General features: G+C 41.7%; 5 protein-coding genes across 8 annotated transcripts; 3 read left to right on the top strand and 2 right to left on the bottom strand.

Annotated features, from left to right (window-relative positions):
• The first annotated feature begins 4,293 nt into the window (after nt 1-4,293).
• CCT2 (chaperonin containing TCP1 subunit 2) lies at nt 4,294-18,279 on the top strand. The gene is made up of 16 exons (XM_052774488.1): nt 4,294-4,523; nt 5,523-5,597; nt 6,070-6,135; nt 6,234-6,345; nt 7,247-7,323; nt 8,944-9,056; nt 9,613-9,815; nt 10,015-10,115; nt 10,202-10,329; nt 12,414-12,517; nt 14,329-14,448; nt 15,041-15,169; nt 15,264-15,367; nt 16,366-16,465; nt 17,152-17,293; nt 17,965-18,279. Exons 1-16 carry the CDS (start codon nt 4,521-4,523, stop codon nt 17,993-17,995), a joined length of 1,608 nt encoding a protein of 535 aa, XP_052630448.1. The 5' UTR covers nt 4,294-4,520; the 3' UTR covers nt 17,996-18,279.
• A 671-nt stretch (nt 18,280-18,950) lies between these two features.
• LRRC10 (leucine rich repeat containing 10) lies at nt 18,951-22,348 on the bottom strand. Its single transcript, XM_052774490.1, has one exon. The coding sequence runs from the start codon at nt 21,756-21,758 to the stop codon at nt 20,922-20,924; it is 837 nt and encodes a 278-aa protein (XP_052630450.1). The 5' UTR covers nt 21,759-22,348; the 3' UTR covers nt 18,951-20,921.
• Nucleotides 22,349-26,399: 4,051 nt separating this feature from the next.
• Nucleotides 26,400-38,066, top strand: LOC128135504 (cathepsin E-A-like). Its single transcript, XM_052774489.1, has 9 exons — nt 26,400-26,518; nt 26,692-26,869; nt 29,051-29,168; nt 29,676-29,794; nt 30,237-30,436; nt 31,112-31,234; nt 33,873-34,017; nt 36,636-36,734; nt 36,820-38,066. The coding sequence occupies exons 1-9, from the start codon at nt 26,463-26,465 to the stop codon at nt 36,997-36,999; spliced, it is 1,218 nt and encodes a 405-aa protein (XP_052630449.1). The 5' UTR covers nt 26,400-26,462; the 3' UTR covers nt 37,000-38,066.
• A 1,300-nt stretch (nt 38,067-39,366) lies between these two features.
• Nucleotides 39,367-64,780, bottom strand: BEST3 (bestrophin 3). 2 transcript variants are annotated; one of them, XM_052774688.1, is made up of 10 exons: nt 64,427-64,780; nt 60,526-60,695; nt 58,717-58,811; nt 57,933-58,166; nt 52,446-52,600; nt 51,661-51,738; nt 51,109-51,261; nt 47,635-47,715; nt 46,146-46,297; nt 39,367-43,769 (listed from the first exon to the last, which is right to left on the bottom strand). In XM_052774688.1, the coding sequence occupies exons 2-10, from the start codon at nt 60,675-60,677 to the stop codon at nt 42,863-42,865; spliced, it is 2,007 nt and encodes a 668-aa protein (XP_052630648.1). In that variant the 5' UTR covers nt 60,678-60,695; nt 64,427-64,780; the 3' UTR covers nt 39,367-42,862. The 2 variants fall into 2 exon arrangements, with proteins under 2 accessions (XP_052630648.1, XP_052630650.1); XM_052774690.1 differs by lacking the exons at nt 58,717-58,811; nt 60,526-60,695.
• A 14,195-nt stretch (nt 64,781-78,975) lies between these two features.
• RAB3IP (RAB3A interacting protein) lies at nt 78,976-113,282 on the top strand. 3 transcript variants are annotated; one of them, XM_052774471.1, is made up of 11 exons: nt 78,976-79,092; nt 87,375-87,650; nt 87,859-88,120; nt 95,382-95,477; nt 98,027-98,104; nt 98,481-98,684; nt 103,937-104,065; nt 106,370-106,482; nt 109,888-109,987; nt 110,095-110,164; nt 112,915-113,282. In XM_052774471.1, exons 2-11 carry the CDS (start codon nt 87,400-87,402, stop codon nt 112,995-112,997), a joined length of 1,386 nt encoding a protein of 461 aa, XP_052630431.1. In that variant the 5' UTR covers nt 78,976-79,092; nt 87,375-87,399; the 3' UTR covers nt 112,998-113,282. The 3 variants fall into 3 exon arrangements, with proteins under 3 accessions (XP_052630431.1, XP_052630434.1, XP_052630433.1); XM_052774473.1 differs by having other exon boundaries at nt 79,047-79,088; XM_052774474.1 differs by lacking the exon at nt 95,382-95,477.
• The last annotated feature ends 728 nt before the right edge of the window (nt 113,283-114,010 follow it).

Here is a 114,010-nt window from a genome sequence, read left to right as displayed (position 1 = left end):
CCACAGCTCACGTCTGAGACCCGTGGTGACCGAATTGCCAAGCGATGAGCATGGAGGAGCAGCTCCTCTGCTTTCCACAAGAAGCCTTAGTACAAAAGGTGCCATGAAGCTCACCTTGCCACACCCTGGTGCTGGGGCTGTGCTCTACACGGTCATTCCCAGCGCCGCCTGCCAACAACCCAGAGAGCCCGTGTGTCCTCTGCTCCAGTCCTTCCCCTTGGCAGTAGGAAAGGAAGTCCGAGGTAGGAGCTTTGATGTCATCAGGGAATCTTCCTTGTTAGCACGGTGATCCTTCCGGAGCTTGTGCGGGCCTCATGCAGTGTCCTTTGAAGCCAAACGAATGATTCGTGTTGACTTCAAGGGCCCTTGGATGTGCTCCTACAAGATCAAGTTCTGCTGATGTAACAGCTCTGTTACACCTGAGGACCTGGTTGGTCAAGTTCTTCAGGAATGGTCTAAAAATACTGTAAAAATATAAATATATTTAATTACATGTACTGAAAAAAAAATCCTATTTGTTGTGGTCAGAGTTGAGATTATTATGTGAATTTTGATTTCTTAGTCATACTTGCATATATATTGCTTTAACTATTATGTATGAAAGAGGAAGTGATTCTAAAGTGTGTGAAAGATCAGGATTACACCTGTTTTTTAATGGTTATGTTATTTAGGAATGGATGTCAGCAAATTTAACTCCATATTAATGCAGTTTTTTTGCATTAGAATATGTGTGTATATCATACACCAACATTTTATATATAATATATTATATATTTGGTACTAACTTTGTATTTTCCCTGAAATTTTGCCAAATCTCGAACACAGATGTTCTCACTTGTAAGACTTTGGTACTTAATAACTGAATGTATAAGAAATGCTCTGGTATGAAAGGAAAGAGTGTTGTATGGTGTCCCACAATACAGACGTCTCAACCAGCAGGCACGTTGCCTTTTTCACATCTTGCTTCATTGCAGCATCGCCTTTCGTCTCCTGAAAAACAGTCTGTGTTTTAACTCAACTGCAGACCTGCCATTACAGTACAGCTGAATACTGCGCTAGCATGAAAGCTGACTGGTAGTAGTAAGAATACAATAGTCACCAGTGTGCCACAAATGCATTTATTAAATGCAGAAATAGACATTTCTACAAAGGCCAAAATCTTATGTTGTATGTTCCTTTCTGTCATTACATTGTATGATACTGTAAGATTATTGTATGTCCTAATTTGCATTATAAAATGTTTTTTCCTACTTAAAGGCATAAATATAGCAACTTTGTATAAAGGTAGCTTTCTAGATTTTTATTTCTTTTATATAAAAAAAGTCTAAACAGTGGGAGTACCATTGCCAAATTGTTTATAAAATTTCAATTAATTTGCCCTGTTCAATGAATGTTTTTACAAGCATTCCGTATTTCTTTTATGAAAAAAGTGATATTATACTATGCAGAGTGTATTTTTATGCCATTCCACATTAATCTCTTAAAAAAATTAATTTCACTTGTTTTAAGCTGTCATTATTGAGAAAGCTTACCAAATGTGCATTTTTTAAAAATGTATTATGTATTATGACAACATTTTTCCCCTTTAACAGTGCCAACTTCATTTGGAAAAAAAAAAATTGTAGCATGGCAATAAACTATTGATTTTACATTGAAAATCGTCTGTGGGTTACTTCAGTATTTCCCAGTGTTAGTGTTGCTGTATTGTATTTCATTAGTAAAAGCTTTTTTTGCTTTTCTTTAAATCATTGCTTCAGGTACCTATTTCCACCCCTACCCTCCCCCCTTGTATTCCACTAATCATTACTCAGTAGTTAAAAAACCCAAACCTAGAACATGATGACCTGGAGTCTGTACATTTTTCTCCAAGCTTGTGTTTCATTTCTACTAGTGTTCTGTGACATCTTTCTCATGTAGGTAGACTTAGAAGTACTGCTGCTATTAACTACTGACTAGTGAATCACATGCCAGCAATTTGAATGTGCTCCCTTCTCAGTTATTAAATGACTAAGATTTCACAAAATCCAAATGGACTTTGTTAGCATAGTACTGATAAGTTCAGAAAGAAAGTAATAAGAAAATACAAGGTTGAAGTCCTGCACAGACGGCCTTTTTGCTTTCTTCTGGAGACTATAAAATAGGGTGGTGATTTATCAAAATTCAGTATTTCCTCTCTTCTCCCTCCCAAGTCACTGTTTTAAGGCATAATTTAAATAATGATGTTACTAGCCAACAAATGAACAAAACCCTAGAAATGTCAGGAGATGTTTGGTTTTCAGAATCTCTTAAGAAACAACATTAAGTGGTCCTTGGGCTATGTTGGTTAGATAACTTAGATGTCTGAAAACTCAGTTCTTGGGAAGCTTTTCATATCCCTGGCCAACGGCTTTGCAGCTTTTGTAACCGGAATGGCTGCTTGGCAGTCTGTCACACTTCATGTTTCCATACTAACATGATGCAGTGTTCTGTAGAAACTTTGGTTCTTTGTACATTCATTTCAAATAGAAAGAAGGCTTTCCTCTCATGTTTGTGGAAATGCTTGAGTGCACCAGTTCTGACATGACAGTAGGTAAAATCTATGCAGTTAGAGAATTAATTGCTAGCAATATTATAACTAAAACATCATGCAACTGATACAAGTGATTGCAATTAAAATATGCATATGCCTCGTATTCTTGACGTAATGATGCTTTGTGCTGAAATAAAATTTTGAAGCCGGATCAAAGTAGGTGGCATTAAACAGCCAAGCGTTAAAGAGCCGACCTTCCAGCCATATGTGCCTAGTACTAGCATTTCCAGTCATTATATAAACTGGCCTTGGTAAAATCCCAGTACAAAACTCACAACAATACATCTGTTAGTGTTCAGTTGGGAGCACCCAACGAGCTGGGTTTTGTGAAGTTTCTGTTTTCCTTCCTTCCTCAAATTCCTATCTGCTCAGAGGCTTAAGTGACTGGTTTGACTGAAGTGAAGCCTTAAACTAGATACTGTGATCGGTGCCTGAACTACTGGTCCTGGAGAAACCAGGGAACAGTTGCTGCTTTATTATTCCTACATAGTTAATAGCTCAGCTGTAAGCAGAAGGTCTTGATCTGAATTAAAGCACTATCACTGCTTCGCTCTGAACTGACATGTCAAATGGTGTTTGGGACTCAAACACGCTCAAGAGATGAGGCGATTTACAAAGCATATGTGTTTATGAAAATACTTAAATAAGGCACTTCTTTTTTCCTTCCCTTATTCACAGTGTGACCTTACAGACTGCTCTTGGCACAACAGAAGTGAGGGCACTGCGCTGCTGGAAGCGAGAACTAGTGCTGGGCTCTTCCTATTCAGGTGCCGCTACTTTTACACATTATACATCATAGCTTAGCAATAGTCAAAAGCCCCTTAAAGCAAACTTACAAATTGTCTCTAGTAAGTTATTCTATGAGCATTTGATCTTCCAAAGGCTGTAACTTCCTTAATTGTCTGAGGCACTTTAAAATCCACCCCCCCCAGCTCATACCACAGTAGCAGCAAATGTGAATTTATGCTCTAAGATAAAAATAGTTAATGCTGTTTCAGTTGGGTTATTAGGCCTAGCCAAAACTTAAGATGCTTTTCTACATAACTATGAGGAAAACTGAAGATGCTAAAATTCAGTTAGTACTCTAGTTTTCAGAACAAGGTAAGGGGGGGAAAACATATCTAACTCTCTGAAGAAAACAAAGCAAAAAGCCCAAAGAACTCAAGAAAAATATTTAAAAGGTACTGACATGCTTAAAACCAGAGAGATGTGAAAGTTGGCAGTTTTAGTCATGTTCTTTTTTGCTGTCTCCATTGGGATAGATACCTGTCCTTGGCCAGTTTGAGTCTAGAACAGACAGCTTTGCATGTATCCCAAGAGATTTGTGTCTGACAGCAGGAAGAGGAATACCAGCTGGAATTAATCCTTGAGGAACAAGTCATACAAAGCAATTCACTTTTTTTTTTTTTTTTTTTTAATATGACCAGGTAACTAACAGGCTTTTTGTGTGGAGGAAAAGCAGCGACAGAATGAGGCTCGGATGTGGTCTCACACGTCCGCAAAGCTGCCAAGAGACGAGTTAACCAGACTTTTAATACTGAAAAGCGTTTTGAGTGGGATTGTGCTGCGGTTATCTCCTCTTCCCTGCTTTTCATTGGCGACGTGGATGATGCAATAGCAGGTATCCGGGACCGTCTGGCAAGCGCGCTGGAGGCCAGGAGCGGTAATTTTAAATGCTTTTGACCGGTTTGAGAACGGACCTCCAGGAATATGACGAAATTAACCTGGGGCAATCGCACTCTCCTTTCCTGAGGCGCAAACAACTCCGCACAGCGGGGCCGGCCGCCTCCCCCTGAGGAAACGGGCGGTGGCTCCCACAAGGCCGTGCGCGCCGCCGGAAGTCGGCGGCTCCTCTGACGCCAGTTCCGCCGAGGAGCTCGTGGAGGGGCCGCGGAGCCGCGCGCGCGGGTTCTCTGGCAGAGGAGGAGGAGAAGGAGGAGGCACCGGCATCATGGTGAGCGGCGGAGGGTGGGCACGGCACGGCAGGGCCGGGCGGCGGCTCCCTTCCCCTCAGACAGGCCTGCGAGGGCCCGGTGGCCGCGCCCCTCCTCCCGCGCTTTGTCCCGCGGGGGTGGGGGTGGGGAAGGAGGAGGAGGAGTGTTGGGCCTGGAAGGTTCTAGAACGCGGGCGAGGAGGGACCGCCGTGGGCCGCGGTGCGGGACCGGCCCGGCCCGGCCTGCAGCGGCGGAGCAGGCCCCGGGCGGTTCCCGGTCCCGCGGTCGTGGGACCTCGCCCCGGCCCGCAGCGCGGCTGACAGGATGGAGGCGGGCGGGAGGCCTCCTCTCCTCTCCCTCTCCTCTCCCTCTCCTCTCCCTCTCCTCTCCCTCTCCTCTCCCTCTCCTCTCCCTCTCCTCTCCCTCTCCTCAGAGGGTTGACGCATCTGTACTTTTGGGATTTGATCCTAATTCGTTTAAGGCCTTAAGTTCTTTGCAAGTCTCTGACGGCATGTGTTCGTTACTGGTACAATTAATTTACATGGAGATGCAAATAAAAAAAATTAGGGTTCAACACAAAATGTCAAAATATTACAGCCCCAGCGTGCTCAGTAACTGGATTCTTTAGGTTCTGCTGGTTGTACCTGTCTTTGGGTTGTCTGGATCTGATGGTTAGCCGCACAGAACAGCAACACAAACGTTGCCACAAAGCAAGGTACTGGTAACGGCCTTTCAGGCTCATCGATCTTATCAGAGAATGTGGTGTGCAGTCCCTTGGAGTACGTTGCAGTCTGTCTTGTAATCCCTTTGCGTGATGAAGAGATTGCAAGACCGATTTTTAAGAAAGAGTGAAGGTGAATTTGTCCTGAATGTACTTTTTATCGAAACCAAATGAGGTCTAGAAAGAAATTATTTTAATAATAAAAACATTGTTTAGGCTGTTAGCATCAGGGGTTTATTTTTAAAATGCATTGTTTTATTAAAGCTAAGGGAATACGCTTATGTTAACTCTGTTTTAGGCATCCATTTCCCTTGCTCCTGTGAACATTTTCAAGGCAGGTGCAGATGAAGAAAAGGCCGAAACAGCTCGGTTGGTAAGTTTAATTCTGTAAGAAACTGGTAATACTTGGGGTAATTGAACTTAGTCTTTTCTACTGTTAAATGTACTTCCAGTTTATGGTGATGTGGAACTTCATCTGTCTCATTGGGGTTTTTTGTTGCACATCTGTGAACAGAAGGTAGGAGGAGTGTTGTTTATACTAACAATTAGAGAAGCTCCTCGTAAGTGTTCAAAAACTAAGTAGCTAAGCTCAGAAGACTTACGTTCATCAGAGGGCATTTCTTTTGGCTGCGAGACAGGCTTTTATGGCTTCTGTGAGAATTAAGTATATTTGATCTTGTTATCAAAACGTAGCAGTTAAGAAACTTGGGCCCAGACTGCTGAAAGGAGCGTGGCTGCAGAAGGGTTGCGTTAAGATGTCCTTTTGGAAGTTATGGGCTAGCATCTACTTCTCGTATTAAAGTAGAAATAAATCCTTTTCTAAGGTATGTTTGCTTTCATTTCAGTCATCCTTTGTTGGTGCCATTGCTATCGGTGACCTCGTCAAGAGCACTCTGGGGCCTAAAGGCATGGTAAGACAGCTGCAAGTTCTCAGTGGTCATACCTGATAATTTAGTTTTAATAGTTACGGTATGTTTTCAAGCAGTATTCTGCATCTTGTATCTTGTAGGACAAGATTCTTTTAAGTACTGGAAGAGATAGCACGGTAACAGTTACCAACGATGGTGCAACCATCCTGAAAGCTATTGGAGTTGACAACCCAGCTGCCAAGGTCTTGGTTGGTGAGTTTTTAAGAGCTTGTCATTGGAGTACTTGGCATTTCTTCAGCTGTAACTTTATTACGTAGTTTTTATTTGTTCTTAGAAAAGTAGTCTTCAAATAATGTGAAAAATTGAAAGGAGGGGGAGCAGAATTCCCGAAGTAAGGAGGCCAGGGTGTTGCAGGAGTTGTGGAACTCTGCCAAAGTAAAATTGAGGTATATACTGCTCTTGCAAAACTGTTCCGATGTCTCCTCATTTTCCCTCAACACTGGTTTGTCCCTGGAGTCAAAAGGGACAAAAAAGACAGCTATATGTCCTTCTTCTTTCACTGGGAAAATTCGGAACAGAAACCTACTGGGGTAGAGAGGTTCTCCCTGATTTAAATCTCTTTTTATCACTTAGTCAACATTGTACTCTGGACAGAGTTTACCTTTGCGATCAACTGTCTTAGTGTGGAAATGGCCCAGTTCTAGTGACACGCAGGACCCTGAACAATTTGGTGTCAAGTTTCTTGATGATTTCGTGTTTGCTGGGTCCTTGTTTAGCAACAGTTCATGGGGCGTACTTCGTTATTATATTTTGTGATCCTGTGTCTTTAGCTTAGAGCTTCTATCTGGCCCTATTTCCTTTTGATGGCCATCTTCAGGAATGAGGAGAGAGAGAGGAGTAGCTCTTGACCATCTCCAGACTGGAACTGGTGTCTAGGTTGCAAATGAAGAGCAGGAATTTGAAGGATGCTGAATTTGATTTGCATCTCAGGTTTTTCTGTGACTTAAAGAGTGACCTCTTTAAAGTATTGAGGAGTAAGATTATTTTTTTCTTCTCCAAACTAACGTGAGAGAAAAATACTTGTATGTAAAGCTGGTACTGGTGAGCATGGTATTTTGAATCAAAACATTAATGCAGTGGCTTTTTTTTTTAGATATGTCAAAGGTTCAAGATGATGAAGTTGGTGATGGAACTACGTCTGTCACAGTGTTGGCCGCTGAATTACTGAGGGTGACGTATTACAGATTTTCAGATGTGTTTTTATTTGGCAATGTACTCCTGTGATATCAATAGGGGATGTGTTCTTTCATGTTTATGAAGAGGGCTCCCAAAATATAGGGATACCTAGCTCCCTTGCTGTTAAATTGATAGGGGAAAAACCCCAAACCCTTAGAATACTGTGTCATTGTCCTGGTTTCGGCTGGGATAGAGTTAATTTTCTTTCTAGTAGCTTGTATAGTGTTATGTTTTGGGTTCAGTAGGAGGAGAATGGTGATAACACACTGATGTTTTCAGTTGTTGCTCAGTAGGGTTTATACCAAGTCAAGGGTTTTTCAGCTTCTCATGCCCAGCCAGCAAGAAGGCTGGAGGGGCACAAGGAGTTGGGAGGGGACACAGCCAGGACAGCTGACCCCAACTGGCCAAAGGGGTATTCCATACCATGTGACATCATGCCCAGTATATAAACTGGGAGGGGGTTGGCCTAGGGGGGGATCGCTGCTTGGGAACTAACTGGGCATCGGTCGGCGAGTGGTGAGCAATTGCATTGTGCGTCACTTGTTTTGTATATTCCAATCCTTTTATTATTATTGTCATTTTATTATTGTTATTATTATCATTATTAGTTTCTTCCTTTCTGTTCTGTTACATTGTTCTTATCTCAACCCACGAGTTTTACCTTTTTCCTTCCAATTCTCTCCCCCATCCCACTGGGGCGGGGGGGAGTGAGTGAGCAGCTGCGTGGTGCTTAGTTGCTGGCTGGGGTTAAACCATGACAGGCATCAATTTTTCTTTTTTATTTATTTTTTTAATTTTAAGTTATATTCCTTATTTTATTATTTATAAATTCACAAGTATTTTAATTTGGTACATTTTAGAAAATTCTTTTCTCTGACTTCATTGTGCAAGTGAAACGGAGAAGTATCACTCTGTCATAGGTCACTTCCTGGATGTTGCACTGGGAAGCATGTAGCACTGCTTAGTTGTGAGGTTCAGTCCTCTGAAATCCTTTTCATAACATTAATGAGAAAAAAACCCAAAGCATGTTAAATTCTCTTCTTGTGTGCACAAGACCTGAATTCATACTGTTCATTTAAATTCTGTATACAGAGTTCACACTGCCAAACTCTAAATCTGAAATTACTATAAAAGAGACTTCAGAAGTGAGGAACTCTTCTTAGCAGAGCTGTGTCAGTAAATCTAATCATCTCAGGTCCAGGAACTGTGATCAAGAGCATCTGAGAAATGATCCATCAGCTTGCCAAGTTCCTTGCAAAAAGGGAGTTTGGAGATTTTTTTTGTTCCAACTACACTTTAAGTTGCAGCTATAAGTGAACAGAAACAGGAAGGGAAAGATTGCTATTTTGAAGTATATGTCTGGTTGCTATTCCTGTTAGAGTTAGGTTTTTGGGTTTTTTTTAATGAATCAAAATTTCCTGACAATATTCCAAGGGCAAATCATATTTGCCTAGATTGGAAGAAAAAGCTGCCAGCAGGGTGACTTTCATTTCATTGTCAGAGCTTTCTGGCTTTTGCTGCCATTCAGAATTTTCTGATTACTTGGAAGTGTCTTTCCTAGTTAGTGTAAAAGTACCTTGGGGAAAAAACTAATCATTAATTTCATTTAAATAGGAGGCAGAGTTACTGATTTCAAAGAAGATTCATCCTCAGACCATCATTGCAGGCTGGAGAGCAGCCACAAAAGCTTCAAGAGAGGCACTTTTGAAAGCGGCTGTGGATCATGGGTTAGTAATGTACATGTGCTGTAACTCATCATAAACCAGTCAAGATTAAAACATCAGTAAGAATTATACACCATTGGGAAATTCTTCGCTCTCTTTTAAGTAGTGTAAAGGCTGAATTTATGAATTTTAACAGTTAAGAAAAAAAAGACTGCATTTTCTTTAGATGAACTGCAGAAGCTTTATGAAATTATTTAAAATTACTTATGATGTGCAGAAACAAAATATGAGCAATAAGTTGCTCCCTAGAACAAAAATCTGAGCTATTATTTCAGATTTCATACTCTGATTTTAAATGTGACTCTCTTCTTTACCTGACGCTTTGAGAGCACAGGCTTTCTAAAGCTGAACGCAAAGGTTCTCCTAATTGAGCTTGTATTTCAAATAGAAGGTTGTATTCTGGGATGCCGGAGGGATTCTGTGTAGCTAGCATTCCTCAAAATGGAACGTGGTACACACAGATAAAGGCTAGAAGAAGCGGGGAGACACTCACAGTGGTAGGTTAATGATAGTTAAGGATTTCAGACCTTCCACTTTAACTGTACTGACTTTATTTTAGTGATGATGAAGTGAAGTTCCGTGAAGACTTGATGAACATTGCGGGAACGACTCTTTCATCAAAATTACTTACTCATCATAAAGATCACTTTGTCAAACTAGCTGTAGAAGCTGTTCTTAGGTTGAAAGGCTCTGGCAATTTGGAGGCTATCCATGTCATTAAGAAACTGGGTGGAAGTTTGGCTGATTCCTACTTAGATGAAGGTAAGTCTTTGTACATTGGCTGTAAGCGCGCTTGAGAAACAAAACTGTTAAAAGTTACACATCTCTGTACAAATTTGTCCTAGGAAACATTGCTATGTTATTATTAAATTGAATAATAAATAGGAGTTTTTGTAATAATGGAAATGGATTGTTCTCCTTTTTTAATATGAAGTCTTACAAGACCTTTCTGTTACTACAGGCTTTTTACTCGACAAGAAGATTGGTGTAAATCAGCCAAAAAGAATTGAAAATGCAAAGATTCTTATTGCAAATACTGGTATGGATACAGACAAGATTAAGGTATGTGACAGAACCACTGTTGTGAAACGATATTTTTGTAAATGGAATTCCTTTTTAGACTGAGCTCTTCATTTTCTTTGATTTAGATATTTGGCTCTCGGGTTAGAGTGGACTCTACAGCAAAAGTAGCAGAAATAGAACAGGCAGAGAAAGAAAAAATGAAGGAGAAGGTAGAGCGTATTCTTAAGCATGGAATAAACTGCTTTATTAACAGGTATGTATTTTCTGGGAAAAAGGGGTAGAGTTTATAGTGCAGTTAGAAAATAGCAAGATTTGAATACTGTGAGTGTGAAGAACATAATTTATGCTTGTATCTGTAAAGTTAGATAATCCTTCTTAATGCTTGATTTATTCACTTCAGTGCGGCCGATGTTTTTTTCTGTGCTTCCCCTTGTGCACCGTGCCCTCCTACCCACCCCGTTTTGGTTTTTTATTTTAAAGAGGAAGAAGTGATGTTACTTAATCAGGAATCCGTGTTTCAGTCCAGTTGAAGCAATGTCACTGTGCTTTTATACTAACAGATTTATTTAGTTATGAATACCAGCAGCATTGTCCATATCCATATTCCTGCTTTTGGGAGGAAATCAGTGCTGAAAGAGTCTGTGCTGCTTAATGCATTTAGTTCAGATTGAACCAGCTATGCTTTTTCCTGCATTAAAATGCTGGTGCTGGAGTACCGCTCCAAATTCAAGAGTGTTTGAAAGGCCTCTGTGCTCCCTGTCCTGAACCTTTTATACACATCTCTGAAAGTATGAGAGAATAGCATTTTCATTTAAGAGATGTCACAATCTAAGTTACTTATTTTTGTTAACAGTGTGCTTCTCTCTTGAGCTGTCACAGGGCAAAAAAAGCATTCAGTTTTTTAATGATGAAAAATGCTTCTGCCTTTCAGTAATTCACATTTGAGTGAAACTGCCATACGTAAGAGCAGCTTGACGCCTGGTGGTTCAGCGCATCATGTAGCCTACTGGGAAGCTGATTAGCTAGTACTACACCAAAGGATAGGAGTTGTAAGAGTAGCACTGTTTTCTGCAGTAGCAAAGATTTACTCTTTCAGGACATAGTCCATCTTAGAACTCACCTTCAAAATTTGGGTTAAACATCTGTAAGAACCGCTGACAGACTGATGAATCTCATAGTCCCTCCATCTATGTCATGTTTCACATAGGTTATGTTCTAGTGTAGGCAGAATGAGTACTTTGTCCAGTGGACGGGGTACAAATAGAGTCAGGAGTCCTGTTGGCAAATAGATGGAAGAATCCTTTGAAGTATGCAAAAAAAAAAAAATCCTTAACTCCATCACTGCTATCCAGTGTGCTTGTAACACAGGTAGTTGCCCTAAGGAAGCTGAGGTAGCAGTCAGTCACGGTAGCCAGGGCTAGTGGTATTCCAGTTAGATTGACTCTTGACTTTCAGACTTATTGCCTGATAAAATTGACTTCTGCTTATAGGCATACTGTAGATCCGCTTCACATTGATACTGTAAGTGTTAGCCAGTTAAATACCGCTGAGGAGATGCTTGACAGGGTTCAAGGTTATACGGCTCCAGAGTAGGAAGAATCTCCTCTGCGCATACCCAGCAGTGCCAATTGTCTCTTTTGAAGATAGATTAGAAACATCTTTTTTGACAGAGATGGCATCTCCCAGCTCCTGCTGAATCTCTACAACACTCAGTCTCTAGTTTGGAAGGGAAAATTAGTTTGGCGTAGCACTCCTGAATGGCTGTTCACTGACCGTTTAGCTTTAGATGACTACTTCATTCTAGAGAGAGTGGCTTACATATTAACAAGGGAGCACATACATTCTTCGCTGTGGTCTGCTATTTGTATACGTTACGAGACTGGCCATTGGTTGTTCCCATAGAGTTGTCTGCTGTTTGGATTTTGTATTGGTGAAGGAATTAGAGGTGTTATTTCACATGTGGTTTTAGTGCACTCTGCTGGACTAGGCAGTTAAGTGCCCAGCAGGCGCTTAGAATCAAAGGACTTAGAATTTAAAGCATATGAGTCCTTGTGCGTTGATAGTGTGCCTTCAGGGGAAGGGTTTTGCAAAGAGCTATAGTAGTTTGAGTTTTTTATGTTTTTTTCAGCTTTGTATGTTTTCCTGTCACTGCATTTGCTTCTGTGTGGTGTAACATTCCGTGTGTGGCAGGGGCCTCACATATTGACTGCTTTTGTAGCTTTCAGAAATCTTGTTGCATATCCATGCTACTGAGAATTAGGTGTCCTTTGTTACTCTGGTATTTTAAAAGGTTTGTTCTGTGTGTAATGGGAAGATGTGCCTGTGTTTTAATTGTAGACAGTTGATCTACAACTACCCTGAACAGCTCTTTGGAGCTGCTGGTGTCATGGCTATTGAACATGCTGACTTTGCTGGTGTAGAACGTCTGGCTCTTGTTACAGGTATGTAGAGTACCTTGTTATATGAAACTTGGAGAGTCACATTATTTGATCTTCAGTAAATGTTAATGCTTGATCACCTAGTTTGTACTTTTTACTATTAAGCAGATCTGTGAATGTGAAAAGTACTCCAAATAAACTTTATTTTATGGTACTTAAATACAAAAGTATATGGAGGACCTTATGAAATAAGAAACTTTGAAATTACTTTGTTGATTTATCAGCTGCTATATAACTGTCAGTATTTTTTCAGAAGCAGGTAACTCAGTTTCTATCTTCATTGTCTTATACTTTGCATGTAAAATGTCTGTTCTAATTCTGAATCCTCCCTGCATAATTATTTAAACATACTTTTTTTTTCCTCTAGCAGCTGTGAATAAAGGATCATAATGTTAACTGTGGAATATAATTTAGCCAGTTAGTGCCAGTTAGTAATTTTCTTTCATGTTTCAAAAATATTTTCAGTTAAGTCCCTGCTTGATAAACTTTTGAAGTGTTTGTTTTCTAGGGAAAGGACGAAACTTAGCAATAGGAAGAATAAGATGATGCATCCAGAAGTTAGTTAATACCATCTTGTTATAAATGGCTGTTGTTTGATTGTAATAATAGAGAAGACTTAGAGAGTCATCCTTTGTTAAAAATGTGGGCCTGAGTCATCGACTTGAGGTGGATCTCAGATGACATGAACAACCTGGATATTTTCAGTAGTGGTCAGTGTAAATGTGACTCTAGTAACTAAGGAAAATGAAACATCTGGAATGCCACAGATGATTCTCGTTGCTGAAGTTAGAGATAGTTAACTGGAACATCATAAAAAGTTAATTGTGAAATTGATCAGGAGAATGGAGAATTTGCTTTGAGGGAGAGAGGAAAAGATACTGACGTGTTTAGCTCAGTAAAACCGAAGCAGCAATTGTGTATAACTGTCTGTAGGCACATTGACACGGGTAAATGCCTGATTGAGAGCAATACTGCTTATGTTCTGGAACAAATTCAAAGCAAATTTTGTAGGCAGAGCAAGTGAACCATATCAGACCACACTGGATCAAATAGTATAGCTGAAAAAAATAGACAAGCTTTTAGTAAGCACAAACTCTTTACTACAAATCTTGTCTTTTCTTGTACCTCTACAACTACAGCAGTGCTGCAAGCTAATGTGGAATAATTGAGCATACACTGGGAGTGAAGATATGTAAATGGTTTTCTAATGGGAATATCAAATTACTAGAACAATATTCCATTCAGAGACATTTTGGTCTTTGTAATATCTGTTTTGTTTACAATATGGGAGTTTACAATAAATGCACAATATTGCCACTGTGACATGGCATGAGAGTTGCGATTCAGGAGAGTGGTGGCCAGTGGTTCTCAGCCATCATTGGGCAGGCAAAATGAATACTGGCACAAGCTCAACTTTAAAAACATAGCAAACTTGATATAGTACTTTATAAATACTTCATCAGTCAATACTATTGAAATTTTAAACAGATTGACATTTTAATATTGGCAAAGATCAACATTTAGTCTCTTACCCAGACAGAGCTCAAAAGCGTTACAGCTATTGTAGTTCTTGTGATGTGAAACAAAATATTAGTGTTTTAAGGACTTGTCAACATCAGTGGAAGGTTTCTGGTGCCATATGCTGACAGTGGAAAAATTTGGCTTATCAGCATTGTTAATTTAAATTCATTTTTGGGCAATCATGAAGATTTTTTTTTTTTTTTAATTTTTTTTCCCCCCCTTTGGTTAGACCTTGCCTGAATGGATGCTTTCATTGTGAGCTCTTTGACTTTTGTGTGATCTTACATTTATAGGTGGTGAAATTGCATCAACCTTTGATCACCCTGAGCTAGTAAAACTAGGAAGCTGCAAGCTTATTGAAGAAGTCATGATTGGAGAAGATAAACTTATTCATTTCTCTGGAGTGGCAATGGGTAAGTGTTTTACCACTAGTGGCATGTTGTAACATTTGTGTTAATCCCCTGCTAATGCTGTTGAGTTACCAGGATGGCATAGGAATTTTGTAACAATTCATGTAACCATTTTTATTAAAGCCTTGCTCTTCAGTAAAAATCCTGCAAAGATGTATGTTCATGGTTGAAGTTGTGTGTGTTTAATGTTAAGTAAATGAACATAAGCATTTGTAAGGGTAGGAACCAAAATTTCTCCTTTGGGAGGTTAAATTGACAAGAATAGTAGCAACATGTCATACTTAAAGAACTTGAGTGCTTGTTCTAGTAAATGCCAATACTGTAAATTTCTGAGGGGTAGTTTTGAGATAACATTCATTTTTTTATTAAATTAAATAAGGTGGTGTGGAACAGTTCACTAATAAAAGCAATAGTATAGTGTGCATCATTTCATTATACCTGTGAAATGTCATCATGCTTTCTTCCCCCCACCCCCCCAATTGATCTATGTAAAACTTGACTGCAGTGATAGCAAAACCATTAGCAATACTTTGCTATAGCCTCTTTTTTTGTCTTTGGTTTGTTTTTTTAATCTGTTCATATTTGTGCTTTTTAGGTGAAGCTTGCACCATAGTTTTGCGTGGAGCAACACAGCAGATTCTAGATGAAGCAGAGAGGTCTTTGCATGATGCTCTCTGTGTTCTTGCCCAGACCGTGAAGGACACTAGAACTGTGTATGGTGGAGGTGAATATTAGATTCTTTGTACCTTGTACATGATACACGTTTTGTATTACTGTTCAAGTCAGATATAAAACATCTGTGTGTCTCCAATGAATAGGTTGTTCAGAGATGCTGATGGCTAACGCTGTTGCAGAACTTGCCATCAGAACACCTGGTAAAGAGTCTGTTGCAATGGAGTCCTTTGCTAAGGCTTTACGAATGGTAAGTTTGTTTAATCAGATTGCTGGATTAATAGGCATGATGTTTCACTAAGTTTACTAGCTTCTGGCATCAGATAGTTGCTTCTCTTTCAAAGGTTTGGTTTTCTAAAAGTAAAAAAGTGAAATTTAGCAAAGGGGAAGAAGTTACTGTTTTCTCTCTTAGGAAAAAAGTAGTGGTGTTTTTAATAATTCTGCATGTTACAGAACTCTGATGTTCGTATGCTAGCCCTCTTCTAACTGGTTCTTGCTCCTGTTACCTGCAAGGTTAAAAGTGCAGCAGAAATAGCCCATAAAAATCTTGCCTTATTCAGTTGACAACCAATTCAGAAGAGAGCAACTGTTCTGTTCTATTGATACTCTAGTGCTATTTGATTGTATTTGTGCTCTAGTACTGTCTAGAAGTTTCTAGACTTGCATTGGAGATTGCAACTTAGTATTACAAGAAACATTTATAGAGTAGTATTGTGGTAACAGACTGTCAATTTGAGAAGAATTGCCTTCCTGTAATTTAAATTAGGGAAAACCTTTCTTAGGAAATGAAAGACCATAGTAAAACATTTCTCCCAAGAAAATTAAATTAAAGAGCATGGTAAGACTTGGCATTACCTCTTCAGTCAGCACAAGCAGTTTGCACTGCTGTCACTTAAATAGTGAACAGAATGATCTGGTGGTTAATGCTTACCAGCAAGCTTATGTTTTTAAAATGAAACTGTTTCTCCAGTTGTAGTCTGAAATGCTAAGAAAGAGACAGATTTCTTTCTGTCCATGTAAAATGAACCGACAAATCAGCTAACACACTTCTGTCCTCTCAGCTACTCTCTTAGAACAGGGTCTTAAACAAAATCCTTAGAAAGGTAGTTAGATTTTTTTTTTTCCCATGTTTTTGAAACTTCCTCTTCTTGAAACTGAATAGTAAACTAGTAATACCAAAGTATGTTCCATGTTTACTAGGGATCAATCCCTGCATTAATTAAAAACAACCTGTGTTTATCCCCTTAGATCCCAACAATAATAGCTGATAATGCTGGCTATGACAGTGCAGATTTGGTTGCTCAGCTGAGAGCTGCTCACAGTGAAGGGAAGACTACTTATGGACTTGGTAAGGGGCTTGATACTAATTCTGTTGTTGGATTGCTGTTTGGGACGGCGATTAGGCTTATTAAACTTGGTCACATCTGTTTGTCACTGGTAGCTGGAAGAACTGAGTACGTTGATTTCTGTTTGCTTTGCATTTAACACTGTATGCCTACGTTCTATTTCCTTTATCATTCTACCAGGATTTTCACAACAGAGTGAAAAGCTTTGTTTTTGAAGGGGATGGTTTCCACCTGTAAAAAACACTTCCCTTACTTACATTGAGTCTAGTTATATGAAGCTTAAAAAGAAAGGCATTGATTTAAAAACAAACAAACAAAAACCCAAGACAACCAACCCCCCCCCCCCCCCCCAAAAAACCAAACCCTTAAAAAAAAGTGGTGGAGAAGAAATCTGAAGTTGATATACCTAAGGAAATAGTGCTGAGAGTCCTGTTGGGATCTTGTCTCCTCTTCCCAGTGTATAAAGTTTTCATCATTAATTTTTTGTATGTAATTCCAACATGGTAGGCTTAAATCGGGACCCTTGAAGTGAAAGACTTTATTTAATACTTCCCTTATTATCAATATGGTTCATTTGAGCAGCTAAGTTACCATACTGCCAGCTTCTTGTAATTTCTTTAAACCACCCCCCCTCGCCCCCCCAATTTAAAAAAAAACAAACAACCTCTTAATCAGTCTCTTCTTCCAGATATGAAAGAGGGTATCATTGGAGACATGGCAGTCTTGGGAGTAACAGAAAGTTTCCAAGTCAAGAGACAAGTTTTGCTGAGTGCAGCTGAAGCAGCAGAAATGATTCTTCGTGTAGATGACATCATTAAAGCAGCACCAAGGTATGATCTGAGTATCTATGTGGTCAGTTACAGTGGTACAAAGTAACCTCCTTCTGTGGAAGAGTAACAGCAGAAAAGTCTTGTTCTAAAAATATTTATTTGAAATGAAGACTGACATATGACATGGTAATGTTCATGTTACATGATTTTTTTGCATTGGCAGTATGAACAGGCCTTTAGAGCTGTCAGTGTGCTTAAATTAGTGCGCCTGAGCAATGCCGAGTTAATCTTAGGTCACCAGCTACTCATGTGCCATATCTAGTACTAAAGCATCTGCAGAAGTGGCTGACCAAAATGTAGGGGATCATGCTGCTTTTTTTTTTCTTTTGGCAAGAATTGTAGTGAAATGCCCAGCTGCTTCTGAAGTGGAATCTGCAGTTAAAAGAAAAACACGTTTGTTTAAAAAGTTTGAGGAGAAATGCCACTTGTAGGCAGGTTATTTCATGCATGCCTGCTACCAGGTAGTTTGCACTGTTTTGCGAATCACAGGGGTTTTTTAACTGTGGTCAAAGGTGGTGTATTAGCTTTGGGATGATACTGCTTTTTGTGCTGTGAGATAAAGCTAGCACTGAACACAAAATACCAGCTAAAAATTAAAAATAAGGGTGGGTGGGGAGGCTGGTGGACATCAGCGTGGGGGGAAATTTTCTGATTTTGTTTTTTCTTCCCAGAAAACGCGTACCAGACCATCGCCCATGTTAAATTTTCTTCAGTACCTGAGGATGTGTGGACCAGATCTCGCCTAGTAATTTTCTTCAATGATCTAGTTCTTGTGAGGTTATGGAACAGAAGCTTGAGATGAGCAGATCTCCATCAGTGGTGTGAAATAACTGTCTTCAGTTGGTTTTAACTTATTTCAGTTTATATGTGGTGTGGGGAAGAATTCACTTTCAAGTAAACCGGGTTTTATACAACCCTATTCCTTCTGTTCCTCTCCAGGTTCCACTTAAAATACATAGAAATAAAAAAAAATAAGTTCACATTCATCAGAGTTGTATTTGTTTTTGTGTAGAACCAGTTTCATTAGAAAAGCTGGGGTGCACATCCTCAGTCCTCAGATGCTTCCAGCCATGCCCCGGCAGTCAGCGTGAAGGATGATCTTCCAAGCCTTTGTAGCTTGCTGGTTCGGATTGATGTGGTGTGTTTAGTGTGAGTGGTTTGTTCCAGTCCTGGCTGTATAGGTTTTGAGTTGGGATCCTAGAAATAGGCTCTGAAGTTACATGTTACCCTTTCCTAGTGATACAGGAGGATTACTAATTTTTTTCTGATGATAAAAGGAAAAGAAAAAGCTGAAGAGGAACCTTAGTCAGTGCCCAGAACTACCACTGAAGGGATTTTACAGCTTTTTACACCACAAATGTACATCTTTATGTAGATTGGAGTTCTGCTGAGGGGAATTGAGAGGAAGGCGCAGTTTGGGAGAGATACCAACATCCTGGACCAAACAGTCTGTGTGTTTGGCTGTAAAGGACTGGACTCCGGCTGACCTTACAAACACTTACAATAGAGGGCAGTTAGTGGAAAATGTGCCAGGCTGCATCGCGTTCCCTTTATTTCTTTTTTCCCCCCCTTTCATGTCTATTGTAGCCTATCTTTATATTCTCTTTCCTATTCCAGTAGTTGCTGCAAAGGCAACATCTTTCTTAATTGGACCAGTTTCTTTATGCTCAGGTCGTAAGGAAGTCTGTGATGCCTGCAGCAGTCTTCACGCAGATTCTTGATGACTGTAAGCAGAGACAAGTGGAGGCACTGTCTGTGTGGGAGCCTGAAGAGAGGTGCCAGCTGGGTGTTGTGACCCTTTGGGCCCTTGCAAGTATAATGCAGCACCTTGGCAAACACCGGGGGAAGTCTGCCAAAGCAGGAAGATTAATGTGAAATCAAGAAAGTATCTGTGCAAACGTTTTTCTCCCTTAGGTTTCCTGAAATGAAGAGAATCTGCTTACAGAGCGCTCCTCCAAACTCTCAAAGCAGACTCTTCAGATCTCCAAAAGTGACAATGCTGTGTAAAGAGTGCTGTGTTAAATCCAAACCATTGGCAAGCAGGTGAAAGCACCTTCTTCCCCACCCCCTCAAGTAAATAAAGTACCAGGTCAGTTCCATAGGAAATAAAACATTGAACTTGGATGTTAAAAAAAGCCCTGAACTCTTGTCCTGCTGAATAATTTTCTTCTGTAGGAAGAAATAGTTTGTTGCAACAAGGTTTGACAAAGAATTTGGAAAGAGAATTCAGTTAATTCCAAAGCAGGATGATTTAACTCAGCAAGATGCTAGTATACTTTATTTAATGACTAGTAAGGACACTACATGGGTGCCAGCCAGATCCAAATTCAGACTTCATTTAACAAGACAGCAAGTGCTAGCAGAGTCTATGTATTTCCAGATAATTTTTCAAGCATGTAAATGACATTAAGCAGTCACGAACTGGCATTGAATCAAACCTTTTCTGGGAAGTCAACTGCCGCTTCTGCAGGCTGCGCTGGTGAGACAGTTCCACTTGACAAGTGAGGCAGAGAGGGAAGTGGCTGTTCTGCACCACCAAGGGCTCCCCACCCTTTTTAAAAAAAGCTGTCTTTTACCAAACTCAACGATCCGTGCTATGGAATCAAAAGCTAAAAGTGTCATTTTGAGCCAGATTTCTGTGTTACACAGTTATAAAGCAAAACATACTTAGTTCAGTGCATTTTGAAGGGGATCTGAACCGGTCCGAGTTGCAAGCTGGAGAAATACCCAGCTGAAGTCAACTGAGTAAAGTTTGCCTCGGCTTCAAATTCTGTGCAAGCCTGTAGCAGCAGGCTCCCAGCCCTGGGTTTTATTCATGCAGGTTTACCTTTGCAGCTCGTGGTTTTTCCCTTTTAGACAGGCTTTGATTTTCTTGTTTGCTACTGCATGAAAACTCGGTGTGTACAGCTGCCCTTACAGGCATCGTTGTCGCTAACATCAAAACTAGCAGCAAAGCCTCTAGCCTTCCTCACCATCATTTAAAATGCTGCTTGACAATAACAAAACAAGAGTGGTCGCAAATTGTCCAGGAGGAAGGCAGCAGCGGTAAGAGGAGAGCTCCTTGGTATGTACGCACTGTTTCCTTGATAGCGCAGCCGGGGCTCTGCTACTGCTTCCCACGCAGCAGGCAGGGGAACCTTCATGCTGTTGCTGCGTTTCGGAGAAGTCATTTGAGACAAATGCTGTGGGTTACTTTAGAGCTGTGACTCTCAGCAGCGATCACCTTGAACAGCGGCTTCCAGCTGAGCTCGGACACCTCAGCAAGGTGGAAGGGAGAAGGGAGAGACCATGGGTGAAGAGCAGCGAGTCCGTACGTGCTCTGTACAATCCACCCACGGAAAACGCCTTAACTGTGTCTTCATCTCTACTGTGAACTGTGAGTCGTCCTCGCATGGGAGGAGAGGGAAAGGGAAGAAGTCTTTCCTCTAGAGAGAGTGTTGGCTGCTGTGCAAAAGGGGGTGTCTGTACACAAGAATTTTGCCATCTCCTAGCTCTAAGCTGGTGCACCTACTCCTGAAGACCAGCCAGGCGATGTGGTGCTCCCTGGACACCAGCAAGGAAGGGAGAGGTAGAGGTTGGGCGGTGGGGCGAGTGTGCCGCTGCCTTTGCCGGAGCGGGCAGCTGAGCATCAGCAGGGCTCGGCTTCTGGCTCGGGCTTGGCGGCAGGAGGTGGCGACGGTTTCTCATCGAGCGTGATTTCTATCACTGCCCCGGACCGCTTGCGGGGTTCGGGGGTCTCCTCTGACCATCTCCCCACCCTGCGCACCCCTTTGGCCACTTTGGGTGCGTTCCTGCAGGGGTTGTGGTCGTAGATCACCAGCTTCAGGCCGGGGAGGTGAGCCAGGCTGGGAAAGAACCGGATGGAGTTACGATCCACGTCGATCACCTCCAGAAAAGGCATGTCCAGCAGGACGGGGGGGAACTCGGACAGCAGGTTGCCCGACAGCCAGATGGTGCGCAGCTCCCGCAGGCACTGCAGCTGGGCAGGGAGCGTGCGCAGCGCGTTGGAGCCGGCGTGCAGGGTCTTGAGCAGGCTGAGCTCGCATACCACCTCGGGCAGGCGCTGCAGGCAGTTGGACTCGATCCAGAGGGTCTTGAGGTTCTGCAGGAGCCGGAGCTCGAGGGGCAGGCTGCAGAGCTTGTTGTTGCCCAGGTAGAGGATGCAGAGCTGCTTCAGCGTGCACACGACCAGGGGCAGCGCTTTGAAGTTGTTGAAGTCCAGCGCCAGGATCTGCAGGTTTTGCAGCTGCTCCAGCTCGGGGGGCAGATGGTTCAGGTTGTTGTCGCTCAGGTACAGCTTGACCAGTTCCCGAAAAGAGCAAATGTGCAGAGGTAGCCGCCTCAGCTGCCTGCCGCTCAGATCCACCATTTTATCCACTGGCATCTCTTCTAGGTCTTCCAGGAGGTACTTCTGGCACTCCTTGGAGGGCACAAAAGCAACTACGGCTTTCAGACTGTTGCCCATCCTGGGACTTTCTTTGTCCGGGGATCGCCGGGACTTGCAAGGGACAGGGGCCCGCCTTGGTCTTCTCCTGCTGTGCACTGGCCTGCCGGTAACTCTGTCTTCCCAATATAAGGCTCTGTTTACATGGCACCAGCCATTAATCTCAAGGGCTCTGAAATGTTTCTGATAACCGAGTGAGTGTTTGGTGACGGGGATTACGGACAGGACGACTCAGAGTGCAGGTCTCCCTCTCTCGCCCGCACTCCCACTCGCCCCTCCCCGAAAACATTCCTTCTTGCCTCTTCCCGCACACTGTAAATGTTCTCTGATTTTGCCCCAAACCATCGCCCCGATGCTCCAGCCCCTCACCTCTTGCTCCGGCTGTGCTGGCTGTGGGGATTCGCTCGGGAAAGTAAACACCACAGAAGACCAAATTTTTAAACTCCAATGTTTAGCTTTCATGAAACTTTCAGCGGAAATGTCGGTTGTAATTGAATTGTTGTTTAAAATACCTGTCAAGACTTGACTGACTTTCCAGACAAGTGGCACTTTTAGGGATTTACTTTGCAACGTGCCAAATACATAATTTCAGAGTGTAACTTGCCACCCAGTACTTATCTTAAAGCTTTAACACAAATACTTGGCAAACTGCTATCTTGAGCTGTTCTACTATTTATGTTTCTAATTTAATGGTGTTTACTATAGCCTCTGGCACTCTTGACTGTGTAGGGCCTTTTTCATTACATTATGTTTTGCTGCTTGTCTGAATCCCCATTTAATATGCTCACTATCACAACCTGCCGCGGCTGTTCTCCAGTTGCCTTCTGACCGTGCTACTGCAGTTCCTGTGTCTGTACCAAAACCTGTCAAGAAACTGCCATGGATTTAATTCCATCAAGATTCTCACTTGTTACGAGTGAGATAAATACGATGTTAAAAATTATGACTATTTAGATGTGACAATATAAACTGTTCCCCTCCTCCTCTCAGCAAGGTCCCTTGCTATTGAGGTCAGGAGTGCCTCATTTCTAGGAGAAGCCTTCCCATGTGTAGGTGCCTCTGCATACTTTGACTTCTTGCTGCTGTTTTAAGCTTTCTTGGGGATTGTCCTACCTGTGTGTTGGCCATGGCTCTACCTTGATCTTTGGGTGTGAAAGCTAGGAGAGTGTTTTAAGGTGAAATAGCCTTTCTGGCAACTGGCTCTCTACTTTGGTATCTACAGCTCACTGCTGTCATTTTCCACACTTACCATAATTTAGGGAGGATACTTTCTTCAAACAATCTGCAGTCGGTTTTGGGGCATTAGGTGCTACACAACCAAAATATGTGATTGCTGAGAGCCACGTATTCTTGGGAACACAAAAGGCAGAGCAAACAGAAGATTGAGAAAAAGGCAGTATCGAACAGTTAAGGTGGCCCCTGGATCTCTGGTCAAATCTGGTAATAGAGAGCTCTCTACCATCGCTTGCTTTCAAACTTAAGGCAGCTCTTAGCTATCAATTGTGTATCAGCTATAGGATGTTTACTAGCCTTTTCCTTGCAAGACGAGTGGCTGTGCCATGCAGCAGTGATGCTATGAAAAGTATAGAGGGTTTCCCAGGGAAGGAGAACAACAGAGAGGGCATCTGGGAACCAGTATTGCAGCAGGACAGAGAACAGCAAGTGCTGCGACCTGAGTGCCCTGAAACAAGTTTTGGATGGAGAAGCTGGGCAGAGTATCAAGCCTGGAGAACAAAGATACGTCGCAGTCATCTGTGGCCGTGCTGTGGAAGAGAGGTGCTGAAAATACTCTCTCTGGCAACAGAAGGCGGGACGTGCTGGGTGTAGCATCCCAGCAGCAAGAGCCGGTTCGCACTGGATGAGCATCTCGGATTTTCCACTTCTTTACTGCTTTAACACTACGTGTCCTGTCAGAGGGCCACTGTGGGCAATGTGTCATTCCTGGATTTCGCAGGACATCCTTCTCCAAGCAGTTACCCTGGAATGTGATCTGACTTTTAAGAAATTATTCCTATAGCCCTCAGCAGGTTTTTTTATTTGGTTCTGTTTCTAAGCAGCTGTGGCATCTTGGAAAGGCAAGGCTCCCTGCCCTGTTAAGGCACTGTAGGCTACAGGTGTGGAAAAACAAATGCATTTGGCATAAACAATAATGAATTTAGGTCCACGGCAAAGACATGTCCCTTAGACAAATCTGTTCAGATATCCTGCTGATCAGAACAACATAAAAGCCTAGGTAAGAGTATAAACTAATATAGTTTAGGCATGTTTTTCTTAATAATCCGTATGGAGAGAAATAATTTTGCAATAGACCTTACATCTGTAGACACAGATATGTATGTATTTTTTCTACTTGAATTATTCCTATTTAATGAAACTTTTAAGCTGCAGACAACTATTTCTTAGGGATCCTCTGCATTGTAGTTTAATCATTATTCCAGCTTATCGAAAAAAGTCACGATGACCTTTTGTTGCTGCATTTTGTACCTCTGTTGGCTAAATGAATGTCTGCCTGGAACACGCTGTGAGATCAGTGTATTTGGGAAAAAATAACCTTTGTGTGGTGGGATAATAAAAAGAGCTACATTTGCAATAAAATGAACAATCTTGATCTTTCTGAGAATCAGCGACTCAGTGGAGGCTCTAAGGCAAAGGCAGTCCCCTCAGTAGACCCAGGGCGGTGTTTTGAAAGCCGCTTCTTGTCTTCAAAGTTATCCTGATGCCCTCCAGCCTGAACATTAATGACTTCCCAGAAGCATTTGTGGCATTTGAGGAAAAGTTCAAGCGATAAAGGCGCTCAGCACAGATATTGTCTTGCTCTTGTCAAAGCGACAGTGCCCTACCAGAGGGCATGACATCTGCTCTGCGGCGTGTCAGGTGGTGCGTGTAGGCTCCTTGAGAAATGCCTTTGCTTTCTGAAAGTTCACAAACGACCGCATCTATTGCTCACCGTTCTCACTTCCAGCACCCGGCTCCCGCAGCTCGGTGGCTGGGACGGCTGCGGGACAGAAAACGTGGTGGTTTGCTGAGAATTTGCGTAAAACCTCTGAGGCCAGAAGAAACGGGGAACGCTGCTCAGAGCTAGATAATTTTAAAAAAAACCACAATAAAATGGAAATCAATATAAAAGTTACATTTTGGAGATTTTATTGTTTTTTGAAACAAAATATTAGAATAGTGATGCTGGGGCTTTTTCAGCTCCAAAGCTCTGCACAAGGCTGTGTGATGACACCAGGCTCAGCCTTTGCTGAGTTTCTGTAGCCCTCACAATTTTGGAGGTAAGTTTGAAAAAGCAAAACATGTATTTCAAAATCCAGGGGACTAACGAATAGAGCTCTAAATTTGTTGATTTTAAGACGCTCATGCCCCTCCTCAATCAGCCTGACATAGCAAGGGAAGAGACTTAAAAGAACAATTTTTAAGAATTTCTTTAGTATATGCTGATAATAATTTGCTTTACATTTATTTAAAGTCTGTGGCAGGCAATTATACCCCTTTTTCGCTCTCAGACGCTGTGTGTTTGGTTTTTTCTGCTGTTTTTTCTTGACTGGAATATTGTTGCTGGAGCGGATGATGACTCCTGCGTCCTCCATGTTCTTGACGTTCAGTCTTTGCTACGCACTGTCACACATTTGCTCTCTTTTGGGGGGTTACGTAGTTCCAGGTCACCTTCATGTGGTGAGCGGTTTATTTTAAATAAGTGGTGTATTGCAGGGGAAAAGTTGTCATTGCTCTTTTCACAGCGTAGACTTTTGAACAAAACTGGCTGATTATTCAAATTTAGCTTTAATGTATGCTAGGCTGCAGTATGTAATTGCTCACCGCATTTCCTCGTGCAAAGATTCAAAAAGTCTTGTAAGTAAATTGCAGCCTCGGTGCTGAGATTCCTCCCAGGCAGCTAATGGCTTTGGGGTTGCTCTCTGTCAGATCAGAGTCTCTTTCTGACACCATTATTTTTCTGCCGGCTTGACTTGCACCTAAGTGTCAGGCAGGGGTGGGACCCACTAACCTCAGAAAACTTGCAGGAAAATAAATCCAAGCGAGCGCTTCCACACGTCTTGCTGAAATGTGTACAAAACCACTGGCTGTTTATTACTGTACGTTGCAGCCTGTCATGGTTTTTTTTTTCATGTTGTTTACTTTTAAGAGCCATTTTTTGGGGTGGCAATCACACTTATGTTTAGACCAGAGCTCTCCCATAAATAGGGAATTAAACTTCAGTTGTTAGGAGATGACTTGTCACAACCTTATCAAATGTCTGTCTCCTCAGCCCTGCTGAAATGTCTCCATATAAAAGGGAAATGGTTATATATTATGTCCTCTTTCTCTGCGTTGGACACCTCTGGGCCACTTGTCACTAAGGTGAGTTTGAAAAGCAGTTTACTCGGAGCGAACCAGGCAAGTCCTTGGACCGCCTCCTCTTTCCCGTGCTAACGGGAGCCAAGCTCACCCCATGTATTATATTTCTGTAAATGACATTAAGGATTGTTAGTAAAATGTCTGTTTGGTCTAGACTGTGCCCTGGTTATCTGTGCCTTAGTAACTCGGCTGGACACCACTATTTGCACAATCCAGTGGTTACTCTGAGAGCAAATTAATCGGTTTTCTGCCAAAGCACTGACCTCCTGTGATTGATTGACCTGGCGAACAGTCCTCTGCTGACAACGGGGTATAAAAAAGGGACTTCTGAGTAAATGAGCGTCGTTAGACTCCGAACCGCTTGGAGCCATGAGGGTGATACTGTTGGCTGTGGTTTACATTCCGTTCACCGTGGCCGTGGAACGGTAAGAAAACACATCCAGCATCGCTGGCGCGTCTCAGCTGGCTTCCCAGGGTGACCCGTGCTTGTTGCTACCTGGGGTCTCAAGAAAGAAACACATTTAAAAAAAGAAAGAGTATATGAGAGGTCTAGAAAGGAGAAACAGTTCATTTTTGTGTGTTTATTTTATTTGCGTAGAATCCCCCTCGTTAAATTCAAATCTATCAAGAAACAGCTGAAGGAAAAGGGAGAATTAGAGGAATTTTGGAGGAATCACCACCCTGACGTTTTTGCCAGGAGGTACCTGCATTGCTTCCCTGCAGATATTGCTTTATCAGCAGGAACCACTTCAGAAAGGCTGTATGATTACATGAATGTAAGTACAGTTTTGGTAATGCAATCATAAGGACTCGTTGTTCTCTTGAAGGCAGATTTTTTTCCCCAGCACTTTGCAGGTCTAGTCTCTCAATGAAATTATAGAGCTTGAGATGGCTCATCACTCTGCTCTGTAAATATTAGATCATAAAAAAATTAGTTTACCAATCTGCAAAATAAAGCACATATAGATCTAGGTTAGCATGGGACCTGGGTAGAAAGCTGATGTAGTCCAGCAGTGATAGTCCTGTGACAAGTTTTATTTTTGTATAGACCTGTATTGGACTTGGTAGGTCTCCAAACAAATGTGGAAGGTTTGCCAGTATCAGTCTTGGCTCAGGATTGGGTTTTTAGAAGCAGAATCTGATTACTTCATTTAGATCTTGTCCTGGTTTTGGCTGGGATAGAGTTAATATTCTTCCTAATAGCTGGTATAGCTGGTATAGTAGCGAGCAGCTGTGCAGTGCTTAGCTGCAGGCTGGGATTAAATCATGACAGCTGTATTCTGTTTATCAGAAACTTGCATGTTTGCATGTTATAAAAAAATCCCCCAAATCTCATTTATTTGATCACATGGAGTTATAAATCAGTGATAACAAAGACTAGAGTAGAGTTTTTATTTTTCTGCTTTTACCTCCTGAGCTTAATGTGTATTAAATATTGGAGACTGACCTGGGTCTCGCACTAACCTGGCTGAATTTACCAACTAAACTGAAAAAGGAAAAATATGAGCTTCATTGGATCTCAGACAGGCAAGTCAGCAGGTCAACCATTTTGTAAACTCTCCTTCCTTTCATTTTGTCCATTTGGATGGTCTCTGTTTTCTGTTTTAATTGGTTCTTCTGTTATGCTTATCTAAAGGAAAGCTAAGTTCTAGAAATGTTGTGGAGGCTGCATCTGGACAGGGAAGGAAAGGGAAAGCCAAATTAATTCAGCAAGAACTTCCTGACACTTGAGGGGCATAAAGAAATATGTCAAGATGAGCTAGAGATGTGTGTGAAGAACAAAGGAGACTGAAACATTTTGGCCTGCTTTAAAGCTTGTCAAAGAGGGATAAATCTCAAAATGACAAAAGAAAACTCACTTCCCCAGTACATCCAGCTAGCACCAGGAACAGTTTTGTGGAGGTTTCAGTGCAGTGTGTGTGTGGTTTTCCTGGTTTTTTTTTTTTTGGATGAATATGTCTTAGAGCTGCCTCACTTTACAGATTAATCGATAAAGGTTTGTTTAATACAGGAAGGAATAAAATCCTGCTGAATAGCTGGATATTCTCTTAAATGGCACGCTTGCTTGCCTTTTCATGATTATCTCATTCAGACCTTAAACTCCGGGGTCAGAAACTATATTCAGTGTATTAACAAGTATGCACTGGAAGATGCATATTCAAGTATTTGTATTGCTACAAAAGGCTTGGCACTGGCTATTGCTTTTCTATCTGCATTTGAATTCCAGAAATGCCTCTTCCTAAAAATAGGTCTCTTAATGCTGAAGTGCTCTTCCAGGGCCAGATAGGGGCACTTAGACACTTGCATTCGGGATGTGGATAAGCTCTTCACTCCAGCATTCCCGTGTTCACAGATTATCTCTAGCCTCTGTTGGTATCCAGGGATGATGGTCAGTGGTTTCTTTATCTGCTGGATGAACTTTGTTCAGTACATCAGATACAGTCTGTGCAACTGAATTCATTTTTTGACTTGCTAATAGCTGCTAATTATGAAGGAAAAAGCCCAGCCACATATGACAGCATTTGTGCCACCGGTCGGAGCCCTCTGAGGCCGGCGGAGGCGGGTCGTGCTGTCTTTGCATCACTGATTTCTTACTGACATCAGTAGGGAGCTGCCTGAAAGCCTGCGTGGTGGTGCGAGAGCTTATTCTTGGGGTTGACCTTGCCACCGCTGAAGTTGGTGCAAGAGGGCTTGTTGACTTCATGGGGAACCCAACTGCATGTTTGCTTAAAAGGCTTTAAAAATGCCGCGCTGTTACGCATGCAGCTGGAGTGAAATCAGCTGCCCGCAGCCACTCGTGGAGCAAGACACACTTCCCTGTGGCATGCATTTACGTTTAAATGAAATTGCACCGAATCCCCTGAGAAAGCCTTGCGGGATGGTCCCAAGTCTGCTTTTTCCTTAGGAATAGCTGACCAGGAGGCAGCCTGGGGCTGACCGGGTTGTTCCTCCCCCAGGCACAGTACTACGGAGTTGTGAGCGTCGGCACGCCGCCCCAGAGGTTCACCGTCGTCTTCGACACCGGCTCCTCCAATTTTTGGGTCCCTTCGGCTTATTGCATCAGCGAAGCATGCAGTAAGAAACGTTACCCTCCCTTATGCTCCTCGTGCCTTCAGGTACCTTGGCCACCTCTCCTTTCCCAAGGAGCTCGCCTGCAGCAGGGATTTGGGAGGGGAGGATTTGGAGCAGCCCTGAGGACCGCTCTCCCCTCCCCGGTTTGCTCCTCCGTCTCGGCCCCTCCGTGCCACCCGCAGGGCAGGTGCCGGCGGCAGCCGCCAAACGTCCCTCCGCACCACAAGGTGCCTGACGTAAAAGGCATGAAAATAAAACCAGGAGAGCCACGAATAGGGGTGGAAATGTGGAAATGCCCGTTTTTCTTTTAATTTGTCTTTAAAACCCAAAATAACCTCCGAGGTACGGAAAAAACGGGGTGCCTGGAGGGGAACGGGTACCTCTGTCGACACCTTCCTTGTAAGACAACGAAAAACCTGTCTCGCCTGCACCTTGGCCGGTCGTGCATCGAGGAGGGGGTGCGTTGCCGAGGCCTCCCCTCGGTGCACAGGTGTCATTTGTTTTGTGTAGGGGTGCACCAGAAATTTAAGTCCTTTCTGTCGGATTCGTATGAGCACGGAGGGGAAGCCTTCTCCTTGCAGTACGGCACGGGACAGCTTCTGGGCATTGCTGGCAAAGACACGCTGCAGGTGAGCGTCCACCTAAAAGGGGTGTCCGGCTCCAGTTCAGCCAGGTTCTCAGGGTGGTTTAGATACTGGCCTTGCCCTGGAAACCTTGCCTGGCTTAGGCAAGGGCAGGGCGAGGTCTTACCAAGCCAGATATTGAGAAGTGTGGGTGCCACTCTGGCTTTGGGCTACCCAGACAAATCCTTAAGGTTTTATTTTGCATTTCTGCTTCTCTCCTTGGGTCCTGTCCCGGGTTTATGAAGAAACATCCACAGAATTAAGGTATTAAAGGGAATCGGTGCAGCCTACCCACCAAATGGGCACCTGCTATGTTGATGCAAGTCACACAAGGATATCCAGGCTTTATAAACTGAATGAATCCGTTGATACGGATCTGAAACATGGCTAATTTCTTGTAATTGATGGTGTCTTTGCTTTCAATTATGGGGTTTTTTGTACCAAACAGATAAGTAACATCTCCATCAAGGGACAGGACTTTGGCGAGTCGGTGTTTGAGCCAGGAATAACCTTTGCCCTTGCCCACTTTGATGGCGTGCTGGGCTTGGGCTACCCCTCCTTAGCAGTGGGCAATGCTCTGCCTGTGTTTGACAGCATCATGAACCAGCAGCTGGTAGAGGAGCCGGTCTTCTCTTTCTATCTGAAAAGGTCAGTCTTTAAGGTGACACTGCCAAAAAAAGAAGTAAATCTGTTTTAATTGTTGGTAGAGACAACCATGCATCTGTATAAAGCTTTAACTCTAGAAAGTAATTTCCCCCATTTCTTGTTTTTTGGTGGTTTTTTTTTTTTCAATTTGACACTGAAACATATGGAGTGAAAAGGAAAAATGTTATGGGGAGGACCATGAATTTTTGGATGGAGAGTTATTCTTGTTGGAGCTGGTCATAAACAAAAGAAAAGCTCCCAGCTCAGACTCACCATGTCTGAGGTGCCAGAGGTTTCCTTCTGGCCTATGGAGATGAGCAGAAATGCCGAGCTACACCCAAGTAGCCACATTTAAGAAAAAAATGTTGTTCCCTAATCTAGACCTAGCTGTAACTCCACCAATTTATCCAGTGTTTATTCTGAGGTGAGAGTAGCAACTGGCTCAACCTGCTCCTGATGCCTATCTTAGCCCTTGGCAGCCTACAGTAAGTCTTCTCAGAGGTTGCTTGGAGGCTCTGAGTTGGGACATATGCAGTTATAATTTAGAAATAATCCCTTCCAGCCATCCATATCTGAATTTAGAAAGGGCTGTGGTTCGTCTTTTGCTTTTTAAGTGTAATCTCATGGGTGCATGCTGGCACACTCCCATGTCTGTTTTAACCTGCCTTCTGCTTTCAGAGGAGATGACACCGAGAATGGTGGTGAGTTGCTTCTGGGGGGGATAGACGATTCTCTCTACAAAGGTTCAATCCACTGGGTCCCGGTCACCGAGAAAAGCTACTGGCAAATACACCTGAACAAGTATGTATGTATGAAATACCTGGTGGAATTTATCTCGTGAGTAAAACCTGCAGAGACAGAAACACCTGGTGATACAGATGCAGGAGGACTCAGCTGCAGTGTTTTACCCTTGTGCCTCTCAAAGAGGGGGTTCACCAGGATGAGACCGGGGTTTATTAGCTCTCTAAATCTGCTGTGACATGGGTAGCTGGTTTCTGGGGGAGCATGTTAATATGTTTTGATATGATACACCAGTGGTCAAGCTGACTCTTGGCGGACTATTCAGTTAAGGCACCCAGGAACTGAATCCAGCTCCGGGTCCTGCTCTCATCCTTCCTGTTAACCTTGGTCAAAGTAGTCAGTGTCCCTTCGTTCCTCCTCCAGCTGCGTAAATCGATGAGGACACATCCCTGTGTGTGGGGACAAATTTTTTAAGTCCTTTTGCTAGGACTTAAGAAAAAAAGGAGAGTTTATCATCTCTGGAGGAAAGGGCGGGCAACTTGGGAGGAGTACAGGGATCTTAGATCATACAGAGAGAAAATTAGAAAGGCGAAAGCTCAGCTAGAACTAAATCTGGCCACTATCATAAGGGACAACAAAAAATGTTTTTACAAATATGTTAACAGTAAAAAGAATTCCAAGGAGAATATCTATCCTTTAATGGATACAGAAGGGAACGTAGCAACCAGTGATGAGGAAAAGGCCGAGGTACTTAATGCCTTCTTGGCCTCAGTCTTTAATAGTGAGTCCAGTCATCCTCAGGGTACTCCACCTCATGAGCTGGAAGGTAAGGATGGAGAGCAGAACATACCCCCCTTAATCCAGGAGGAATTAGTTAGGGACCTGCTACGCCATCTGGACACTCACAAATCTATGGGACCTGATGGGATCCATCCAAGAGTACTGAGGGAACTGGCAGAGGTCCTTGCCAAGCCACTCTCCATCATCTATCAGCGTTCCTGGTCAACAGGGGAGGTCCCAGAGGACTGGAGGCTTGCCAATGTGACTCCCATTTATAAGAAGGGTCGGAGGGAGGACCCGGGGAACTACAGGCCTGTTAGCCTGACCTCGGTACCGGGAAAGATTATGGAACGGTTTGTTTTGAGAGCACTCACACGGCAGCTCCAGGATAAGAGGGGGATCAGGCCCAGTCAGCATGGGTTTACGAAAGGCAGGTCCTGCTTGACCACCCTGATCTCCTTCTATGACCAGGTGACCCGCCTAGTGGATGAGGGAAAGGCTGTCGATGTTATTTTCCTAGACTTCAGCAAGGCCTTTGACACTGTCTCTCATGGCATACTCCTGGAGAAGCTGGCGTCTCGTGGCCTGGATAAGTGCACTATTCACTGGGTGAAAAACTGGCTGGATGGACGAGCCCAGAGGGTCGTGGTGAATGGGGTGAAATCCAGTTGGCGGCGGGTCACAAGTGGTGTTCCCCAGGGCTCGGTGTTGGGGCCAGTTCTGTTTAATATCTTTATCGATGATTTGGATGAGGGGATTGAGCGCACCCTCAGCAAGTCTGCAGACGACACCAAGTTGGGAGGCAGGGTCGAACTGCTTGAGGGTAGGGAGGCTCTACAGAGAGATCTGGACAGGCTGGATCGATGGGCTGAGGCCAACTGTATGAAGTTTAACACGGCCAAGTGCCGGGTCCTGCACTTCGGTCACGGCAACCCCATGCAGCGCTACAGGCTTGGGGAAGAGTGGCTGGAAAGCTGCCCGGCAGAGAAAGACCTGGGGGTGCTGGCTGACAGCCGGCTGAATATGAGCCAGCAGTGTGCCCAGGTGGCCAAGAAGGCCAACGGCATCCTGGCCTGTATCAGGAACAGTGTGGCCAGCAGGAGCAGGGAGGTGGTTGTTCCCCTGTACTGGGCACTGGTGAGGCCGCACCTCGAGTCCTGTGTTCAGTTTTGGGCCCCTCACTACAGGAAAGACATTGAGGTGCTGGAGCGTGTCCAGAGAAGGGCAACCGAGTTGGTGAGGGGCCTGGAGCACAAGTCTTATGAGGAGCGGCTGAGGGAGCTGGGGTTGTTCAGTCTGGAAAAGAGGAGGCTGAGGGGAGACCTTATCGCTCTCTACAACTACCTGAAAGGGGGTTGTAGTGAGGTGGGTGTTGGTCTCTTCTGTCAGGTGTCTGGAGATAGGACAAGAGGAAATGGCCTCAAGTTGAGGCAAGGGAGATTTAGGTTAGATATTAGGAAAAATTTTTTTACTGAGAGGGTTGTCAAACATTGGAATGGGCTGCCCAGGGAAGTGGTTGAGTCACCATCCCTGGAGGTATTCAAAAAGCGAGTGGATAGGGAACTCCAGGGCATGGTTTAGGGGGCATGGTTAATGGTTGGACTCGATGATCTTGAAGGTCTTTTCCAACCGAAATGATTCTATGATTCTATGAAATTCATCAGCAGGCGGCAAATGATGAGGGCTGTAGGAGGCCCGAGAGAGAAAAGTGGGTCCACAGAGAAGACATCTTCCTCATGCAGTTTCCTTTGATTAATTTCTTGTCTTGTAAAGACATTCTTATCTTTTAAGACTGGCAAAGCTTGGCAGCTAGTTTTAACTTCAGTCTGCACTCCAGTACTTCAGCTAGCAATAGTATGCTGCTTCAGTCACAGTGTATATGCCATTTCCTTAAAGATGCTTTGTTTTTCACTTGCAGTATAAAGATCCAGGGTCGGGTGGCATTTTGCTCCCACGGCTGCGAAGCCATCGTTGACTCGGGCACTTCTCTTATCACTGGCCCCTCTTCACAAATCAGGCGATTACAGGAGTATATTGGGGCAAGTCCGTCGCATACTGGAGAGGTAAAAACCATAGAGCCAGAAAACAGCCAGAGAGGAAGAGAAACTGCTATTTGGTGCAACGAGCTTATAGGGTGGGAAAAAAACTGAAATAACTGTTCAGAAAGGTCTCAGGGAAAGCCTGGATTCCAGGACAGCACTGGATTCAGAGCCAGGCTGGTTTTGACCCATCTGCCTTGCTTTGCTGCCCCAGCCCTCGTCCCTGATGTCCACCTCCTCTCCTGTACTCGTCAGTGCTGGTGTGTAAGGAAATAACAGGGGTGTCAGTTTGAGGAATCGATCTCTACATCAGAGAGAATTTTCTTTCGCAAAATCGGAGGAGCGCTTCCTTTCAAAGTCCCTGGCGATAGCTGTCGGCTGGCTCGAGCCAGGAGGGGTTTGGTGCTGACGGCCAGCCCTGTCAGCAGCGAATGGAAAGGGAAAGGTATCGTAATTACAGCCCGATAATGGCTCCACTGACAGCACCTCTGTCAGCTTGCAGCGGAGCAGACGGTGGTGTGCCGGGGCTCCCGGGAGGGATGCTCAGCTCTGATGCTCGCAACGCTGGCTCCTGCCAGATGAGCCACGGGGTGTGGGACAGACCTTGCTGTCTCTCCTTCTCCCTCCTGAACCTTATTCCTCTGTCTCCTCGCTGGTTTCCCTCTCCTCCCTGCCGCTCTCTTCTGCATCCCCTTTGCCGATGCTCCCCACCGCTCCTCCTCGTCCCTGCCCGCCCTCCGAGGAGCACCTCCACCTCCTCCAGCAGGCCAGCACAGCCTCCATGTATCACTTCACGCTCTCCCTGGCCCCACACCTGCAGTCCCCAGCTCCCCACGCCTCGCGTGGGGGGCTCGCGTGAGCCGAGGTTGCTCGAGGTAGGTGAGGCTGTCCCACCGCCTTTCCCACGGGGCAGGCAGGGATGGCTCTCTGCCGCCCTTCGCACCTTCCTGCCATGGCACGACCGAACCCTCGTAACATCTAAAAGTGTTGAGATAACAAGCCTGAGACGGCTAAACCCACCCGCCTCCAGGGAAAGAGCAGTTTATTTTTACCGTCCCTTATTGCTGGCCCTTGGCTGACTCCCACGGGTAATTACTACATCGCCACAGCTCCAGTGCCCCAAGCACAGCTGCCACGTACGGCTTCTGTTAACTTCGTAGTTGTCTTGATCCTGACACAAAGCTGCACTTGGAAGAAAATTCTTTGCTCTGGGCAACGATCAAAGACAAAGTGGACCTTTAATCTGCCTCCTTTTGTAAGAGGAGGACCTGGAGTGTGGCATCTGTGTAACTCCTGAGGCTTCTGATTCTTTCTCAATTAACCCTTAAATTTTGTTTTCATTCCAATTTTCAGATACATGTCAAACAGTATGCTTTAGTAACAAGTTGGTTTTATAATGGTACATACTAATGGATATAGATAAAATATGTATTTCCAATGCATTTATATTAGCGTAATGTAAACAAGAAACAGGCTGTTGCAGTATATGTTTATATACTCCAGTGCTGACGTAAGAGCACTCAGCCAGTATCTCAGAGTCTGCAAAAAAGCATCCTGAAAATAAGACTTTCTATGACTGTTTTTGTAGAAACCCCAGACAGGCTGAGTATATTGGCTCAAATTTATTCCGGTATAAGTGGGTGCATCCATCAGTGATTTTATCAGAACTTTTATCTCTTTCCAGCAAAGATTAATTTGTTCTGGACATACTAGCTGTGTAAATGAATTATGTCTTGCTTCTCTTATCCCACAAACCATTATACTGGCTTTTTTACCCTTGTCCTCTGTATCCCACGGTTTATTTTTTCTAATGGTATGATACCTGATAAGTATACACAAGATTTAGAGCTATGTTTTCATAAAGCAGATTTAACAACAACAAAAAGTAGATTCTTCCTTCTAGGAAGCCTCTAAAACAATGACTTTAAACACTACAGTTTACAGCAAAGATCCCTCTGGGGCTTGGAGCATTCTGCAGTGCCATTTAACACACCAGTTGTTTCATGAAATAACTAGAAAGGCCAGGAAATGATCTTCTGTGTTACTGTAAGTGATTGTATTATTTATGGAAATTAATGACCATGCCAGAGTTTAGTCCTCCTTCTGCTCTTTCCACTGCAGGGCAGAGTATAAGCATAAAGTGCTGTATTCCTCACTGGCTTTTTTCCCCTAAAATGACGATGTTACGGGAGGGAGTGGGGTGAAGCCGCAGCCATAGGACCCTCCTCGCGTGGGCTGGGGGCAGCTCCCTCCAGCCCATCCAGGCCAGGGCATCGGAGGACTTTTGCTCAGCAGACCTTGCTAATACGGGTTCGCTGGGGCTCACACATTCAGTTTTGCTTCCGAGTTGTATGGCGGGGACGTCGGAGTCCCCCTTCGCCTTGTTCCTTTTGGGGCTCACAAGGGTTTTCATCAGCCCTGGGTCTGTAGGGGCTTTGGTGCAGTGGTCCGGGCTGCTAGGCTGGTTTGACCCAGTGCAGGAGCTGGAAAGCTGGAGGGCAGTGTTGGGCCATAAGTCAGCCTGATGCTGCTTCTCTGTAGTAAATTCACTATTACCTGCCGCAAAAGTCTCGAATTCAAAGGGCAATACTTAAAAAAAAAAAGGCAAACCGATCCCGTCTCAAGCAGTGCATCGCATACAGTTTCTCGTAGACTGCAGAAGACTCTCCAGCTTGCCTCACATAAGCTTCACCATCGGACACCACGAGTACAAGCTGACAGCAGAGCAATACATCGTAAAGGTGCGTATCCGTGGCCTCCCTGTTCCCCGCTCCCCGAGCTGGGGCTGGAGCAGGCGGCCGCAAGGACACGTGCTTTCCCTTCCAGGAGTCTATTGAAGACCAAACCTTCTGCATGAGCGGCTTTCAGTCTCTCGATATCACCACTCGCACCGGCCCGCTCTGGATTTTAGGAGATGTCTTTATGTCTGCTTTTTACTGCATTTTTGACCGTGGGAATGACAGAGTGGGATTTGCAAAAGCTGTTCATAGGAAGGATTACTACTGAGTTGTAATAGCATTTATTCTGCCTTAACCCAAATGTTAATGTAATGATCTTCAACGCATATGTGAAGGCAGGCTTTAACTGAAACTCTGGACCTAAATGCAGTCGTGTTGTCCCCCTCCAGGTTGTAAGGGCTTTGGGGTGATCCTTGTCCCAAATTATACAGTTTGGTTCAATCTCTGTATGTTTACAACTGAGAAACAATTTTTTCCTGAACAACTGATGGATGCCACAGCTCTCAGGATGAAGTGAAAACAGCTCAGCACTCAGATTTGCAAAAGAGCAGGAAGGATAAAAATGCTGAACAGTGCCAGGCTGACAAGATAGCACTTACAAGTGGGGGAAACTAATCCCTGTCTGGTCTGGGTATCCTTTTTTCTTCTTGTGTGCTAGTTTCCACTTCATTTCCTACTGAATTCCTTTTCCTCATTATTTTCCATGGTTGGGATTTGTCGAACCTGGCTTCCTTAGTGCCGTGTAAATTCTCTTTATATGGGCTTGCTCCAACCAGTTTATATAAAGAATTCGACCGATGCCTGTGTGACCACCATGCTTTCCACTACTGTCCCTTGCACGCAATTCCCTGCTCCTTACACCATCTCTCAAACCTGCTTTCTCCCTTGGGTTCATTCTCACCTGACACTTTTTTCCTCTTTTGGGTCTTGGTGTTTAATGTCCACGTCTTAGGTCAGGCGCTGCTTTTAGCATCTGACACCTCTGCCCGTCGGCCGTGCGGGCAGCTGGGAGCAGCGTCTATTCGCATTACAAAACCCAGACCGCAACCCCGTGCAAAGGGAGCTGCAAAGGGATACCGCAGCGTCCTTCCACCTCACGTGAGTTATGACACCAACACACCAGCACTAAACATCTACGGCCGCTTGCTCAGCCGCTTCTTGCCAGCAACGGCAGCAGCTTCAGCGCCGGCAGAGAAAGAGCCACAGGTCGCCGCGCTGATTTGGCAAAAGAAGATTCACCTAAATTATACTCGTTAGAGTATTTGGATTGCTAAAGCTGTCACTGCCCCCCGTACGTGGGAATAAAACTGAACCAAGCAAAACCTGCTTTGGGCTTAGCGCTGTTTCAGTGTCATTTTCTGTTTTCTTACGGCGGTTTCTGTGCGGCGAGGCCAGAGAGCAGGGGAGGAGAGGGTGCAACAGCAATTGAAAACTCAGGTTGCTCTGTGGCCTGGAAGGGAGAGATGGGGCGTGTTGGGGCTGCTTATATCTCCCTAAAGCTGAAAAATATCTGCAGCCCCAGCCCCGGGCACCTCCCAGGCGGGAGCTGGAGACCAGCCCCGCTGCGGCATCGCTGGGGCAGGGGGGGACACCATCGCTGGGGCAGGGGCTGGTGGTCCCGGGGGACTTGCCGCTGCCGCCTGTCTGGATGTGGCTGGCACAGACCAAACGCAACGTCCATTAGTGGCCTTGGCAGCATTACGATCACGGCCCTTTAGATTTCAAGGCTTCCGTTGTAAGACGCAGTATTACTAAAGCGAGACGGTTTACATGTAGGTAGCTCTGAAATAGTATTTCAGATCTTGCCTTCCAGTATGAAATACTCCCTCTCCCCGGCGCATGCTTTCATGGCTCTCTATTTGCAGCCACATTGTGTTATACATTTGGCATCCAGGCTATCAACCTCTAGCAATGGGGCCTCTGCTGCCAGTCGTCTCTTTTTGCGGACAAGATTGAGCTGTACGAAGTTACCGTGTGTGTTCAGGCCAATCTTGACTAGTTTCCCCTTTGTCCATATTACTCTTTAAAGAACAGAGTGACCATGAGCTAACATATTTGTCTAGAAAATGTCATTTGTTTGGTCGTAAACCAAGACAAACATCTATAAAGCCCTACCACCTGTTTAACAGCAGTGGGGTATTTTTTTCTCTACTATGCAGCAGACTTAACACTCTGGCATATATCCATTATTTCTAAAATACGTATATATTCCTCAAACATGAGCTTGCAGTCAGAGTTAGAGATCTGTTATTTATGACGGAGGATTTTAAGGGTGGTGGGACATGTCCCTACACCCGGTTGGTCCCTGCACCGACATCTCAGCTCCACGAATTCCAGTGCAGAGCATGAACACATCCTAGAAATATGTGGAAAGTCAGGCAGCGCGTGCAGGGACCGGCCCTCTCTTTGTTCTGATATATCTCATCCTGCTCAAGATTTAACACCATTTGATGGGAGCAAGCTGCTGCTCTGGCCTGTTTGTCTATCCTGGCTCTGTTCTCTCCTCAGTCTTTTCCAGCTTTGCCAACTTCTGTAGGTCTGCCTCACTGTTCGTGGTAGACATCAAGCTGGCTTGAGTGGTAGGTCGAACCTTTGCCAGAAGTGCTTCTTGACAGTTCAGTACAGTCAAGACAACTGTGTTTCTCAAAGTGCCTTTATTCACGCAATAATTCAACCTTGTTTATACCAGTGAACATGAATTGTAAATTGTTGGGTTTGCTAAAATAGTCCATTTACCATGCTAAGGCAAATAGTTTACCGAGAGAAGTGCCTAAAAGAGCACATAATCCCAAAGATAATTTAATAAAAATCAGAGCCTGCAGATGTTTGCAAAAATGAGAACAGACTAAATGAGGAGAGGAAATTTTTCTGATAACTCATCCCAGCACTAGCTTCTTTACGAGCAACCAACAGAATATTACAGCTAACCTGGAGCTGGCCCGCTCTGTGTGCGATGCTATTTGTGTATTGCAGATTACATTGCGGGACTTCAGAGCTGTCATTCTTAATTTAACACGCGTCTCCATGTCTAATAGACACCTCCGTGGGACTTAACTGAAGCTTTTATCTACCTAATGGCTACCGTGTGGCCACCCTGAGCCTCCATCAAAGAATGAATGCAGTTGCTGGGCCAGGGAGTGCTGGCAGAGTGAGTGGGAGAGGTAGCAAAATCATCGCTCCCGAGATGCGTAACGTCCTGGTGGAAAGCAGCAGTGTGCGTCCTAGGGAGCGGCCAGGCTGAGAAGAAGGTGATGGAGGATGAGCAGAGCTGGACAATGAGAAGCTAGGAAGGTTTCTTCAGGCTTAGCAGTGCAGGGATGAAGCATGCTGGTGTCTGGGTTGGGGAGGACGACCACTCTGCTCCAACACCTTAAGCCCTGGTAGAAGCTGTGTGAAGGAGGAGAGTGAGGAGGTGTGGTGGGACCGGACCCTCAGTGCAGATTTGTAGTGGGCACGCTACAGTCATCTCTAATTTCTGGCTTAAATTCCCTTATGCAGTTCCTCAAGCTTACATACCGCAAGGAGAGAGCTAGATAATAGGCCAGACTGTCTCCACAGCTGCTGAAAACCCTTCCTATACATGCATGGCTGGGAGGGGTATGGCCAAACTCCCCCCAAACCTGTATTGCTCTCCTGACTTTAACAAAGTGCTATAGAGGAGTGTTTCAGGCCCCCAAGGAGAGCAGCAGTTACTTTAACTTTGTGTCTAGCTGTGTGACTGGAGCTGTCTGGGCATCCTTAAAATGTATCATTTATACTTAAAATTTACCATTTATTAAAGTTAAGCTCACTGGTAAATGGAGTTCCTTGGCAGTTGCAGATGCAACTAAATTGAGAAAATATTGAATTGAAAAGTGTGGCTTCAGCTAAAAGAAGAAATAGGGAAGAAAGAAGGAATGCTGGAGGAACATCTTTTTTTCTCTGCTGACGTAGGGAAGGGAAAACTATGCGTTTCCACCGTTGTCACAGGCCAACAGAGTCCTCTTCCCCAGGGAGAGTCAGCAGCCTGGGGCTCTGATGACTGAAAAGCTAGAGGATGCTGCCAGAAGCTGGGTATTGCCTAGTAAAGGCCAGCCAGAAAATAGGACTGCTAGGCTAAGGTGCTGTTTATTTCAACATAATTTCACTTTGTTGAGGTTCTCGTTTTGTTGGTCAAACCTGAACATCGCAACCTGATTTGCCTGAGGACTTGTTGTGGAGTGGCAAGGGTGAGGTTGCACCAGAACACCTCACTCCAGAACTGTGATCAAACCTCACTGCTCAGCTGCTGTCAGACACTGGCGTCACCTCATCTCATGGTGCGAAGAAGTGCCTCCGTAGGTGCCTGGGAAATCTGCGCTTGGCTTTTCTGCATGCCTGAAATTCCCATAATATGAGTTTAAACAGCTCTTCCTTGGGCTAAGTGTCCTCTGCTTCCTAAAGCGATGGGGATACATGTGCTTTTGTCCAGTGTCTTTGAAGGATTTGAAAGGGTGGCACTGCTCAGACCGTGTGTAACGCACACCAACAGGAGCCGGTTCCCAGACCGAAACAAAGCTGGATGAAGCAGAAGTGGGGAGGGTGGTTGATTTGTTTTCAAAGCCCCCCCAGATGAGATAGCAGAGTCCTGCTCTATGGGATAGCCAACTGGAAGGGCTCCTCACCTACGCTGTTGGCCAGAGGAGCAGGAGCAGGCAGGTCCATTCATTCCCTTCCCAGCTTCAGGGGGTCCTGAAGACTCCCAGGAGCCACTGGTGCTACCAGTTACCCTGGCAGAGATGCTGGTTTGTTGTCTGAAGTGCAACCTTCAGAGGTGGGTGGACTTGCTGTCCAGACCACTTGCTGGCTGTTGCAGCCCCATAATTTTCTGCATCTTCCCCTCCCTCTGTTCTTCCCAGCCCCTGAGCTACCTGGTCATTCCCTTGTCCAGGGAGACCACCTACTTGGATACTCACTTGTAGGGGAATGCTGGCATCGCACGCTGGACTGTGTTTGTGTAGACGTGGGTGAGAGCTAAAAGCAAAGAGCTGCCACTGCTCTCAGGGTCTGCTTTGAGACTTCTGGCAGGAGCAGCAGAAGAAAGGCCAGGCTGCTACTGGCAGGTTTAGGGAGGTGGCTTGGCCACCCCTGGAGCAGCAGGAGCCACCTAATGCTGTCTTGGTTTTGGGTTCAAGGAGAGTGTGTGTGGTACGTCTGGGCAGCATGGGAACAGGGGAGGGAGGAAGGAAGCGGAGAGCAATTTTTGTTGGCGGTCCTGGGCCATTTGGTTGTCTCCCTGGGAGGACTGCAGCCTCTGCGCTTCCAGCTGAAGATCTCCGCAAGAGTGGGGCCCTAAGCTCAGCTGCCCTTGCAGCTCCATCACCTCTTGAGAGAGAGCCACAGCCCTCCCATCACGAGGGAGCGATGGGAATGGCCTTTTACAATAAACAGCCACTTGGTATGCCACATACGTGCTGCAAGGAGCAGAGACCAAGGCTCAGCCCTCCCATGCCCAGCTCATCAGCAGTTTTACCTCTTCCATTTTTCTTAATGAGGTTAAACATTTAATCCTTTTATTTTTCTGCTGTGTAGTGGCATAGCTTCAGCAGGAGCGGGGGCAGGCTCTTGCCCCGCACAAGCGAGGAGCCTGATTTTTCACGCGTTCCACCAGGCAGTGAGAGATGGCGGGCTGGATCTCTCCAGGCTGAGGAGGGAATTGAGCCCACAGCTCCCCTTCCACGTGAGTAGAAACCAAAACTGGTGGTGGATCTTACAAGGATGTCATGGACCTTAATCTGAAGGAACGGCCAAAGGTAGCCGTGTTCAGGGTGGATCCAAAGTGGAGAGAGCCACCTCCGCTCTTCTGATAACCTTAGTGTTTCCTCTAGGTGAGCCTACACAGCTCGCTGCCATGTGCACTGGCTGGTTTGCATCCACTCCTGAGGCTCCCAGTTCTCCCCATAAATGTTTTCCCCACAGGGTCATAGATTTCAAGCCAGCAACCAAGTGGCTTAAAGCGTGTCACCAGAATGCCTCCTATTTAGGTGGCCAAATCCTCTGTTGGATCTCGTTCAGGACTTGTCTGAGCATCATGTCTGCACTTTCAGCAAATCTGTGTGAGAACCACTTTCAAGAGAAGATGAGAAGTTCAGTCAAACCCAGGGGAAGCACAGTCAAAGTTTTTTTTCACTTTTCTCATTAGAAAATTCTACTATGGCTGTTTCTTTACTATCCAGGTTTTCCCATAAGTGCTGCATCTCAAATGTCTCTGGAGCAGCAGCAGAAGTAACATTTTTTCCATCGCTGAAGGTCCTTTGTTGTGAAGTTGTCCCAGAATCTGTTAAAGGCGTTGCGGTGTCAGCATTTGACAGTGTACTATGACTATGGAAGCTCGGTAAACTCCATCTCTGAAGGTTTCTCTCGTGATCTGTTATGAAACCGGCTATGTTACTACCATGGGGTTCATGTTTGGGCTCCCCTATCACAGTAGGAAGTGACTGATGCACCTCAGAGCCTGGGAGGTATGTAGTCATTTCGGGGGGGAAAAAAGGATGGTCCAGAAGAGTCACATTTGCCTCAGTTAGGCTCCTTTGGAGCATCTCTTCTGTCATGCTTGCGGCACGCTCTGTTTGCAGATCTGGTTTGCCCACCACATCAGCTACTTTCTCCTTGGCTTCAGAGATGACGACCTCAGGAACAGGCTTGTTTGTCTCGGATGAGGTGTCACTGTCACCGAACTGTGCCTCGCTCCTTGAGGTTTCAGTTATGGGTCCTAGATCTCTGCTACTGTGAAGTCTGTTACTTCTGTCAAAGCCTTCATATTTCTTCTTGAAGCTGGAGGTAGAGTGTCTCCCTCTTGTGTGCATTTCCTGCAGCCGTCTGATGTGCCCCTTTTCATCTGCTGGGAAAAACACCGAATTCTCACTTGTCTGACGACTGTAGCGGCGGTGAGCCGGGGACGAAGGGGCCTCATGGACGCTGAGAAATCTCTTGACTTTTCTCAGCACTGAACGTTGTCTTCGGTGTTTCTCCTCTTCCCACGGCCACTCTTCCCCATAGAGGAATTCGGTATCAGCCAGCCTGCCAAATAAAGTCAGGTAGTAGGTGTCACTTACGTATAGGAAGCATGTGGTCTGCATGCACGTATATCCTTGCTGTCTCAGCTGGAAGACATAGGAACCAAGGCCCTCATGTGACCCCAAGGAAGGGCATGGAAGGGGTGAAAAAAAGGGATGAGGGTGCCAAGAAATAGTGCCTGTGCCTTTGGACCAGCCAGAGCACACAAAAAGCTCTCCACATCCACGTGTCTCTTCTCTGGAGGACTGGGAGGGCATCCAGCCACGCACCCAGCCCCATTTCCCGTTTGGGTTGCAGCCCTCTACGGCAGCTCCACACATTAGGCTTGTGCTTAGGGTGAGGGAAAGGGGAGAAGGAAACCCTGCTCGATGCTGTAGATACTTTTTCAGGAGAATCCTTTGGGCAAAAATAACAACAGTGAAAAAGCTACCCCTGGAAGCAGAGCGTGACCATTTCAAAAAACATTGGAATTACTCAGATGGCCAAATCTCACGTACTTCTGGGGCACGACAGTGTGTCTGAAAGTCCCACCTGTACCTGGTACTCTTCTGCCCAGCTTCGGTGGGTCATGAGAACAACTGTTGCTGTGTCTGCCAGGCAATCCAGGACACATTACTGACTCAGTGCACCCCAGAAGACAAGCCAAACCGGCCCAGTTACCTGTCCTAAGGGGAAGCATGGCAAAGGGGCTCAGGCCAAATCTGAGGTGACGAGCACAGGGAGGCAACGCTAGCCTGGAAGGGCAGAGGAACTACATCCAGCATTTGTGAAGATCATAGAACAGTTTGGGTTGGAAGGGACCTTTAAAGATCGTCTAGTTCAACCCCCCTGCAATGGGCAGGGACATCTTCAACTGCATCAGGTTGCTCAGAGCCCCGTCCAGCCTGACCTGGAGTGTTTGCAGGGTTGGGGCATCTACCACCTCTCTGGGCAACCTCTGCCAGATGTTGGCTTGAGGGGACTGGAGAAGACTTTGGATTTGGGTTCAAGTTTTATATATTTGCTTTGGACTTGAATGAATCTTCAGACCTTATTTTTGAAGTCTGCATAAGAACGGTTTTTTTAGAGAGCTGAACAGAGAAAGAGTTCAGAAAAGAAAATAATTAATAAAAAAAGTCAACACATCAGAGCTGTTTGCATTTCACAGGGGCTAACATGGAGCTATTTTTCATTCACTCCCCCCTTCATTTCTTGTGTGAAGTGCTTATTAAAAAAATGTTTGCAGACTTAATAATGTTTCTTCTTTGCCACTTTTTCCCCTAGCAATTGTGGTAAAATGAATTATATTCTATGAGTTTTTCTTCTTTACTTTTTTACTTTCTTCTTTGCTTTTCTTTTCTTTTGGCCATTTTATAGTTTTTCCAGAAGGAAATAAATTCTGAAAAGGCTGTGTGTGATAAAAGGAGCTTATATAAACCATTGCTCTTTGTAGTAGAATGCATGCAAAAATGGAAAAATAAGAGGAATAAAAATGAGAAAACACCAATTTCTGGGCCAAATGAAGCAAAAAATTAAGCTGATAGAGGCTGGAAAATTTTGGAAAAATCAAAAACTTCTTGAGATAAGTTTTAAAGTTAAAAAAATGGCTATAATTTTTTTTTTTAAATTTTCAGATAAAAACATCTACTTGCCCTGGTATTTGTTCAGACATGGTGGTATTTAGTGAGATCTTACTGACCTGTTCTACATTACAGCATGTCACAAGTGTTTAAACTCAACAGCTTCTAAGCTAAAACTGGCTTATCACTGATTTCTCATATAGATCCTGAGAACATGGGGCAATCATATATCCTCTATGTATTTCTTTATAACAATGGTTCTTGTGTTGATCTCTGCAAATAACTCCTCTTCTTTATCCCTTCACAAAATCTGACTGCTCCAACTTCCATGCCTAGATTATTAGTCAATGAAAAGTCATACAACGTTTAAGATCAATTCTTGTTTACCTTTGCAAAAATCTGGACTGATTTTAGCCATCATCTGCTAACTAAACAAGCAAAGGAATAGCTATTTTGCTAACTGGGGGCTGTATGAAGAAGCTGTAATAAATAAAGAATTATTAAGAAAAGTCAGCCACTGTCTTCAGGTGCCATCCTGTGCTCAGAGACTATCAACAACCCGCCCCTGCAAACATGCTCTATTTATTAATTATACAGTTTAAGCTATGGGTGCACAATTTGTAGCAGCACATGGGCCACTGGAGACATCATCCCACCAACAGCAGCCTGTCCACTCCCTCCTAACATAATTTCCCTCTTCCATCTTCCCGCTCACAGTATCGTCACAGCCTGCAGCCCTGCACTGACTGTCTGTCAATCAGCGTGGGCTGTAGGCATGGTGATCTTTCTGATGGCATTAAGGACCCTTAGTGCCACTCACCCCATTTCAATCGTTGATCCAAGAAATGAAGGAATACAGTAATCAGCAGCTGCTTTTGTGTAGGGCGGCCGGGCAGAGGAATCGTTCCAGTAAATGTCTTTCTCTATCCTTGGTAAGTTCATGTGCATCTCGTCCACCGCCAGAAGTGAGACCTTAGATTTTTTCGGTATAAATCATGTCACTTTCAACATAGTACAGTATACAAAATAATCTGCTTTGTAAACCCTGGGTCAACATTTCTTTCAGAAACCCTTTAAAGTAAGCTGTGTATGCTGGCCTGGGCATTGGGAAGAGACTCAGTATTATAAAATATACCCCCGATACCCTCCTATACTCATGAAAGCATAAATTTTATTGTAACTTGAGTCTTCTATATGCTGCAAAGACATTTGTGTCAGATTGAAGTCCTTTCCTCACGCACGATGTAGTTAAATGGACATGTGATCTTCCACGTGCTATAGGAAGTCTGTGTAGAGTATTAGTTGCGCTTCTTAAAATGTCCAGAGGTTGAGAAGCTTTCTGATAGGCTTCGTCCACATTTTAAGACATTCAGAACCAAGTAGGTGACCATCCTGTTCTAGGGCCTTCCGATGATATATTTTATACAAAGGGCTCTGAGGCACCGTAGCACAAGTAGCCTGAAGTGGTGCTAAGCCAGAGAGCACCTTTGGCAGCGTGAGGGCTTTTCCCACTCCTGCACGTACCTGCCTTGCTTGCTTTTTGCTTAATAAGCTGGTTTGCTTGCCCTGCCCTTGCTCCCTCTAACACTGGGGCTCTGCTTTGCGGTCTCACTGGTCCCCAGCAGACGTGGGGTCCGGCAGCAGCTCAACCCTACGCTTGGCTCTACCTGCAAGGGGAGCGGCGGGTGCCACGGGACTTCTCCGTGTCTTTGGGTCCTTTGTGGCACGACAGACAGGGGCTGGTTGGAAACCGCAATAGATCTGTACCCTGGCTGTCTCACAGCTCCTGCCACTGGGGATGCTGGCTCCTGCGCCGACCACAGATGCTGCTGCCCACGGCAGCATCACAACATGAATCATGGTTATTAGTTCAGGGCCCTGCTTGGTCTTTTTGGTATCTTCATTGCCTTTTTTTTTTTTTTTTTAAAGGAAGGTTCATATACAGTATTGTAATCTCTAGACATTCAGATTAGCGAAACCTGTCCTTATCTACGTGGGAATAGATGGCTTTTGGATTTTGCAGGATTGACCCACATTACGTGTTTTTCCAGGCATAAAGTGAGCTTATAGTTTGAGGTCAGCTGCTTGCGTGTTTAGTCAGGCATCATAAATGCCAAATACCAAAATCAAGATGCATTAGCTTGTAAAAACAAAATCTGGGGATCACAGCCACAGGTACTCCTTCAGGGCAAGAATTTGTTTTGCTGACACTTGTTGCCCTTAATTTGTACCTCAGTGTAAGAAATAGCATTAAATGTAATGATAACCTATGGTACAGTAAAGCTGGAAGTAGAAATAACAACAGCAACCTGTAAATTTCTATCGATGCACCAGTTAGTTTCAAAATCATCATCGTCTTCTCCAAATGGATTAATAAGCTGTTCAGCAACCTGAAAGGAAAATGAGACAGTGAATAGAGGTTGGCATGCCATGTCAGGACTGCTGCCGCAGAGAAAATAGGATCGGATTTTTCTCTCTCTCCCTGCCTGTCACTTGCAATCATAGCTTGAGCTCCCGTATGATGGTTTTGCCAGCCTAGCCAAGGAACAGCTTGCTTTCCCTATAGATTCATACCTCAATGCCTCATTGGTGCTGTCAATCATGATTGTCAGCGCTGGCCTGCTGGGAATTGAGACATGTCTGGGCCATGGTAATTGTCACATAAGATAGTCATTACCTTTCCTTACTGTTGTCTTTGGCTGATTTAAATGAACAGTTTACCAGCTAGAGGCTCTGTAATTGCATTATAGTCTACGATATTCCACCAGCCCATTGGCTCAGTATCCTGGTCCCTGCAGTGGAGTCTGCCAGAGGGAGTACAGCTCGTCTCTCCAGTTCAACCCTCAGCCCCTGCTTCTTTATTGGGGGTGATGCTGACGGCAGCCCTCTGAAGCTTTTCACAAAAAGCAGCCCACCAAAAAACTTGACTCAAGTGGATGCCGTGCATCATGCTAGCCAAAGCCAAGAGTTGGGATCTGAGTTTGTTCTTTAATTCAGCCTGCTGTTTTGGGTTTCTGTGCATGAAATGATTAAAACTGCAGGGGAGAAGCCCATCCTGTGGAAGAGACAACCAGTGAGCTCAGGCACCTCTGTGGTGAGGTGCCTTAGTCTGGGAACTAGGCTGGGAAAGGAAACCTCTCCGGCTGCCCAGAGCCTTATCTAGTCCTGCCCTCCCCCAAGGAATAAATAAATGGAAAAACAACCAGACACTGCCCCCCCATCCCCATGATCACCAAAGTACATCGTGGGGAGGAAACTCATAGCTGCTGGGGGAGAAAAAAAGATGAAACAGGAAAATTTAAAAAAAAAGAAAAAGTTTTAGGCAATTCAGACTGCTTCTCTATTTCTCAGTTCCTTGGGACACTGAGGTTAAATATCCTCACCCCTTCATGCTTTTCTCCTTCTGTTCGTCTTTTTAAGCCCCGGTTTTGAAGCCGATCACATTCTTGCTGACCCTCCCAAGCCATCCTGGTAGTCACCAGGGCCATGCACAGTAGCAGTGGCCAGGTCCTCGGTTTAACGTGGATATGGGTGAAGCGACTATATGATTAAACAGCCCTGCTCATGAACCTTGCCGTGGATGGCTATGATCTAAATAACTTATAATAGTAAGGCAGTCACTCCCTGGCTATTTATTCCTATGTGCCTCTAGGTCGTACCAGTCAGCACTCGCTGACTCTCTTAGGCCACCTCTTCCCAGGCCAGTGGTGGAAGACAACAAATAAACTGCTGAGCAGACAAACACAACACAAAACCCCATAAGGCAGGAGGAACGAAAAGGAGACAGGGGACAGTTCTGCTCACACTCGTTGGCCTGGCCCATGGCATTAAATTTTGGGTATAGCTATGGAAGTGCTGCAATAGGAATGATCCAGACTGCGTTGCGGCTCTCCAGGGAAGACACTGGATCAACTTGGTGTAAACTAGGGGATCACTGCCCCAAAATCCACTGCAAAACCTGCCACATGAGCTAGAAAAAGTGAGCAGGGCTGGGACAGAGGGAACAGCAGCAGTGGCCTTTGCTTGGCTGACCTGGTCCTGGCATGTGAGACACAACTTTATTCTCTGGAAAGGAATGTAGTGCTGGACAACTAAGCCCTGTATTTGGACGATCCATCTATCTCCATAATGAAAATGGGGATTTAGAAGTGTCTCACATGATGGGAAACTTTGCCCCTGTATTGTAGGTATAACAAACCAGGCCCGAGGCCAAGGAATGAGCTCAGTTTAGCCATCATTTCTGAGGAACTGCCAAGTTACTGGAAGTCAATAGCTGAGGGCCCTTTCTGCAGCCTGGCAGCCAAAGCCCGATGCACTCAGCAGGAAACCGGCTGTAACCTTCAAGACAGAAATATCCTGACTCGGGGGCACTGCAGGTTTGGACAAACCTCCGGTCCGAGGGAGCGCTGCCAATATTAAATTTGCTTTTTCAAACTGCTTCTCCTCCCTTTCATTGCCTTATGCAGAAGATTTTTCAGTTAAAATGGCATCTCCTACCTGCCGTAGCCAGGAGTTGGCTGGAAGCCCTGAGCCCGACTGGGAGAGATGCTACTAACAGCCTTGGGTGCCGATGAAGGGGAAACCATTCCCCCATTCATGGACGCTAGCAGGGCGGTCAAGAGGAACAGCTTACGGTTTTGTAACCCGCTAGTAAAACCCTGGAAGACATTGCCTAGAGATAAAGCCTCACATTTCCGCGGGAGCAACGTGCTCCCCCCGCCGCACTAGCCTCCCTTCCTCTCCCCTCCAGGCTGGTCCCTATGCAGCAAACCCCCTTTCGCCCCCAATTTCCTAGGACGCAGGACTAGAGGAGCTTGCCCTGCAGGCACTTTACTTTCCCCCGCAATCCACCAGCTCAGTGTGCTGCCTTCCCTCCTCTGCCCTTTGGAGTTGGCTGTGGGAAGGGGGCTCTGAAACTGGCCAATTTTGTGCAATTTATATTCTAACAGAAAAGTTAGCTCTAAGTTTCCAGCCATGATTAATAATCCCCAAAGGAAATCTTAATGCACATAGGCCCTAATGTACCAATTTGCTTTTTATTTGAAACTTTTTTCCAGTTAGTTCTCATACTCACTGCAGAGGAAAGAATCGCCGTGAGGTACGTGGCTCGATTACTCAACTATCAGATTGATGGCGGTACGTTAACTGAGCAGGCATCAATGGGCTGATGGGTAGCGTCTAATTCCTTCTATAACTCTTCTTGTTAATGAATGTTTTTATGCGGTGGAGTTGTAGCCAATATTGGCTGTCACTGTTTGATAGCCCTCTGGAACTGGAGACCTTTAATTGCCTGCATCTGATTAAGTTAAGAGCAGATACTAAAGGCTGGCTTCAATCATAGGAAGAAAGTATGATTCCAGTCCCTTTCAGCCCATGCCAGATCTGCAGCAGTATTTCCCCATCGCATAGCGGAGTGGGAGAAAGGTAGGGTTTTTTTTAATCTTTCATCTGTCATTTTATAGTCCAAGTCCTGGGACCCGATTTTGCTGGTGTAATACTCCCCTGGGGAGTTGTGGCTGCACTGGTCCTACTAAAATGAGCTCTTTCAGATTCCCAATCATTTCTTACTGTAAGATCTGTCAGGTGGAGTTAAAAATGTATTGCACAATGTTTCTTTACGATCACAGGACACTTTGGGCTGAATTCAGCTTTGGTGTAAAACTCCATTAATCTTCAGTGATTTTACAGTGTGCCACAAATCTGACACCTTGACTTCAGCTCTGACACCTTCACCAGATCCCTAGGGAGGGTTCCCCCATGACCTTTCCAGAAAGCTAGTTTACCTTGAGCCATCCGGCGTAGAAGAAGAACTGTAACAGTGTGAAGATTGGAATGTAAAGATCTAAGTCATGTCCCTGATACCCTTGGTCAGTATCCAAAAATTGGCGCCCTATCAGGCAGGCAAAGAAAAAGGTATAGACTGCAAGAGTAACAACCTGCAAAGAACAAAACTTCATTGAAATCATGCAATAATACAACCTTATGCATAAGGCAACACATACCCAAAGGCCTCTGACTGCCTTTTGCCATACAATTCACAAATCTGTAGGGAGGTATTACAAACAGAGAGGCCCCAGGCATAATTATAGCCAGGAAGAAGACCCAGGAAACATAAAAACATTTCAGTGCTTCCCTCCCCTCTCCCAAATTATGCAAGGCCTTCAAAACATCTCCACATTAAACATGACTTAGTTAGCCAGGTGTCCATGATCCCATGGGAGTCAATGGGTGCTCAACAGCTTGGCGACTCTGGTCGAGTCTACGGATGTTTTGCACCAAGCTCCCCTTTCATGGAAATTGTGTTTCGAATTTTGTAAAGGATAATAGCTCAGTACCTGGGTATAGACCAGTGGAATTCCAACCCAGTCATAACCAAACAGAAGACTACACCAAGACCGGTACTTATTCATCTCCTAAAAGGAAAAAAAAAAAAAAAAAAGAAAAAACAACCCCCGACAAACTAAAATTGCAGGGGGCTCAATTCTAAATTATAAATATTTTGTTACAGTTTGGTTTTGCACATACAAAAGGACAGGGAGATATGAAAGTGTAGTATATATAAATATATATATTGATACCATAACTATATCCAGTATCCCATTGTCATATTTGAATATTCACTTAGTTTGTGGAGTTGGAATGCTTAGTATATTACGTATTTCTTCACAAATTATCTTTTGTTTCTATCGTATCCACTGTCTAGTGATACATGAAAGAGAATATATTATATCATAAAAAGGATGTTTGACCACTTAATGAAATATTCAGGGAGATTATCTTCCCTGAAACTGATATTAAAATCTTCAAAATGACAAATTATTCTCATTTTTTTCCCTGCAGCAATAGAACAAGTATGAATTTACAGTCCTGTTACAATAATTTTTTACTCATCAATTTGTTGCTTCAGTTAATACCTTCTTAGTTACATAAATACAATCCCAGCAAACTGCTGCTGTGTGTGCTTGAGTGTACATTGGTACACAGAGAGAAGTATAAATCCTGAGTAAGATCACTTAGATGACACAGGAAAGCTGTGCGCACTAAATCAAATTATGTAAGTGAGAAGCTACCACATAGCAATTTCAGATTAGTTTTCTCTAGATTTACTTTTTCTACTTACATTCATCAGTGTCTGCAGATCCACACTGTCTCGAATTCTTCCTTCTTTTCGTGCCTTCGATGCCAAATTTCCAAACCAGACAAATGGAACCCAGTATTTCAGGTGGGGAGACTTAAGGTCATCAAAAATTTTTCTTTCATATCTTGTCATAAAACCTGTTTACCCCCCCCCAAAAAAGACTTCATTTATTCTGTGCTTTCAGTGCTATTGACACTATAAATTTTGAATATGTTTGAATCTGTTTATGTGACATTTGCATAGAACTATGCAAAACACTATTTATAATTCTAACTAGTAGCCTCCTCCTTTTTTTTTTGAGCTTCTTGGCCAGGATGGATCTTGCTTGAAACAACTTCTTTTTGCAGTAACTACCTACACAAAATCCCTCCTGATCAATATATGGAATAATTTGCTATTACTGTGTTCTCATATCTGACCACTGACATATTGTAAATACAGATGATACTAAGGATTGTACAGATTACTGTCTAGTTTCATTCTACTTTCAGAAAAATAAGGAACTGGATATGTCAGTCAAGAAACTATCACTTTTCAGCAATGATGGCTTTGAGCAGCATCTCAGCGTATGTTGTAAGGGCAGTTACGTGACCTGATTCTGATAAATTTTTGGTAAATCTGCAAAGCGATGAGCAAGCAACAGAGGATAGCAGTGCATGCATGAAACAGAGCTCAACAGAGAGCGTGCCTTCTGCCAGCGAAACGCTTCCCTGCCAGATTGTGTTTCATATTTTCTTCGGGGTTACGAAGGCGTGCAAAGAGATGGAAAAGGAATCGCGCACAGAAATCCCGCTGCTAGCGGGACACCGGGCCAGACGACGTGCTGCGGGGCTGCAGGTTGAAGCCGCTCTCTGCTTGGCAATTCGCCTCGCTGGGGCGCTGGGAAGGTATGGCGGTTTCTGCAGCGTTCCCCACGCCTGGTGAAGCCCGGCTTCTCCCTGCTGCGAGCCAGTCCAAGGTCAGCTACGCGCGGGAGCCAGGGCTGTGTGCGACGAAACCTGCAGCAGAGCAGCTTGCTGCCTGGGGCTGGCACGGGAGCAGCTGCGTTTTGGAGCGACACCTCCACCCCCTTGGGTAAGAAAGCTCTGCTGTCCTCCTTCCACCCAGCCTTTGAGAAAAACAACCTCAGAAAATTCACGAGGAGGAGCTTCACGTTTTTCTTTGTCCAAATCCTGGATTTTCTGGGATGGGAGCGATCTGCAGCTTTGAAGGATCTTAGTTTTTGCTCAGGTGTGTGTCACCTGCCAGGGTGGGTACAAGGCTTCTTTTGCTGTGTTGACATTAGCTCCGAAACAGGACAAAGTTAGTAACATGGCAGCCCCAAAATAAGTGGCTCAGCCAATCTAATGCAAGTTTGAGTGCTGACAATTCAATAAGGGAATTGAGAGTAGACAGGATTTTTTTTCTAGCCTCCAACTAGTAACTAAGGATCGGCCCGTTGTTGCTAACATTGCTAAAGATACATGAAGCAGCAAAAAAATAAATACACACAAAAACTCAGTTGTGTTTTGTACAAAAATGCGAATAAAGTAAAAGGAGATTTGTTAAACACAGTGACCTTAAATATTCTGTTCTTGAGGAAAACACCACTCTTGTACAGTTGCAACAAGTCAACACAGGAGGTATGAAATACTGCAGCTACCAACAAGGAACACAAGGACAGGACAGAAAATTCTGTGGAAGAGGAAAAGTTCAGCAGCAAGACACAGTACTCCTGCAGTATCCTGGAATTTGAGAACAGACTAAGACATAGCTTTTAAAAGGTCCCTGGGCAGTTTGCAGCCAGCTCTCATAATCAACTGCACAGAAATAATCAGGGAACCAGACAAATTGACCTGCTAGGCATGACTCCTGACTCCTAAAAGTCAGTCTTTTGGGCTGCCTTTGATTTTTGGCTGGCCAGCCTGCTCATTACGGGACAGGAAAAGCTGTTTCTATCAGGCTGAAACAGACAGACAGAATATCAGAAAATTGACAGTCTGGAGTAAACACTGGATGCAAGTCACTTGGGAGGCTCTGGGAAGTCATTATCTGGAAGGACACAGCCTGAGTGGGTCATGAAGAACAGCAAAGCTCCAAGGATCAGTTCAGCTCTCCACTGAAACTGGGTACCTTTTTGTTCAGAAAAGCTCAACAAAGCCTTGTTCTTTTAACAACAACATTCAAATTGCCATTGTTTTTAAAGTTAAGGTGTTCATGTTTATATTAAATAAGTATTCTCTTTGATGGATATTAATAATGCCTAGTATTCTTATCACAGAAAATATTAAACAAGTCGGGATTGCTCTTACTGCTGGTGAAGGTTACGGCAACAACATGCATTTCAGAAGCGCTTGCTGTTATTGCAGTGGTAAAGAAACACTTTATATTCCATCAAATACAGGGAAGGATATCAAACCTCAGTTATTAAAATGAAATGGTTTCTAAATATGGCCATACTATTTTTATTCAAGAATATTCAGAGAATTAACTGAGGAGCTCTCTGAACAAGAACACTGGTTTTGACAAGCACTGGAAGACTGGAGCAGCTCCAGAAAACTGGAAATATTTGGCAAATACTGTGCCAAGATCTTGAAAAGGATGATCTAAGGAATGACAGGGCACTGAATCCTTGTGAAAGTATCAGAAGCTTGACATGGCATGCAATCAATAAAGAATCAAAGGACACTAATGTGAACAGTGTCAGCCAAAGTGATCTTACAGGGAAACTATTGATGAGAACACAAGCCTGGCTGGAAAAAGTCACTCACGCTTTCTCTCAAGTGCTTCAAAGAGTATTCAGTTCTCCTGTCAAAACCGAATGGTTTGAGACAAGACTGGTTCAGGGTACCCACATCAAATACTCTGAAGACTAGTGGTTAGAGAAGAAGGAACTGAACAGCGGTTGTCTGCCACATCTCCAGAGTGCGCTAACAACGATCAAGTAGATGAAAGTTTCACTTTCTGCTTCCGTGTTATGTGGGAAAGAATTAATTTAGGTACTTCATTCCAGTAGAGGGTTTGGGACTGCAAACTTCAGCCGTCTGTAGGTATTCATGTAGTTGGGCTCACACCTCATGTTTCTCTTCAGCATTTCCTATCAGCTGTTTTGGGCTGCTCTCTGCCTAGCTGCTGATTCACTACTCATGTTTTTTAAGACTTGTGTTCTTGGGCATCCAACTTCCCTCTTGCAGCTTGCAGCCAACAGGATTGGTATGCTCAGGACTGCTGCTAGGCATTTGACACTTACGGCATACGTGCCGCAGTACTCAGCATCATAATGTCATGAATCTACATGCCTCTACTGCCTACAGCTCCATAAAGAACGCTAAAAAATGAAAAAGAGTTTAGAAAAGAGTTAGGAGGAAGGTCCAGCACTGAAGACCATCCACTACAGAAGGTGAAACTCCTAAGTTTATTCAAGCCTTTATGCACTCTGCTAACAGGTAGCTATTGAGAGAAAATGGTGTTTTCATCTAATTAAGAGAAGAATAACCCAACCCCATTACAAAATCCTGTGACTAGAAGATGACTCTGTGCAAATTCAGACTGAGAATAAAATTTTACTTTTCAAAAGCGAGTTCACCTTTGTGAATGTCAGTTCACCTAGGATGTGAGGTAGTCTCCATTATACCCAGCTGAATTTTAAATCAGGGCTGGTTATATTCCTAGAAGGTATCATAGCTCAGTCAGAAATTGCACCATGATAAAAGATATTGTGAGTAAGCTTTTATGCTTGTGTTATGGATGAGTCAGGCTAGATTGTCATGATACTGCTCTCAGATTTAAAATCTATGAATTTAAGCAGTTAATCTGCTGAAAAGGAAAATGCGTAGCAATAGTTACGCTGTGGCAGTTCTCAGTTTGATAGTGAAATGCAAAATCGGCACAAGTTGTTTCAGTGATGACTGTGCTGTAAGTATTAGATTCTGCCGCTCACATTCATATTAAATGTTGCACTCCCATGCAGTCTGATATGTAATGCCATAGGGAGCTAGGGAGGGGATAATTGTGGAGGACTGTCTTAATCACTGGATGTTAATAGGAGCAAGATATATCCTTAAGAGCTCAGTACTGCATCAACAAAAATTCTGTGGCACAATAGGTATTAAAGCCTACAGAATAAGTACTGAAATCCACAGAGCTGACTACACTATCAATAATTATTTATACAGTTTATAGCAGAATATTTTCCACTGTTAAAAAAACCCAAACAACCAAAACTTGTTTTCCAGTCTACAATTTTTGTACAACGCTGTGACATTTTGTCTCTTCTGGAACAGATTGTCTTTAGCAATAGGGAGGCAGAGCTGGATTAGCCTGCTGGAAATGTTGTAATTTTCCAGTGCGTACTAGAAGCAGATTGCTGGGGAGAGTGACAGAAGCTTCCTTGACCTCTCACAGGCTCAGGTAAACAGTTTTGTTGAACAGCACAAGGAAGAGGACTTCAAAATCCAACCAAATCCAACATAAATGATTTCTTTCAGTAAGATCAGTGCATTCTGCCTGGATTTTTTGTAATATCCAAAGCTTCTCACACATATTTGAAATGCGTATATGGATATACACACTGCATATTTTAACTTGCTACAACTTTGCTTACTAATCTCTGCCAAAGGAATAATTTTAAGAAACGCAAGACGTTCAGTAAAAAATGTACGACTTCTCTTATTTGGAATAGATCCCCACATCTCGGCGCTGGTGCTCTACCCCTGACTCTGACCGAGCCGGTCAGAAGGCATGGCATCACACCTTGCCTTTAAATACTCAGCAGTCAGTCCTCCATAGACAAGCAAAGCCTTACGTGGTTGAACTCTCTCCCCCATCATCACACTCACTGTGTTATCAAAACAAACAGAAAATAAAGACATGCTTAATACTCAGTCTATTTATCCCTGAAAAACCAAGCTTAATGTGAGGTTGTAAATTTAAAGAAAATACCCTTGGGGTTGAGGGCTTTCAAGTATGTCACAATGAATCTCTGACCTATGCAATCTACTTACAAACCACTGAGATAAAGCTGTACTTGTCAAGTGCCTGCGGAGACCAGTCTCTGATACTCAAGACAAGGTCATATCCTAGACATCGAGGCAATGCCATATAAAAAGTCACCGTCACGACCGCATCATACTACAGAGCAACTACATTACTTTTCACGCTTTGGAGAATATTGTACCTGCTCCGTATGCCTGTGTGCTCGGGGCAGGCCTATGGCCTCTATGAAGTCTGAGAGCAGATCCACGTAAGAGCATCAAACTCATTTGATTTCTATAGAGTCGCTCAATGAAGACTTTAAGAGCATTAAAGATGCACGCTTAAGGGCGTGTCATTTAAGCCACTGACAAAAACGTGGTAGCCTTGCCACTGGTTAGTATAAGGCACACGTGGGGCCAAAGAGGAAAGAAAAAGTGAGTCTGGTTTCTTCCCTCCCTGTGCCCCCACCTCTGAAGGAAAGGAAAGACATTTTTGGGGAGAAGGACTCGGCAGTACCTGCTCCTACCACATGGTCCATGGTGGGAAACCTTTTGTACACAGCTGTGCTCACAGAGCGAAAGATCAGCAGAGATGTTAAATTCACGTAACGCATGAGAGTCCTCCTTAACAAGCGCCCATATTCATCTCTGCCCTGGACACAGCTAGAGATGAGGAACATCAGTCGATCGGGCCACGGCAAGTTCACAAACTGGTTCCACCAGCGATTCACCACCAAAGTAACGTAGAAACCTGGGGGTTAGAAGGAAAAAAAGAAAAAAGTCCAGTGCCTATCAGGATTTCTGTTTAGGTTACTTTGATTTAGTTTGCAGAGTGTTATTCGTGTCGCTAAACTGCTACGTTTCCCCGAATAAATGCAGCAAGTCACATCAAAACCCAGGATGCAATCAATCTTAATTATTTAATAGACACTGCAACTTAATGGCCCGTTCCAGCTGAGTATCTCATACTCATGAACTTCCAAATTTCCTCTTCTGTAGTAAACCCTTTTAGTGCTTTGAAAGATCTGGCACAATGTATCAGTGTTAGTGGGCTCTCTCTCTATATGTATACATATGGAAACTTTACTCTTTTGGTGGTATATTAAGAACATGTGCATAAATGCTGATGTGACAAAAGCAACTCAAATTTAAGGAGACCTGTTGGAGGCTGATGATTTTATTGTGAGCCTCTAACCTCCCATATGCCCCTCAGCTCTGAAATGCTTCCATGCATGGACAGTCACAAAATGCCTGAACAGAGACAGCATTGGAGAATAATTTCACATTGAACTGGTACTTACCAAGCACAAAAGTTACCGGGATTTGTTCAGCATATTTGTCACAGTAAATTGATAATTTTTCAAAGAACCGTTTTTGGCTACCTGTAAGAAAAAATCTGCAGCAAAAATAAAATGTATCTGTCCTTTCACAATATTCTGGGACTATCTACAAAGTGCAAATATGTATAAATAATCAGGTATGTGCAACCAGGAGCAACCTTGGCTAATATCTTAAAGGTAAGTTCTTAAAGGTAAAGTGCTGAACACTTTTGGCATGTAATAAGGAAGCTGGAGGAGAAGGCAATATTATTCCCTGGTCTTTGCAGTTTTCTCGTGACTAATTTGACTGGCACTACTAATTAGGATCAATACACCTGGAGAATTAGCTTGTTATCCCATACAGACCAACGATGATATTAAGCCCTAAGACTGCAAGTAGAGCTTGCTCTCATTTTTCAGAGGGCTACAGAATAAAAATGCTCAGGTTGGCTTGAATTGCAAAAGGTTACCAATCTCTAACTGCTCTTATTTGAAAATGCTACGTTGTTGTGGCAGTTTTTACTCTTACTCCTACAAAATTTCTCTTTTCCACAAGATTAAAACCACAACCACCGTATTTATCTTGCAGTGAGGAAAATATTCACCAGATGATAGAAAATGAGTGGAGCATGGCAGCTTCTGCCCATGGAGAAAGATATCTAATGAAATACAACAAGCTTAAATATAAACAATTATTTTATTTGTATAGAAGAGTATTACAGTTATTCTTTGATTTCATATAAAAGGAGCACATGACAAATATTTGGTGGGTTTTGCTTACAATTGTGCAATAACACCTGCAGTATATATATAGAAGGCTTTCCATGGTATTATTTACCATGGTCTTTAATTGCCTAACATTTCAGTAAAACTAGATTTTTTTAAATAAATGTGAGACTGTGGTGTTTCTTTACATATTAATCCTGTAATCTTCTTTCCAAGTTTACAGGTATAGATTACTGAACATTTTGGAAAATTAATGATTAACCACAGACAAACTGAAGCTCATTTTCTCCTTGCTTCACAAAAAAGCAAACACTGAGGTCCAACTAGAGATCAAGGTAAGAGCTGATTCCTGATTTTGATACTTGTGTAGTGTACTTCATCAATTAAAAGCTTCACTGTACTAAATGATGGATTGCATCTGTCTTTCGGGTGTTTAACTCACACCTTGGTGGAAGAAGCAACTCTCCTTCTAACGTGACCCTCCCAGGTGCTGGGTGACACACAGGTAATAACCACGGCTGGCTTCCATGCAGTTTTCTTGGCCCTCTGCAAGCTTAAAAATAAAGTTTGCCATGCCATCCTAGCTTTAAGCAAAACTTTGCTTTTCCTGACTATATAACCTGACTCACAAATTATTACCTTTCAGGGTTGTTAAAGAAATTACCACTGAGCAACTGAAGACACAGTTCTGCAAGTAGAACGGAAGGTCTATACTTATCATTTAAAGCAGAGAGGCACGCTCGCTGCCACCAACTTGATGTCAGAATGATAAAAGCTATATAACATAGGCTAGCTACAGGTGTTTATTTAGCCTAATGGTTGCTCAATGCTGGGCTGAAAGCAGAATCAGTTGAATACGATAGACAGTTTCTTATTTATAGCCTACCTGCTTTCTCTGGAACATTAAAGTAAACATGGAAAGGAAAGGACATTAGAAAAGGTCCAAGGAAAAGACAGTAATTATGTAGTAACCACCCCCCCAACTGTTATTCATCAGCCTAACACTGTGAAGTCTGTGAAACTTCAGTATAACATTTAATGAGATGTGAATTGGAAAGAGTGTACCTGTATAATACACTTATCGCTGTGTAAAGAGTAGCAAAAACAATAAATTCTCTGTACAGTAATTTGTAGATGCTGCCTTTCCACTTTAGGAGTAATCTGTGAAATCCAAAGAAAGTGGCATTTGCTACTTTGCTGGAATAAGTGACTGTCATCGTCTTGGCAGGCTGTGCCTAGAAACAGTAGAAGAGAAGCAGGAAACCAACAACATTTTAGACAGCGTATCCTAACCTGAATGCACCCTTGTATAGCTAGATACAGACACATATACACTCACATAAACACATATAATAGTATATGTATACATAAATACATGCTGTCTGTATTTATATATATAGAGAGAGACAAACTGAAAAATCTTGCAGTTACAAGCCCCCTTGAGACCTGCAGATGGATTGATGCAAGGCTGTACTCGGGCTTTACCTCAGACACCCCCCAAAGCCACAGCTAGCACCGAATGTGGCCGCCTGCCTGGGTGGCAGCGGCAGGGACACGTTACTCCTCTGAAGCCTCTGCTTACTCCCAGTTTGCTCCAGTCCGGTGTGAGCAAAGAAAAGAAAGTAAATTTACTTGAAATTTTTTTCAAAACTTTGTCAGCACTCCAGCAAGAGAGGTAAAGCTAAATTCCACAAATGCACCTTCCTCCCCAGCCGGTATTTTTAGCTAGCTTTGGTAATTATACTCATCTAAAACCAAATGAGATTTGGAGACTGCCTCTTTCATTAACGGTTACGACAGCAGCTGAGATCAGCTGGGGAACCCTGTTATTTCTCGGCTTGGCAGCTAGACCTACTCATCAATACTTCAGCATTGCATGGCCATGCAAAAAAAGCCATAGGGTTGCTCAGGTAGGCAGCGTGCGACACAGTACAATTAAAGCAGTACTAAAAGTATACAGGTAAATATTTTACGCTGGGTTTGTTACTTGCTTACCCAGTATAGGGAGATGCTACAGGAACTTTTATGTGCTTACAAAAAACCCCTAACTCCAAATGTGGATGAAAGCAGTTTCATACAGCGTGCAAGGAAGGGAGTAACTAAGACAAGCACAAAGCCTCAGGGTAGTTATTGTGTATCATCATAAATATGATTCTTGTCTATACTTTCTTGGTGCCACTGTAGGTCATTCACTCTCAGGAAAAACATCTGAACCCCTAGTTAATAGATGGCTTGATAGTATTTTATGCAACTTGGCTGCATCTCTGATGCAGAGCGTAATGTAAGCCATTAAAATTCAGCTGTAAAAGTGCCACTTTTTCTTTTAGTCACCAAGGGAATCAGCAGGGAAAAGGCACCATAAGCCTTCTATTGCTGACAGACTGTCTCTTCTTGTCTGCAGATAGGCTGCTCAAGGTTTGCCAGCGTGGGCTCAGAGGGTTTTTTTGTGTTATTGTTTTTTTTAAGATGTATGGGTTTTACTCTTTAGCATCCAAATTATAGTTTTCATGTTTCTGAGACTTGGCACAGGCCTTTACATTTTTTGGTGTCGTTGTTGAACTCCAGAAAGTTCAATTCAGGAGCCAAACTGGCATGCAGAAATGCAGTCCTGTCTGCTAAAATGGCTGTGGTCAGGATGCAACGCTTAAGAAAATTAAAGAAGAGATTTCCATTCTCCAGGAGATATGAGGCTTTATAAACAACAGGAGAAGCCTGTGGCTGGGCTATAGGGGAGGAATAAGGTAAAAAAATACCCTTTACAATGTACTGAGTTTCCTGGGATTGCTGTAAAAGGCTTTAGTTAGTCCCTGCCCATTAATGCTAGGGAGTACCTATGTTCAAGTCATATGGTCAAGAAGTGTCTATCATCTCCCCACTAATACCCAACTTGCAAAGGAAAACTCCAGTGGGACTGCCTGTGTGCGAGGACTTACATATAAAAAAGATATTGGATAATGTGAGGGCTTATAGCCTGACGGGAACCCAGACCCCCAGCGTAACACGGTGCATCGATTAGAAGATGAAGTTAGACAAATGCAGTCTGAAGTAAAACATAAATTGCTAACTGTGGGGGCAACAAATATTGAAACAGGGGAGTGGAGAGATGCCCTGGGGTTTGGGATTTTTAAGCCGAGAGCACATAGACAAAAGATGACCTCTGGGGAGCATTCACATAGCTGGGACATACAGGGTTAGGGCTGAGTGGCTCTGCCGGTCTGCCCTGGTATGAGAGCATCTCTGAAACTTTCTGTTCAGTCCCTTCTGTCCTGGGCCATGGAGGGAACAAGATTGCCTGTAGCATCCTCAGGGCATCTGCAGCTCTGTAGGAAGGCAGTGATTAGTGTCAAATCCATGGCGCTCAGTTTCTGCACATGAGGTTCAGGAAGGAGTTGTCCTCCCAAGCATCAGTGACTGGACGGTGCCAGAAATTGGCCGCTAGCTGAGCTGGGCAAAATGGGTCCACCTCCTCTACGGAGCTGCAGCAAATCCTGTCTTGCAAGGCTTAGTGCATGGGTTTTGGCCACAACTGCAGAGCTGTAATGATAATAGGATTCAGGGTTAAGAATATTTCCCCTCACATTAGACTGGGATAGGGCAGTTTTCTCCACAAACTGCAATTTTCCTGCTTGATTCAAGCAACTGTATTTCACTTAATCAGATTCCAGTCATCTCTCTTAGCACTCTACTTGATGCCCTTGACTGAATAGAAACTCTTCACGCTAGCTTGGGACGCACTGGACACATGCAGCTTTTCCTTTCTGCCTCTGAAATGGGGCAAATAAAAGTGGGACTGTTACAGCAATTTCAGGCTTCAGTGCCTTGGTTGCCTTGCCTTGCCTGTGATGCACTGTTTTAGCTTCCTGCTGAGCAAATGCTTTATTGAGCATTTATCATTGGGTTCATATAGGGACTTCAGGGTAATATAATTTAATGTCCTAAAATATACATTAGGTCAGATTAGGTGATTTAAGAACCCCTTAGACTACATGAAGCTATGAAAGACAGCTATGCGTCTGATTAGATTTCACAACATAGCAAACACAGATTTAAATCTGCACTTGTGTTTTTTTCTCTGGGAACAACTACAAGCACTTGGGTACAGCCCCACCTCAATGGGAAGTTTTGGCGTAAAGCCTTGCGCTGGGTCTGGTTCTAGCACGGTGGTCCCAAGCCCTTGGTTCACGGGCAGCATGTTGACTGAGAGTCCTTCCAACCTTACTCATGGTCACAGGAAATTAAAAAGCTAAAACTGAGACGGACAGGAAGAGCAAAGCATAACGATGCCCCCCAGCACATTCCTGCCTGAGCGCTGTTTTGGCCAGGGCCACAGAAGGACAGCGAGCGTTAGATTAGATACCACAGGCACTGGTGTCATGAAAGACTTTCCTATTGATCGTGTTGCCCTTAAATTCATTAGCAGACATAGGGCTAGGCTTTCTGCTGGTATGGATTTGTGAGTTTTGAGGACATAACACAAGTTATACCCATTTTACGCGTACAGAGACTTTGGCTTATATCTATGACGCTGCTTTTCCTTTTGCTCAGTGTTTGTTCCCTCTCTGAAACTTTCTCAAGCACAGGCTGAAATGTGAGTTATACATTACTCCACTTTTGCTAAGATCATCAGAAGCCTTTAGGCATAAAAACCTAAAAATAAAAGATCTTTTTTTTCCCCTACTAATATTGACCCCAACTGTAAATGGGATCTTTGCCTGGCTGAGAATTTCAGGATGCATTAGGATTCAGAGAGAAACCACAGTAAAAAATAACAGCCATCAGTGTTTCCTAACTGACCATGAAAGGCACATTACAGAAAGTATAAATAAATAGTGCCTCTGTGCAGACCTGCCCCTTGTCATTGTATCACCTTATTTCTTGCTTTATGGCATAGTACAGAAAGTGAGCGAGAGAGATTCGAGTTAAGCCAACTACAAAAGCATATTAAGCTCATGCTATATCCACTGACCTGCTATTTTGCTCCGGCAATCCGAGCCCGAAGGCAAATCCTGGACCCTTCCTCTTCCTCAGGCGTCCCAAGCAAAGTCCTCCTCAGGTCTGCAATAGTCACCCTGCTCTTCCCTTAACCTGAAGTAAGGGGTTGCTGCTGCCGAGCCCCAGGAGGAGTGGACTGACAAGAACAGGGGTTAAAATGTCTTTCCACTTCTGGAAGTCTGTTTTTGCCAAGTACTCTGTCCTGTCAGTTACAGAGGGAACAAACACAAGCAGCAGCAGCAGCAGCAGCTGCTGATCTTGCTCTTTCCTAGTCTATAATTATAACGCCACTTGCCGTCGGAAGGACCCTTTTCATTTGAATGAAGAATCTTGCGAGGGTTTGGCTGGCACTTCCAGTTTTCTACATTTTATTTCCCATCCCCAAAACGGGATGAACAAGAAGGGAGCATTTTTCTCCAAGACCTTTCTTGAAAAGAGTGATCTCTGCGCTAGCCCTGTGAAGACACATCAGTGAATAGCACTGACTACATCTAAATGGGAAGACAGGCGACAACTCCACCAAACTTGGAAATGTGCTCCCGCTGCACCTCGATCCCAGCCCGGAGCACACCTTTGCTGCATTGCTGATTCAAATTGGGAAATCAGGACTCTGGGGTATGCTGTAGAAATCACCTATCCCTCAAAACAGGCAGAGTTGCTGTTACCAAAAGTCTCAAGGAACCTATTCACGATGGTACATTTCAGCATGTGAAAGCCTTTCTGCGACTGGAGGATCTGCACAGGACTTCTTCCCCCCTTCTCCTTTGTAAAATGAGATGAACTCTGTCTTTTATGACCCGTGGCATTAAGAGGGAGCTGTAAAAGGTGACAGACTGTGAAAGCCCAGGAGATGTCATATAATGTTGCCACAAATCTCTACGGAGAATGAAAGAATGCGACTGTGAAGTAAATAAAAAAATTGCAGGGAGGGAGAGTAAGCAAGATTTATAGATTTAATACATTTTATGATGAAAGGTTTTTTCCCCCTGCCTTAGTCCCATTAAGCTATTTGAGACCACTTATTTAATTAAAACTCTCTTGGAAAGAAAATAAGTTGCTGCCATTGTTTGCCTTTCTTCTCGTTGGCAATGGCAGAAGGAAGACACTTTGATGTCAAAGCAGACGAGACATTAGGCTGTGGCATGCGTGTGTCAGGCAGTGGCCTGTGGCGAAAGATGACAAATCATTTTAGCATTCAGTGACTTGGCATGAAGAAACATACTGCCTGATCCTATTACAGTGACTGCCCTCTGCAAGGAAAACTCCTAACAACAGGGATATTTTAAGGTCACTGGTAAAATAGTTACTTAGACCTAAAACATTTTTCTTTGCTGAGTATAATCGTTCGCTGGTCTCACTGAGCAGTAAATAATAGCACCTCTGTGTGTCAGACAGTGGGTATCAGGTGGTTTTCCTGGCGGCTCTTCGGTTTTCCTGCAGATTGGAGCAGCTGAGATTGCTCCGCTGGCTCTGAGCTGTTTTGCAGAAGACACGAGATTTAGAGCCCCTGTGTGTTCAGAGGCAGAAATAAATACAGGTTTCCAGCTGTGTAGCTCCATCGTGACTGGTTCCATAGGAAATACTCCTCTTTTTATCACTAAGGTGCCCCTAAGTCCTTGCTGGATATTTCCCAAAGACAGGCGATGTTCTTCTCTCTCCTTCTCCATTTCCCCCCTCCCCAAGAGGAGCATACTTGACTGGTGTAGAGCCCGTGCTGACAGAGGCTGCTGTGTGGCTTTACTGCACCCTCTGGCTTGGCTGGGCACATCCTTTCCCAGCTAATGGTGCTCCCATTTTAGGGGACATTTGGGGGTCCCGTCCCCATAGTTTGCCTGGGTCCACCTGAATGTGGGAAGAAGGCGGGGAGGGAGTGACAGCTTGTAGCTGCTACTGCAAAGTTCCCAGTTAATGAACTTACTCTTTTCTAGCTGATGCTAATATCTGTGTTGGTATGAGTGTGTGGAGACCCTTACTGTAAATTTTAAGGCAGTCTTACATTTTGATTCACCTCTTCAGCTGAGCTTTATATCGATATTTTGAATCCACAACATTAACAACACATTGGTGGTGGGCTCCAAAAGCTCATTTATTACAGAAGGGCTGTGAAAGCCATCACGGTCATTGCTTTGGTTCAGCAAGGACTAGCTACAAGAGCTCTGCAAAACTCCTTTTTTTCAAGGCATTAGAAGCTGCCTTCTGCTTTAGAGGCAGAGGATAAAGATGGGGACTTGGGAGGAAGGAAACAGCAGTGAATGCTTTTCCCAGTCTCTGACAAAAGTGTCAGCTAAGGCTAAGGACTGAGAAAATATTGGTTAATGACAGTCACACTCCTTTGCTCCTGGGTGATGTTGACACGGCTGTGACAGTCCTGCTGTACAAGAAACGCCTGCTGGAGCTCTGAGAGGGCTGCTGGCAAAGCAGCAGCGCAGGACCTTGCTGCAGCGAGCGCACGCTAAGCAGAGCTGCAGGGAGGCATGGGGGCAAAGGGAGGTCTGCGGCGGCGGTTCCTCTGCCCCTCCGCTGCTGGGCTGCGGTCTCACAGGGGTGTTACGGCACTGGGGATGGAGAGACGCCGGGCACAGCTCTCCCATGTCCTCCTCCTCTTCCTCATCCCTGTCCACCAGATGCCCGTGGCCAGAGGCAGCACGGCTGCGGTGGCAGTGGAAGCAGCGTGCCCAACGGCCGCTTTGGGCAGAAGAGATGGAGCCGGCAGACAGCGGGACGAAGGGAGCGGTTTGACGGACACTGCGGATCTCCTGGCCTCCTCCCGGGTAGCGGCAGTGACCAGTCGAGGTTGGGTAGGGTTGCTCCCTTACGGCAAATCACCCTCCTGAGCAGGGCTCTTTCGTGCAGCCTCCCCCCAACTTGCCTAGCAATAAATCCCCGCTGCCGCACGCTGCTCATCGCTGATGAGCTTTCAACAAGGTCGAAATACGCTGTGTTGGGCCAGGAGGCATTAGCCGGGCAAGGCAGCCTTGGGCAATTTGACAGGAAAGGGGACACGGGTTTTCTGGAGCATTATCTGCCTGGAGTTATCAAGGAACGAGCCTGGACTAGTTCCCAGAGATTCAAGAGAAAGAATTTTTAAAAATAATTCTGACGATTTCTTCCAAGCTGGTACGGTAAAGACTACTCCATCAAACAGTGAGCTTGGGAACACACTCTGAAGCACAGCGAGACCTGCAGTCTGTGACCTGTTATTAGGAACTGGAACTCCTCTCTCATATTTTCTCATAACCCTGTCTTTCTGCCAAATTTGTTGAATGAGTATATCTACGCTACAAAGAGCCACTCGGGCAATCTGAGTGATCTCCTAGCACTTTAATACATTATTTAGTGAAGAAGCACATTCAAATAGAGTGTCAACTGATTAACTGGCTAATAGGCAGCTGATGCATACAACATATAGAGGAAATAAACAAACATATATATTTGAAGGAAAAAGAAGGAAAACTTCCATAAGGATTCATATTTTTATTGTCTCCCCTGTGCTATGTGACTGTTTCCACCACAAGATGTATGGGTGGTCATGACCATTTATTTATTAGTCCACTGAGGCCACTGCAGCAAATGAAGTTTTATAGCAAATTCTTAAAATCTCATATTAATGAGCAAGGACCTGCAAGCTGTTGCTATAATTCCAGTGCTCTTTATACTACAAGCCACTAATTTTTTTCACCTTTGTATTTAAGAAATGATTTTGCAGATCTTGGAGACCATTTAAAATCTATATGGAGTTTTATTACGAACTATTAATCCAAATGAATCCATCTTTGAGCCATGATAAGTGAGTAATACTTTGTTAATATATTCATACCTTTGCTATCACATGTAATTATCTTTAACAGGTGTCATATTGTAGACAGTATGCAGAAATTCTGTTTGTATACACTATGTTCCTAAAAGGTTATCAAAAAAGGATGGATTTGTGGAGTGTGTAAAATAGTATTTCACATTTGCAATGAACAGTTTAATTTTATCACTGCTTGTTCTTTTTCTGACCTTTCCTGATGGACATCCTTAGCAAATGTTGTTGCATCATCATGAAATAGGAGCAAAAGAAGTTCTTTTGTTTTACAATTGTATATAGTAGACAAGAATTTGAGAGGTCTCATCTACAAAAATAGTTTTCAGAAGTTCCTCTGTATATGCAGCTCTACTAATGATCACTGCTTATGGTGTATTTTGCATTCAAGTTCTCTTGATGTGCGTTGGACACATAAAGCACACAGAGACAAAAACGTTTTAGCACTGTGTAACTAGACAGGTTTCTGCTAATATCATCCACGGGTGTTTAACAAGACAGCACAGTGCAACAGATGGTAGAAATCCATCAAATACAAGTAATTTCATTTATTTGTGCTTCCTGCTCCTCTTTCCTCTTGATTTTTGTGTCCGTTTATACTGGAAGATTTCTGGAAGAGACACTAATTCATACTGTGTGTTAGCGAAGCTTCAAGCAAACATGTCAGTATCTGTAACGACAAAGCATAACGCCAATATCCAAAGAAATGCCATAATAACTAGGCTAAAATGTGGTCTGAACAACATGAAAGAATTTTCTTATTGAAAAGATGTGCATAATTAAAGTGTTGGGAAGAGGGCAGTATTGAAGCTGCTGTCAGATTTTCTCAAATGAGAATATATTGGGTTTTACTTTATTTTTCTACTTACTGTCACTTGCTGCTGGAATTCCTATCTTAAACAAATAAGTAAATTAACATAAAATGTCCTCTTCCCATAGAATGAATGTGTAGAGAGCTGCTGTGATATCTTATAGTCTCTTTCATGAGAGAAATTGCAATAATTAAATGTTAATCTAGTGGGAGAGATACCACCGTACTTAGCATCACTCAGTGTGGGTTGTGGAAATATACTTTAAAGGAGGTTCTTTTATCTCTGGAAGTCACATGGTAGAATACTTCAGAGGATTACAAATGAATTTATCTGCAGGATAAAGCCTGCTGCCCCGACAGATTAATTCTCTGAGTACTGTAAAACTGTATTCAGAAACACTTTGCTTTGCAACTTCCTTGTAATGAAATAAACATCATTTGTTATGCGGTACTGCTGAGTTTGGTATTAGAAATATTATTATTACTGTGACTGTTATCAGCCTCAACAATCCTTTTATTGCCGGAAGGCACAGACACACAAAAGCAAACCGATGTCACGGCACAGGATTTGTCAGACGGAAGATGGGAGCAACAAAGCAACTAGGAAGAGGGTGTCCAGAAACTGGGCTCAAAAGCCAGCACCTGGATTGACTGGGGGAGCTTTCTCTTGACTTAAGACCTACCTCTCCAAAGTGCTACTTATCTTGTTCATCTGAAACGGGCTGGGTGGGTTAGTTAATATATGCTAACGTAGCTTCAGCTTAAGTGAAAGCTAAATGGTCAAAAGGGCAATTGCAGGAGAGGTGCTCGATTTTGCTCTATGGACTGGCTCTTCTGCAGTCAGTGTCATTCTGCTTCACAAGATGACCAGGGCTTGCACAATGTCAAGCATTTGATATTAAATAATTTCCTTGCCTAAAAATGCAGCTGATTGCACAGCCATTTGCATAATCATTCTTTTGTACATGCAGGATGCTGCAAATCTGTAATTTCTTTTCTTTTTTAATGAAGAAGTTATGTTAACAGAATCTTGTATTCATGTGGACATTGAAGAATATTGATTGTTGATAAACAGTCCATGCTTTATACTGTATATTAATGTCTCCTGCACTTCTTAGGGAGTTAGATTTGAGAAAGAGGGATCTTTTCTCACATCGGAATGTTTCTTTTATAAGAATACCAAAAGTGTTTATTTGTATTTGAGTTAATAATGCATCTTTGTTTGTACAACAGGCATGTTTGTGCTTTCAGTCAAGATTTTTGAGGTATCACTGGAAGCATCATAAACTCATGTTCTTTATGGCTTAAGAGGCTAGGTTTTCAGTGAGTGGTGTTACATCTCTGAGAGTAGCAAATGATAACTCTTGTTCCCTGCATGGAAATATAATAATAACAACAACAATAACAACAATGATAATAATGACAATAACAATAACACATAACAATGGACAACACACATAACAGTACAACTGAACCACTCTGTTTCTCCCATTTAATAATTAACGAGGACAGCTTTGCTTATTCTTTGAAGAAATTCTCTGTACGAATGTATTTTGATTTGTGTATAAGAAAAACCACCTGTAAGAATGGTGATCCAGATTAGTGCACGACTTTAAGAGAATAACACTGTGCAGTAATGACTGATGCAAAGCTGTGGTGCAATTTACCTTATGCAACACTCTTAGAGGCGTGATTAAACCATGCTGCAACTGGTGGGAGAAACGATACCCTTCATTATCTGTATTCAAATTAAAGGGGGCCTCAAAACAAAATGTAGAGCCACGTTACCACCAAATGCAACTGGGACTGTAAGGATGAAGGATTTTCTTGAGTTGTGTCTTGGGCAGAGAGATTTGTGGGAGTATCTGCTTGTATAAGAGAGAGAAAGGGAAAGATGAGACAGAAGAGATTCAAAGAACGAGATGGAGACTAAGAACAGACAGAAAAGCATTTGCAGGGAAAAGTGTTTAGAAAAGGCAAGTTCTTTTGAGTTAGGTATTGTCTGGAAAGGACTTGGAATGGTTGTTGTTGCTGTATTTGTGAATATAGGATTATTGGTATTCGTGCATAAAAAAGGGTTACATTGGGATGGCTGACCACCATCAATTTCTTTTTGTAAAGGGAACAACTCACATGAGTTCTTTTTCTTATTTAGCTAGTTTTAGTGCAAAAAACCTTAGTAATACTTACTGCTATTAAAAATGGTACGTGATACACACATGAAAAGGATAAAACTGAGGACTTTACTCCGTGACCCAGGAGTTCCTGCCAGTCCTGTATTAAAGCTGGCTCTGGCTTTCCTCCCTTGCATACTTCAATGCTAAACTTTTCCCTCAGAACTTCATTTGTTCACTTTGCAGATATTGATTAAGAGGGAAAAAAAATGAGTATGAAAAGAGAAAGTAGCATCCAGGAAAAAGAATAGTGAGTTTAGTGAACCAACAGAGAGAAACAACTAGCCTTTCTTTTTTCTATGGACAACAAGCCCCATCATTTCCACCTAAACTGCAACAAACCCTCTCATTCTCTGCTTCCTGCAACTTTTCACTTAGAAAAAAATGCCTAAACAGCTTGGGTTTTGCAAAATACACACTATGCTGTGTTTGTTTACCTTGCTTCAAAATCGAAAGTCTCATTGCTCCCCCAGGCACGAGGGTTTAGTCTGTGAGCCAAGAGCAGATGAAACAAACCCTACGCTCATCGTGTCGCTGCTAAGCCAGTACACGGCCCAGAACACACATGGGCATCAAATGGTGCTAGCCAGGGAATTTATCCTTCACACTCCTCTGGGTAAATCCATGCTTTGACTATTTTAGCGAGGTGACGGAAAACTTTTCCTGCCATAGTGAGTGTGGGCACATTTCCAATCAAGGTAACGCAGATGTAAATGCTAGTGGAGACGAGGCTCCTCGGGGGGCTGGCACTTTTAAGGTCACTTTGGGAGGTGTAACAGAGTAATCCTTCTCTTTTTGTGGAACTGGAACTGCTCTGGTTTTGACACTAGTTCAGCATTTTTTACCATCTGCGTAACTGAGTAAAAGATTCGGATTACTTTTTAGAAATGCCTCTCTGCTGAACTTGCAGAGCATTGCCACCATGAGTGTGCCAAGCTGGAGAAGATGGAAGGAGACGAGGAGAATAAAAGGCCACTCTAAACTGGGAGGCGTTCCTATGGCCAGTGGAGTGATGTCCATACCAACTAGGTAATGCGGAACAGAAGATGAATAAAACAATATTTCTATCACATAAGAAAATCGTTGGTACCTGCAAAAACTTTTCTGTAAGACCAGCTTCACCTTGCAGAGCAGAACGTAGCAATAACTGGTAGCCTTGATTGAAGTCTGGTTTTGAATCTCTGTGTCATTGAGCAAAAATAAAGAAAAATCAGCCCACTAAAGCCACCTCTTCCATTTTTATAGTAACTTTGGTCTGAAAGAATGAAGACTTCTGAAAAATTAATTATTTAAACTTCATCACGTGACCACATGTTATGGGGAAGGAGGAAGAAGTCTCATGAATTTTAGTTTACAGATGGATAAACTAAGGCACAGGGAGGGTACCCAGGTCCAAAGCAGAATTTTGAATAAAACATAGGATTCCTGAATCCTCACCCTATGCTTTTCACTGTTATTATTTGGAGTATTTGGTGGAGCTATTTTTGCAGTCTCATCAGGTAAAAGGATTCCTGAGTTTTAACTGTAGGTTTGTCAGGGCTACAAAGTTTGCTTGGCTTTTGCGGGGGGTTAATTTTCAGGTGAAAATATATTTTGTATTTTTATTTTCTGATTTCTGAGTTCAGGTTTGGCATCTCTGTCATCTTCCAACTAGGGATGAACATGTTGTACTATTTTTAATAGCACTCTGGATCCGTCCCTGGCTTGCTTCTAAAGATAAACGAAACCACATGTCAGTCCTTACATAAGTTGGTAAGGACATTTCAGGTTTTTTGTTTCTTCCGCTTAGTATTAAGTTACATTTATAAGCACCTTCAAAAAAACCTAGAAGCATTATTTATTTTATATGCAACAGCAGAATCTGCCTAGTAGGGCAGCTTGTTTGCAGAATCAGTCTTACAGTCAAAGTAGACAATTGTAAACTAATATGCTCGAAGGGGAAATTTCTTTTTAATCCTTGTCACTTAAAAGTTGTCATTTAATAGTTAATAGAGAATTTAAATTCTGTATTCTTTCATATCTTCCCTGATTAGGCTGTAGTCATATAAAGGTTGTTTGTTTTTTTTTTTAACACGGTAAACAATTTGCCATTCTTATTAAGTCGTGTCAATGAGTTCTGCAGGTTGTGTATAGATATATGCTGTGTATAAAAGGAATTTATTCCCCAAATTTGTATCTTTTGGTATTCAAGCCTTGACTTTTAATTAGGGAATATAGGGCTTTAATGAGCATTCACTTTTTAGGCATCATTTTAAACTCTTACTTCTGACACTGATTTAGTTCGTTAACAAATCTAACAGAGGCCTATGAAGTGGTTTGTGGTTTTAATGCTGCAACAGATTTGTTGCGTGATTTGAGCACATTGTTTGAGTCATTCCGAGACAACTAGGAGACAATCAATATATGTGATATAGATAGATCTTTGTAAGGCTTTTGAAATTCCCTCCTATGACATCTCATAAAAAAGGGAGGGACACACAGTCTAGCATAAACTACTGCAAAGACAATACAAGACTGATATGAAAACTGTGCTCAAACTATGGTTTTGGATGGCTAATTGTTAAAGTAAAGAGGATCATTCTGGTTCTGGTAACGTGCAATACTTTAATTAATGACTTGGCTGATGGAATAGGGAGTGCACTTGTCAAATTTGCAAGATATGAAGTGCCATAAACATTTTTTTCAGAACAAGATTAGAATTGTGTAAGAATCAATGGACATAGAAGAAAGTTCACAAGTGATGAAGTCACAGACAAGTTGGAGAAAGACTGGTTAAGCAGCATTCTGCTGGCATAAGAAAAAAAGCAAGGGATCTTTGCTGGGATGTATAGGCAGGTGTGTGATATATTAAAGCCAGTGCTGTTCAGACCTCAGCTGGAGCACCGTGCCCAAACTTGAGCTCTGGTCTTCTACACAGATGAGGACCCACAGGAAGAAGCCCAGAGGGAATAATAAAAACAACTGGAGGTCTAAAAACCATCACCTGTGAGGAAAGATTAAAATAACTGTGTCTATTCTTTGAGAAAACGGAGGGGATAGACGATGCCATCAAATACCCTGAAGACTGTTGCTTCCTGCATCCACTGAGATAAGCTCATTACCTCTTGTCCTACATTGCAGCAAAGGAGATTAGGTTAGACTTTGGAAAAATTTTCTAACTCCAAGGTTAGTTCGGCACTGGAATGCGCTGCTTAGGGAGGCTGTGCTGTCTTCCACCACTGGAAGTTTTGAGAAAGAGCTTCAGGAGCAGTTAACATCAATCCTGCCTATTTGCTATTAATTTGGGGGTTTTTTGGTGGGTAGACTTGAATAAAAACACAGACCTCACTGGTTTTAATGTTATATCAGTTGAATCAGGGAAAGCAGCAAAAAGATGAGAGCTGTAGTTTTAGGACTCCCATAAGCTGGATGCTTATTTATGCCAATATACCAATTAGATTTGCCTTCCAAATGCTTAGCTAAACATTGAAGAAATATGCCTGACTGGGGAATTCTTGTCTGTACCATGGTTCCCAGAACTGCTAGCACTGGTTTAGCTGAGCTAGTAGAAGGGGGGAAAAAAAGAATCTCTAAAATAGATAAGATTTATAGTCTCTGTAAATTTTTTGTACATAGTAGACCATTCTTTGTTTCTTTTCACTGTGCTATGGGGTTGCAATGCATGTGTGACTTCTATTAATAGATTCATCCTTTGGTTTCCTCGACTTTATTGTTTTATAACATCGTCACTGAAGGGGAGGTAATAATTACAGTTTATTCAATATTAAAAAAAAAACAATAAAAGAAACAAGTACCACAGGCAAGTAGAAAATAAGATTTCAAAGTTTATCTGCTTTATTTATCCGTGAAATTGTTGAGACATCCTCCCCCACCACACACTTGAACATCTTCTATAAAGAAAACAACCATCTCATTCTTTTATTCCTCCTAACCTGTAGGAGGAAAAATTTGATTAGCTGGCATTCATGTTTGTGCATATAGATGAGAAACTTCAATTAATTCAGACCAAATAAAAATGATGCACTTGGTTTCTTTAAAGTCCTGCAGCCATTCTTGCCTTCAACAGAGAAGCCTGCTGTGGGTCTGGGGCTACCTTCTGTGAAACACATTTGTCTCTTGTGCTTTTTCCTCCCTGAAACAGTCTTCTTAGGTCCAGTGGATTGTAACTATTGGTGAAGGAAAACAGCCACATTTGAAGACACAGTCTCTCAGATTGATGGTTCAAATGCAACAGAAGACCTGGACAGAGAGAGATGCAGAGGGGGACTCTGTGCAGCGGGGGAACTGTTTTCAATGACGTTTACCACATTTTGCACCAGTATGACTGGAGAGAAGCTACACAAGTGAGACTGTCAGTTGTTAGTACAGAGATTGCTGTGGCCAAGTCTGTGCCAAGATACCTATCCAGCTTTCTATCTAGCTGGAGAATGGGAATTTCTGATTTGGGGCATTTAACCACACTGAGGAGTTCAAAAGGAATAGATGAACTGATTTAACAAGCCAAGTGAATAGACTTGATGGGAGCAGCAAATACTAGTGTTCATTAGAAACAACGCAGTTTCAGCAAAGATTTTGTACATTGTGCAGTTTTGTTGAAAGGTCCTGTCAGATTACATCTATTTAAGCGGAGACGGCAACCATGGCCTATGTTATTCCACCACAGCTGCAAACTGTACTTCACTTTCCACTGGCAACAGTGGACTTTGCTCATTTAGAACAATAGCGATGCATGGTTTTGTTTCTAAAAGGATTTCCAGTTTTCCTGATTGCCAAGGACCCAAGGGCACTAAAAGTCCTTAATAGCCCTGATCAGCCTCATCTGGGGCCCCTGCTCAGCCACCTTCTTCCCATAGTGGGCAGGGACTCCAGGGTTTTATTTAAGCTCAGGCTCAGGCCACCAGGATTTGTCTGTGCTTTGTCTTGGGTGAGCCTGTCTTGGTTGCTCCCTCCTTGGATGAGCCTCAGACCTACATTATGGGTGTAGGTCTACATATAGGTCTCTAGTTCTGCCTCTTGTTCTTCCTGATGAGACTTCCTGGATGGATCCTGAACTTGATTTGACATCTCACCTTGTGTGGTGGTCACTAGGTGTATGACGAAGCCTCTTGTCACCGTCGTAGCCCTGCTCTTGACTGTGCCCTCACTGGTGGGGTTGCCCTTGGCTCCCAGCTCATGATGCCTTCAGGAATAGCCCTGCTCTGACACTGATGTGCAGCTCAGGAAAGAACCAAGGGCTGGATAAAAGTAATCTTTTAAAATAGATTATTCTTTTAAAAAAGCTTCCTTCTCTTATTTATGTCACTGGATTTAATCCAAATTGTTTCAACTTTTAGTTTTAACCATGTAAGTTATATTTTCTGCGGTTTGTTGATGCCTGACTTTTTAAAGTACTACATACAGCAAAATACAGGAGTACTTTGACAAAATAAATCTGTTGGTGATTAATTTTAGCACGCCTAAATGTCTTTGGGACTGTATTGCTTTTATTGCTTGAAATGCAAGATGTCTAATCTGGTTAAGATAGCAGATTATCATGCCAAGTACAGTCGTTTTACAGGATTAAGAACTATAGGATTATAGATCCTAATTATAGACTCTTGTCAGTTTACTATGTCTTAATACATTGTTTTCAACTTCTGATTCCACTTGTCATGTCTCTTTTGCAATCATGTTTTTAATGAACTTTCTGATGCACTTTCTAATTTGGCAAACCCGTATTCTGATAGCACTGCCTGGGTTCTATTGCATGTCAATATTAGCAAATTAAATAATTTGAAAGGTTGGAGCTCTTCAAACCGAACATCTCTGCTCTATGAGGCTTTTCACAACAAACTTCAAATTATACTGCTATTTGAATATTCCACTTTTTGCACTGCTTTGTTTCTTGGTTTCCAGATTGCTTCCAGAAAAGCTGTAGATGGTGATTTTCTATAGCCATTTTTGCTGCCTGAGCCCCCTTGTAGTCAGTGTAAATTTACATACTGAAAAGAGATTTAGAAGATATTACTATTTATTGGTAATATATTTACTTTATGATGAATGGCATTGATACATCTGTCTTTTGACATCCTCTTTGTCATAGTATTTTGCCCTCAATGAACTTCTTGCTTCATGGATGCTGCGGTGAATGTGCCACAGAGAACATTATTTGTCTGTGGCTATGTCCTGCAGGACTGGCCAAACATGATTCTTTCATATTCAGTGGAAAGCTGTCAAGCTAATTAACATTTCAATTATTGACTGGAATGTGGCCTAGATTCCTTAACTGATGAATGGGACAAGATCTTGTTTATTTTAGTTTTTTGCTGCAGTTCCTCACCATTGCAGCACATGGTTCAGTTCAGCTGCACTAACAACAAGGGAAGTACATCGTCCGGCCAATGCTGCTGTCATTTGAAGCATATTTTTTGGCACTGTAATAGGACCAGTGGTAAAATGGAGTCTTGTTTATAGCAGCTTTCCAACATTTTGCCTACTGCTTTTAAAGATATAGGAAACACAAAACAGTACAGAGCAGGACTTCAAAAGGAAAAAAGTGAAGGCTGCATGTTAACCTCTGAAAAGCTGGAAAATTGCCCTAACTACTGCGCTTGTTTCAGGGTGGCAGTAATGATGGCTTAAGGAGATAGGCAAGCCAAGATGAGAGGTAGTAGTAATATCTCTTAATCGGACAAACTAGTAGAGCTGGAAAAACACATCTTTTTAGCAGGCGAGCCCTATTTTCGCCCTGTACGTGGCCTTATTTCACAAGTCTCGTGTATATAAATTACAGTTCAGTCTTTAATTATTACATACGTTAGGCAGGCTCAGAACCTGATTTGGAGCAGTGCATGCCCCGTGAATGAAAATCACCGGATAATGATCTGGCGTATGTATCATTTTCTCATTTTTAATTGTGTAATCCTATGCCTTTGTTACCGCGCACCATTAAATACAGAATTATTAACTTCCTTGGGTTTTTCACGGTAACAAACCATTCGGACTTTAATAGCCCTGTCCTCGCCTGCCCTTGAACAGAACCAATATTTTAACCCTCTCTTCCAGGCGATGAGAGCAGAAACGTCGGCCGATCCCTCCTGAAGCGTTTGCAGCCTCCCTTCTCGTCAAACGTGGTGCCTGACAGCACTCGTGCCCAGCGCTGTGTCAGCCCCGAGTCCCGGGTCCCTTCCCAGCCAGGCCCTAAGGAAACGCTCTCACAGCATTCCGTGGGAAGAGCGTTCGCCATGGGCCGCCCTGGCACCGCTCGTAGCAGAGGGACGGAGGCTGCTCCCGGCCGGCCGTGCCACTTGTCCTCTTTCCCTCAGCCTCGGGTCTCCTCTTGGCAGACCTTCTGGCCCCCGACACCCCGACCGCCTGTTGACAGCGTGGCGGTCGACGAGGAGGAGCGTGAAGGAAAACCCGCCCTGAGCCTGTCCCTCAGAAGTACTTTGGGTCACTGGCGGGCGAAGGGCAGATGGTGAGGCCCAGGCCCCACCACTGACAGGAAGCCTCTCTGGCCGGCCTTCCACCTCACCTCCTGGGGTGGGACCCTGCCTCCAGAGCCCCACAGCCCGCTCCGCAGCCCGGGGGAACCACATCGGCCTCGCCCGCCGCCGCCCGCCGCCCCTCACGTCCCGCGGGGCCGCCGCCGCCGGGGCGGTTACGGTTACCCCACACCGCCGCTAGGGGGCGGCAGCGCGGGGGGCCCCACACCTGCCTCCCCCTCCCAGCCTCCCTGCGGGCGGTGCGACCGCGGGGCGCATGCGCGGCGGCTGCCCGGCGCCCCGCCTCCTCCCCCCCCCCCCCCCCGAGGTTGGCTGAGGGGACGCGGTGCGGCGGTCGGCGGCGGCCGGTCTGGCTGGGCTCGGCAGGTACGTGGTGGCGGGGCTGCGCGGCCCCGGTGGCGGGAGCGGGGACGGGAGGATGAGGGACCCCGGTAACGCCGTCGTACCTACCCGGCGCCGCGTTCCCGGGAGCCTGTGCCCGCCCGGGCGGAGCCGGCGCCGCCGGAGAGGGCTGCCCCTTGTCGGGGTGAGGTGACCGGCCGCGGGCGGGATTCTCCGTGGCGGGACTCGCCCGCTCGCTGTGGCCACCCCGGCTGCGGGGGCTGGGGTTGGGGGTTCGTCCCCCGCCACGGAAGAACGCGGCAGGTGGCGGCCCGGGCCGTGCCGCGGTGGCCGTCTGCGGCGGGAAGGAGCCGCTGGCCCGGTCGCTGCCGGCTCCGTCGGGGTTTGCGTGGGTGCGGAGGGAGCGGCCGGCGGCAGAGATGCGCTTGGTCCCCAAAATCCAAGGGGCAAAACTGGGCAAAAGTAGTTCTCGGGGATCACCCCGGTAAAGCGCCGGTCGCACCTGCCCCGGGAGAGAGCCGGCGGCGGACAAAGAAGCCGTCGCACGCCCGGAGCCGGCGGCTGGGAGCAGCCGTTCGCCCCTCCGGGTTTGCCGGGGTGGGGAAGGGCGTCCGGGCAGGAATGACTTAAAATGAGGAAGGGGGGAGTTGCGAGGAGAGGCTAAGCCGGCGCTGAAGTCTTCTCCTCCGCTCACAGACCCCCTCGGCTGGGGGGAGAGGGGGCTCAGCGCCGCTGGGTGGGTTCCCAAACTTCGTCCCTCTGCGCCGGGGGCTGGGGCGGCTGGAGACGGGAGGGGAGGTCTGCCGTGTGGGTCCGGGGAGCTGCGCTCGCCTCTGGTGTTTCTGGTTGCTTTAAGGTCTTCTAGCAATATCGAGGTTAATACCTGGTCGCCGGTGAGTAGTCTTGTAAGCTCTAGTAGTTAAGCAGCAGGGTTTTCCAGTTAACCTTAATTTCGTAATGCTGTTAGGTTAGAGAGTAGGACTCAGAAAGGAAATTCTGGTTACAAGTTGATTGCGAGTGATGAGCTGTGCAGAAATTTGTGCTGCCTAAGTGGTGATGCTCCACTAGTTGCCCGAGAGTCGCAGGGCTCTGGAAGCAGGAGACCCCCGAGTGGCCAAAGCCTTGACGCTACCCTCCATGCTCCTCTTGCTGGCAAAAAGCAACAGGGTTTTCAGCGGTTTGAGAGTGTTGTCCCTTTTGTTTGCAGACAGCGTGCTAAGCTTTATATTGCTCGATTCATTCACCGTGTTCATTTGTGAGCATGTTCTTAGGAAGTCTCAAAACCAGTGATCTAGATAGCTAAAATAATTAATCTTCCACAGACTTGCTGTAACTGTGAAATTATCAGCTTCTCTTTTGAAGCAGATGTAAGGTTATTCAGTATAGAAGTGTGTATTGACAGCTACCATCTGTTCAAATATTTGTATTCCTCAGTAAAATACAGGGCAAAACCTGAGGTCTTGTTGCTTTAATATTTTTATTGTTGTTTTTATTCTAGATCTGTTTAATGAGTTCTGGGAAGGGTTAAAGTCAGGCCTTCTGTATTTGCGTCTTGGCAGTCATTCATCTGCTGTGCTAGGTTAACGTTACCTAGTGAGCAAAGAAGAATAAATAATTTACCATTCTCATTATGCTTTTAATAAATAACAAATGGGAGTGCACCTCACAGCTGCGACTGAAATGTCTGTCTTGTTACACTATATTTAAAAGGGGAATTTTTTTCCTGTAGGAGAACAGTCACAATAAGCCTTTTGATTATAGACTGCAGCTATCTTCATAGCTTCTATTGACTTGATTTAAAATTCATGTAAAACGCCAGATGAGCTGGTCTCTCAGTGTTCCACTTACGTTTATGGATTTTTCCCAGAAAAGAAATGTGTACTTTGGATTTTTATTTTTAAGACCCTTTTTAATATGGCATTTAAAATCTTGTCTTACTGTAACTTGACTAACGCTTGTATTAGACACTTTAATTATGCTCAGTAATATGCTAACCGTTTTTTTCAGAAGTTAAGAAAATGTTTCTTTACATGCATTTGCTGGTACATTTAGAAAGCTTTACATATCATGAAAATTGTGATCATTTTTACTTAAGTTTACTAATTGAATATTTTCAGTGTTAACTGAAAATGAGAGGGTCTTTGGGTCCAAGTCTTGGCAAGAAAGATACTGTAGTCACAGTCACTGCGATCAGACTTAAACCTGAGGTGGAATTGTGAAGTTGTTTCCAAGATAAGGCAGAACAATGCTCTGCCTTAAAAAGAACAGTGTCTGCAAAGAGAATCATATTTGCAGTTAAATTAACTTGGTGTAAAGAGTCTTTGTGAACCGACAGCATTCTTTGAATGTTTGTTTACAATAAAAGTTTGCAGTATTCTACCTTGCAAAGCACTGATTTTTCTCTTTAGTAAGAGGTGTACTATCTACCAGACTCTAAACCATGTTTATTTATAGGTTTCACAAGCACTTCATAAATATAGGTCCTTGAATCTTGTGTGCTGCTTGTTTCTGTGAGAGACGCTTGCTGTCTGCACCTGTATTTTTCTAGTTGAAGATATCCCTATAATAAAGTTTTCAAAAGAGATTTTTTTTAATCATCAGTTCAGCAAAACAAAAATTCTTTTAACTTTATAAAATCTCGCTATCAAATAGACTACATGTCTCTCTTCAAACAGTGTGAAATAGTGTTCTGAATGCCTAACGTGAGAGTAAAGAAGAGAGAAGTCCCACATCATAGCATTATATGACAACACTAGTGGGAATGCAATAAAAAAATATTCTCACATTGAACCAAGTGTGGTTTTGCTAGCTCTTGAATTCTGTAGACTTGCCTAACTTACAATTTACCTTCTATTTACCATCTTGGCTAATTTACCATCTGTTGGTAAATATGTAGTATAAGGTCATTTGCAAATAAAAGTAGAATATGTAAAGACTGGAGTACAATGCTTTCTTTTCTCTCATATCTTACTGGCTCAAAAAAAACATTTGTTGTGTGTTTGGGCTCCTGAAGCAGAAATTTCTATCGTAATTGCAAAATTGTAAAGGTGGGAATTGTTTTTTGCAAGCCCTAAGGGAATTCCTCTGCCAAATCTTGAATTGTGTTTGTGCAATGAACTGGCATTGATAACAGTGTTTGAACTTGCTTGAATTCTTTGGGTAAGCTTAAATACAAAACAGATTAGGAAAAAAGAAAAAAATCCACCAAACTTCTTTGTCCCCTGCCAATATCTGATGAATATCTCACACTGGATACTTTAAGTTAGTGTCCGTATATGCTGTACAAGAATTTTACTTTTTAAACTGCCTGCTTGCACCTGATAGGTCTAGGTATGGAGTAGCAGTACTTAATTGAACTTCTTTAAAAGGTATTTATTAGTCCAGTACTCTAATTCCATACTGAGTTCTTTAGGGCTTAAAACATATTATATTCCAGACTGTATAATGCCAAATATTTAACAACTTTTTTTTTTAAGCCCACTGAGAAGAATGCAGGCCCAGTGGTGGGCTAATGCCAGTCCTTTGGAGGAACTGCTGCAAAAAATCCACTTCCCTATCCCCTGCCAAATTAACTGAAGCAGACGTTGGAGTCTAATAAAGGAAGTCCTTGAGACTTTATTACATTTTGAAAGGCCTTCTGTGTGAAGGTTAAAACGCTATACCTAATAGGCACCTTTTTTGGTAAATGCTAACTAGAATTTACTTTTCATCAAAAAGTTTAGAAACAGTAACTTGTTTTTCCTTATGTGATTTTTTTTCACTTGAGCAGGTAACCGTTCTGTTGTGATGGTGCTCTTTACTATTAAACCTAAAAATGAGATTTTTGATGTGTGAAATGTTTGGTGCTGGCGTTGCTTTTAAATGGGGTATAACAATTAGGAGATTGTTTAAGTTGTCATCTTCAACCTGTATTGTTTTTAAAAGCAATCTGTCAAAGACAAACTCCAGAGTTTGTAGTAGGTGGTTTTTGCCAATACTTTTTTTTTTTCAGAAGAAAACAAACCACAATAAATTACTACTTTTCAGGGAGCTTTTTAGTATTTAGTTATTGACTGCTTTGATTCAGACAAGTAGTTGAACACCTCTTAGAGTAATAAGAAGAAAATTAGATTAAGCATTTTGATTTGACTGCGGTTGAAAGTGTTCACAGTTCTTGATTGCTGTTAGAAGCTATAGAAACATGTTAAACTGACTGCTGTTAAACTGATTTCTTCGTAGTATGTTTTCATTCAATATTAGATAAAATAGCAGATTTGAGCATCGTTTTGTCGTGAAGTTATGTGGGTAGTCAGCAGTGCAAGTGTGGCAGTGGAGAGGTAGTAAAAAGCTGCAACATTTTGACAGCTTCCACCAAGTTTGCATTATTTCCAGATGAAAGTATAAGGAAATTAATTTATTTTGTTGTTTCATCCTGATTTATTACACTGCTTGAATTTTGTACATCATCCAAATTGCATACTATCAACACAAAAATAATCACGTATTTGCTAGGCACTAATGCTACTCCAAGCTTTCACCATATATTAATGTGGTAGAAAAAGTATTAGAATAAAATCGTGAATTTTCTTAATAAGTGTGCTGCCCTGAAATGTCAGAATATCAGCTTTTGTTCACAGTAGCAGTATTACTACTAAAGAGTGCTGTGTCAACACTGTGGTTTTTTACACACTGTCAGCTTGGCTCCTAGTAAAGCTATCTGCTTACCATGTGCTTCATGTTCCGTCACAGCAAGGCTGTTCATTGCTGCCTTAGTCGATAATACGAACCCCCTCGCAAGCCTTACCCGAGCCTGTAGTCTTTAATGATGCGGAAATTTAACGTGCTTTTTTGCCCTCCTTTTGTTTACCATTACTTTGAAGAGTTCTTTCCCAAAAGAGAGCTTTTATTTTTAGGACCGCCTAGCTTTTTGCATGTATGTTTGGTTTCATTAATGCAAAACGTGTGTTCAGCTGATGTCTTGGTAACAACGTAATGGTGTTGTGAATCTTGAAATGGAGATATTTAATATGAGCTGCTCTGTCTTGTATGGGTGGTGTACCCAGCTTCTGCCTGCTCACTGCTAAGTGAGAAGTAATGCTAGGAAGGAAGAAAGTTGTGAATGGAAAGTGTTTTACACAGATGGTATGCTTACGAGTGCCCATTTGACAGGCTATGGGAAAAGTTTAGCTGAGGGACTTTATTTTCAGCTCTTCCAGGAATAACTTGTATAACTTTTTTACCTACTGTATCAGAAAGAGCTTGTTTTTTGATAACTGAGAAGTTATGCATGGATTTATTTACTCATAAATCTCTGTTGTTTAGGCTGAGATTGATATTTAAAGTATAAGCAGAGTGATAGTCTTGTAAATAAAATTCCATAATCTTTTGGGATTTGTTTTTTCTTTTTTTCTGACTATTAAAAACACTGCAAGATATAGGCAGGTTAGGTAGAAAAGCTGTAGGAAAGGAGTTAAATGGAACATTTCTCATAGGAGTAGGAGCATGTAGGTAGGATAGATTTTTTTTTTTAATTTCCTTTTAATTTTTTTTTTTTTTACAAACATACCAATTTGCTTGGTGTAGATTGATGTGATGGTCCTGAGCTAGAAATGCATTTGAACATTTGGAAGACATTAAGCAGGCTTCTAATAATTTTTCTCTGTGTGAGTCAGTGTGACTTTCTGTACTTCATAACGTAGCTGAATTTGTGTAAATTATCATAAAGATATGGAATGGCGAATCTTTGAGCCTGTCGCTTACTTGATGTACTTAAAGTTTTTGCTCCAAACAGATAGCCCTGAGATTTGTGCAGAAATAGTAAAATACATTAAAAACTGACAAATAAGTTTTTCCTGAGCCTTTTTTTCCTTGGAAATGTCTAAACAGTGTTTTTTAAAAATCAGTTTGGGGAAAAAAAAACTTTCATAGAAAATTTCAGCCCAATGAGGTATGCGACTGAAAACGACCAGTGGTACTGGTGATGCGAAATACTGTGGTACCACTATTGAACATCCAGTCAGATTGTGAGTTTTCAGTGGAACTAGGAACATGTCTTTCAAACTAGTCAACAGAGGGGAAGATGTTGTTCCCGTTCTGCTCTTCGCTAGGTTCTCAGTCTTTGCTTCTCTTGGATGGTTTTTGGTGCACTTTCCTAGGTGCTGTAGGCATAGAAAAGGAAAGGCATCCAGGCAGCCTTTCTACATCCCTGTTCAGAAGCCTGCATCTTCTGTTAATTGTGAAGACTGGAATCCAAAGAATCAGGAATGTAGAGACATCTTCATGGTGTTGCCAGTATAGTAGTATTGGGTATGGCTTGCTTGGTCATCAAAAAAGAGGAGAGTGGTGGGAGCAATGAAAGTGAACGTCTTTGTGTAGATGTGAGCCTGAGTTTGAGACTGGCCAGATAGGTGTTTTTCAGCTGGGCTGATGAACCTTAAAGAACTGTTTCTGCAATTTTATTTTTTTCAAGATGGCAGTATTTTAGCTTATTAAATGTAAAACAATGACGTGTAATAGTTGCCCTGTAGAGCTGAAAACATTTTTGAAATTTAACCTTGAAGAAATGTCCTGTAGCTCTGGAAGTCCATTTTAATTTCTTGACTCAACAGGCTTTATCATCACTTAGAGCATGTAATTATAATGCTTATAACAGTTAAGAAGAACTATAGGGAAAACAAACAAGAATATTTTTCAAACTTACTTAAACTCAAAAATAAGCTGTTCATCCATCCCTGTGTTGTGGCAGAAAAGCTCCAAAGCACAAAACTGTGACAGTGTTTTTCTGTGTAAATCATGTTTGTGCAACTGTGTTGATAGTTCAAGATAAAACAAATTTCTGTGTGAAATTTTCTGCAGAAACCACCCCACCCCCCTGCAAAGTCCTTTTTATTCTTGTAAGGTACTTTTTGTCCCTTAAGTCTGGGTAGTTTCTTAGAGGTGGTTGATTTTGGTTTTTTTGTGGGAGCAATTAACAGAGACAGAGAAAAATTAGTAACATACTCTTTCTGTCTGAACAGATGAATTTTTGACATGTACCTGATAATGTGGAAAAGCAACTTGTTTAACATGGATGTATACACAGTACAATACTTGAGGCAAAACAGTTTTGAACAGTGTTCTCTGAGTTTAAGATGAGCAAAAAGTACTGATGTAAATAAAACATTACTGCATATGCTAATTTGGGGATTCCATTCTTTGTGTTTTCCTGTGTGCTTTATGAAGTAGCTAATGAACTGGACCTATGTGTAAGTAGATGGCATCATGTCTTCATGGGCCATCATCTTTCTAGATCTTCTCTCTGCCTTGTCTTTTCAATTGTAAGATCCAAGCAGATTTCTCTGTAAAATGCAATGTATTCTCTCATTTAGATGCTATGGTTCGTTTTTTGCATGTTAAGTACCTTTGTGAAGCCTTAATTTTCTCTATATTTATATAACATGGAAAATGTTTTTTGCAGTGAATAATCACTGCTAAGTAATTCCTTCACAAATTTCTCCATACTACTTTCAATTTTTAGTTTTGAATCATGCAAAGATTTTTGTGATCTCTGATAAGCTGCTGGAAAATAGCTTTCTGTTGGGGCTTGTAAAATTCATGTGTTGTACTTGTTTTGTGTTGATCTTCTGAAAAACAGGGAATTAAAAAAAAAAAAGAAACCCAAACTAAAAGATACTGTCAGTTGAATTGCCTATTCATAGTACTCTTTTACCTGTAATATATTTTTGGTATGATACTAAGTCACAATTGTTGTTATCACTTAATCATGTGATGTATTAAATACACATCATCATACTTCATGAGAAGTCTTATTGGCTAGTTCTACCATTTCAGTGAACTGTTCAAGATCAGATGTGTAATTTAACCAAAATCACTATGGACTGTAATTTATTTAAAGGTTCACTGATTTCTGTCTCTAGATCATTTGCTTCGTTGAGATTAGAAGTCAAAGCTTTAGGTTTTTAATTTTTTTTTTTTACTGGTTCCCAGGGCTCCCCCTCTTTTATGAATGTAATATATTTGTGTTTTGATACAAAACAGCTCTAGGCTATATTAAAGGTGACTTTGTTTTATGATATAGAGCATGTTCTTCATTTCATCATCCCATTTAGAGGTGAAGTCTGCTATTAGATCTTCTGCACTCAGCAGTGCAATGTGTGGAAAAAATTGGTGGTTGAAGTTCATACTTTTCCAAGATCAGTCCAGAGTTTCCATTATATGATGAAGTATTCTGAACATATTTGTCTGAGTGGTTTTTTTAAGTCAAATAGTTGTCAGATATAATTAAATATTTCCTGTTTGCATTCTGATAATGTGATTATTTAATTCAGGGTTTCATATGATGAGGCTTTTATTATGGCCAGTGACCCCTTGGAAGGCTTTCATGAAGTGAACCTCGCTTCGCCCACTACACCAGATCTTCTTGGAGTAAATGAGCCAGGGACTCAGGAACAAACTACCTCACCCGGTGTTATCTACCGACCGCATCCTTCAGTTGTGTCCTCTGCACCAATCCAACCCAATGCATTAAATGTTTCTGACCTTCCCACACAACCTGTTTATTCATCTCCCAGACAACTGAATTGTGGTGAAGTATCAGGTGTCAGGTAAGTTATCTGTGTCTTTTTATTTAAATTGCTGATGTTTGTTGCATATAAACTGTTTGCTTTACTAAAGATAGTATTTTAATATTACTGACAATGTTGTAATATTAAATTGTGTCCATAATGGTACATTCAACACCACTACTGCCATTTCTAAAATATTTCTTCTTAATGTATTATATAAATAAAAAATATATCACTCTCTTTACAGCATCAATGTTACCGACGCAGTACTTTGTTCTACCTCTGGACCCCAGGGTGGGTCATTCAATCACAATAATTCCAGAAAGGAGAGCAATAACGTAGAGAGAGAGTTTTTGCAGGGTGCTACAGTAGCAGATGTTGCTGAAGGAAATGAAGATATTTTTGGGTTGAGTACAGACAGTTTATCTCACTTACGGAGCCCATCTGTACTGGAAGTAAGAGAAAAGGGCTATGAACGATTGAAAGAAGAACTTGCAAAAGCTCAGAGGGTAAGGCTCGTTGTCTTGTCTCCTTCTGCTTTTTCTCTCTTCAAAGTGGTTCTAATATTGCAGAATGATAGATGGGCCAGAAGGTGCAGTCTGAGTCTGCTCATTTCTTATAGAATTACTAGGATGTAATTGTTTTATGTAAAGTTTTCTGGATGTGTGCAGTGCTAATGTCTTAGAATTATTCCTTGATAATGTTTTTTTCTAGTGCTGCTGCTACTTAACCATGGAAAGCTTTTGCTGCAGTATCTGGTTAAAAATGCTTTTTCTTTTGAAATGTAGACCATTCCTTCATTCTGACATTTGAGAATAGGAGTAATTTTCTGTCATTCCATTGTTACCGTATAAGTATTTATAGATGCTGATTATATACCTCTCGAGTCTTCTTTCTCCTAGAGTATAAAAGTGTAGCATGTGTCATGGAATATGCTTTAGAACAAGGGTGCTTGTGATGTTTCATAGGGGAATGCCTGCATAGGAAAGAAGCGATAAAGGTGTTGCTGGTCTTTAGAGTACTGTTACACCACACTTCAATTTGAATATGGATACCTTTGAAGACACTGTGGCTCAATTCATTAATATTTGTAAAGCGCTTTGTCTTGTTTGGATGGATGGTGCTATATAAATGCAAAGCCATTATTTATCATTTTAACATCCCTCTGTGCTTAAACTTTCGAGTAGATTTTGTGCTATTTGTATCTGTGTCCTTTCCTCTGCTCTACATGATTCTATTCTTTAGATTTAAGCTCATCTTGTCTTGTGTTTGAACTTGTTTTTCTCTGTTTGTTACCTCATCTTGTTGAACGTAGTCATCGTTTCTGTCATAGTTGCATTTGCCCTTGTTAATGTGAATCTTAAATATGGATTCTGACATCACTTCTTCTGTTGATTATTTTATTGCTGACTAGTTGCTTCCTTTGCTAATGTGTTCGTTTTACTGAGCATTTGACCACTGAAAGGAAACATTAACCTGGGTTGAAGACCTTGCATGTGAATATATAATCCTAGCAGTTAAACTTGGAACCTTAGAAAGCAAGAACAAATTAAAGTTTAAACTTTAGAAGAGCTCTTCCAGCTCCTGACAGTATACCAAAATACAGCTAACGTACTTGAAAACGACAACTCAGATCTGCTGCTGTTACCTTGGGATTACCTGAAAATCTTAACTCCAGTGTATACCACTTTGTCTCTTAACGATTGAAGTGTTTCCCATTTCACTCCGAAATTTGTTAGGGTCATTTTTAAGGAAATGGCATTAAGGCTGCTAGGACATACTAACTGCATGTTCTGTATTTTCACACCCTTTGGGTCTTCTTAACAAAAGCAATTCAGCACTAACTTGAGACTGTTGATGTCAAAGTTCTTGCTAATTCTCAACCCATCAGGTTGATTCTTACCAGTGATGGATAACTTCTTTGTCTGCTTGTCTTCCTAAACTTGCACTGTTTCAGAGTTGCTCAGTTAACACTGGAGTCACAGCAGGAGTCTTTACAGACTGTGCAACAATAAACCCTATTCCTTCTGTAATATCTACTTTCTTCTACTTTCTGCATGAGGACTAGTTTTTTCTATCCCTAATTCATCTCTGATAGCTTTTTTCCAAAGGTCATGGCTGTTCACATAGGGCTGTGCCCACTCTGCAGTATTCAGTATGTCACGCAGTCTTTAAACTTTTGTTTCCAAGTGTATTCACTTTTGTCGATGTGTACTTGTTTAAAAATCTGTAGATACAATTAACAGGTAGTGCCTGTGTATAGCTGGTTGTTTTTTGCATAATGTATTTAAATTCTCTGTAAGTCTCTGTGCTGTTTATTAGGAACAGTGAGAAAAATGAGAATTACAGTTTGCACTTGAATTTTGTGAGCTCATTGAGCCTGGAAACCTTACAGACTACAGACTTTCCAGGAGTGAACAAAGTAAACACAAATTTGATATCTTGCTTTTTTCATTTGTTTCAAATTTCTTACCCAAACTGTATGCTATTATAATATGCATTAAAGATTGATTTGAATTTGTTGCAGTTGTGATCAGAAAGAGAACTAGAAAGGAAATAGAAATTTTGAAGCTTGGGGATCCACTATCTGGTTTTTGTTTTTTTGTTTTTTTTTTTTTTTTAATGTCTCTGCTTGGAGTGCAACTTTCTTCTTAATATGCTCTCATTTTTTTTTATATTGGAGAATATATGTGTGGCATGTAATTGCTAGTCATTTAAGTATGGTTCTTGAAGAAATTATTCAGGAACAGAATAAAGATTTCTTTTTTCTTTTTTTTTTCTCTCCTTTGTGTATATCTTGTATTTCTTAAGACCTTAGACTTCACTTCTCAAAATGAACAGCATTGCTGGCAAAATTGTTAAAAAGTCTTTCAAAAATTTGTTTCTTGATAAGAGGAAATACACTTTCTACTTCAGTCTAGTTTGGTTGCAGCACCAGATAATGTCATAAGACTGGGAGAAGGGTTGGGTCAGAAGTAACAGCAGGGCAGCATTCTATACTAATGGAGCATGTAAGATTGGACACACTTTTGTCTTAAAATGCCCCCTTAATTAAAATGACATAGATTTTTCACTCTTTGTTGAGACCATTCAGGTCATTTTTACTTATTTTTTTCACTGAAGACGTAATTTCTGGCTATATTCGGTAAAGTGGAGCTGAAGAGCCCTTGCTTTATATGATCTGAACCTCTCTCCTTGTGTTGCTACCTTTTTAAAGCAGCATCAGGAAAGCAGAAGGTGTTAAAAGGCTTAGTGATTCAGTGCCTGGGACCTTATCTCCTCATGTCTCTATGCATTTGCGTTTTTTCTGCCATGTTTGGATTGAGCTGTGTCACTGTGGTTACTGAAGGTAGATTAACCAGATGTAGATAACATCTTAGAATAGTGATGGTATTTTGATATATGGTATTTCTTGATGTGCAAGTTTAGTGAAGTCCTTGCAAAGGAATACCTTCTGTTTTTCATCTTATTTAACCAGCATGTTGCATGTATTTTGGATAGCTTGCTTGTAGTTTCTGAGCTATGGCAGTTCGTAGTCATGTTTTCCTTGAATTTTTGTGTGATTTGGCCCTGAAGTTACTTCCTCATCAATCGGACTGTCAATATAATGATGTCATTCATGACTGCAGAAGGAAACTTGGGGGTTTTTGTTGATATGTTTTCTATTGAAGCGTTGAAATTATGAGCTGTCACTGATGGTTAGCCCCCTTCTTTGATGAGGAAAGAGCAGTCTACCAGAGATGATGGTTACAAATACTGTATTCAGTTTGAGAATGAATTCCATGCTTCCCACGGGCTTTAGAGTAAGATCCGTAGGCTTGTTGGTAACAAGTAAAACCAGTTTGACTTTTTGTAGTAGAAATCTGAATTACTGATATTTCCCCTAGTAGAGTGAAACTGAGGGGTTTTTCCATGCTGATACAGTGATTCTTGGGAAAGAGGTGACAGTACAGAATGTGGTATTGTAAACTTCAATGTAGTTTAAGAACCGGATCCTCAGATCTAGATTTTTCTTTCAAAGGCTTCAATTTCTGTATGCATTCTTCATCTCAGAGACAACCTGAGTGTTACAATTTGATCTCTTGTCTTCAGATCTTGTGTGTTGATACAGGATTTGAAGTAGATTTTTTTTTTCCATTATTCTGCCTGTATCGTCAAAGCATCTAATGTAACAGAGGCTATTGCCATTATTATAGTGTTTCTGTGCAGGCTAATGCTGGCAGTTAAACCTATTTTTCCACAGTAAACATAACATTTTAAAACTCTGCATGGATTAATGACTAGATTCACAATAACTACCCAGGAATTCCAGTAGTACCGTACAGAACGTTCAGCATTTTTAAATTTCTGTTGTCATTTGCTTATAAATTAACAAACAAAAAAATGAGGATGCTCCAGAATAATATACTATCTCACAACTCCACTGAAGAGCATGCTTTCAAGCTTTTCTACAACAAAGTTGCAGTTGAATTGTAAGGCCACTGGCTTGTGATTGTTAAAGATGGGTTGGTTCCTGAAGGTGTTTCAGCAGTTCCTTGCTGTACTTGAGTGATGAAAGTTTTCAGTTTCCACACCTCTGACTGATGCCGTTGTAGTATATCGTAGGCATAGAAAGTTTCTCACGCAAGTGGAAGACTACATGCAAGCAAAACGGAAGTGTCTTCACCCACACCATAAGATGATAATTCAATAGTTTGTGAAATGCTCTTGCCTCTGAAAAGATATTCTGGACCTTCTCTCACATTTAAACACCCTTGTAAATGTGGTTGCAATGGACTAATTTTTATGTAGCTTGTTTAACTTGGGTGCTGAGTGAAGACCACTCATATAGAAATATATACTAATATAGATACAAACTTTTTTGACAACTTCAGAATTCAGCAATATATCACAGTTCTGATTTTAGGTGATATCTGTAGAAAATCTTTGGTCTTTCCGTGGTCTTCCACATCTAGTTCTGACTGGGTTAAATTGCTGAACTAGATGTGGGATGATTTTCTTTCTAGAATTTAAAATATGAATGGTTTTGAAGCAGTAATTTGCATGCCTTATCTCACTGGTTCTTTCTAAAGACCCACCTTGTAGTCTTGTCTGTGAAGATCAAAGTGAAATAAGCAAGAATACAACTCTTTGATACAGGATTTTTTTTTTCCCATTTTTAAGATTTTTTTTTTTTTTTCCCATGCAAGTTAAATTTTTCTTATTACCTACTTCGGTAACTGTGTGTTGTGCTTTACACTAGCTTATCTTCTTCATGTAGTTACTTTTTCAGAACAGTAATGTGGGAAGGACTGCAGCATGGATGGTTAGTCTAGCACCCGCAGTTAGTTGTCTTTTCTGCCGCTATATTGTGAATGGCTGGGAAGTCTCCAGTAATGCCTTTAAGACACAGGCAGTAGTAATGTTTCTAATAACTGCTAAGCTTTTTGCTTTGGGCACTTTTTATTTCTACCCTGCTTAAAAAATCCGAGCTATTAAACTTGCTTGGCAAAATATTGTGTTATATTATGCTCCTCCTGAATCGTGTCATGGAAGCTTGCCCAGTGTTTGGCAAATCTGGCTAAGCAGCCATGCATAGTAGACTGCCTGGTGTTGTCTCCTTTTTGTTTTCATTACGTAGCTTTACTTGTCTACCTAAATTTTAATCTAAACCCCCCTAATCTTTCCAGTTGCAGGCAAAACTGTAACCATTTTACTTAAAATAGTGTATTGATAGTGGTAGCCCAAAAGTGAACTGGGGTAGTTCTACCTTCATTGTGAGTTTGATAACTCTTGACCTGAATATTAATATAACATCCTTTTAAGATTTATTGATGTGTATGTAGCATTTTCCTTGCAAATCAGTGAAGTAAACCAAAGGAAATGTGTTGATGTATTCTCTGCATTTATAGGAACACATGAAACTTGAGCTTTAAGCATTTTGCATCAGAATCTTTCATTTCCTTATTAAGAACCATACTTTATATGGGAAGTACTTTAAACCAATACAAAATTAAAGTTTGTTTCCCTTTTCTGTTTTAACCCCTTCTTTTTTCCAGTATTTTTTTTTCTCTTTGGCTTTTGGTATTTTTCCTTTTCTTTCTTCTATCTGTAGCTATTTTCCTGCTTTTTTTTTTTTTTTTGAGAGCGAGAGAGAGAGATGCCACTGTGTGCAGAATAGTAGCTAGGAAGTAAGAGTTGAGTACTATTTGAGAAATACCATGTTTGGGAAAAAAACCATCATTTAAGCGGTAGTTTTAAAAATAGTTAAAAGGTTGCATATGGAAAGCAAAAAATAAAAAAATCAAACAAACTGGACTAAAAATAAATCAAAATGTCCGAAGTTAAAACCATATAGAAGAAGGGACAAATAATGCCTTTGATACTGAAAGAGTTTAGAACAGCCTTAAACACTTGTGAAATTTAGGAGCTGAAGACAAACAGGACCCTTCACCTTAGAGGAGAATCTATTGCCAGTTTCACTGCAGAAATTGAGAGCAAGACCTAGTATCACCATGCAGCAAGGCAAGATCATTTCCACATCGTTGTGTACAACATTACTCAGTCGTGTACACTTTGGGAGAAATACTAACCACCTCCCAGAAACACAAGGGAAGCTGCCATTTGGGCCTTTTTATGACTCTCCAGTGACTGGCCTCCCAGAGTTTTCTGAAGGCAGCTGTTTACTGGTTTCTGGAGGTTTTCAAAGCAAATCATTGCTAGATTGTATTTGGAGTCTTTAAATGTCATTGGCAGGCTTGGGTCCCTCATTTCAGGAGCAATGATAGTGTAATAGCTAGCTTGGCAGGGGGAAAAGGAGAGGAGGAAGAACTAATGGGGGTGGGAGGGGAGTTATGGCCAAAAAAAAATGCTTGAAAGGTCAGAACGGGCTGTCTGCTGCTTTCCTTTCCCTTATTTTTTTCTCTCCATCCGTCTGTTTCTTGCAAGAGATTCCAGAGTTTAATGGTTGGGGAAGGGAAGAGGAGCTTTTTCAAATTCCTTGTTGGACTTTTTGTACTTCTCTGTAAATTACCCCACTTTTCCCTCAGACTTGGGACAGTACAGATGAGATTGGGCATGTGTAACCTTTATACTGTCAAATCTGTGAAAATCTTACTGTAAAAGTGGTATGGTCAGGCCTTCTTCACTCAAATTTTAGTGCTGTAGACAAATAACATTTTGAATTTCATTAAGTTGCTTTAATTTGATTTATATATCTGCATAAACAAGAGCAAGGGTATAATTACTGTATGATTTTGGAATTGTGTTAGTTGTAAGGAGATCCGCAGGAGAATATTTGTAGTAAAATATGTTGTAAGATTCTTTTAGAATTGCGGATTGTCTTGAGACAAAGCGCTTTTTTTTTTTTTTTTTTTTTAAAAAGGATTACTTTCTTTAAGAGTCTGTTAAGGAATAGGTAAACAGAACTGGTATTCTGTCTGTCCCAATAATTAATTTGATCTATATTTTAAGTGACTTTAGTCTTCTACACTTTCAGGAAAAAAGTTTTTTTTCCTTCAGAGTATTTTGGAAATGCTGATGTCTAGCTTAGAGACATTTTAGATTGGCCTGGTGTATTTCCATATAGCAGGAAGAAATAGCTACGTATGTGCAGCATTAATTTAATTGCTTCTAGTGTTAAGGTTAATTTTTTGAAAGGCTTTGTTTAGCAAAGGTTTTATGTTCCTCTGATTTTTTTTTTTTTTCTTTCTCCCCCCTCTCTGTGGTATTAGCTTAAAAAGGCCAAATTACTACTCTAAGTCAGAATAAATAACTTTCAATTTTCCATAGGAGCTGAAGTTAAAAGATGAAGAATGTGAAAGGCTTTCTAAAGTGCGAGATCAACTTGGACAGGAATTGGAAGAACTTACAGCTAGTCTGTTTGAGGTTTGTTGGAGTCTTCGATGTGATATACTTAAAGGAAGCTGAGCCAGATGTTTTATATAGAATCAGTATATTGTATGCTGAATTTTTCTGCAATAAGCTTATAAAGGGATTTCTGTCCTGAAGATCTGGGTGTGTTGAAGTAGAGGCTTAAGAGCAAGCAGTAGATTTTTCACTTAGGTGAAAGAGACCTTGTTTAGCTTGTCAGTCTGCCTAGAGACAAAAAGAAGAAAATAAGGAAAATGTATCAGAAAGCTTAAAACTATTTAGGCTTATTTTTTGGCATAACTATTTTGAGACAGCTTCTCTGTCTGACAACAAGGCTATCTAGATAAGAGCTAAATTTGGGGTTGCTATGGTGACTAAATAAAAAAGTAACATAGTTCCAGATCAATGGAGGTAGTAAGTACATAACTTAACCATACTTTCAGCTTTTGAATTTTGGGTCTGGCAGCATTCTACTCCCACAAACTTTAAAAGAAACATTAATACCGAGTGATGCACCAGAGTGGAACCTGGTTAGCAAGTGAGAAGCCTGAACTTTAAGTGGGACCTTTTCATTTGAGAAAAAGGCAGTAGAGCCAGCAAAGATTGTGAGCTTGTATTACACAGAAAAAAACTTAAATCCGTTCTTGAAGCAGGATTAGTTCTCATTTTAGTCATAGGAATATATGTAGGAAAACCTAGAGGCTAAATTGTGATACCTATAACTGTCAGAAAAAATTTCATAATCCGGAGATGATTTGGATGTTTACCAAATCATAAGTATTGGTTTTCAGTATATGCATAAAGATACAACATTAGGTATGTTTTAGAAGCGTATTTAAACCTGTGATGTTGTATTGGTATAAAAGTGCTATTAAAACCTTGAAAGTACTGACATTCAAAAATTGAATTACAAACTGCTCTGTGGGTTGGCAACGCATGTTATTTCATCATCCCGGCAGGGCAAAGTTACTTGAAATGTTAAGCAGTTCCTGTGTGTAGAGAATAAATGGGAGACTGGAAAGGTACTTTTTAGCATAAATACTTGTGTATGTTGGGGGTGGGGAGGAAAATGTTGGGCAGATATTTTAACTGTAGAGGAATAAAAATTATCAGTGAAATTTTATATTAATGACACTTCATAACTTAGAACAATGTATCAATATGTTAAAGCTATATTTGAAATACAGTGTATTAGTAATAATTGTTTGAGTTTTAATTTGTCAGAACTGTTGTGGGCATGTCATTTGAATTTTCTGTTGTGATTTGATTTCACTAAGAGGCCCTAACAAAACGGTGTTGTATTTCTTGATTTTTGTAGTGGGTTCTACAGCCTTTGAATTCACGTTCTATTCTGAATCCCACTAATCTCAGTGACCATATAAGTGGATATGCTAAAGTTTATATTAATGCATCCCAGTGGAGGATCGAGACTTGTTTTGCACAGCTGGGTGTATATATTACATTATTACACTGTAACAGCACTGTAACATGCTTTGCTTTCAGAGGTGCATCACTAAGCAGAAACTGCATGGTCAATGTTAAATGTATTTGTACACATTGTATAAATGTGTATGTTCCCATTCCTGCATGTGTCTGTTGTTACTTAAGAGAATTTTACAAACCCATATTATACAGCTGTGTTGTATGCCAGTGGGAGCCAGATCTTTTGGTATGATGATGTATGAACTTTTTTGTTTTGTTTATATAGCGTCCAGATATGTGCTAGGCGCTTTACAGATATGAGAAGGATCCTATCCCAAGTAATTTAGTTGGTGGCCCTGATCTTTCAATCTTTGTTGCCTTCAGTAAGTACCAAGTGAGAACTGTAATTTGATCACAGGCGCAAATTGCTGGATCAGAGCCTAAACAAATACATTATGCAGACAAAAGGCTTAGAGGTATGAGGTAAAAAGATGTTTAAAAAAATCCCCAGTCCTTTTATGCTTTCTTCTTTATTGGCTTATCCTTGTTTCTTTACTTGGATTGATCTTTAGTGCTTTTTCTGTTCTACTTACAAAGTGTTTATTAATCCACAAACTGTTTTTCAGCTGTTGCTTTGTTTTATTGATGGTAAGAATTTAGTCTTTATAGTTGTTTGACCGGTTCCTTCATGCAGAAATTTACAGTTGACTAAAACTGGTTGTTCTGGCTAGAAGAAGGGAGAAGTTCTTTTGAATGTGCTACTGTCCCCATGTTGCTTTTGTTGCTACTGGTTGAGTCTTTCTCTTGGGGGTCAAGGAACTTGACTTGTCAGCAACCGAAGTGTGACTGGAGCCTGGAGTTCATGACAGGTATTGTTCCTGCTGGAGCGGGGTGGGTGGACTTGCTGAATTTCTGAACCTGGGCTCAGGAAAAGGAGCAGAAACTTGGTAGGCCAGTGATGAATCCAAATGATAGATTTGTAGGTATTTTTTGGTATGTAACTATTTAATTTCAGACTGTTGCATAACTTACTATTCACAAGTAGTTTTCATGAAGCAGAAGTATGTGCTTAGTGTTTTTTTTAAACTGGATATTGTAAATTTGTGTGAAGTATTTACACTAGCTAAACATTTTTTTTATAGGAGGCACACAAAATGGTTAAAGAAGCTAATGTCAAACAAGCTGCAGCAGAAAAACAGTTAAAAGAAGCACAAGGAAAGGTGAGTTTTTTCCAGCTTGCTTTGTCTTTTCACATGGTTATAAATCTACAGTGTGAATCATAAAGATGTAAATAGAGCATTATTTGTATACGTTATTAAAATACATACTAAGTTGTGTCGCCTGGATGTATTCTTAGCTAGCACCTATGGACACGGCTGGTGTTTCGGCATCGTATCAGATAGCAAGCAAGGTGCATAGGAAGCCAGTGTTACTACAGTATGCAATTGCACAGGCATCTGTGTGCTAGTACTGTTGGAAGATGAAGTCTTGATTTGGACCGAGATAACTGGAAATTTTGTTAAATGATTTAACATATTCATAGTCTAATACAATATTTTTGTTTGTTAATGACTTTATTCCCCCCCACCCCCCAAGATTGACGTCCTCCAGGCTGAAGTAGCAGCATTGAAAACACTAGTACTGTCTACTTCACCAACATCTCCAACTAAGGAGTTTCAGTCTGGTGGAAAAACTCCTTTTAAGAAAGGCCATGCAAGAAACAAGAGTACAAGCAGTGCTATGGGCGGCAGTCATCAGGACCTTACCATGGTGCAGCCAATTGTAAAAGACTGTAAAGAGGTAACAGTACAAGGATTGTCCTCTTTTTGCTGATAAGTTGGCTTTATTGTTTTGTTTTACTCACAGTAAATCTAGTATATATTAAATCTTCATGTAATACTATTTTACAGATATTTTTCATTAATGAAAGAAAATTTTTCTTACATGTGAATAGGTGGTGATTTTTCCAAGTCTTGTTTACCTTTACATCATTAAGGGAAGGTGAGATAAGATTTGAAGATGGGAATTTAAAAAAAAAAAAAAAAAAAGAAAAATAAGTATAACTGAATAAGTCCTGGTGGCTTTTTACAAGTCCATCGCTGAAAGTTCATAAACATTCATAACCATTTCATAAACTGTCATATAAAAGAGGAAGAGTCATTTTATAGATCAATAATGGGTGAAAGAGACTGGGAAAAAGACAGAATCAATGATGTATTAGAAAACAGGAGGAGAGTTACCACTGGAGTTCCAAAGGAGCCTGTGTTTGTTTTGGTTTTTTTTGTTTTTTTTTTAAATCTACTCATGTAATTGAAAAATGGGGAAATAATGAAGCGACAAGTTGGTGCTTGAGTGCTTGGAATGATAGTAGCAAAAAGTCACCAAAGAGTTGAGAAGGGTCTTATGATACTGAGTGGTTAGTAGAATAGCAAATGAAATTAAAAAACAATAAATGGGAAATAAGGCATCTAGGGAAAAATTGCAACTCTAGCAGACATGCAGTTTTGGACTTAGAAATAGCTACATTGTGCTGGGAAAAAAAAGAAGTAGTGTACTTGTGGATAATTCTCTGAAAACACCATTTCAGTGTTCAGTGATGGTCCAAGACACACAGAGCCTTAGGAGTTGTTAGGAAAGGAATAAATAGCAAAAGAAAAAGCATTATACTGCTGTGTAAACACATAGTAAATGTGTGTGTCTATGCATGCAGCTATGATATCTTCATCTCAGAAAGGAGATAATGAAAATGTCTCATATTTTGAAGTGTGACATAGATGGTCAAATCTATGGAAGTATTTGTAGAGACAGACACCTGAGGTAGAACCAAAATCTATACAGTCACAGGTGACATAGGGAAGATGAATGGTGAACAAATATTAATGATTTCTTGTCGTAAGAAAACTCTGGAAGCTAAAAGGAAAATAATTTTCAGTCAGTACATAATGAAACTTTACAACTCATTGTCACAAGTTAGCAAGATTAAAAATATAAATGTGTTCAAAATGTAGTCAAGCAAAGTGACAAAAGAAAAGCCTGTCAAGGTATATAGAAGATAGATATGACATTTGGCTTAGGAAGCTGCTTTAACTACAGATTGCTAGAAGTTGGGAGGCTGTAAAATGAAGATACATTACTGTCTGTCGTCTTATACTGCTCTGCAGCCAGCTCTGCGACTGCTGGCCATTGTCAGAGGGGTAACAGGCTAACTGGATCTTTAATGTGATTCACAGTGGCCATTTTTGTACTTTGTTTTGCCAGTCATTATTAAGTGTATTTATACTATACATCTTTTTACTATAAATCTAGAAAATAAAGGCATTTTCCAGCTTCTGTTTCATACTTGGGCTTCAAAAAAAAAAAAAAAAAAAAAAAAAGCTTTACATCCTGCCTGCCCACTTTCAGTGGTACCCAGGATGTTTTCCTTATAAAAACTGTTGCCTTGCTGCCCTTCAGGAAAGGGGAGAGTCGGGATGGAATCCAGTTGCTTTGTAAGCATCACACTGAGGTCATGACTCAATGAAATTTTCAGTGTCAGGCAAGAGTGAGGGGAAAAATCAGTTTTGCCTCAATTTCTTGTGGAGAGGAAGTGGTGAATGTGAAGGACAGGCTGCAGAAGGTCCAGTCTGCCTGACATTTTTCTTTAGTTCATTCTCCTCCTTTTTGTTGGCTGCATAAGGAGACACTTTGAGGCTGATCGAGGCTGCTCAGAAATGGTGACTATTTCTTCCAGTGACAGCCCAGGGAATCAGTAAGAAACGCACGGATTTTCTACTCACTGGGACTTGAGTCTTTCTGTCTCTCTTCTGAGTAGGAGTATTTATTTAATGGAGTGCAACATGGGGTGAAGAAAGCAAGACTGCCTCTGGCATGGTAGTTAGGACGTACTTTTAAGCAGGGGAGACATGCCTTCCCTACTGCTTTCGTTATCCAATGCTTTGTGGTTTTGTTTACTGCTTTTCTTTATTGTTGGTCTAAGGTAAATGTTTTTACATTTCTGGGAGCTGGGTCTGAAATCCTACTTCTGCCCTCTTCTTGATAATTGTTCTTGCCACTGAGTTAGGTTACCCTTTGCATGTCGTTCTTCTGATTTTGAGTGACTTGGCTTCAAAAGGGGGGCAGAGAGTACCCTTGCTCAGGGGTATGTAGTGGCCTTGTGGTGTGGGGAGCACAGCTTTGGACACTTACGGAGAGTCTACCACCCGGAGCTTTGCATTTTGAGATGTTGGATGGAGCTGGCTGTGAATACATGTCAACTCTCGGGTTTCTTTGTGGAATGTAGACAGAGTTAGAGTATCTGGCTGCCCTAAATGGCAGAAAGGTGCCAACATCCCAGAGAAATATTTCCTAGCATGTGGGAGTAATCTCTAGGATAAGTAGATGTGTCTAATTAATTTAGGTATTAACAGGATTTAGCTGAATAGCTGCCTGGATCTTAGGCAGGCAGGTAGCATCCACTCAGCGTAAATGCTGATAAATGCATCAGTGTTGCTCAAAGAGCGGAAATGTTTCTCTGATGGTGTATTTTACTGTAAAATGAAAACATTAAAAAATTAACTAGAATTATTAATACAATTGGCTGTATATTTAATTGCAGGTAATCAAAACTTTGATCTAGTGAAAGTGCAAGTAAAGGCAGGGAGGAGATACACATGTAACAGTGTAGATTGGAAAGGAAGAGCATCAAGCTATACTCACTGAGCTGTTTTTTCAAGGCACCTTCTTTATAAATAGCAGATTTGAGGGAAATTGAGTTAAATCTAGAAAATAACCAAGTTAACAAGAAATGCATCTTAATTTTTAGAACAGTATAGTACAAATCAAAAATGGCTTTTTTCCTGCTGATATGTCTCGATTGTATTCATTTTAAAGCCAGACCTGAGATGGGTTTTAAGGTATGGGAAATGTTCCTTTAGGGAGCAAGTTACACCTATTGAATTTCATTCGTACAATGAGGTTGGTGGCTTAGCAACCAGAACATTTATGGACTAGCTTAATTAAGATGGTTGTTCCTGATTGTACCTGAGTGTAAGGCAAGTAGATCTAATGGAAAACAAATTTGCTAGTCTAATTTTTGTAGGTTCTTTTTCAAGAAAAACAAAGAAACAAAGCCAACACAACAAAAAAGACAGAACTCCCCAAAATATATATGTAAAAGAATGGCAAATGCTAGGAGCTCAGAGAAGGGGTAATGCATGGGGAAAGAACAAGACTGAAAGAGGTTGGTTCAAAGCATTTGTGCTGGTTTAAGACCAGCTGGCAACAAAGCACCATGTGGCCACTCACTGGCTCACTCCCCCCAGTGGGATGGGGAGGAGAATTGGAAGAAAAAGGTAAAACCTTGTGGGTTGAGATAAGGACAGTTTAATAGGACAGCACAAGGAGAGAAGAAGTATTAATAACGATAATACCAATAAAAGAATGTATAAAGCGAGTGATGCGCAATGCAATTGCTCACTACCTGGAACCTGATGCTCAGCCCATTCCTGAGCCGTGATCCATGCCGGCGCCCTCAATTGTGTACTGAGCATGATGTCATATGGTATTGAATATCCCCTTGGCTAGTTTGGGTCAGCTATCCTGGCTGTGCCCCCTCCCAGCTTCTTGTGAAAACTAACTCTACCCCAGCCAAACCCAGGACAGCAGTGTACTGATCTTTGTAGTAGGATTAAAAATAAATTATTTTCCATTTTTGGCATACATTATTTCCCTCTGTCATTATCTCATCTACATTATTTGTTTTTATTATTACAAAATTTTAAAATTACATCCTGGCTTATCTTTGGCCTGCAGTGTACATCCCTTCCTATAGCTTTAGGTTTGGGTTTTAGGAGTATAGAACTGCTATAGTACAAGAAAGGGATTTAACCAGTTGGAGGAGAAAGGTGCTGAAGTCTGTGTCAGCAGAATGTCAGAACTAGTCTGAGGATGGTGTTGCATATCCCATTGGGGACTGGCATTAGTCTTTTACATTGGATTAGGAATATGCATCGGAAGCAGTTGTCCCCACTCTGCTTGGTTCATGTCTTGGAGCAGCGTTGGTGCCTGTGAACAGTAACCCTAAACCAGATGATGTGCTCTGGGAGTACCTCAGTGTGCTCCAGCTGTTAGTGGGTTGCCAGCCCATGGGACAGGCTGTCCCATAACGCAAACCTAGATTTTAATAGTGACCTAGTACCAGTCTCCTGAACGTCAGACTGGATAGGTGCCTTCCTACTGCTAAACTAATCTCAACATGGAGATGACAAAACAAGGTGTTTTCAAAGAAGATAAAACCATCTCTTCCTAACCCAGAGCATGCTTACTCTTAGTGTGATTTAATAGCTTGTTTTAGTATTTCTCCATTGATGAGAGGAGCTGTGGGGGAGCAGGCTCATAAATCATGCCCAGGGAGTATCCTTGCCTTCCTGTTGTAGCATGGCGTAGGAGAGAGTTTGGGCACAAAGGTGAAAAATGAAGAATAAGAGTATAGTTTTAATTGTTTTGTATATTGAATTCCTGTTTTCCTGTGTTAATATATTCGTGTGTGTTAAATGTGTATGTTCTTTTAGCGTTTGGATAGCAGTATGTTATGTTCAGATGCAGGGTGAATGTACAAGATGTCTAGGATTGCAGTTGTTTTCTTTAGATTTCTCTGCTTTTCTGTAACTTGCAGAAATGGAGATGGATGAAAATACTGTAATGAAGATACATTAAGAAGAAAACTTATTTTTTGGCTTTTTTTCTGTTAAACAATCACTTAAGTTTTTCAAAGCTATCCTGGAAGCTTAGGAAATGGGGGACAGGTAATTAGCTTGTCCCTGGTGTTGTGGTGACCAGTGAATGCATTAACTCTGTGTCTTGAAAATGATATGTTTTGATTTGCTTATATTTACAGTCTTAGGAAAGTGGATTTAAGAAGGTGTTCATAGCTGGGGCACAATAGCATTCTCTCATAGTGCAATGGAAAGCATTTAGTTTTAATGCTCATTATTTACTTGTGGATATTTGCAAATGATAGACACTAGTGTGATAATTGCAGTACTAAAATATGTGAATCTTTGTGTGTGTTCTAGGCTGACCTGTCTTTGTACAATGAATTCAGATCTTGGAAGGATGAGCCTACTATGGACAGAACGTGTCCTTTCTTGGACAAAATTTATCGGGAAGATATTTTTCCATGTTTAACCTTCTCAAAAAGTGAGGTAATGGAAATAGTCTAAATGTGGTCACTGACGCTTTTCCCTTAAATATGTTACATGAAGCCAATAGACTGTATTAAAAATGTTTTCATATGAAGTTTAACCATTTTTGTTTCATTAAGAGCGTGATGGTTTACAGTGAAGTGCTGAAGTTTAGTCTGGAGTATTGAAATGATCACTTTTTCTTCACTATTTCATTTACGCTGTTCCAGATGTGGCCTTTTAAGGTCTATTCCTTCAGATGTTACTCCTATCTGGCAGAATCTGATGTTTGTAGGAATGGATGATGGGTTTTTTCCTGTTATTTCAAAGATAACTGTTTTGTAGAAATAGTGCCCTGTCACTGTCTTGTGTTTATATAGGGGGCAGCAGAGACCAATATATTTGATTTTGTGGACCAGTTTTCTCTGGTATCAATCAGAGCAAGCTGCAAGGACAGTCTGGGTGTTTTCTTGAAGAGAGGTTTGAGTTACAAGAATTAGACTTCACTTCTTGATATGATTCAACAGGGGCAGTTTGGGAATGTGGTTTTAGATGAAATGAATTATGACACTTTTTTCCCTCGTGTTATTCCCACACACTCTCCTATACAGAGGAAAGACTGGAGTTTTACCCATCCTGGGAGTAAAGTGGAACCGATTCTAGCTCCAACTGCTTTACATAGTTTTTGTTCTTAAGCAGCATTTACAGGCTGTAGTTGGGATATCAGTCTCTAGGGGAAAGTGACCATATTCTTAGATCTTTATTAAAATAAGAATAACAAATTTTAAGGCCCTCAGACTTGATTTCTTTTTTCCCCCCAATAAAATTAAACCCTTGCATGGAAAATGCTGTATTTTCTTCACAATGTTTATCTGTTGTTTTTGTGTAGTGTTGTGTTCTTTCCCCATGCTTTTCATCTACTGTTACTTGCTGGCCATAAGCATGCACGATCTTTTAGTTAATTGTATACCAGTTCATTATGGTGGTTGTACAGCATCATATGAACTTCCCCCACTAAAAAGTTTACTTAGTTACTATGGGAATTAAATTGCTTCTGCAGTATGTGTAAGTAGGCCATCCTGTTGTCTTTCCCAGCAACTTCATTTTGTTCTTTTCTGCTTCAGTGGTGATATAATTACTGTAGATTTGTATTTCCTCTTAAGGAAAGAATGAGGCTTCTACCACTTGTCAGTTATATCAGTTATTGTTTCCAGATGCAGTGCATAGTGACCAACTTCTGTTTTCACTTGAATATCGATAAACTAATGTGCAGTTAAACCAAACTATAAACTACACATGTATTGTGTTTTTGAATAATTGGAAATGCAGTTATCTGAATGGTTGAAGTATTACATTAACTCTCAGTAGCCTCTCATGTTAAGTGTGTAGTGTTTTGCTTTTGGGAGATGGCAGAGAAAGAGTATTTCATATGAAAGATTTTAATAGTAACATTCTGTTTTTAAAACATTCGAAGTACAATAGAAAAATATCTTTATTACTCAGTAGGAAGGAACCTTGGCACAGCATTACTTCACTAATAACATAAAGTGCACCTTCTTTTAAATCAAGTAATGGCGATGGCTTGTCCGTACTTAAACAGTAGTCTTGGGCAAGTGTTGGGTCCAATGAAGCAAAATGAGCATATTTCTAGTGTCTTATGGTTGTGTGTTTATAAAGAATTAACATAAAAAGCCTGAGCAAAGTTGCACTTTGTTTCATGAAGATGATGTTTTAACTAGACTAGTGTTTGAAAGTTGCAACTGGCTTTTCTTTATATTATGTTGGCTTTTCTAGATATTGTTCAGTCTTACTTGTTTGAACACCTTTCTAAAGCTATCTTTGGCTGAAAAACAGTGACATGATATTTACTTGTTTTTTGCAAGATAAGGAAGCATGCTGCATCATTTTGTGTTTCCATAGAACACAATAAAATTGGACCAATTTTTTTAAATAAACAAAGTTTGTGCCATATCCATTCTCTGACACAACACTGCACGTACAAATGTATGTGCTATTTGGGCTTATGAGGAGTGACTGAAAGTACAGTTAGCATTTTAAACATGCTTGACTACATTCCCAGCTGTAAAGGCAGTTATCTTGCCTCAGGGAGGGCAGGGTTATTCGGAGGGCAGAATTTAAACTGGAGCCTGGAAATGGGACCTCTTGCTCACGATGAAAGCAAAATCTCATTTGTAATTGAATTTCTGTTTGGTGAGTTGATTTTTTTCGCTGTTCTTAACTTTACAGAAGAAGAAATATGTCACTGCTTTGAGGCAATGGATAACACGAAGCTGTTTTTAAATGCTTTCTAAATTTCTCTTGCAGTTGGCCTCAGCTGTTCTGGAAGCTGTTGAAAACAACACTCTGAGCATTGAACCTGTTGGTTTGCAACCTGTTCGATTTGTGAAAGCTTCTGCAGTTGAATGTGGGGGACCAAAGTATGTTAAGCTAACAGACAGAGGGGGGGAATCTTGACTCATTTGAGATAGTAGTTTTCTCAATCCAAGAGTTATCAACTGATCGCTTCAGTCAAATTTGTGTTTCTTAAACTTTATTTCTTAAAATCTAAGACTTCAGGATTGCTAGTTACAAAATTTTATGGGGAAAGTAAGCAACTAATAAAAAACTTTAAAAAAAGACTAATACAGAACAAACCTTTAAGACAAATTCCCTTTTTGGGAGAGCTATTTACTTCACTTGTTACTTTTGTGGTCAATGCATCATGTTTACTTCTTTGGAGAAGACCATCCTGATACTTAAAACAGATGCTTTTGAACTAGGGCCTCTCACCTGGAATGCGTCGTGAAAGAACTAGGTACTGAAGTAGTACAGGTTGGATGTCGGACATCTGGAATATTTGTGGCGTAAGAAATTTAGGACATGCATAGCACACTGACAAAGGTAATTGAAAGATTTGAGAGGTGATATATAGAGTAAATGCTCTGAATTTGAGCAGGAGGAATGAAATGAAGCGGGAATGAAGGTGAAGGTGAGTTTGAACCTAAAGCAGGAAGTATGCTTGGATGACAGGGAGGGGCTTGCCTGAGGCGCTGGGGCTTTGATGGATGTGGAGGAGAAGGAAGGGATTTGTAGTGTGCTTTAGTGTATGTCAGGGTTAAGCAAAGAAGGTCAGTGTTAATCTGGAGCCTTCCAAGTCTTGAGAAAGCCTTGCCTTTTCTGCTTGAGATCTTTTGGACAAGCTGATGATTCTCCCTGTAATATTTGTTTTGACAGAGCTCAATTTTCTGATGGAAAATTTGCATCAAAATGCTTTCGTCTGGCCCTTAGGAATTTTTTTTTCTTTCTCATTGCTATTGTTTTTTAGTTCTTGTTTTTGCTCTGTTTTTGAGTAGAAGAGATTATAGGTTTAACGTATTTCAAAGTTTTCTTTCTCTTTAAAGACGCTGTATAAAATGAAAACTGTGGTTTATGACTTAGTCTTTGATCCTTTCTAGCCTCCAAATTCAGGCATTCATATATTCTTCAGCTTACTCCCATCACTAGAAAACATGTTCTTTGAGCTGTAACAGTCCCTCATCAGAAGGACCCACCACCAATAATGGAGCTACTCAAGGGGTGGTGATTTCAAGTCCAAGATACACCACTGTGGGCTGCGTTCCATGAGGGCAGTAGAGAATCTGGGCAGCCAGAAGCTATGACAATACACGTCATTAAAGAGCGATTGGCAAATTGATTTAAAATCATTGTGGTTCAAGCAACTTCCCTATGTCTTGACATGATGAAATATTTACTCAAAAACAGGAGACTCAATTTTATCATTCAGAAGTTTAATTAGATTTTTAACATATTTTCTCCAGTGTAAGATAAATTTTTAATTAGAACTCATGTAATCCTTAAATAGTTGGCTAGGTATAGATTAACGTTTTGAGATGACAATGCACAAATTGTAATTTAGGACTTTAGGTGTATCAAAAAGCCAGGTGTACTCCTTTCTCCCTTTTCCCGCTGTCAGGTAGCAACAAAAGCTTTTGTGATACTGCTTGTAGATAAGTAATAGGTAAGGAATATGCAGTATTTAAGTGTAATTTGGCATCAAATGTGCATTGTCTTGTATATGATTACTGGCACTGAAAGGGAAACAGGTGTTCCAGTTTTCACTGAATCAGAGTAGCAGTTTCACATTTTTTATTTTTATGTGGTGTATTTTTATTGAAACCATGTTCTTAAATAGGTAATGTGATATAGACAAACTGTAAATAAATAATAACAAAAAACTAGAGTAATGTTTTTAAAGGAATTATTTTATTGTACAGTTGCCTGGGGGGTGGGGGAACAGATGCATCAAATAGTGGGTAGTAGCCCAACAGCAAAATAAGGAGCGGAGGGCTGAGAGCTGTGATAACAGTGAAGAAAGGTTCTTGATATACAGAAGTTATTGAATGGTGCCTGTGATGCTGTGTAGTAAGTGCTGCCTTAACGAAAGACAGCTGGGTTTCCCCACAGGATTCACATAATTGTCCCCATGGGGAACAAAGCACTAAGCTGCATGTGTGCCGTACAGCGCAGAACTGAGTCATCAGTAGTAACTGTCATGCCAGCATTTAACCTGGTGTGATGGAATATAACATATAGAAGGTAATTCTGTAGCCAGAAGGAAAAAAAGGGCTTTATTTTCCTAGCATTGAAAGTCTGTCTGTCTTCTCACAAAAGCTTGACTGAAATTGCAATCAGCTTGCTTCAGCTACTGTAGGATTTCTTGGATCAATGGACTGCTGTCAGTCCTCATAAACTGCTATGGAAAATCATATACGCTCTTCCATTTTGTCCTGTCTTAACATGGCTCTGTGGACCAGCTGCAGGCTATTTAAAAGGGCCTCTGAGCCACTGTTTAGAACCACAGAAGCTTAGTAATTTTTGTTTCACTTTTGAAAGGCTGCTTGTTCTTACACTCCCTAATTTTGTGAGGTAGAAATGGAACAGAGAAGAGCCAGCAGCTTTTAAAATCAGTGAAACCATGGATGCCATGACAACCCAGTTCATCTGAGATGCTGCAATATAGAAATTCCAAGTAAATCAAATTCCCATTTTATTTACATTTATTATGATTGTATTAATAGCAGTTTCTTCAAGAGATTCAAACCACCTTCTACTAAAGAATGTTGGAGGAAATTTTGAAAATTCTTTGCCTTTTCCTGAATTGTTTTTTGGGAAGAATTCATGGTGACTAATGACCTTTCCTTGTTCTTGAATACAACTTACTTGTAATACTCCAGAATAAGCAAATTTGATTATTTTACCATTGCTTTTTGTAGTAGTAATGGAAAGAAGTATTGCCAAGCAGCCTCTTTTCCTTCGTCCTGAATTATTTTATACTCTGAATATATTGGGCATAAATGCAAAGCTGGTCTTAGAACGCATCTGTGAGAGGCTTCAGAGAATTGACTGCTATTCTGTAGGGCTGATACTTTTTTATGATGAAATGCAACATCAAGCAGAATTTTTAAAAAATCTGTTTAAATGTTGGCATCAACTGATAATTTAAGCAATGTTTATTTCACACGTGAAGAGTTAAAGAAATCCCACTGTTCCAGAGTTGTCAAGCCAACTTGAATTAGTGAATATGGAAGTACACAACCAGAGCTGAAGAAAGTTTTAAAAATCAGAAATGCATCACGATGCACCGGTATTGAAACAAAATTAGTCCTTGTGGAACTAAAATAATTGACAACATAATGTAATAATTGCAACTTGTAAAATGAAGGCAGAGACTTGGGTATCTGTGCCAATATGAAGCAATTACATTAACACCTTAAACACATGCAGGTGTTTAGATGTTAATGTCAGATTTGTTCATTAAATCATGCAAACTTTCTATTTTGTAGGAAATGTGCTCTCAGTGGACAAAGTAAGTCATGCAAGCATAGAATCAAATTAGGAGATTCAAGCAGCTATTACTACATTTCTCCTTTCTGTCGTTACAGGGTAAGTAGATTTACTGTGATTTCATTTTGAGTAGTAGTTATTCAGTTGTTTTTTCCGTACCATTATACAAAATGATACTAACCACCATTATTTTTATATGGGTTCAGATCACTTCTGTGTGTAACTTCTTTACGTATATTCGATACATCCAGCAAGGACTGTTGAAGCAGCAAGATGGTGAGTAGGGAATTGTATTTATTTGGCATATATAAATAGAAATTTACTTAGTGCATGTACCTAAAATGTGCTATCTGTGCACAATAGCAGTGATGTGACATTACAGAAAGGCTATCTTTTGGTAGTCATTGTTGTAATTACGAGAATTTGGTGATATTCCACCCTCCAATAAAATTATTTTTTTTAACAAATTAAAAAGCAGTGCTTTTTAGACATTTACGTTATTGAGTAAGAAATGTTATGATAAAACTCTGTAATGAGAGGCGTTAGTCACAGTTTTGCCACACAGTATTCAAAAAAATCAAGTCTCTCTCACGGAATAGGGAGATATTTTAGACCAAAAAAACTTCAGTTTGGTTTGATCTGCGCCGTTTTTTCTTCTTTCACTTGGTGTTTTGGTGTGTCTTCACATTGAGAATTCAGACAGCTGTTCTCGTCAGACTATCTTGCAGGGAGAAATGGCAAGGATGACAGTATTTGGGGTTAAATTGTAAAAAATAAACATGACAGCGTACTGTAATCATTCATCTGAGTGCAGCTGAGACATGAGGTCTGGGTCATTGCTGTGGAATGGCAAAGACTCTCGATTAGGGCTCTAGTTATAAATGTAAGGCTTGATTACCTGCCACCCCAAAAGGGAAATGTTTTTTTTTTTTTTTTTTTTACTGCCATTGCTTCAGGCTGTGGGGTTTTTTTTCCCCACCATTGTTACCCCGTCGCTTTGTTCCTGTCAGCATATCCAACAACTGACCATTTAAACTCTGTCTGCACAGTAATTTGGAAGTTCGCTTAACTGTGCTATTCAGTTTCAATATGTCCATATAAAAGAAGATGGTTATGAAAATGTACATGCTGTACACCTAGTAACTTAATTCTGGAATTTAAAAATAGATTGCATGTTGGAGTTTTAGTTATTGGTCTTCATGTGCAGGACTATTTTACCTGTTTATCACTGTAAAAGAAAATTATGATGATTTGGTTGTGTTTAAACTGTATACAATTGGTTTAATTGTATTTCCTGTCCAGGTCAAAGAATATTGCCCAACAGCCTTCAGTCCAAGGTTTTGTGGTTTTTGGGTTTTTTTTGTTTTTTTTTTGTTTGTTTGTTTTTTTGAAACAGACTGTATCACTTAGGCTCCTGGATTTGCTAAGCACAGATAGTAGGAAAAAGTGTCACTAGCCCTGTGTCAATAGTTAATTAAAAAAATTGCTTTCACTTGTGATTTTTTTTTTTTAATTCAGTTGTATTTTTGCAAGTAGAGTAAAACAACATTGTAATGTTTATGGATGTCTGTGCTTTTCATTCTTCCAGTCTTCAATTCTGTGGGGATTTGCTTCACACAGAATTTGGCTAGAATAAACCCCACTTTGATCTACCTCACCTATAGTTATCTCTTCTGATGTTTCCTCATTTCAAGAGCTCAGTATTTTAGCTACACTCAAATCTTTTGTTTCCATTTCTAACCTGAAGTAATCCTGAGGTGATAGAGAGACTGTTCCTTACAAAAAATAATGCTGTTAACTTTCCTTGTCAAAGGGAATTATTTTCATGGAATTCACCTGAAATTCACTATTTTGTACATTAAATTATGCTTAATAAAACCTTGAGGTGTTGGTCACTTATTTACTAGCATTGCAGAAGATCTTGAAAATGTGTTATTTAAGTTTTAATTTGGTTTATAGTTAAAAGGCTTTTACTTTGACCAAAAGGACCTATATAGTTTCAACTAAAAATTGTTTACTTTGCTACGGAGATGAAGAAATTAAGTTAATATTTTTTCCATCAAATAATGAAGTATTTTCAGCATTATTAGAATCGTTCATTCTTCACAAGAAGTTTTGAAAAAACGAGTTTGGTGTTCCAGCTCAATTGTCATCTTTACCATTAAAAACATAGAATTTGCATTTGTAACTTTATATAAATATTTCAACAATACCTTTACAAGAATGCAGGCACTCATGATAATTGTCTGCATAATGCATTGCATGTATTTCTACTCATGCACCATCTAATTTTTGAGAGGTCACTTTTGCAAAAGTGGTTTTTGAAATATGTTAGGGAAGACCTTGTACTTGTTGCTCAGGTTAATAATCTTTATAGTAATTCTACATCATGATCTTGACTGCATGGAAATTATTTTTGTCTTGAGTAATTATATACTCAATAATTTTGATTTATATTGCTGTGGCATGTAGAAGCTTAAGGTATGCCCTAGGCTCATCAAGTTTAGCAAAATACAGATGAAATTTAAAAAAAAAAAAAGTCTTTTTCCTCCCCAGTTTATTGTTGCTGGCAGATTACTGGTAGAAAAAAGAGGGAGAAGGAAAGATTACAAATGGAAAAAATATAACAAAATTACAGATTCTGTGATGAAACAATTCTCCAACCAGTTCTGCTTTTTTTCTTTTTGTAGTTCTTTAATTTTGCAGAAAATGAGTCAAGGGGCAGGGCAGTTAAAATGAGAAACTGCAATTAACCGAAGCTGATGAGAAGTAGGGATGCATTTTTGTTCCCTAGTTTAAAAAGAAATCATTAAAATTTGGGGAATTTCTTATAGGACCATCATTTAGAATTTTTAATTTAAATACTTTAACAAATTTTGTCACAAACCAGCACAAATAGCCCTCACATGTCAATTCTGGTTTTACTAGACGTTCCCCTAAACTGATGTACAGTGAAGCAGCCTGTATACATCAGTTGAAATAAAATATGAATTCAGTATGTTTAATGATATTTCTGTCTCTTTTAGTGGATCAGATGTTCTGGGAAGTTATGCAGCTGAGAAGAGAGATGTCACTAGCAAAACTTGGCTATTACAAGGAAGAGCTCTAAATCTTTTTACTCTTGCGCATGCATGAACTTCATTGAATATACATAACTAAAATGGCTGAATCTTTTTTTTTTTGTCACTTGATATTTATTTCCACAAAGTGGGTCCAAGATCTTTCTCCTTTTGCAGATTGCACTAAGAAGTACTGTGATTGTTTTACACTGACCTATGCTGTATATGCGTACATATAATACTTAGTTGTACAAATGTGGTAAGCACTTGCAGGCGTATTAGTGATTGTAATTTACATTTAAAAACAAAACTTCTGATTAAAGTGTTAGTCTGAAGCAGTGTCTGTCTTCTGTTCTTTGTGATGCAGAATGATGTGAACCTCCCTGATAGGTCATGCCAAAGTGTAAACCAGATGATTTTATGAAGAGGGAATAAATGCCTGACATTTTCTTCATTGTAGTGTTTAGATACATGTATGTATCTCTATGCGTGTATGCCAATACAGTTAACAGACAACTAGGAGAACTTGCAATTCTTTGAAGTGCTGCTTTTCTGTATTTTTCATTTTTAAAATAATGTAAGAAGAGAAACATATATAGTGAAGAGTCAACAGCATAATAAATCTGGGTATTTTTCCTCTAAAGTAGGGTGCTTTTCAGACATCAAGGAACAATAAAATTACCTTGGTCACTCTTTGGTCAGAAATCTGTCCTGACCCCTATCTGACTGCTAAAAACTTTCTCTTCCTCTCTAGTTTTCTTTCATGAGAATTTTTTCATTCCTTTAAATGATTTTTTTTTTTTCTTCCTGCTCTTTTGGGATTTCCAGTTTCCAATGTCTTATAAATCAATTTCCCCACAGCTGTCCTTGAATCTTGAAAATATCCATTATGTGGTTGCTTTAACATGCTGACGATAATTTCCATATAATGTTACCAGTTTCTTCACGCACACACTATTTGCTACAAAGAGAACCCAAAAAAGGATCATGGCTTCTTAAGGAAGATGCTTTTTCTGTTGAACTGCTACTTTGGCACTTAACGTGGCCCTTTCTCCCTGGGACT

Source organism: Harpia harpyja, chromosome 23 (genome assembly GCF_026419915.1).
Source record: "Harpia harpyja isolate bHarHar1 chromosome 23, bHarHar1 primary haplotype, whole genome shotgun sequence".
Classification (NCBI taxonomy): Eukaryota; Metazoa; Chordata; class Aves; order Accipitriformes; family Accipitridae; genus Harpia; species Harpia harpyja.
This window is presented reverse-complemented; position numbering and strand designations above follow the sequence as displayed.

Bases quoted from the DNA above. Each gene is read 5' to 3' on its own strand.
- CCT2 (XM_052774488.1), top strand. The intron at 9,057-9,612 runs GTTAGTAATGTA...ACTTTATTTTAG, and splicing joins AAAGCGGCTGTGGATCATGG to TGATGATGAAGTGAAGTTCC. The intron at 15,170-15,263 runs GTGAATATTAGA...TCCAATGAATAG, and splicing joins TAGAACTGTGTATGGTGGAG to GTTGTTCAGAGATGCTGATG.
- LRRC10 (XM_052774490.1), bottom strand. From the start codon at position 21,758: ATGGGCAACAGTCTGAAAGCCGTAGTTGCTTTTGTGCCCTCCAAGGAG.
- LOC128135504 (XM_052774489.1), top strand. From the start codon at position 26,463: ATGAGGGTGATACTGTTGGCTGTGGTTTACATTCCGTTCACCGTGGCC. The intron at 29,795-30,236 runs GTGAGCGTCCAC...TGTACCAAACAG, and splicing joins CTGGCAAAGACACGCTGCAG to ATAAGTAACATCTCCATCAA. The intron at 36,735-36,819 runs GTGCGTATCCGT...TTTCCCTTCCAG, and splicing joins CAGAGCAATACATCGTAAAG to GAGTCTATTGAAGACCAAAC.
- BEST3 (XM_052774688.1), bottom strand. From the start codon at position 60,677: ATGACAGTCACTTATTCCAGCAAAGTAGCAAATGCCACTTTCTTTGGA. The intron at 46,298-47,634 runs GTTGCTGTTGTT...AAAAAATCTAAG, and splicing joins GCATCGATAGAAATTTACAG to GTCTCACTTCTGGCGGTGGA. The intron at 43,770-46,145 runs GTGAGTGGCACT...TTTATTTGGCAG, and splicing joins GGATCAACGATTGAAATGGG to GCTGGCTGATACCGAATTCC.
- RAB3IP (XM_052774471.1), top strand. From the start codon at position 87,400: ATGGCCAGTGACCCCTTGGAAGGCTTTCATGAAGTGAACCTCGCTTCG. The intron at 88,121-95,381 runs GTAAGGCTCGTT...AATTTTCCATAG, and splicing joins AACTTGCAAAAGCTCAGAGG to GAGCTGAAGTTAAAAGATGA. The intron at 98,105-98,480 runs GTGAGTTTTTTC...CCACCCCCCAAG, and splicing joins TAAAAGAAGCACAAGGAAAG to ATTGACGTCCTCCAGGCTGA.